We start from the raw sequence: 114400 nt of genomic DNA on the forward strand, positions 1-114400 counted from the left end.
CTCCTTGATGTCAAGGGCCCTCACCCTCACCCTTACCTCACCTCTGGTTTCAGCTCCTTGGTCCATGGGGCGGAGGATATAGGGTTAAGGTGAGAGGGGAACGGGACCTAAGGAGCAACCTTTTCACGCAGATGGTGGTACGTGTATGGAATGAGCTGCCAGAGGAAGTGAGGGAGGCTGGTACAATTACAGCATTTCAAATGCATCTGGATGGGTCTATGAACACGAAAAGTTTAGAGGGATATGGGCCAAGTGCTGGCCAATGGGACTAGATTAGGTTGGGATATCTGGACAAGTTGGACCGAAGGGTCTGTTTCTGTGTCGTACAACTTTATGACTTGATAACATTTCTTCATTGCAGCCCGCACCTTTTAATGGCTCATCCAAGAGATGGCAACCTCTGACAGGTTGCTACCCCACCCCCACCCCCCTCAGTCCCGCAGCTTCTGCCCTAACCAGCATCCAATAAACAGAACAGCTGGGAGAGTGGATGCACCGGCAGTGGACGGATTTGCAGATAGAGCTCAGTCCCAGGGCTCTTATCTACAATGGCCATCTGTTTCCCAGGCTGGTCCCTCCCTCGGTCCCTCCTGTCCCCCACTCTAACACGCTGCTTCATGTAAACACTACCCTTTGAAAGAGAATTACAAAATAAATTCTATTGGAATTATTCTGAGCAGCTGAGAGACCCAAAAAAGCATTTCTAACATTTCACAGAGAGATAACTGTTTTCACATCACTGAGCGAAAACGCTGATCCGCATTTCCCACAGACATTTGACTCCAAAGATCTAAAAAAAGAGATTAAGGCCGTTTTTGTTGGCAGCAACATGAATCCAGATTATGTATTTTCTGGCAATGAAAGCAGGAACAAACTGTACACGTTGGAACAATGATGAAAGGTAACTGTCAGCTGTTTTACCAACAAGTGCCCTCTCCAGGCTCATCACTGACCCATGTTTGCCCTCGGGTAAATGGTACCCTCTGAAAATCAGCAAAATTACCCATTATTCACTCCAATGTTGAGCAAAGCCCACAACCAGCAACGTAGCACTGACTCTTGTTTTCAGCCAAGTCGGATGTCTGTGAAGGGAGTGGCACGGTGGCTCAGTGGTTAGCACTGCTGCCTCACAGCGCCAGGGACCTGGGTTCGATTCTAGCCTCGGGCAGACTGTCTGTGTGGAGTTTGCACATTCTCTCCGTGTCTGTGTGGGTTTCCTCCCACAGTCCAAAAATGTGCAGGTCAGGTGAATTGGCCATGCTAAATTGCCCGTAGTGTTAGGCACATTAGTCAGGGGTACATGTGGGAGAATGGGTCTGGGTGGGTTACTCTTCAGGGTGGGGAGTCAGTTGGGTGTGGACTTGTTGGGCTGAAGGGCCTGTTTCCATACTGTAGGGAATCTAATCTGTGGGCGGCAATGGCCTCGTAGGATTATCGCTGGACTGTTAATCCAGAAATTCAGCTAAGTGATCCGGGGACCTGGATTCGAATTCTGCCACGGCCATTTGAATTCAATTAAAATCTTGAATTAAGAATCTAACAGTGACTATATGGGGTGGGGGTGGGGGAAAAAGAGTGTGTGTGTCTGGTTCACTAACGGGAAAACCCATTGGGACTGACATATGAAGAAAGACTGGGCTTGTGCTCACTGGAATTTAGAAGGATTGGGAGGGGGTGGGGAATCTCCCAGAAACATACAAAACGCTAGATGTGGGAAAAATGTTCCCAATGTTGGGGGGAGTCCGGAACTAAGGGGTCGCAATCGAAGAATAAGAGACAGGCTATTCAGGACTGAGATGAGGAAGAATTTCTTCACTCAGGGAGTTGTGAAGCTGAGGAATTCTCTCCCACAGGAAGCTGTTGGGGCCAGTTCATTAGATAGAGGGAGCTGGACGTGGGTCTGGCGGCTAAGGGGGATCAAAGGGTATGGGTAGAGGGTGGGAATGGGATACTGAGATAGCATGATCAGCCCTGATCATACTGAACTGTGGCACAGTTTTGAAAGGCCAAAGGGCCTACTTCTATGAATGTCCTTCAGGGAAGGCAACTCTCATCCTTCCCTGGTCCAGCCTATATGTGAGCCAGATCCACAGCGAAGTGGTTGACTCATAAGAAACTTCAAAGGGTTCAGAAAAGTTTTACAAGGATGTTGCCAGAGTTGGAGGGTTTGAGCTATTGGGAGAGGCTGAACAGGCTGGGGCTGTTTTCCCTGGAGCGTCAGAGGCTGAGGGGTGACCTCATAGAGGTTTATAAAATCATGAGGGACATGGATAGGATAAAGTCTTTTCCCTGGGGTCGGGGAGTCCAGAACTAGAGGGCATAGGTTTAGGGTGAGATGGGAAAGATATAAAAGAGACCTAAGGGGCAACTTTTTCACACAGAGGGTGGTGGTACTGGTATGGAGTGAGCTGCCAGAAGAAGTGGTGGAGGCTGGTAAAATTGCAACAGTTAAGAGGCATTTGGATGGATATATGAATAGGAAGGGTTTGGAGGGATATGGGCCGGGTGCTGGCAGGTGGGACACGATTGGGTTGGGATATCTGGTCGGCATGGACGGGTTGGGCCTAAGAGTCTGTATCTGTGCTGTACATCTCTATGACTCTAAATGCCCCCTGGGTAATTAGGGATGGGCAAGACATGCTGGCCTGGCCCTCATCCAATGAATGAATAAAAATCTTAACATAAATCTTAATGTTCTTGCCCACCACCTGGACTGGGTGGGACAGTAGGTCAGACACTGTCCTTTCCACCACCCTCCCCCGCTAACATCAGCTATAAACCCATAAAAAGATGACAAGTGTTCTTAATGAAACAGTCAACCTTTATTGAAACACCATTGTCTGATAGCTGGAGAACGCGGTAAACATGACCGAGACGGAGAGAGAGAGAGAGAGAGAGAGAGAGAGAGAGAGAGAGAGAGAACAAAGGACAGATGTGTTTGAGCATCAACGCTTACCGATTGCAGGAGAGGGAGGGAGGAGGAAAGGTCGGTGATAAAGTGGGGTGGAAACGAGTTTGTAACTTCTGTGCAGTCCCACACAGACCTGACTGTCCCTGAAAGTGTGTGTGTGTGTGTGTGTGTGTGTGTGTGTCAGTGAGACTGAAACAGACCTGAAACATGTAACAGCTCCAAAAGGGGAGACACTCCCCAAACATTCACTTGCCGTATCTCCCTGTAGGGTAGCGGTTCATTGAGTAAGGAAGTGATCTCATTACCTCTCCCCACCCCACCCCATTAATCTGGGGATTAACCTCGACACCCCACCCCCCCGTTCTTTGTTCCCATCTTTTCCTTCACTATGTCCCTTTCCTGATCCCCCCATATCCCCAAGAGGCAGAAATCCAAAACTCAGGGCCAGGCCCCCAGTGAGGAGGGGGAGCACAAGAGTCAAAATGAGGTCAGGTTTAGCCGATTTTTATCTGTTGGACAGATCTGGGACTGACCTGTGGGTTTCCTCCAGCAGGCGATATCTCCAGGGACCCAGCTCAGGCAGTCACTAACCCGTGTGGAGGATTCCCTCCACTAGGTTCGACCATTGAACCTGGGGGTAAAAAAACATCACCCCCAAACTCCAACATTGCTGTCCTCACAATAACAGTGCACCCCATCTCTGTGCCTCAGCAGCTTTGAGATCTCAGGCTGGTAAGGTCAGGCTAAAACTGCTGCCCCATCTGCTTCAGCCCGGGAGTTCTGGTGGTTGGGGTGGGAGAGAGGGGTGGAAGGGGAACAGTGGAGCAGAAATTCCCAGTTCGGAGTAGGGCACTCCCCCACCCGGGATGAGGAGTGGTAAGGATCCACCGTATCGCGAGGTCACGCACCATCCAACAACCAGCCTACCCACCACCTTCCCGCCACCACACCACCCCCCCCCTCCCCCTCCCTCCCTCCCTCACACACAGTTAGGGTCCGACAGCAGCACCCCCTCTTGCCATCTCTCACACGGGCTGTGGGGAGCGGGGTGGAACCTGAAAACCTGTCAGATCATCTTCTCAAAATTCCTGATCCCTTCTTCCACTTTCTGCAATTCCGTCTCCATCTGCTTCAACTGCGAAAACAAAACAGAGCAGGTAAGCACCAGGCACGGAGGATGCTGGGGGAGGTGGGGGGGGGGGGGTTGGGGGGGGCGGGGGCGGAAGCGGGGGAGACTGGGGGGTGGAGGAGACCGGGCTGGGGGAGTGAGGTGGCGGAGACTGGGACTAGGGGTGAGTGTGAGTGTGAGTGTGGCAGAGAGAGAGTCAGAGAGGGAGAGAATCAGAGAGTCAGTGAGAGTGAGAGTGGAGAATGATGGGAGGTGAAGCGGGGTATCAGGGAAAACAGCAGCGAAACTGTCCGTGACCTAGTGAAGACAAGGAAGGGGGCGTGGGGTGGACTCTATTTCAGAAAGGCATCTGGTGAGCAGGGAGTGGGGGAACCATTCCTCACCCAGCGGCTGCTGAGGGTGGGATACCCACAGCCTGGAGCATGGGGTGGGGGGTTGAGGTTGGTCAGACCAGCCAAAACGTGACTGATTGGAGCAGCAGTACTGTGGGTAGACCCACAATGTCCCTCCAGGATTGGGACGCAGCCACACTGAAGGAACGGCCAATATATTTCCAAGTCGGGATGGGGAGGGGCTCAGAGGGGAAGTTGCAGGGGGTGGGGTTCCCATGGATCTGCTGCCCCTTGTCCTTCTGGATGGAAGTGGCCGTGGGTTTAGAAGGTGCTGTCTGAGGGTCTTTGGTGAGTTTCTGCAGGGTATCTTGTAGATGGTATACACTGCTGTTACTGAACGTCAGGGGGTTGGAGGGAGGGGATGTTTGGTGAGTTTCTGCAGGGTATCTTGTAGATGGTACCCTGGACTTCCCTCTCTAAGGGACAGTGTGGGTCTACCTACAACGCATGGACTGCAGTGGTTCAAGAAGGCAGCTCACCGACACCAGAAATGCAGTCTGACCCAGCTCACTGGAACCACCACCTTCAGAAATGGAGGGAAGAACTCCATCCTTTGCACTTCTGGTTTTGGGAGCAGACTTTGGTATTCCCATGTATTTGCTGCCCTTGTCCCTTTTGTCAGGAATGTTATCAGTCACAGAATAAAATGGACAGGGACCCTGTGGATACGAGACTGTGCGAGTGACGGCTAACAGAGAGTAATGGCTATTGGATATTGTTCAGGCTGGAGGAAGGTTTCAAGTGGTCTGCCCCAGGGCTTGTCCCGATATTTATTAATGATCGGGATCTTGCTGTGCAGGGGCCAATTTCCAAGTTTGCAGCTGACACCAGATTCAGGAAAATTGTAAACTGTAAATGGGGGGGTCAGTGTGGAACTCTGAAAGGACATTGACAAGTTGGGGGAAGAGGGAGTAGATGGTGTTCAATGCAGAGAAGGGGGAGGGGTTGCACTTTGGTGGGAAGGACATTGAGAGACAATATAAAATGGGGGCAATATTAAAAGGGGTGGAGCAGGAGCAGGGGGAACTGGGGGGAAATGTGCACCGATCATTGAAGGTGGTGGGACAGGTAGAGGGGGCAGTGAATAAAGCACACAGTGTCCTCAGGTTTATTAACAGGGGCACAGAGTCCAAAAGCAAGGGGTTGATGCTGAACCTGTCCCAGCCCCTTGTTAGACCCCAGCTGGAGTATTGTGTCCAGGTGTGGGCCCCACATTATCGGAAAGATGGGGAACACGTCGGAAAGAGAGCAGGAACAATTTACAGGAACGGATCCAGGGATGGGGAAAGGTCAGCGGTGAGGAGAGATTGAAGAGGGTGGGAGTGTTCTCTCTGGGAGGGAAGGCGGCTGGGAGAGGGAGATCTGAGAGAGGTTATCAAAATCCCGAGTGGGGAGGGGGCCTGGACAGAGGAGAGAGGGAGAAGCTGTTCCCACTCGGAAAAGGAACAGGAACGAGAGGGGGATAAATTTAAAGGGATGTACAAATGGAGGGAGGGTGAAGTGAGGGAGAGAGTTTCTCACTCAGTGGGTAGTGAGGGTGTGGAATGTACTGCCTGGGAATGGAGGGAGGGGGGGGGGGGGGGGGGGGGAAGGCAGGTTCAACTGAGGCATTCCAGAGGGACATTGGTTAGAAATGGGGTGCTCTATCAGTCTAGCCAGGGATCAGCTTTAACATAAGGGTAACCCAATCAGCTTCTACAGAACCTGGTCCATTTCACCCACGATGCCTGGGGACATCACTCCAATTAGACCAATCTCCACTCGGCCCTTACCTTCTCTGCATCCAGCTCCTGGATTTTCTGAGGCACTTTGGTGCTGTAATCAGCTTTGGATATTTTCTCCCTGAGCTTCGCAATCTGCTTCTGGACGTCGGCTTGCTTCGCCCTGAGCTTGGTGACTTCCTTCTCAGCATCGATCAGCCCCTGGCAAACAGGCAGGTCAGAAACCGGTCGGTCAACCAAACTCTCACCGTGTCATTGCCCCGGTGACATGACAGCACGGGAGAGCGCAGAGGGTGACTGGGGAGAGCAGGAGTCAGGGTGGGCAGGACAATCAGAGAAAACTGGCTGACCCAAAGCGAGGAGGAGGGAGGATTTGTTAGAAGCTCACGGTGATCGTTAAACAAGGAACGTTTCCTTCTCTCAAAGAGTTCCGGGTCTTGGGAATTCCCTTTCCAGTGGGTGCAGGATCTTTACAGATTTTTGAGGGTGAGGGAGATGGATTCTTGATGACCAACGGGATGGAGGATTATCGGCGATGGGCAGGAATGGAGAGTCAAGGTTAACATCAAGTCAACCATGATCTCACAGAGTGGGCGAGCAGGCTGGAAGGGCCGAATGGCCAGCTGCTGTTCCTTGTCGGTCCAGATGAACGAAGAGCCCAGAACATGCTGTGGTTTGATTTGATCAGCTGATAAAGCAGTCTTAAAAATTACCCAAAAAAAGTGAATTCCTTATTGTAAAGGCTATACTTTTGCACGTCAGTGAGGGAAGGGGGAAGTTACTCGGGCAGATTCAGTGAGAGGTGTGGGCACATGGCAGGTCTCTCTCTCACACACACACAGACACACAGAGTCAGACACACACAAACAGACACAGAGACACACACAAAAACACAGACAGAGACACACACTGTCAGATGGCATTCCCCTCCCTGGTACCTACCTTCAGCATGAGGTGGACAGTGCAGCGGTCCGAAGCGATGACCATGGCACATCCGTCTGGGCACTCCTCGTTCACCAGGAAGGTCACCGACTTGGAAGAGGACAACGTCTGGATGTAGGAGGAGAATGGGTTCAGCTGGGCAGCTGTGCCCTCATCCGAACACGAGAGGTAACCTGCAGGCAAAGGGTCACACAAGGAAATGGGCACCTTGGCAGAACAAAGAACTGGGCATCGATACGGAGTCGGTCTCAACCACCCCCTGAACATACCTCATGGTGAAAGGGAGGATCTTAAATCACAAACAAACACAATGAGAGTGGCTGGAGAGACTCAGCAGGTCTGGAGAGAGAGTGAGAGAGAGAAACACACTCAACGCGCCCAGTCCAAAGCGACTCTTCTCTAGCAGTGCTGATCCGAAGACATTCCGAGGAAAAGTCGCACGGGAGCCAAAACGTTAACTCTGCTTTCTCTCTCCAAAAGAACCTGCCAGACCTGCTGAGTTCCTCCAGCAATCCCCTCTGCCTATGTTTTGAGATTCCCAGCATCCTGGGTTTTACTGGAGAATTTTATGGAGCGCTGTGACCCGCTGTACTTCGGGAAATGCAGCAGCTCACTTGTGCGCAAGGTCCTCTCCCTCAACAAAGGAAGTTACTCATCGAGTCAAGCAGCAGTTCAGGAGAAACCCGTTTCTGACCGGGAGGGTGGTTTAAATGTGCAACTTGCTCCCACAGAGAGCTCAGCTGAGGCAATGATCAGCAATGTGTTGGATCAAATGGGTAAGGAAGATCCCAGTGAGGGGTCTTGACAGGAAGCACGTGGAAAGGATTTTTTCCCCTGGTGGAAAATCTAGAACGGGGTCAGTGGCTGGCAAAACAGGGTGGCACAGTGGCTGGCACTGCTGTCTCACAGCGCCATGGACCCAAGTTCAATCCCACCCTTGGGCGACCATGTGGAGTTTGCACAGGTTTCCTTTGGGTGCTCCGCTTTCCTCCCATAGTCTAAAGATGTGCAGGTTAGGGTGGATTGGCTGTGCTAAACATCCATGTGGGGTATCAGGGATGGCATGAGTCTGGATGAGAGGGTCAGTGCAGTGTAGACTCGATGGGCCAAATGGCCTCTTTCTGCACTGCAGGGATTCTCCGACTGTGCTTTATCACGGATCCAGTGGGGAGGGGAAGCAACAGGGAAGTGAGTCAACTTACAATCAGCTTTCGTCTTGGTAAGGTTGTAGTCTGCACGGAGGGATCGGATGGCGCGGATAATGGTCATGACAAACTCCACAGTGCGGTCCAGCTCCTCGTTCCTCCAACAGTACTGCAGAAAGACAGGCAGCTCATCACAACGCTGCTCAGAAGGAATCTCAAGGCTCAGTCGGACCTTTCTCACTCACTCTGATCTCTGGCTCCAAAGGTCCAAACCCTGCACCCCCCCCCAAAACTGCCCAAATGTCACTCAATGAACCCTCTCTGCACCCTCAGTAATGTTCCCGGCAAGATTACTGACAGCCAGTGACTTCGGAGATTCACTGATATCACTAACACCCCACCCCCCACCCCCCGTCTCAACAACAAGTGACCAGAAACTCAACTGGACTCACCTCAGTTTTTTTTAAATAGGGTGTCACTGGCCAGGCCAGTGTTTATTGCCCATCCCTAATTGCCCAGAGGACAGTTAAGAGTCAACCACATTGCTGTGGGTCTGGAGTCATGTCTGGGTCAGACCAGGTAAGGACAACAGTTTCCTTCTCTGAAGGACATTAGTGAACCAGATGAGTTTTTCCGACAATAGATTCCTAGTTATGATTAGACTCTTAACTCCAGAGATTTATTGAATACAAATTCCACCATCTGCTGGGGTGAGATTCAAACCCAGGTCCCCAGAACATGCCCTGGGTCCTGGGTTCAGAGTCCAGCGATAATACCATCAGGCCATCATCTTCCCCTGCGCAGGGAATAGAAACCACCATGTGAAAATACTATTGCTGCAACAGCAGGGTCAGAGGCTAGGAATACTGCGGTGAGTAACTCCCCTCCTGACTTCCCAAAACTGATCCCACCAACTACAAGGCACAAGTCAGGAGGGTGAGGGAATACTTCCCACTTTTCCCGGATGGGGGTGGCCCCAACAACACTCAGAAGGCTCAACACCATCCAGGGACAAAGCAGCCCCCGCTTGATTGGCACCACATCCACAAACATCCCCTCCCTCCATACCCCCCGATGCTCAGTAACAGCAGTGTGTACCATCTACACGATACACTGCAGAAACTCACCAAACATCCCCTCCCTCCAACCCCCGACACTCAGTAACAGTAGTGTGTACCATCTACATGATACTCTGCAGAAACTCAGCAAACATCTCCTCCCTCCACCCCCTTGACGCTCAGTAACAGCAGTGTGTACCATTTACAAGGTACCCTGCAGAAATTCAGCAAAGACCCTCAGACAGCACCTTCCAAACCCACTGCCACTTCCATCCAGAAGGACAAGGGGCAGCAGATCCATGGGAACCCCACCCCCTGCAAGTTCCCTCCGAGCCCCTCCCCATCCCGACTTGGAAATATATTGGCCGTTCCTTCAGTGTGGCTGGGTCCCAATCCTGGAATTCCCTCCCTAAGGGACATTGTGGGTCTACCCACAGCACATGGACTGCAGCGGTTCAAGAAGGCAGCTCACCCCCACCTTCTCAAGGGGGGCAACTAGGGACAGGGGCAGGAAATGCAGCTCACCCCCACCTTCTCAAGGGGGGCAACTAGGGACAGGGCAGTAAATGCAGCTCACCCCCACCTTCTCAAGGGGGGCAACTAGGGACAGGGCAGTAAATGCAGCTCACCCCCACCTTCTCAAGGGGGGCAACTAGGGACAGGGGCAGGAAATGCAGCTCACCCCCACTTTCTCAAGGGGGGCAACTAGGGACAGGACAGTAAATGCAGCATCCAGCCAATGACACCCACATTCACTGAACAAATTAGGAAAAAAAACTAACCAATCTTCACTCTGTACCAGGAATCAAACTTACACCTCCCTTACAGCCATTCACCTCTACCCCAGCTCCTCCAACTTTCCTGATCTCCCACAATACTGTATATCGCTTGGTTTTAGGGTTCAGTTGGCTGTACATCATTCACAAGCAGGCTGTACCGTGGAATTTAAAGGCAGAATGACCTCGTCGAGCTTCTCCAAATAAATTCCTACAGGCAGGACATTCAGAGACAGAGGCAAATAGAGAGAGATGGGCTGAGAGACAGAGAAATGTGCAGAAAGACAGGCAGAGAGACACATACAGACAGATAGAGAGATGGACAGAGAGCAACAGGTGAAGAAAGAAGGGTCAGAGGTGAAGAGTGACAGAAAGACATCAAGGCAGACACGCGCATGCGCGCTCACACACACAGTCAGACAGAGACTCTCACACACACACACACACACACAAAGTACAGTCAGATACAGGCAGGTACAGACTCACACACACAGATACAGACTCACGTACCTCTTCAGATTCCGGGTATGGAGTCACACTAATGCTCGGGAGGGTCCTGAGCCGATCGCCGTGGTAACCTCTGGTACAGTTCCTCGGTTACGAAGGGCATGAAAGGGCTGAGGAGGCGAAGGCCTGTGTCCAGGCAGGTGTACAGCACGTTCTGGGCCACGCTCACTGCTTCCTCATCGGTTCCAACAAACACAGGCTTCAGGCATTCCTGACGGAGGGGGGGGGGGAACGGGAGTTTGGCGGAGCAGACAGAGAAGGGACATTGACTCGCCATCCACTCAGCATTCCAGGGAAAGTCGTATTGACAGCAAGTCCCAGCATTACCTATTGCCAATGGCCTTCCCTCAGGCAAAGCACGCTGCTCTCCAGTATCTGCAGTCCTCACTTTCCTCATAGCCCTCACACCCAAACAACACCAGACAGAGTCCCCGACAGCCAAGGATAGCATATACATGGGAACACCACCCCCCTGCAAGTTCCCCTCCGAGCCCTCCCCATCCCGACTTGGAAATATATCGGCCGTTCCTTCAGTGGGACTGGGTCCCAATCCTGGAATTCCCTCCCTAAGGGACATTGTGGGTCTACCCACAGCACATGGACTGCAGCGGTTCAAGAAGGCAGCTCACCCCCACCTTCTCAAGGGGGCAACTAGGGACGGAGGCAGTAAATGCAGCTCACCCCCACCTTCTCGGGGGAGGGGGGGAGGGGCAACTAGGGACAGGGATAATAAATGCTGACCCTGCCAGTGATGCCCATGTTCCATAAATGAATAAGATCAGAAGACGGAGATTAGGACCGGGGACTGAGTGCTTGGGGAAGGATACCATTCTGAGGAAGGTCTGAAAGCAGGAGAGTTGGGGGGGTAGGGGGTGAGAGGTGCAGGGAGCGGTCTCCTGGGACCGAGGCTCAGGCCACGGAAGGTGCAGCCAGCCATGATGATATGATGATGGCAGGCTGGTGGTTGGGGTGGGGAGTGAGGGGGGGAAGGGGGGGGGTGGGGTGGTGGTTGGGTGGGAGTGCAGAGGCTGTAGACAGAGCAGTGGAGCTAGCCAGGTCTACAGGTGGGTATGGGCAATACAGGGAAACTGCAGCCTGCAGGACTCACATCGAGGAGTCCCCCATTGATTGGTCAGAGTCCCATAGGTAGCTGCGATGTGTGGCTGGGCAGAGGAAACTCGCCAGAGTGGACTGTCCAGCTGGGAAACTCAAATACGATCTTGGCAGACGGTGCGATACAGCATTGGGGCCATAGTGGGGCTCACCAGGTAAACGTCACACAGCTCATACAGCCAGAAGTTGTAGACAGCGGTGGTTACAGCCGGGAAGTCATACAGCCCAAAGCCAGTGTTACAGAGCTCGACCGCATGGCTCAGACGGCTCAGGACCCAGTCATCGATCAGGCTCCCTCGAGATGCATCCTACAGGGGTGGGGAGAAACACAATGACAGCCAATTTACAGCACAGACAGTGGCCCGAGCCAAGCCAGGCGTCCTGCAAGCTCGACCCTTCGTTTCAGCTCCCCCCCCTTCCCAATGCTCCGTCAATCAAACCCAGAGAGCTGGAGTTGGGTATTCCAACCGTCACCACCTCACCTTGCGCTTCAATGGGAGCATACAAAACTCCAACTTCAATCCCAACCTCCTACTACCCCCAGATCACCAACTGCCTCTGGTATCTAAACATTTACTGTCTTGAATGTACCCAATCATTACTCGAGGAATTCCAGGATTTCCTTGTAGATGGTACACACTGCTGCTACTGAGTGCCGGGGGGGGTGGGGGGGGGGGGGGGGGGGGGGGGGGGGGGGGGGGGGGGGTGGGGGGGGGGGTGGAGATGGGGGATGTTTGGTGAGTTTCTGCAGGGTATCTTGTAGATGGTACACACTGCTGTTACTGAGCGTCGGGGAGTGGAGGGAGGGGATGTTTGGTGAGTTTCTGCAGGGTATCTTGTAGATGGTACACACTGCTGTTACTGAGCGTCGGGGGGTGGAGGGAGGGGATGTTTGGGGAGTTTCTGCAGGGTATCTTGTAGATGGTACACACTGCTGTTACTGAGTGTCAGGGGGGTGGAGGGAGGGGATGTTTGGTGAGTTTCTGCAGGGTATCTTGTAGATGGTACACACTGCTGTTACTGAGCGTCGGGGGGGTGGAGGGAGGGGATGTTTGGTGAGTTTCTGCAGGGTACCTTCTAGGTGGTACACACTGCTGTTACTGAGCGTCGGGGGGGGTGGAGGGAGGGGATGTTTGGTGAGTTTCTGCAGGGTATCTTGTAGATGGTACACACTGCTGTTACTGAGCGTCGGGGGGTGGAGGGAGGGATGTTTGGTGAGTTTCTGCAGGGTATCTTGTAGATGGTACACACTGCTGTTACTGAGCGTCGGGGAGTGGAGGGAGGGGATGTTTGGTGAGTTTCTGCAGGGTATCTTGTAGATGGTACACACTGCTGTTACTGAGCGTCGGGGGGTGGAGGGAGGGGATGTTTGGGGAGTTTCTGCAGGGTATCTTGTAGATGGTACACACTGCTGTTACTGAGTGTCAGGGGGGTGGAGGGAGGGGATGTTTGGTGAGTTTCTGCAGGGTATCTTGTAGATGGTACACACTGCTGTTACTGAGCGTCGGGGGGGTGGAGGGAGGGGATGTTTGGTGAGTTTCTGCAGGGTACCTTCTAGGTGGTACACACTGCTGTTACTGAGCGTGGATGTTTGGTGAGTTTCTGCAGGGTATCTTGTAGATGGTACACACTGCTGTTACTGAGCGTCGGGGAGTGGAGGGAGGGATGTTTGGTGAGTTTCTGCAGGGTATCTTGTAGATGGTACACACTGCTGTTACTGAGCGTCGGGGGGGTGGAGGGAGGGGATGTTTGGTGAGTTTCTGCAGGGTATCTTGTAGATGGTACACACTGCTGTTACTGAGCGTCGGGGGGGTGGAGGGAGGGGATGTTTGGTGAGTTTCTGCAGGGTATCTTGTAGATGGTACACACTGCTGTTACTGAGCGTCGGGGGGTGGAGGGAGGGATGCTTGGGGAGTTTCTGCAGGGTACCTTGTAGATGGTACACACTGCTGTTACTGAGTGTCAGGGGATGAAGGGAAGGGATGTTTGTGGGTGTGGTGCCAATCAAGAATGGGCTGCTTTGTCCCTGGATGGGTGTTGAGCTTCTTGAGTGTTGTTGGAGCTGCCCCCATTCAGGGGCAAGTGGGGAGTATTCCCTCACCCTCCTGACTTATGCAGATGGTGGGACAGGTTTTGGAAGGACAGGTTTTGGAGGGGGGGGGGGGGGGGGGGGGGGGGGGGAAAGAGTCAGGAGGGGAGTTACTCACCGCAGGATTCCCAGCCCCTGACTTGCTCTTGTATTTACATGGTGAGTCATTTGAGTTTCTGGGTCAATGGCAATACCAGGATGTTGATAGTGGGGGATTCAGTGATGGTAAGGCCATTGAATGTCAAGGGTTGGTGGTCAGATTGGATTCATAATAGAGACAGTCATGGCCTGATATTTAGTTGCTATTTACTTGTTACTGGTAAGCCCAAGCCTGGATATTGTCCAGACCTTGTTGCATTTGGACCTGGACTGCTTCAGTATCTGAGGAGTGATGAATGGTGCTGAACACAGTGTGAACCTTGGTGAACTTCCCCACTTCTGACCTGATGATGGAGGGGCGGTCACTGCTGAAGCAGCTGAAAACGGTTGGGCCTTGGACACTACCCTGAGGGACTCCTGCAGAGATGCCCTGGAGTTGGGGTGATCCTAGAGTCATATGGTCTTACTGAATGGTGGAATGGGATTAACGTCAATGATTGACATGTGTTGATTCCTCTCTTGCTCCTAACACCTTTCAAAACTTTAGGTAGAAGGCTGCAAAATGCTGATCAATCAAGTGTTGTTTTGCAGCCATTGCTGGAGGAAATAAACCAGCAATTAGTGCCCCTGGTAGATCCCACAGGATAAAGGACCCGCAGCTCTTTCTGCAATGAGGGGTGAGGTATGTTATTAGATTCCAAGCTCACTGGGGAGACTGGAATCGAGGCACATGTACCTTTCTGCTCATGGAGAGTTTATGGACTCCTTAGTCTCCACACCTCTCAGTCCGTGTCACAGATGGTCCCTGATATATTTACTCCAACAACTAACAGCCACCAAGTGTTCCTCCTCATCTTAAAGACAGTGACAAACTAATGCAATCCACCGGATGTTAACAAAGGACTTGGTGCAGGAACCTCAGGCAAGAATTAACCTCTGCCAATCTTCAAGAGGATTTATTTTTTCGCTGATTGGAGCTGGCAGCTGGAATGCCTCCTGTGAAGGATGGTCAGTCTTCCAGCTGCCTCAGTGCTGCACTGGGAGCATCCAGGTATCCTTGCCCACCAGCACGGTAATTACATCGTTTTAGTGTCGTACAGCATGGAAACAGACCCTTCAGCCCAACCCGTCCATGCCGACTAGATATCCTAGATTAATCTAGTCCCACCTGCCAGCACCCGGCCCATATCCCTCCAAACCCTTCCTATTCATATACCCATCTGGATGCCTCTTTAATGTTGCAATTGTACCAGCCTCCACCACTTCCTCTGGCAGCTCATTCCATACACGTACCACCCTCTGTATGACAAAGTTGCCCCTTTGTTCCCTTTTATATTTTCCCCTCTCAGCCCTAAACCCATGCCCTCTAATTTTGGATACCCCCACCCCAGGGAAAAGACAATTCACCCTATCTATGCCCCTCAGGATTTTATAAACCTCTATAAGGTCACCCCTCAGCCTCCGACGCTCCAGGGAAAACAGCCCCAGCCTGTTCAGCCTCTCCCTGTAGCTCAAATCCTCCAACCCTGGCAACATCCTTGAAAATCTTTTCTGAACCCTTTCAAGTTGCACAACATCTTTCCAATAGGAAGAAGACCAGAATTGAATGCCCTCTGTGGGTGGGAAGCAAAGGGTCTTCCTGCGCCCGCCTGACCCTCGGCCAGTTGTCCTACCTGGGCACGGCCCTCTGGTTTGAAGTTCTCCCCCAGACCACGGATGGCAAACTTGGTGGCGTTCCACAGCTTGTTGCAGAAGTGGCGGTACCCTAGGATACGGTTCACGTCCAGGTTGATATCTCGGCCTGTGGGGGTTGGTGGTGGTGGGGGGGGGGGATAGTGGAGGGGAAGAGAAAGACAGGAACGTTCCTAAACCGGCCACCGAATCGTAGGTGTCAACCTCAGCCCCTCACGGGGGCAGAGAGAATCGGGAAAGGAAAACTGTCCCGTGGCAGTAAACCATCACGAGGTGGTCCCCGGGAATGGCAATTAAAACCCATTGTTCACCCTGAACCAATAACAGAGCCATTCCAGAGAGTGAGGGGTATTTACCATCCACTTGTGGGTGGCAATACATGTGAGGTTGGCACACCCTCGATGCTGTCAGGGAGGGAGATGAAAGCAGGGCAGAGAGTCATCCAGCACGGAAACACACCCTTCTGTCCACAATCCCAAACTAAACTAGTCCCACCTGCCTGCTCCTGGCCCATTTCCCTCCAAACCTTTCCCATTCATGATTTGGAGATGCCGGTGTTGGACTGGGGTGGACAAAGTTAAAAATCACACAACACCAGGTTATAGTCCAACAGGTTTAATTGGAAGCACACTATCTTGCACAACCACCTGATGAAGGAGTGACGCTCCGAAAGCTAGTGTGCTTCCAACTAAACCTGTTGGACTATAAGCTGGTGTTGTGTGATTTTTAACTTCCCCATTCATGTCCTTATCCAAACGTCTTTAAACATTGTAAATGTAGCCACATCCACCACTTCCTCAGGAAGGTGATTCCATACGTGAACCACCCTGTGTAGAAAAGTTTCCCCATCATGTCTTCTTTCAATCTCTCTCCTCTTATCTTAAAAATGTGCCCCATAGTCTTGAAGTCCCCCATCCTAGGGATAAGACACCTACCACTAACTCTATCTGTACCTCTCATTACTTTAAAAGGTGGCTTCTCAACCCCCAGTGAAAAAAGTCCCAGCCTATCTTTATAACTCAAACCTTCCATACCCAGCAACATCCTGGTAAATCAATGCCGAACCTTTCTACCTGAATAACATCCTTCCTTTGGATCAGCTAGCTGAAAGAAGACTGAGGGTGGTGGGTGATGGGAAATGTTCATCCTGGAGTTCAATTACTCCTGGTGTATGGCATGGATCTGTTTTGGGGCCACTGCTGTTTGTCATTTTTATAAATGATCTGGAGGGCATAGAAGGATGGATTAGTAAATGTGCAGATGACAACAAGGTCGGTGGAGTTGTGGATAGAGCTGAAGGATGTTGTATGTGACAGAGGGGCATAGGTAAGCTGCAGAGCTGGGCTGAGAGGTGGCATATGGTGGTTAATGCTGAAAAGTGTGAGGTGATTCACTTTGGAAGGAATAACAGGAATACGGAGTACTGGGCTAATGGTAAGATTCTTAGTAGTGTAGATGAACAGAGAGATCTCGGTGTCCATGTGCGCAGATCCCTTAAAGTTGCCACCCAGATTGATAGGGTTGTTAAGGAGGCATATGGTGTGTTAGCTTTTCTTGGTCGAGGGATTGAGTTTCAGAACCATGAGGTCATGCTGCAGCTGTACAAAACCCGGGTGCTGCCGCACTTGGAGCACTGCGGACGGTTCTGGTCACTGCATTGCAGGAAGGATGTGGAAGCTATGGAAAGAGTTCAGAGGAGATTTATTAGGCTGTTGCCTGGTATGAAGGGAAGGTCTTATGGGGAAAGGCTGAGGGACTTGAAGCTGTTTTCGCTCCAGAGAAGGTCACTTAATTGAGACATACAAGATAACCAGAGGGTTAGATACAGTGGACAGTGAAAGCCTTTTCTCTTGGATGGTGATGGCTAGCATGAGGGGACATAGCTATAAATTGAGGGGTGATAAATATAGGACAAATGTCAGAGTTAGTTTCATTACTCAGAGAGTAGTAGGGGCATGGAATGCACTATCTGCAACAGTGGTAGACTTGCCAAGTTTAAGGATATTTAAATGGTCATTGGATGGGCATATGGATGAGAATGGAATAGTGTAGGTTAGACGGGCTTCAGATTGGTTCCACATGTCGGCCCAACATCGAGGGCTGAAGGGCCTGTACTGCGCTGGAATGTTTATGTTCCTCCAACTGGGTGACCAGAACTGGACACTACTCCAGAAGAGGCCTCACCAACGTCCTGTACAGCCTCAACATAACTTCTCATGAAGAACTTAGAGAAAGATGAATCATCGGTGATTAGAGGAGGAAGTTAAGGACAACATCAAATTGTCCAAAGGACTTTAAATAAAGGGACAAATGTCAGAACAAGAGAAAGCTAGTTAGAGATATAAAAACTAATAGTAAGAGTTTCTACAAGTATACATTTGCCAGCATGTGTCTTTTTTTTTGTAAAACTCAGTATTTGCACTGAGTAACCATGCTGGAATAAGCTGCCTCACTCCCAAATAACCAAGTCACAGCAAAGATCCAAACGGAAACGGGAAAACTGATGGAGATGAAAAATTCCACAACGCATTACCTTGGGACGTGTAGGCACATAGAGCAAATCGCAGGGCGTCAGTCCCACATTCCGGAATTCCAACCGGATAATCAGATTTCTGAGAGGCAAAACCAAAAGATAAAGGTGAGATTTAAGTCCTGGATGGTCACACACGAGAGGCAGACTTGCATTTACATAGCTCCTTTCTCTAATCAGCACACCACGCCCCCCCAAACGCTTTACAGCCAATGCAGTTGAGTGACTGCTGTAATGTACAAAATGTTATGCCAGCCAATTTGTACAGAGAAAGCTCCCATCACTTTCTACTAATGTGATGTCAGCTAATATTGGCCAGAACAAACAGGGTTACTCCAACTCCCTGGTTTGAAAGGATGGCTTTGGGGCCTTTGCATCCACCTGAAGGTGGGGGGTAAGAAAGGGCCTCAGTTTAATGTCTGGTCTGAATGACGGTATCTCTGACAGTGATACACTCCCTCAGCCCTGCGCTAGGAAGGTCAAACTAAAGGAAGACTTGAACTCAGGACCTCCGGTCTCAGGAGGTGTGAGCATGCCAACCACGGGCAGAAATCAGTGCACGCAAGGCGTATTAGGTGGCGAGGGAGACGTAACAGTACAACGTCTATAAATGTCACCAGCGAGTTGTTTGGGTGAGTCAGTACACCCTTTCTCTGTTAAACATCCCCGCAAACGTGCGGCTGTTTATTTCCCCACTCCTCATGGTAATAAGCTGCACATTCTCTCTGCTCCCTGACAGACAGGGGGTGGGGGAGAGAGAGAGAGAGAGAGAGAGAGAGAGAGAGAGAGAGAGAGAGAGAGAGAGAGAGAGAGAGAGAGAGAGAGAGAGAGAGAGAGAGAGAGAGTTGTGTAACTCTCCAGTGTCTTTACCTGACCCGCCTTGGCTCGCTCGATCTCGACGGGGTCCAAGTTACTATCCAGTAGCTGTGCATGCAGACCCTGGCGAAACACAAACACAAGCAAATAAGTGACTGTGGGCACACGAGGGGTGCCTGCTCTCTGACAAAGCAGGACCTTAAATAACAAGCCTGATACCTTCAGGTACTAATCACTGTGGTTAGCACTGCTGCCTCACGACGGCAGGGACCCAGGTTCAATCCCACCCTCAGGTGACTGTCTGTCTGCGTGGGGTTTGCACATTCTCCCCGTGTCGGTGTGGGTCAACTCCGCTGACCCACGGTTTCCTCCCTAGTGCCCAGGGATGTGCAGGTTAGGGTGGATTGGCCATGGGGAATTGTCCCATAGTGTCCAGGGATGTGCAGGTTAGGGTGGATTGGCCATGGGAAATTGTCCCATAGTGTCCAGGGATGTGCAGGTTAGGGTGGATTGGCCATGGGAAATTGTCCCATAGTGCCCAGGGATATACAGGTTAAGGTGGATTGGCCATGGGGAATGCAAGGATAAAATGCTAGGGTAGAGGGGTAGGATGCTATTCGAATGGTTTGTGTGGACTCAATGGGCTGAATAGCCTTCCACACTGTAGGGATCCTATGATTGAAACAGATACAAGGAACACTTTTGGCACACAGGTAGTGCCCCTACCCCTAGGCCAGGAGGCCTGGGTTCAAGTCCCACCTGCTCCCAAGGTGAGTAATAACATCTCTGAATGGCCCAATTGGAAAAATAGGTGAATAAAATGTACAAATACAAGATGTATAGGGATAGTGTCTATGCCTCTGAGACAGGAGGTCTGGGCCCAGAGCTTTCTACATTGGAACTGTCTCTGAGCTGGTTGATTGGAGAGTATTTATAAACACACACACACCCCCGGTTACTCCCCTTTACACTCCGATGTTTATACGTGTCAGAGTTAATAATTTTGAAGGTGCAGATCTGTCTAACAGTGTCTCAGTTTGTAACCTGTCGTCATTGGCAAGGATCTCCCATGGAAGGCTCATTAACTCGAGGTGAGGTCCTGGTCATTTGGATCAGTGTGAGGAGAAATCGTTTCACACAGAGAATGGCGGATCTTTGGAATTCTGTCTCAGAATCCCCTGGAAGCTCAGTTGTTAAGACCAAGACAAAGGCAGACAGATGCAGTGACAATGTGGGAAGGGGATCCGTTGAGAAAGTGGAATCCAGAAACACAGGAAATAGGGGCAGCAGGAAAGTAATCTGCTCCTCCCATCGATACGCTCACCTTCGACACAAATATACTGCTGCCTCTTCAACTATCCATCTGTCCCAGGGATAAATATATGTAACAGCGAAGTATTGACAACATTCTGCCCTCCCTCTTGTGACATGCTGGGACTTTAAGAGGTGTATTTTGTTCTTTTTTCATTAAAGAGACATTTTAAAGCAGACGTGATGAGCAGTGTATACAGAGCCACTCGAGTAAACAGCTTAAGATGCCTTGGGATTTTTTAAAAAGTTGGAACAATAGAAGCAGCCTGGCTGGGTGAGGTCATCTCGGACAGAACCAGGATCTTGAGTTTTTTTTAGATTTTCGATTTAGCTTTAAGCTGTTGCGGGCACGAAGAAGGGGAAGCTATTTTTCCCCTCTCTCGATTACATTCAAAAGCTGTGGGTTCCCTTCCTCAGCTTCTGGATTATATGCGAGTCAAAATCTGTCTTTCTGAATTTGCCTTTTGCCAAGACTAGGGTAGGTTAGATTCCCCACAGTATGGAACAGGCCCTTCAGCCCAACAAGTTACTCTGAAGAGTAACCCACCCAGACCCATTTCCTCTACCTGACTAATGCAACTAACAAGGAGAAAGTGAGGACTGCAGATGCTGGGGATCAGAGCTTAAAAATGTGTTGCTGGAAAAGCACAGCAGGTCAGGCAGCAAAGGAGAAGGAGAATCGATGTTTCGGGCATAAGCCCTTCTTCAGGGCTTATGCCCGAAGCATTGATTCTCCTTCTCCTTTGATGCTGCTTGACCTGCTGTGCTTTTCCAGTAACACATTTTTAATGCAATTAACACTATGGGCAATTTAGCATGGCCAATTCACCTGACTTACACCAAGGGATGTGTTTATGGGATGTTACTATTTTGGAACACTTAATTAGTAATAGTTACTGTGTTTACTATTCTGTTAAGTTTTCCAATTGAGTTTGGTTATTCTAAGTTCCTGTTTCTATGGTTGTATTTTAATCATAGTGTTTAAATAAATACTGTTTACTTAATATTGAGTAGTTTGACCAGTCAAATTGCATTTCCCTTAAAAGAAAGAAAAAGTTAGGGTTGAGGCTACCTTCATAAAACATTTTGAGGGAGTCTGATCTGATCCATGACACTCCACCCCAGAGGCAGGGAATTCTGGAGACACAGAACTCTCTGAGTGAAGGAATTTCCCATTGCTTATCTTTGCTGGATCAGCTGATCAAGATGACCAGATGCACCATTCCTGAAGAAGGGAGTCCACTCCTGCTCCTATCACATACAGGGACAGGGCCCGCCTTTGGGTACAGTGAGATCTGCGAACACAGGATGATTTCTCCTGAATACTGTTTCATTGAAATACAGTTACATACATCACCTGGTTTCGTTTCCCCACTGACTGCAAGCAGAAAGAAAACCGACTGAGACGTGAAACAGATGATCAAGTCACTGTCGGTCGTTTCACGTTGCCACCCGAGACCAATGTCGTCTCTGCTCCATTCAGTCAGGGTGGCCTCCCATCCCAGAGCAGTAGCTCCTGCCGATGGGGTCAGTCTATTTGGTAACCCACCTCAGCAAGCAGCCAGCGGGGCTGAGCAAGGAGATACCCCACATCCTCCAGTAGGGTCTCACCTCCAGCGTGATGCCGAAGATCACATCGAGGGGGTCAATGACGTTGCCGAGAGATTTGCTCATCTTGCGGCCGTGAGCATCCCGAACGATGGCATGGAGATAAACCTGAGGGGATTGGCACAGGAGAGAGACAAGAATCAGTCCAACACAGTCAGACAGCATGGAAACAGACTTTTCAGCTCAACCTGTCCATGCTGACCAGATATCCTAAAGTAATCTAGTCCCATTTGCCAGCACTTGGCCCATATCCCTCTAAACCCTTCCTATTTTCAGAGGAACCTCAATTATCTGAATATCAATTATCCGAATTTTGGATTATCCGCAGAAGACCTGAAGGTCCAATAAGAGTGTTACATCAGAGGTAAGTGTGTTTGTATTACCCGTACTGAAGAACATGTGAAAACACCAGCAAAAACAAAGGAACATGAGCACCTCAAACATCAACAACTGGATATTTTTTTACGGAAGTGTTAGCTACACAGCCCTGTGCGGAAGTAACTGCCTTATTCCCGTCACTTTTACAGGCCGTTCATGAAAAACACAGCGGAGAAAGTGAACACGTGTGGGAGGCGGTACTTCTGTTTTTCTGCCGTGACACTGAGTTCCCAGAAATGGACAAATGCCCCTGTGATTGTAGAAGCTGTTCGGGACCTTGGATAATGCTGGGGTTTCAAGTGTTTATGTGATGGTAAGGCCTTAGTCTTCGCAGTTTAACCTGCAATTTGCAGAGTTTGTTTAAATAGCAGACTCATCAAAATTATAGATTTAAATAAACTCTCCGACAGAGCACAGCAGTAGATCAGTAAGGCTTCCCTTGTTTAAGAGCAAATTAATTATCTGAATAATCAATTATCCGAACTAAATAGTGCCTGCCCATCTGGTTCGGATAATCGAGGTTCTTCTGTATATACCCATCCAGGTGCCTTTTAAATGTTGTAATTATACCAGCCTCCATCACTTCCTTTGGTAGCTCATTCCATACACGTACCACCCTCAGATCCCTTTTAAATGGCTCCCCTCACCCTAAACCTATGCCCTCTGGATCCCCCACGCTGGGGAAACAATCTTGTCTCGTTACCCTATCCATGCCCCTCATGATTTTATAAACCTCTATAAGGTCACCCTTCACCCTCCGACACTCCAGGGAAAACAGCCCCAGCTTGTTCAGCCTCTCCCTGTAGCTCAACCCTCCAATCCTGGCAATATCCTTGTAACTGTGCTCTGCACCCGTTCAAGTTTCACATCATCTTTCCGTTAGGAGGGAGCACAGAATTGCACACAATATTCCAAAAGTGGCCGAACCAAGTCTTGCACAGCTGCAACATGACCTCCCAACTCCTGTATTCCATACTCTGACCAACAAAGGCAAACAAGGAGGAAGGAGTCACCCACACTGTACAGAGGCTCAGTAACACTGGGCGGGGAGGGGGAAGGAGTCACCCACACTGTACAGAGGGTCAGTAACACTGGGGCCTGAGGGGGAAGGGGTCACCCACACTGTAGAGAGGGTCAGTAACACTGGGCCCTGAGGGGGAAGGAGGCACCCACACTGTACAGAGGGTCAGTAACACTGGGCGGTGAGGGGGAAGGAGTCACCCACACTGTACAGAGGGTCAGTAACACTGGGCCCTGACGGGGAAGGAGTCAGCCACACTGTACAGAGGGTCAGTAACACTGGGCGGTGAGGGGGAAGGAGTCACCCACACTGTACAGAGGGTCAGTAACACTGGGCCCTGACGGGGAAGGGGTCACCCACACTGTACAGAGGGTCAGTAACACTGGGCGGTGAGGGGGAAGGAGTCACCCACACTGTACAGAGGGTCAGTAACACTAGGCCCTGAGGGGGAAGGAGTCACCCACACTGTACAGAGGGTCAGTAACACTAGGCCCTGAGGGGGAAGGAGTCACCCACACTGTACAGAGGGTCAGTAACACTGGCCGGTGAGGGGGAAGGAGTCACCCACACTGTACAGAGGGTCAGTAACACTGGGCCCTGACGGGGAAGGGGTCACCCACACTGTACAGAGGGTCAGTAACACTGGGCGGTGAGGGGGAAGGGGTCACCCACACTGTACAGAGGGTCAGTAACACTAGGCCCTGAGGGGGAAGGGGTCACCCACACTGTACAGAGGGTCAGTAACACTGGGCGGTGAGGGGGAAGGAGTCACCCACACTGTACAGAGGGTCAGTAACACTGGGCGGTGAGGGGGAAGGAGTCACCCACACTGTACAGAGGGTCAGTAACACTAGGCCCTGAGGGGGAAGGAGTCACCCACACTGTACAGAGGGTCAGTAACACTGGGCGGTGAGGGGGAAGGAGTCACCCACACTGTACAGAGACTCAGTAACACTGGGCCCTGAGGGGGAAGGAGTCGCCTACACTGTAGAGGGTCAGTAACAGTGGGCGGGGAGGGGGAAGGAGTCACCCACACTGTACAGAGGGTCAGTAACACTGGGCCCTGAGGGGGAAGGAGTCACCCACACTGTACAGAGGGTCAGTAACACTGGGCGGTGAGGGGGAAGGAGTCACCCACACTGTACAGAGACTCAGTAACAGTGGGCGGGGAGGGGGAAGGAGTCACCCACACTGTACAGAGGGTCAGTAACACTGATGAACGTTACCTCCTGAAAAGGTAGCTTCCCGGTCAGCTTCAAGCCCAGCATGACCATCCTGGCCACCCAGAAGAACAGGATGTCGTGGCCCGTCTCCAGCAGTGTCCCTGGGTAGAAGGCTTTCAGATCCGCGGTCTGTGGGAAAGAAGCTCTCATTAGTGTTATTCTGCAAACGTACACACACACCCACACACACAATTTCAGGCATGGAAAATCAATCTGTAATCACACACAGTCACAGAGTCACTCTCCGCTGCCCTCTGCTCATCTATCCGCCCGCTTCTCCCTTTCGGAGACAAAATCCTAGAATTCTCTCCCGAAGGAACATTGTGGGTCTACCCACAGCACATGGACTGCATAGAACATAGAACATAGAACATTACAGCGCAGTACAGGCCCTTCGGCCATCGATGTTGCGCCGATCAAAGCCAACCTAACCTACACTAACCCACTATCCTCCATATACCTATCCAATGCCCGCTTAAATACCTATAAAGAGGGAGAGTCCACTACTGCTACTGGCAGGGCATTCCATGAACTTACGACTCGCTGAGTGAAGAACCTACCCCTAACATCAGTCCTATATCTACCCCCCCTTAATTTAAAGCTATGCCCCCTATGCAGCGGTTCAAGAAGGCAGCTCACCCCCACCTTCTCAAGGGGGCAACTAGGGACAGGGGCAGTAAATGCAGCTCACCTCCAGGAGGGGAGATTGGGAGGGGGTTGGGAAAGAGACCCAGAGGTAACGGTTCCGGACGGTGAGCTTCCATCAGGACTGGGAGCAGTTTGATGTTTGGAGTGAGGGTAAAAGGTGGCTCTGTGAGAGGGAGGAGGTTGCCAGGGCCTGAAACAACCGATCTGGAGCAGACGTGCTACTGGTTGGTGACAGCTCTCGATATGCACCTTCAAACCCCAATTACACCTCTTATTTCAAAATGTAAACTCACTCACCTCGTCTGGCCACCCAAAGATGGAGAATGGGAACAATCCGGAAGAGAACCAGGTATCCAGGACATCCTCATCTGGAAGACAGAACGTTCGAGTGTGGTAAACGCAAGGTCATAGAGTCATACACAATGGAAACAGACCCTTCCATCCAACCCGTCCATGCTGACCAGATTTCCCAACCCAATCTAGTCCCACCTGCCAGCACCCGGCCCATATCCCTCCAAACCCTTCCTATTCATAGACCCATCCAGATGCCTCTTAAATGTTGCAATTGTACCAGTCTCCACCACTTCCTCTGGCAGCTCATTCCATACACGTACCACCCTCTGTGTGAAAAAGTTGGCTCTTAGATCTTTCCCCTCTCACCCTAAACCTATGCCTTTGAGTTCTGGACTCCCCGACCCCAGGGAAAAGACCTTGTCTATTTACCCTATCCATGCCCCTCATGATTTTATAAACCTCCATTTCCGACGCTCCAGGGAAAACAGCCCCAGCCTATTCAGCTTCACCTTCTAACTTGAACCCTTCAATCCCAGTATCATCTTCATAAATCTTATCTGCAAACTCTCAAGTTTCACAACATTTTCCAATAGGCAGGAGACCAGAATTGCACGCAATATTCCAACAGTGGCCTAACCAATGTCCTGTACAGCCACAACATGACCTCCCAACTCCTGTACTCAATACTCTGACCAGTAAAGGAAAGCATACCAAACGCCTTCTTCACTATTCTATCTACCTGTGACTCCACTTTCAAGGAGCTATGAACCTACACTCCAAGGTCTCTATGTTCAGCAACACTCCCTCGGACCTTACCATTAAGTGTAAAGGTCCTATCCTGATTGGCTTTTCCAAAATCTAACATCTCACATTTATTTAAACTCCATCTGCCATTCCTCAGCCCAGTAGCCCATCTGATCAAGATCCCGTGTACTCTGAGGTAATTTTCTTTGCTGTCTCCTACGCCTTCAATTTTGATGTTATCTGCAAACTTAATAACTAGAACCTAAACACATAAATAGAAAGCGGGTCACTAACACCAGTGCTTCACCAGAGGCTCACTGATGATGTTACCTAGCATGGTGACGAAAAAAAACCTTCCAGCTCAGCGAGCAAGCTTACATCCAGAACCTTCTTCGCTGTCCACTACACCTCCAATTTTGGTGTCATCTGCAAACTTACTAACGGTACCTCTTATGCTCGCATCATTTATGTAAATGACGCAAAGTATAGGACCCAGCACCGATCCTTGTGGCACTCCACTGGTCACAGGCCTCCAGTCTGAAAAACAACCCTTCACCACCACCCTCTGTCTTCTACCTTTGAACCAGTTCTGTATCCAAATGGCTAGTTCTCCCTGTATTCCATGAGATCTAACCTTGCTAACCAGTCTCCCATGGGGGACCTTGTCGAACGCCTTAATGAAGTCCATATAGATCACATCTACCTCTGTGCCCTCATCTTCTTCATTACTTCTTCAAAAAACTCAATCAAGTTTGTGAGACATGATTTCCCACGCACAAAGCCATGTTGACTATCCCTAATCAGTCCTTGCCTTTCCAAATACATGTACATCCTGTCCCTCAGGTTTCCCTCCAACAACTTGCCCACCACCGAGGTCAGGCTCACTAGTCTATAGTTCCCTGGCTTGTCCTTACCACCCTTCTTAAACAGTGACACTACGTTAGCCAACCTCCAGTCTTCCAGCACCTCACCTGTGACTATCGATGATACAAATATCTCAGTAAGGGACCCAGCAATCACTTCTCTAGCTTCCCACAGAGTTCTCGGGTACACCTGATCAGGTCCTGGGAATTTATCCACTTTTATGCGAAATATTTGTTCAGTACCTCACCCATCTCCTGTGGCTCCACAAGAAATGGAGATGTTATAAAACCACCAAGGGCAAGCTTAGCAAATCAACCACAACGCGCTGCTCCAGAGCTGCACCACACCAGGACAACTGAGGCCATTAGCACCCTAGATCTCCCATCACACACACCCACTCCCCTCCCCAACCCACCGCAGCCAGGCCCCCTGTACCTTGACGGAGCGAGATCTGATCTGGCGAGACGTTAAATTTCCTTGCCGCTTTCTCCCTGGCAATGTCCTCTGTCTGCCCGCTCACCCAGTAATGGCCGTCTGCGTCCTGGGTGGTTAAGGGGTGGGGATAAACAAATTAAGTCATGGCAATCATGGTCTGCTTTACAACCAGCCCCCCCCCACCCCCACTCCCTTCCTCCCCCACCCCCTGGGTTCAATTCCAACCTTGGCTACATTGACTCAATGGTTAGCACGGCTGCCTCACAGCGCCAAGGAGTTACATTCCACCCTCGGGTGACTGACTGTGTGGAGTTTGCACATTCTCCCCGTGTCTGTGTGGGTTTACTCCGGGTGCTCCGGTTTCCTCCCACAGTCCAAAGACGTGCAGGTTAGGGTGGGTTGGCCATGGGAAATTACCCCATAGTGTCCAGGGATGTGCAGGTTAGGATAGATTGGCCATGGGAAATTGTCCCATAGTGTCCAGGGATGTGTAGGTTAGGGTGGATTGGCCATGGGAAATTGTCCCATAGTGCCCAGGGATGTGCAGGTTAGGGTGGATTGGCCATGGGAAATTGTCCCATAGTGTCCAGGGATGTGTAGGTTAGGGTGGATTGGCCATGGAAAATTATCCCATAGTGCCCAGGGATGTGTAGGTTAGGGTGGATTGGCCATGGGAAATTGTCCCATAGTGTCCAGGGATGTGGAGGTTAGGGTGGATTGGCCATGGAAAATTATCCCATAGTGCCCAGGGATGTGTAGGTTAGGGTGGATTGGCCATGGGAAATTGTCCCATAGTGTCCAGGGATGTGTAGGTTAGGGTGGATTGGCCACGGGAAATTATCCCATAGTGTCCAGGGATGTGTAGGTTAGGATAGATTGGCCATGGGAAATTGTCCCATAGTGTCCAGGGATGTGTAGGTTAGGGTGGATTGGCCATGGGAAATTGTCCCATAGTGCCCAGGGATGTGCAGGTTAGGGTGGATTGGCCATGGGAAATTGTCCCATAGTGTCCAGGGATGTGTAGGTTAGGGTGGATTGGCCATGGAAAATTATCCCATAGTGCCCAGGGATGTGTAGGTTAGGGTGGATTGGCCATGGGAAATTGTCCCATAGTGTCCAGGGATGTGTAGGTTAGGGTGGGTTAGCCATGGGAAATTGTCCCATAGTGTCCAGGGATGTGTAGGTTAGGGTGGGTTAGCCGTGGGAAATTGTCCCATAGTGTCCAGGGATGTGTAGGTTAGGGTGGGTTAGCCGTGGGAAATTGTCCCATAGTGCCCAGGGCTGTGTAGGTTAGGGTGGGTTAGCCATGGGAAATTGTCCCATAGTGTCCAGGGATGTGTAGGTTAGGGTGGATTGGTCATGGGAAATTGTCCCATAGTGTCCAGGGATGTGTAGGTTAGGGTGGGTTAGCCATGGGAAATTGTCCCATAGTGCCCAGGGATGTGCAGGTTAGGGTGGATTGGTCATGGGAAATTGTCCCATAGTGTCCAGGGATGTGTAGGTTAGGGTGGGTTAGCCATGGGAAATTGTCCCATAGTGTCCAGGGATGTGTAGGTTAGGGTGGATTGGCCATGGAAAATTATCCCATAGTGCCCAGGGATGTGTAGGTTAGGGTGGATTGGCCATGGGAAATTGTCCCATAGTGCCCAGGGATGTGTAGGTTAGGGTGGGTTAGCCATGGGAAATTGTCCCATAGTGCCCAGGGATGTATGGGTTAGGGTGGATTGGCCATGGGAAATTGTCCCATAGTGCCCAGGGATGTGTAGGTTAGGGTGGGTTAGCCATGGGAAATTGTCCCATAGTGCCCAGGGATGTGTAGGTTAGGGTGGGTTAGCCATGGGAAATTGACCCATAGTGCCCAGGGATGTGTAGGTTAGGGTGGGTTAGCCATGGGAAATTGACCCATAGTGCCCAGGGATGTGTAGGTTAGGGTGGGTTAGCCATGGGAAATTGTCCCATAGTGCCCAGGGATGTGTAGGTTAGGGTGGGTTAGCCATGGGAAATTGACCCATAGTGCCCAGGGATGTGCAGGTTAGGGTGGGTTAGCCATGGGAAATTGTCCCATAGTGCCCAGGGATGTGCAGGTTAGGGTGGATTGGCCATGGGAAATTGTCCCATAGTGTCCAGGGATGTGTAGGTTAGGGTGGGTTAGCCATGGGAAATTGTCCCATAGTGTCCAGGGATGTGTAGGTTAGGGTGGGTTAGCCATGGGAAATTGTCCCATAGTGCCCAGGGATGTGCAGGTTAGGGTGGATTGGCCATGGGAAATTGTCCCATAGTGTCCAGGGATGTGTAGGTTAGGGTGGGTTAGCCATGGGAAATTGTCCCATAGTGTCCAGGGATGTGTAGGTTAGGGTGGGTTAGCCATGGGAAATTGTCCCATAGTGTCCAGGGATGTGTAGGTTAGGGTGGATTGGTCATGGGAAATTGTCCCATAGTGCCCAGGGATGTGTCGGTTAGGGTGGGTTAGCCATGGGAAATTGTCCCATAGTGCCCAGGGATGTGTCGGTTAGGGTGGGTTAGCTGTAGGAAAACGCTGGGTCACAGGGATAGGGTAGGGTGATGGGGAAAGGTCTGGGTTGGATGCTCTCCAGAGAGTCTGTGAGGACTTGTCAGGCCGAATGGCCTCTTCCTACACTGTGAGATTTCCATGAACAATACTCTGATCCCAAGATGCCCTGGAGCCTTCAACAGGCCGCTGGGTGGGTGGGCTCTCGCTCCGTCACCCTTCACAGACAGACTCCACATCGGAGCAGGAATGGGGTGGAGGTGGGAAATGGGGACAGGCCTTCCTGCAGGGAGAGAGTGGGTTTGGGAGGGGGGGTGGAAAAGAGAGCGGGCGGGGTGGGGGGGGGGGGGGGGGGGGGAAGAGAGCGGGCGGGGCGGGAGAGGGGAAGCGAGCGGGCGGGGCGGGGGAGGGGAAGCGAGCGGGCGGGGCGGGGGCGGGGGAGGGGAAGCGAGCGGGCGGGGCGGGGGAGGGGAAGCGAGCGGGCGGGGGCGGGGGAGGGGAAGCAGGGTGAGGGGTGGAGAGAGAGAATGGGGGGTGGGGGGGGAGAGAGCGGGGTTGGGGGTAGAGAGGGAGGGGAGAGAGATGGACTGTGTGTCTTGAGGTTCCACAGGTTGGTTCAGTCCGGGTGCGGTGGCGGTGAGGGTGGTTATCGGGCCCTCACCTCTCCAGCCGGAACGTTGGGATCGTTGACCGTCACAAAGTAGGCCGGGATCCGGTGACCCCACCACAGCTGCCGGGAAATACACCAATCCCTGCGGAGAACACAGGCACAGCACGGGGTGAGATACTGGGAGGGTATTTCACACAGACACAGCACGGGGTGAGATACTGGGAGGGTATTTCACACAGACACAGCACGGGGTGAGGTACTGGGAGGGTATTTCACACAGACACAGCACGGGGTGTGGCACTGGGAGGGTATTTCACATAGACACAGCACGGGGTGTGGTACTGGGAGGATATTTCACACAGACACAGCACGGGGTGAGATACTGGGAGGGTATTTCACACAGACACAGCACGGGGTGAGATACTGGGAGGATATTTCACACAAACACAGCACGGGGTGAGATACTGGGAGGGTATTTCACACAGACACAGCACGGGGTGAGGTACTGGGAGGGTATTTCACACACAGACACAGCATGGGGTGTGGTACTGGGAGGGTATTTCACACAGACACAGCACGGGGTGTGGTACTGGGAGGGTATTTCACACAGACGGAGTGAGGTACTGGGAGGGTATTTCACACAGACACAGCACGGGGTGTGGTACTGGGAGGATATTTTACACCGAGCCGGAGCCCGAGATCAGCAGTGTCCTGATCCCAGCTGATAGTCACACTTCATAAATGCCTGTCCAGAATTAAACCTGTCTTCAGAAAGAGTTTTAGTTTTCCAAGTGGGATACAGTCAGTGAAATCACTCACTTCTGCTTTTACCACGAGAATACATGCTTGATACATTCACAGCAAGGTTGAAGATTCAACCCTATTCCCCAGCAACATCCTTTACAGATACTCAATCCCTGTGAAATATCAATCATGTGTTCACCCTCACCTTCTCAAGCGGCAACTAGGGATGGGCCAATGAATGCTGGGCCCAGCCAGTGACTACACACCCCATGAAATAAATTATTTTCAAAGCTGTTGGGGCAGAAGCTAAACCTGTAACTCAGTTTCTGCCATAAGTTGATACGGTTTCCCCTTGATCCTGTGCAGTTGGTCACAAACTAATGCAATTTATGAAAAATAATTAAATTATCGCCAGTTTGGAGCCAATACCACTGGAATAAAGTCAAATTACGTGTCCAAACTAATGTAGACACGATTGTCCGAATGCTTGGTTTCTGGGGTCTTTATTCCTTGTGGCATGTCCTTTGGCAGCACAGTGGCTCAGGGAGCTGGGTTCGATTCCAGCCTTCGAGTACTGTCTGTGTGGAGTTTGTACATGCTCCCAGTGTCTGTGTAGGTTTACTCCAGGTGCTCCGGTTTCCTCCCACAGTCCAAACATGTGCAGGTGAAGGTGGATTGACCATGGGAAATTGTCCCACAGTGTCCAAAGATGTGTAATTTAAGGTAGATTGGCCATGGGAAATGCAGGGTTACAGAGATAGGGTGTTTGGGTGGGATGGTCTTTTGATGGTAGGTGATGACTTGATGGGCCGAATGGCCTGCTTCCACATTGTGGAGTTTCCATGTCTTAGCCTCTGAGTTCTGTTCAAAAATCACAAAACACCAGGTTATAGTCCAACAGGTTTATTTGCAAGTATTAGCTTTTGCAGTGCTATTCCTTCATTAGGTGACTAGTTACCTGATGAAGGGACAGTGCACTGAAAGCTAGTATTCCCAAATAAACCTGGTGGACTATAACCTGGTGTTGTGTGAGTTTCAACTTTATTGACCCTGGTCCTCCACATCAGTGAATTTTGAACACATTAGTTCAAACCAAACTCAATTGTGGTGCAACATTGCCATCTACTGGTCCGGTTGTGCATTGCACAGCAAAGTTATAGGACCTGATCAAGGCGTACCCGAGAACTCTGTGGGAAGCTGGGGAAGTGGTTGCTGGGCAAAAGTGAGGACTGCAGAGGCTGGAGATCAGAATCTAGATCAGAGTGGTGCTAGAAAAGCACAGCAGGTCAGGCAGCATCCGAGGAGCAGGAGCCCTTCATCAGGAATAAGGCTGGAAGCCTTGGGGGTGGAGAGATAAATGGGGACAGGATGGGGCTGAGGAGAAGGTAGTTGAGAGCGGGATAGGTGGATGGAGGAAGGGGTAAAGGGAATAGGTCAGACAGGAGGGTGGAGTGGATTGGTGTGAAGGGAGATAGGCAGGTAGGACAGGTCATGGGGATGGTGCTGAGCTGGAAGCTTGGAACTGGAGTATGGTGGGGGGGGCGGGGGGGGGGGGGGGGGGTGGGGGAGGGGAAATGAGGAAACTGGTGAAGTCCACATTGATGCCCTGGGGTTGAAGTGTTCCGAGGCGGAAGATGAGGCGTTCTTCCTCCAGGCGTCTGGTGGTGAGGGAGCGGCGGTGGAGGAGGCCCAGGACCTCCATGTCCTCGGCAGAGTGGGAGGGGGAGTTGAAATGTTGGGCCACGGGGCGGTTTGGTTGATTGGTGCGGGTGTCCCGGAGATGTTCCCTAAAGCGGTCTGCTAGGAGGCGCCCAGTCTCCCCAATGTAGAGGAGACCGCATCGGGAGCAACGGATACAATAAATGATATTGGTGGATGTGCAGGTGAAACTTTGATGGATGTGGAAGGCTCCTTTAGGGCCTTGGATAGAGGTGAGGGAGGAGGTGTGGGCACAGGTTTTGCAATTCCTGCGGTGGCAGGGGAAGGTGTCAGAATGGGAGGGTGGGTTGTAGGGGGGCATGGACCTGACCAGGTAGTCGCGGAGGGAACGGTCTTTGCGGAAGGTGGAAAGGGGTGGGGAGGGAAATATATCCCTGGTGGTGGGGTCCGTTTGGAGGTGGCGGAAATGTCGGCGGATGATTTGGTTTATGCGAATGTTTGTAGGGTGGAAGGTGAGCACCAGGGGCGTTCTGTCCTTGTTACGGGAGGGGTGGGGTCCAAGGGCGGAGGTGCGGGATGTAGACGAGATGCGTTGGAGGGCATCTTTAACCATGTGGGAAGGGAAATTGCGGTCTCTAAAGAAGGAGGCCATCTGGTGTGTTCTGTGGTGGAACTGGTCCTCCTGGGAGCAGATACGGCGGAGGCGGAGGAATTGGGAATACGGGATGGCATTTTTGCAGGAGGTGGGGTGGGAAGAGGTGTAATCCAGGTAGCTATGGGAGTCGGTGGGTTTGTTAAAAATGTTGGTGTCAAGTCGGTCGTCATTAATGGAGATGGAGAGGGAGAGGTCCAGGAAGGGGAGGGAGGTGTCAGAGATGGTCCAGGTAAATTTAAGGTCAGGGTGGAATGTGTTGGTGAAGTTGATGAATTGCTCAACCTCCTCGCGGGAGCACGAGGTGGTACCAATGCAGTCATCAATGTAGTGGAAGAAGAGGTGGGGAGTGGTACTAGTGTAACTCTGGAAGATGGACTGTTGTACGTAGCCAACAAAGAGACAGGCATAGCTGGGGCCCATACGTGTGCCCATGGCTACCCCTTTGGTCTGGAGGAAGTGGGAGGATTTGAAGGAGAAATTGTTGAGGGTGAGGACCCGTTCTGCCAAACGAATGAGAGTGTCGGTGGAAGGGTACTGTCGGGGACGTCTGGAGAGGAAAAAACGGAGGGCTTGGAGGCCCTGGTCATGGCGGATGGAGGTGTAGAGGGATTGGGTATCCATGGAGAGTGACATCATCAGTGAGCCTCCGGATGAAGCACTGGTGTTAGTGACCTGCTTTCTATTTGTGTGTTTGGGTTTCCTTGGGTTGGTGACATCATTTCCTGTGGTGATGTCATTTTCTGTTCTTTTTCTCAGGGGGTGGTAGATGGGTCTAACTCGATGTGTTTGTTGATAGAGTTCCGATTGGAATGCCTTTCTTCAAGGAATTCTCGTGCGTGTCTCTGTTTGGATTGTCCTCGGATGGATGTGTTGTCCCAGTGAAAAAGGTTACCCCGGATTACAACAGGATCTTGACCAGATGGGCCAATGGGCTGACGAGTGGCAGATGGAGTTTAATTTAGATAAATGCGAGGTGCTGCATTTTGGAAAGACAAATCAGAACAGAACGTTTGCACTTAATGATAAGGTTGCTGAGTGTTGCTGAACAAAGAGACCTTGGAGTGCAGGGTCACAGCTCCTTGAAAGTGGAGTCGCAGGTAGATAGGATAGTGAAGAAGGTGTTTGGTATGCTTTCCTTTATTGGTCAGAGTATTGAGTACAGGAGTTGGGAGGTCACATTGCGGCTGGACAGGACATTGGTTAGGCCACTGTTGGAATATTGCGTGCAAATCTGGTCTCCTTCCTATCGGAAAGATGTTGTGAAACTTGAAAGGATTCAGAAAAGATTTACAAGAATGTTGCCAGGGTTACATAGAACATAGAACAATACAGCACAGAACAGGCCCTTCGGCCCACGATGTTGTGCCGAACTTCTATCCTCGGTTAAGCACCCATCCATGTACCTATCCAAATGCCGCTTAAAGGTCACCAATGAATCTGACTCTACCACTCCCACGGGCAGCGCATTCCATGCCCCCACCACTCTCTGGGTAAAGAACCCACCCCTGACATCTCCCCTATACCTTCCACCCTTCACCTTAAATTTATGTCCCCTTGTAACACTCTGTTGTACCCGGGGAAAAAGTTTCTGACTGTCTACTCTATCTATTCCTCTGATCATCTTATAAACCTCTATCAAGTCACCCCTCATCCTTCGCCGTTCCAACGAGAAAAGGCCGAGAACTCTCAACCTATCCTCGTACGACCTACTCTCCATTCCAGGCAACATTCTGGTAAATCTTCTTTGCACCCTCTCCAAAGCTTCCACATCTTTTCTGAAGTGAGGCGACCAGAACTGCACACAGTACTCCAAATGTGGCCTAACCAAACTCCTGTACAGCTGCAACATCACTTCACGACTCTTGAATTCAATCCCTCTGCTAATGAACGATAATACTCCATAGGCCTTCTTACAAACTCTATCCACCTGAGTGGCAACCTTCAAAGATCTATGTACATAGACCCCAAGATCCCTCTGTTCCTCCACCTGACCAAGAACCCTACCATTAACCCTGTATTCCGCATTCTTATTTGTTCTTCCAAAATGGACAACCTCACACTTGGCAGGGTTGAACTCCATCTGCCACTCCTCAGCCCAGCTCTGCATCCTATCTAAGTCCCTCTGCAGCCGACAACAGCCCTCCTCACTGTCCACAACTCCACCTATCTTTGTATCATCTGCAAATTTACTGACCCACCCTTCGACTCCCTCATCTAAGTCATTAATAAAAATTACAAACAGCAGAGGACCCAGAACTGATCCCTGCGGAACTCCACTTGTAACTGGACTCCATGCTGAATATTTACCATCTACCACCACTCTCTGACTTCGACCGGTTAGCCAGGGGAGGATCTGAGCTACAGGGAGAGGCTGACAGGCTGGGGCTGTTTTCCCTGGAGCGTCGGAGGCTGAGGGGTGACCTTATAGAGGTTTATAAAATCCTGAGGGGCAGGGGTATGGTAAATAGACAAAGTATTTTCCCTGGGGTGGGGGAGTCCAGAACTAGAGGCATAGGTTTAGGGTGAGAGGGGAAAGATATAAAAGGAACCTAAGGGGCAACCTTTTCACCGAGAGGATGGTGCGTGTGTGGAATGAGCTGCTCGAGGAAGTGGTGGAGGTTGGTACAATTACATTTAAAAGGCATCTGGATGGGTATATGAATAGGAAGGGTTTGGAGGGATACAGGCCGGGTGATGGCAGGTGGGACTAGATTGGGTTGGACCGAAGGGTCTGTTTCCGTGCTGCACATCTCTATGACTCTATGACTCTCAGTGAGCCCCAATATTAAAGCTAAATGCCAGAAATCTGAAGTAAAAAGAGAAATGCAGGCAGCAGAATGGCCCATGGGAAGAGGAGGCTGTGGGGTGGTGGGGAAGGGCGGGGGGGGTCGTGGGGAAGGGGGGAGGGGGGGGGGGGGGGGGGTCGTGGGGAAGGGGGGAGGTTACTGATGGCTGTCACGCGGGAAGATGGAACTAGGATTTGGAAAGAAAAGGCACAGACATGGGGTGCTTGGGGTAAAATAGATTCCAAAAAGGGGACAAAGACAGGGAGGCTATAAGTGGCTGACGAGAGTTGGGGGAGGGGCTGGGGTGTGTCGGGAAAACAAGGAGGCTTTAAAATCATGGAATAGCAAAACCACCAGTCAGACGTATCATCAGCTAACCGGGAGCCGGAGAAACAAAACCACGACGTTTGGTGGATTATCTCCAACTTCGAGCTGCATTTCAGGACAAATGCAGCGGATTACATCACTTGTTCCATTTCCAATCCACAACTGAGCTGAAGGTCACAGTGTAAGGGCAGGAATATTCCAGCTTTGTGTGTCTTAGCTGTCCCCTCACCAGTGTGCGGACAGTGTACTCAGGGGGATGGCTTTTTCCATGTGGAAGTGTGTGCCAGACATCCTGAAAAAGACTTTTGTTGTTAACCTATTCCTGTTTCCTTGTGTTAATGCAGAGGTGTCTAGGTTTATTATCGCCTTCCCTCTGTGTTGTGGTTTTCACCTTGTGGAATGCCGAGATCTCAAGTCGGAATTAGAGTCAAAGAGTGATCCAGAAGATACCCTTCTCTGCATGGAGAGACAGACATAAACCCGGCTTACCCTACACTTCCCACAACCTAGTCCACTGCATTCGCTGCTCACAATCTGGTCTCCTCGACACTGGGCGAAACAAAGCGCTGACTGGGTGACCAATTTCCCGCCTCAGGCAACTGTCTGTGTGGAGTTTGCACATTCTCCCCGTGTCTGTGTGGGTTTCCTCCGGGTGCTCCGGTTTCCTCCCATGATCCAAAGATGTGCAGGTTAGGTGAATTGGCCATGCTAAATTGTCCGTAGTGTTAGGTGAAGGGGTAAATGCAGGGGAATGGGTCTGGGTGGGTTGCTCTTCGGAGGGGCGGTGTGGACTTGTTGGGCCAAAGGGCATGTTTCCACACTGTAGGGAATCTAATTTAACCTAAAAAAAACCCTACATTCCACCCACAAAAACGTCTAGAGGCCCATTGAAGATGTTACCTAGTATGGTGACGAAACGTCTGGAAGTGACCCTTCCAGCTCAGCAAGCAAACCTACATCCAGAACTTCAACCTGAGCTACAAATCTTCTCCAAACTCTCTGAGCTCTCCCATGTCCTAACCCCAATCTCGACACACCAGGATTTGTTACCACACAGACTGCTATTACACACAACCCATTAACAGCCACTAACAGTCCCTAATTATAGCTATTCACCCTCTGAAACTATCCACTCCCTTGTCTGCCCAACCGTTTTTCTCTCTCTTTAGGCTCTATCCCCATCTATCGTTTATTCCTTTCCCGCTCCCTCTGTGCACCCTATCTCCTGCTTAAAACCATTGCCATGGCGACCATCGGTTCTGAGGAAGGGTCAGTGGACCCGAAACGTTAACTCTGATTTCTGTCCCCAGACGCTGCTGAGCTTTTCCAGCAATCTCGGTTTCAGTTTCTGATCGGCAGTATCTGCTGTTCTCTCGGTTTTTATCTGGAGATAAACCCTGCGAGTGTGTTCTGCCCAGGTTGAGGGAAGGCGTCCTTTGCTGTGCTTCTAACCTGTCAGAACCAACCTGGTGCAGCTCCCAGTGCAGTGCCTACCTGATGTTATCCATCCAATTAAACCAAGTCTTGAGGTGATTTTCGGGGATGATTTTCAAATCTCCATTCCGTACCGCGTCGGCCGCCATTTTCGCCATTTCGTCACAACGCACATACCACTGGGGTTTCAGCAGAGGTTCCACAATGTCTTTGGAACGACTGAAAAGGGAAGAGACGCAGACAGAGCACTCCAGGTTACTGACTTCCAGATGCAGCTATCAGCTCCCTTTGGCCGCCAGGGCAGGTTACAAAAACAAAAAAACCCAAAATCCTGGCTGGCCATTAACTGCTGCGTCCCAAGCTGTTTTCAAACATGTCCCGGGTAGATTCGGGGGGTGACGGAGTGGTGCCACCCTGCAGCAGTAAACCTGGCATGTGCTCCTTACCTGCAGACTGGTACCACCATGGGATTGTCCTTCACTTCTCTGAAGAGGCCTCTCTGTACCAACGCGTCTAGGACAGCCTTCCGAGCATCAAACCGCTTCATCCCCTGAGAGTGGGGTGGGGAGGGGGAGAGAAAAACCTCACATCATTCACAAACATCAAGTGTGGGTTCACCTGTCCCTGTCCTGGGAGGGTTGGACAGGGAGACAGTGTATAGGAAGCTTTACACTGTATCTTAACCCCGTGCTCTCTCTAGCCTGGGAGTGTTTAATGGGGAGATGGTGTAGAGAGAGCTTTACTCTGTACCTAACCCCATGCTGTCCCTGTTCTGGGAGTGTTTGAATGGGGACAGTGCAGGGAGAGCTTTACTCTGTCTAACCCCGTACTGTCCTTGTGCCTGGGTGTGTTTGATGCGGGGACAGCGTGGAGGGAGCTATACTCTGTATCTAACCCGTGCTGTCCTTGTCTGGGAATGGTTGATGGGGTCAGTGTAGAGGATGCTTTACTCTGTATCTAACACTGTGCTGTCCCTGTCCTGGGAGTGTTTGATGGTGGGACAGTGTAGAGAGAGCTTTACTCTGAATCTAACCCCGTGCTGTCCCTGTCCTGGGAGTGTTTGATGGGGGACAGTGTAGAGAGAGCTTTACTCTGTATCTAATCCCCTGCTCTCCCAATCCTTGGAGTGTTTGAGAGTGGGGAGCAGTCACTAAATGAGATAAACGTAGTTGTGTTAAAATGGAAAGTCCCTTTTTGAAACAGCATTATGACAGGAAAAATAGCAGGTAATGGAGAGACAATATAAAATGGGAAGGGGGGCAATATTAAAAGGGGTGGGGCAGGAGCAGGGGGAGCTGGGGGGAAATGTGCACCGATCATTGAAGGTGGTGGGACAGGTAGAGGGGGCAGTGAATAAAGCACACAGTGTCCTCGGGTTTATTAACAGGGACACAGAGTCCAAGAGCAAGGGGCTGATGCTGAATGTGTCCCAGCCCCTTGTTAGACCCCAGCTGGAGTATTGTGTCCAGGTGTGGGCCCCACATTATCGGAAAGATGGGGAACGCGTCGGAGAGAGAGCAGGAACAATTTACAGGAACGGATCCAGGGATGGGGAAAGGTCAGCGATGAGGAGAGATTGAAGAGGGTGGGAGTGTTCTCTCTGGGAGAGAAGGCGGCTGGGAGAGGGAGATCTGAGAGAGGTTATCAAAATCCCGAGTGGGGAGGGGGCCTGGAGAGAGGAGAGAGGGAGAAGCTGGTCCCACTCGGAAAAGGAACAGGAACGAGAGGGGGGTAGATTTAAAGGGATGTACAAATGGAGGGAGGGTGAAGTGAGGGAGAGAGTTTCTCACCCAGTGGGTAGTGAGGGTGTGGAATGTACTGCCTGGGAATGGAGGGGGGGAGGGAGGCAGGTTCAACTGAGGCATTCCAGAGGGACAGAGGAGTTAAATGGGGGGGTGGGGAGTGTGTGTGATAGGGGTAAAGGGCAGGAGATAGGGCCCTGGGAAACGATGTTTGTTTGGAGAGATCGTGCAGGAATGACGGGCTGTTGTGTGTTGTGTCTTTCCTGTGACTCAGTAACTGTGCTGCTGCGAATTAGAAAATCCTGGTGGGAAGGCACTTACCAAAAACGGTTCTGGGACGTTGATGAGACAGCCATTATTGTCCATGATGTTTACAAATTCAAGGTTGTGTCTCAAGCCCACTTCATAATCGTTCTGGTCATGAGCTGGCGTGATTTTTACAGCCCCTAGGTTGATATATTAAAAAAAAAGGCAAGGACAAAAGGGTGACATTACAAACATTCTGACAGCTGCCTGGCTACTTCTCCCAATATGTCAACCGCAAATCGGCAACACCGGGGGTGATCTGCCCACCTACACTTTATCACAAACATGAGGAACAGCCTGCTCTCCACCCAGAGACCAGCGTCCTGTCAGACACAGCTGGGAAAGCCAAACATCAAAGAAAAACACGGAGATACATACTGTCCTCAGGGTGAGGGGCTTTGTAATTTTTTAAAAATTAATTCACGGGATCTAGGTAAATTAACAAACATTTTTAATCATTCATTCACAGAATGTGCGCATCACTGGTTATAGAAACATAGAAGATAGGAGCAGGAGGCCGCCATTCGGCCCTTCCAGCTTGCTCTGCTATTCATCACGATCATGGCTGATCGTCCAACTCAAAAGCCTAATCCTGCTTTCTCCCCATCGCTTTTGACCCCATTCACCCCCAAGTGCTATATCCAGCTGCTTTGTGAATACATTCAATGATTTGGCATCAGCTACTTAGAGTCATAGAGATGTACAGCACAGAAACAGACCCTTCGGTCCAACCCGTCCATGCCGACCAGATATCCCAACCCAATCTAGTCCCACCTGCCAGCACCCGGCCCATATCCCTCCAAACCCTTCCTATTCATATACCCATCCAGATGCCTCTTAAATATTGTAATTGTACCAGCCTCCACCACATCCTCTGGCAGCTCATTCCATACACGTACCACCCTCTGCGTGGAAAAGTTGCTCCTTAGGTCTCTTTTATATCTTTCCCCTCTTACCCTAAACCTATGGCCTCTAGTTCTGGATTCCCCGATCCCAGGGAAAAGACCTTACCTATGATTTCCACAGGCTCACCACTCTCTGGGTGAAGCAATCTCTCCTCATCGCTGTCCTATGTGATCCACCCCAAATCCTCAGACTATGATTCCTGGTTCTGGATGCACCCGCCCTCAGGAACACCCTCCCTGCATCTACCCCATCTCGTCCTGTTCAAGTTTTAGAAGTCTCTATGAGATCCCTCCTCGTCCATCCGAACTCCAGCGAAAACAATCCCAAGATTAGATTCCCTACAGTGTGGAAACAGGCCCTTCGGCCCAACAAGTCCACACTGACCCTCCAAATAGTAACCCATCCAGACCCATTTCCCTCTGACTAATCCACCTGACACTACGGACAATTTAGCATGGCCAATTCACCTCACCTGCACATCTTTGGACTGTGGGAGAAAACCAGAGCACCCGGAAGAAATCCACGTAGACACAGGGAGAATGTGCAAACTCCACACAGACAGTTGCCCGAGGCTGGAATCAAACACGGGTCCCTGGAGCTGTGAGGCAGCAGTGCTAACCACTGAGCCACCGTGCCGCACCGTAACCTAGTCAACCTCTTCTTGTGCGTCAGTCCCGCCAACCCCAGAACCAGCCTGGGAAATCTTCCCTGCACTCCCACATTTATTGCCCATCCCTAGTTGGCCAGGGGTCATTTAAGAGTCAACCGCATCCCTGTGGGTTTGGAAACACGGGCAGACCAGACCAGTTAAGATTTCCTTCCACGAAAGGACATGGGTGACCCAGAGGGAATTTTCACCATCTTCCTGAAGGTTGAACTGCAAGGGAATTGCGGCTGCTCCGGAAGTTGGATAGGCGAAGGGACCGTGACAGAGACAAGGCAGGTAGCGGGTAAGGTCGAGATGTATGTTGTCAGCCTACTGGGTTCTAGATCAGAGTGGTGCTGGAAAAGCAGAGCAGTTCAGGCAGCATCCGAGGAGCAGGAAAATCGACGTTTCAGGCAAAAGCCCTTCATCAGGAATAGAGGCAGAGAGCCTGAAGGGTGGAGAGATAAATTGCTCCCTTGTGTTAAATTGATGCAATACCACCCTCTCCTGGCCTGCACATGGCACTGCACAGGGGCTGATGGAGATGAAAATCATCTCATTTATCTCTCCACCCTGGAGACTCCCTGCCTCTATTCCTGATGAAGGGCTTTGCCTGAAACATTGATTTTCCTGCTCCTCGGATGCTGCCTGAGCTGCTGTGCTTTTCCAGCACCGCTCTAACCTAGAATCTAGTTTCCAGCATCTGCAGCCCTTGTTTTTACCCTGTCAGCCTACTGGTGACAATCGACCCTCTCGGGAAACCTTGCTCCAAACAGATTGCCTGGTCATATTGCTGTTAGTGGGGGTTTGCTGTACACACACACTTCCTCCTCCTCCTCCTCCTGCTCCCCCCCTCCACACACATACACATACATACACACACACACTCACATGCTGCGAGAGGGGACCATGCCTACAGACGGCGCTACAGAAATCCAAGTCCTGCTTCCCCCCCCCAGGTTCAGGGGGACCCTGGGGACCGTACCTGTTCCAAAACTCATGTCCACAAACTCATCGAAGACGATGGCCATTTTCCGGTCACAGAAAGGGTGGATGACGGACTTCCCTTTCAGATTCTACAGGGCAGAGAGCGAAAACAATAAACCAAACGTCACTTTAGGTTTACAAGAGACGTGGTGAGCTGTGCCGGTGAGTTTCAAATTCCCGAACATGAAGCCATTCCCCAGCTCGTTACCCCATTTCTACACCCTCAAAACCATGTCGGGGCGGGGTTGGGTAGGTCAGACTGAGTGGGAGAAACTGGCTCCTTGGGACAAAGATTTAAAAGATTTGGCTAAAAACTAAAACAAAGTGAATTGTCGGGTTTCAATGTCCAAAAGGGTGGGGCGAGACAATTCAGTGGGTGGCACGGTGACTCAGTGGTTACCCTTACAGCACCAGGGACCTGGGTTCAACTCCAGTCTCAGAAGAATATCTGTGTGGAGTTTGCACATTCTCCCAGTGTCTGCATGGGTTTCCTCCCACAATCCAAAGATGTACAGGTCAGGGTGGATTGGCCATGGGAAATTGTCCCATAGTGCCCAGAGTTGTGCAGGTTAGGGTGGATTGGCCATGGAAAATTATCCATATTGTCCAGGGATATGTAGGTTAGGTGGATTAGCCATGGGAAATGCGAGGTTACAAGGATAGGGTTGGTCTCGGTGAAATGCTCTTCAGAGGGTTGGTGCGGACTTGATGGGCTGAATGGCCTGCTTCCACACTGTAGGGATTCTGTGATCCTAACTGTCACAAAGGCAATGGGAGCATCAGTCAAAAGGAAAACTTGCAAGTCAGAAGGAAAAGGCCAAACAGAATTGGGACAAACTGGAAATCTCTTTCAGGGAGACAGAATATGCTTAATGGGCCGAATGACCTCTTGTGCAAGGGAGGAGGTAAATTTGAGTGCAGGCTTTCAGACAATTCTCAGGCTTTGAAGGCCAGCCTGATGGAAGGTCTCTCCATGCTCCGATCCTGTACTTGGCGACATGATGTGTGAAACCTTGTTTCGGATTCCGACAGCTCTGAGCAGAAAGTCGGTTTATTTTCCTGGCTCCCTCGCACAGTCCTGGGTGTCCAAACGAGAGGAAGCTAAGTTGGAGTTGGCCACAGAGCCATTTGGGAGCAAGTCGGAGAGATGGGAGATTTAACAGTGACGGGGCTGAGATTCCCCAAACCCAATGAGGCCAGAGGTCTCATTGCAAACCTGCATGGAGTTTGCACATTCTTCCCGTGTCTGCGTGGGTTTCCTCCGGGTGCTCCGGTTTCCTCCCAGAGTCCAAAAATGTACAGGTAAGGTGAATTGGCCATGCTAAATTGCCCGTAGTGTTAGGTGCAGGGGTAAATGTAGGGGAATGGGTTTGGGTGGGTTGTGCTTCAGCGGGTCGGTGTTGACTTGTTGGGCCGAAGGGCCTGTTTCCACACTAAGTAATTTAATCTATCTAAAACCGATGGCATTAGGAAAGACCATCAAAACTAAGGGAATGGGACGGAAGTGAACGCTGAGTGATTGGAATGGGCCGTTCCTGCCTCACCCTCACATAGACAGGGCTGGCCACTCCGACCCACTGCTATCCCACGCACACTGCAAACCGGGAGGCAGACTTCCGTTGCTGAAACACCTTCCTGGTTCCTGCTTGTCGGAGGACCTTTAGTTTCATTTACACAGGTCAGGTGGGAGACCTCAGACATTGGGGCTCGGGTCAGATAGATTCGTGGTCGGTCGGGAAATTGAGGGGTTAACGGGAAAGGGCAGGAAAGCAGACCCGAGGGGTGTGGGATCACCCGAGTGAATGGTGGAGCAGGCTCGAAGGGCCGAATGGCCTACTCCTGTGCTGATACAACAGCAACACCCCCACGCTCCTCCCAACCCCCCTCCGCCCCACTCTGGGGGTTACCTGGTATCTGGAGTCCTGAGGGTGGACAGCGACTGCAGTGTCTCCCAGCATGGTCTCAACACGAGTGGTCGCCACTACCACCTCCTCATCTGCAACGACATAGGGAAGGGCATGATCGGCCAGTGCTGGGATGTTTAAAGAGCTGAACAAAGCAATCTAGGTATTATAGAGGTGGGTAGCTCCTTGTAAATGGAGCAGTGAAGGCTGCTTTCTGAACGCTTGCTTTCATCGGTCAGAGCATTGAGTACAGGAGGTGGAACGTCATGTTGCAGCTGTACAAGACATGGGTGAGGCCACATTGGGAACACAGCGTGCAGCTCTGGTCACCCTCCGAAAGAAAGATTATTATTAAACCAGAAAGAATGCAGGAAAGATTTACTCGGATGCTACTTGGACTGGAAGGTTTGGGTCATAAGGAGAGGTTGGATTGGCTGGGCCTTTTTCTTTTGGAGTGTAGGAGATGGAGGTCTCCTTTCAAAGTTTATACAATCATGAGGAGCACAGATAAGGTAGATAGCATTTCCACAGGGTAGGGGAATCTAAAACTAGAGGGCAAAGGTTTAAGGTGAGAGGGGAGAGATACAGAAGGGTGCACAGGGACAATGTTTTTCACAGAGGGTGGGGAATGTGTGGAACAGGCTCCCAGAGATACTGGTGGAGGGGAGTACAATTTGTCATTTAAGAAACATTTAGACAGCTACGTGGATGGGACGGGAGGGAGCGAGGGATACGGACCAAACACAGACAAATGGGACTAATTTAAATTGGGAAAACTGGGCGGGCATGGGCAAGTTGGGCCGAAGGGCCTGTTTTCTTGCTGTAGACCTCTGTGACCCTGCTGGGTTACAGAACATCTTCAGGCTTTGTATACAGATCTCAGCTTGTACATTACAAACCCCACACTTTTCTCATTCCCAGCAGGCTGGAGGGATGGGGTTAGTTTACGAGGAGAGGTCAGAGGCTGGGATCGTACCCACTGGAAGGACAGGTGGTGACACCATTAAGCCAAAGCCTTTTGTCTTGAAGGGGGGGTGTGGTAGAGAGAGATAAGAGCCAGCTCTTTCATAGAACACAATGGGCTGAACGGCCAGGCCCGGTGTGACAGCATTGAACACCGGTTCACTGGAGTGAACCAGACTGGAAGCCGCACTGTAGGTGGATGTTAACTGGGAGCACCCGGAAACTCACCCGAGCCATCGATTCTGTAGGCGAAAGAGACGAGGACCCCGAACTCCACCTTGTCCTTGTAACTGGGCACTGGGAGAAGAGTCCGTCCCGTCAGCTCCTTCTTATCCACCTGAAGGAGACAAGCACACCTCGACGTGACTCTCCCGCTGATTCCCACCGGCCGGGAACGCAACTGCCCCCACCCCTGCCCTTCGCAACTGGAACCCCCAATCCCCACCACCTACCCCACTCACCCAGCCCCTGCCACCTCTCCGAGCCCCCAGCCAATCCCACATCCTGGTGAACAGAACGCTGCACTACCCTGTTAAATAAGAAGAACCACCTTGGCACTAGTACTGATGGGAAGGTCTAGCTGTTGGAGAAGGCCCCCTCAGATCTGCTCCGCCATTAAATGCTGTCACGTCTGATCTCCTCTCCCCTCTCCATGTTGTCCACTGCCCTGGGTAGTGTTGCACGGCCAGCCTGAGAGACTGTTACTGGAAGGTGGCCCAAGCATTTATTCAAGATCGGTTCTCAGGAACAGTTTAAACCTGTACCTTTCAAACCCACCCAGAAGGACAAGGGGCAGCAGATCCATGGGAAAACCACCCTCTGCAAGTTCCCCTCCGAGCCCCTCCCCATCCCGACTTGGAAATATATCGGCCGTTCCTTCAGTGTGGCTGGGTCCCAATCCTGGAATTCCCTCCCTAAGGGACATTGTGGGTTTACCCACAGCACATGGACTGCAGCGGTTCAAGAAGGCAGCTCACCCCCACCTTCTCAAGGGGGGCAACTAGGGACAGGGGCAGTAAATGCAGCTCACCCCCACCTTCTCAAGGGGGGCAACTAGGGACAGGGGGCAGTAAATGCAGCGTACCCCCACCTTCTCAAGGGGGGCAACTAGGGACAGGGGGCAGTAAATGCAGCGTACCCCCACCTTCTCAAGGGGGGCAACTAGGGACAGGGCAGTAAATGCTGGGACCCAGCCAGCCACATTGCAAGAATGAATTAAAAAGCCCCCACTGGAATCAAACAAAGCCACAGCACATGAGGTTGCAGGGTGACCGAGGATCGCAAAACCAGGAAAACAGATTATCCTCTGATGGCGAGAGATTGGGAAAGGGGGAGGTGCAGTGAGACCTGGGCGTCCCTGTACACCAGTCGCTGAGAGTAAACATTGCAGGAACAGCAGGAGGTGAAGAAGGGAAATGGGCTGTTAGCCTCGATAGTGAGAGGGTTGGAGCACAGGAGCAGGGATATCTCACTGGAACTGGGCAGGGCCTTGGTAAGACCACACCGGGAGGACTGTGGGGGCTGTTTGGAGGAAGGATGTGCTGATGTTGGAGGGGGCCCAGAGGAGGTTTACAACAACGACCCCCCGGGGATGAAGGGTTTGTCAAATGAGGAGGGGTTGAAGATTCTTGGTCTGTACTCGATGGAGTTTAGAAGGATGGGGGGGGGATCTGACTGAAACCTACAGAATCCTGGATAGAGTGGACATGGAGAAGATGTTTCCACTCGTAGGAGAGACTAGGACCCGAGGGCACAGCCTCAGGGTGAAGGGACGACCCTTTCAAACGGAGAGGAGTTGGAATTTCATCAGGCAGAGGCTGGGGACTCTGTGAAGCTGATTGCCACAGAGTACTCTGGAGGACAGGTCATTGAGTCTGTTTAAGACAGAGGTAGATAGGTTGTCGATCAGTAAGGGGGGGAGTGGGGGGGGTGAAGGGTTACGGGGAGAAGGCAGGAGAATGGGGTTGAGAAACATATCAGCCAAGATGACATGATGGGAGTGGACTCGATGGGCCGAAGAGCCTGATTCAGCTCCTTACGGGAGAGCGGGTGGATTTGGGAAGGCCCACCGGGACAGGCTGAGTACAGTACCTCGATGTCAGAGATGGCAGAGTTCAGTGTGCAGGACCAGTTCACCAGACGCGTGCTGCGATAGATCACCCCATCGTCGTGCAGCTGGATAAACGCTTCCTCGACAGCTCTTGACAGTTTCTGTGGGAGGAGGAGGAGATCTCACCCATTAATCCTGTACCTCCCAGGCTGCCCCACCCTGAGGGGGAGGGGGGGGCCGGCCTGGTTTACAGCACCTCCGCCCCCACCCAGACAGAATATAGCTGGCCCCAAACTAGCTCCCCACCCACCCGGAGCGAGGAGCACCACGGCCGAGCCTTTGTATCGTCTCTTCACATCAAACATGGCTTGATCGCCACTTTGCTGTTCGCTCCCCATAACCTGCCAAGACAGAGGTTGGATTCTGCCCACCCACCCCGAGCTTAAACGTATTCCCGAGTCGCCGGGAGGTTGGGGGGGGGGGGAAGATAGGTGGGGGTGGGGAATCCAACTGCCCACTGCGTACAGAAATGTCTCTTTGCGTCTCAGCCCGAAGCGAGTGGGCAACGTCCAGGTTAACAAACCATTCCAGTGCTCTCTTCCCCCCACCCCCTCCCCTCTCAAGGACATCGCTGGCATTTATTGCCAGTCCCGAACTGCCCCTTGAACTGATCCCCTTGCTTATGGAGAGTCAGTGGCGTATTGACAACACCAATGGACTGGCGATACAGAACTCCAGGCCGAGACACTGGGTTTGAACCCCACCACGGCAGATGGCGACATCTTTAAAATAAATTTTCAGAAGTCTGGAACAACAAACTGACCTAATGACAGCTACTGGAGAGACCCATCTGGGTTTACATCAGGGATGGCCATCTGCTGCCCACTACCTCGTCTGGCCTACATGTGACCCCAGGCCACACAGCAACATGGCTGACTCTTAACGCTCCTCCTGTCAAATGGCCCCAAACAAGCCACCAGCTCAAAGGGCATTTAGCAAGGGGCAATAAATGTTGGCCCAGTGGGGAGGTAATAGCCTGGTGGTATTCCCACTGGCCTGTTTAACCCAGAGACCCAGGTAATGTTTTGGGGTCCTGGGTTCGAATCCTGGGACAGCAATAAAAATCTGGAATCAATGATGAATCTGTTGCTGATTGTTGGAAAATCCCATCTGGTTCAATGATGTCCTTTAAGGACATCCTTACTTGGCCTGGCCTACATGTAACTCCAGACCCACAGCAATGTGGGTAACTGCCCTCTGGGGCAAATAGGGATGGGCAACAAAAGCTGGTCTAGCCAGCGACACCTTCCTCCCACGAATGAATCTTTAAAAATCCACATCCCACGAGCAAACAGAAGACAGCACTGACTGGAGGAACATCGGACAGACCGGGAAAAGGAAGGCACATTTCCCTCTCTAACAGCCAGGAGGTAACCCAATAATTTTTTTAATGACAATTGACAGCGTTCATTACTGAGTCGAGAGCTCCAGATCCGATAGACGAAGCTAAGTTTTCGGCAGGGACTGTGGTGGGATTCTCTGTCCTCCGCCTCTGGGTCATGGGTCCGGTGACAATATTGCCCTCGCCGTTACGGGGAGACGGGGGATGAACGCAGAGCTGCAGTATCAGTCCCCATCCCCCCCCCCACTTCAGACTATCCCCCCTGAGGTGAACGGCCTGCCCAGGAATACTCACCGGGTCCATAGTGAAGCAGGCACGGTCCCAGTCCAGAGAGGAGCCCAGCTTCCGTAGCTGGTGGTAAATCCGGTCGCCTTTCCTGCCAGAGGGAGAAGGAACGTTTAGGAATCTGCAGAGCCGGCTGAGGGTTTTCAAAACAAAAAACGCTGGTGACACGAGAAGGTCAGATGCCTTCAAAGTGCAGCGGAGACAGACGTGCTTCAGGCTTTCCTTCTGGATCTCCGGGATCAGCTGGACTCCGAGCCGAGGGGGGGTTTGCATCCCACTTGAGCGCTGCGCCTTGGTTGGCAGTGCCGAAGGAGAGCCACCCTGCCCTCCCAGACAGCACCAGCATAGGGTCAGCTCCAAGGCCCGAGGGACAGGGTGGGCTGGATTTACCTGACTCGGCTGATGTCCCAAACCAGGTCAAACACGGAACAGGAAATGTGGGATCCTGCTGTGCAGTCGGGTGGGAGGTTACGCCCTTCCACATCAAACAGGCCTCAGGGTTGGAAACTCTGAGCCAGTCCTGAATCCTAACGCAGCAAGATCTGGACAAATGTCCAGGTTTGTGCTGAAGAGTGGCCACACAAATGCCAGGTAATGACGATCACTAACAAGAGAGAATTTTACTTTGTTTTAATTCACTCGCGGGTCAGGGGCTAGGCAGTATTTACTGCCTGCGCTAGGCCACCATCACAGCTTCCTCTTCTGTCAACATCCCAGGGGTTACCATTAACTAGAAACTGAGCTGGATTCACCACAGAAACACTGCAGCTAGGGATACTACAGTAAATAACTCCCATCCTGACCCACCATCTACAAGGCACAAGGCAGGAGGGTGAGGGAATACTCTCCATTTGCCCTGGAAGGGGACAGCTCAAACAACACTCAACACCATCCAGGGACAAAGCAGCCCCCGCTTGATTGGCACAACATCCACAAACATCCCCTCCCTCCACCCCCCGACGCTCAGTAACAGCAGTGTGTACCATCTACAAGATACCCTGCAGAAACTCACCAAAGATCCTCAGGCAGCACCTTCCAAACCCACGGCCACTTCCACCCAGAAGGACAAGGGGCAGCAGATCCATGGGAACACCACCCCCTGCAAGTTCCCCTCCGAGCCCCTCCCCATCCCGACTTGGAAATATATCGGCCGTTCCTTCAGTGTGGCTGGGTCCCAATCCTGGAATTCCCTCCCTAAGGGACAATGTGGGTCTACCCACAGCACATGGACTGCAGCGGTTCGAGAAGGCAGTTCACCCCCACCTTCTCAAGGGGGCAACTATGGATGAGGGCAATAAATGCTGTGCCCAGCCAGCAATGGCCACATCCTGTAAATGATCAGCAAAAACACTCTCATCCCAACAGGATGGAAATGACTGATACCCACCAGCCTCTGGAGATGAGAACAATGGTCACAAACACCACTGGGAGTCCAGCTCTGCCCGGCCGATACAGAACCGCGCAGCCCCCCACAGAGGAAGTGCCAATGGCTATACTCACTCGTTCTTCCACTTCCACACTTCCTGGATGAAGTTCTGGCGGCCCAGGTCATGCCGGGTTTGCCTGGACTGGCGCCACAGCCGTTTCTCCACCACCACCTGCGTGGCAATGCCAGCGTGATCACAGCCCGGGTTCCACAGGGTGGTCTCTCCGCGCATCCGGTGCCTGGGGACCAACGGGAGCAGGAAGAACGGGAGCTAACGGGACGCATAACCGGGGAACGCACCCCAATACCCCCACCCCCTCAACCAGAAAAGATGCCAACCGACCCAGGGCATCGCTCCGACCAGCCGAGAACTGGAGTCCGTTCTCGAGTCGGAATGCAATCCGGGAGAACGGAGAGCAGCCGTGCACAAGGACGGGAAACCTTTGCCCCGTGTGCCCCTTTTGTAACTGTGCGTGGGCTTACATTGGTGAGCACGGGCATTTGCCAACCAATGAACCCGGGTACAATCGATAATGCCACCCAGGCAAATTTACCACAAACCCTGCCTACCCCGCTGCCAGAATAATGAACTAACTCCGGATTCGCTTCCAGTTTCCCGGCACTCCCAATTCGAGGCAGGATGCATGGCACAGCATTGTTTATGCCAGTGTGGGGCAGAGACCAGGGGCTGGGGAGCTGGGGGGGGGGGGAAGCCAAGGGCACAACCAGATTGGCCATGATCTTCGTGAACAGAGGATGGCACAGATCCGAGGGGCCGAACAGCCAGTTCCTCAGCCCCTTGTTTGTATCCGCTTTCACGTTTACATCCCTCGACCGATGGGAATTCCAAAATGGCTTCAGTTTTGTGGGGCTGGGGGGTGGGGGGGTGGTCTGTCAGCGGATGGAGCTCGGGAACGCCGTCCAGGCAGAGCGGAGACCGGATTCGTCAGAGATTCCCCCAACATGCAAACATTCCCTAACCGCAAGCAAACAGATGGTCTTCACAGAGGGACATTACCAGCGGGTCAGCGAGTCCTGGATTGCGTTGGTGAGGGCATGGCCCAGATGCAGGGACCCAGTCACATTAGGCGGAGGGATACAGATCATGAACATCCCCTTTGGGTTCGGCTCAGAGATACTGTGCTGTGGGGTCAGAAAATAAACAGAAACTAATCAGACATCAACACACCCCCGAAAGCAACGGCAGCATTCTCTCATGGCATCTGGGTCACTGGCGGGGCCCAGTATTTATCATCCATCACTAGTTGCCCCCCTTGAGAAGGTGGGGGTGAGCTGCCTTCTTGAACCGCTGCAGTCCATGTGCTGTGGGTAGACCCACAATGTCCCTTAGGGAGGGAATTCCAGGATTGGGACCCAGCCCCACTGAAGGAACGGCCGATATATTTCCAAGTCGGGATGGGGAGGGGCTCGGAGGGGAACCTGCAGGGGGTGGTGTTCCCATGGATCTGCTGCCCCTTGTCCTTCTGGGTGGAAGTGGCCATGGGTTTGGAAGGTGCTGCCTGAGGGTCTTTGTTGAAAAATGTATTGCTGGAAAAACACAGCAGGTCAGGCAGCATCCGAGGAGCAGGAGAATCGACGTTTCGGGCATAAGACCTTCTTCAGGATGTTGCGTGGCCTGCTGTATTTTCCCAGCATCACATTTTTCAACTCTGCTCTCCAGCACCTGCAGTCCTCACTTTCTCCTGCCTGAGGATCTTTGATGAATCTCTGCAGGGTATCTTGTAGATGGTACACACTGCTGTTACTGAGCGTCGGGGGGTGGAGGGAGGGGATGTTTGGGGAGTTTCTGCAGGGTATCTTGTAGATGGTACACACTGCTGTTATTGAGCATCGGGGGGTGGAGGGAGGGGATGTTTGGGGAGTTTCTGCAGGGTATCTTGTAGATGGTACACACTGCTGTTACTGAGCGTCGGGGGGTGGAGGGAGGGGATGTTTGGGGAGTTTCTGTAGGGTACCTTGTAGATGGTACACACTGCTGTTACTGAGCGTCGGGGGGTGGAGGGAGGGGATGTTTGGGGAGTTTCTGCAGGGTATCTTGTAGATGGTACACACTGCTGTTACTGAGCGTCGGGGGGTGGAGGGAGGGGATGTTTGGGGAGTTTCTGCAGGGTACCTTGTAGATGGTACACACTGCTGTTACTGAGCGTCGGGGGGTGGAGGGAGGGGATGTTTGGGGAGTTTCTGCAGGGTATCTTGTAGATGGTACACACTGCTGTTACTGAGCATCGGGGGGTGGAGGGAGGGGATGTTTGGGGAGTTTCTGCAGGGTACCTTGTAGATGGTACACACTGCTGTTACTGAGCATCGGGGGGGTGGAGGGAGGGGATGTTTGGGGAGTTTCTGCAGGGTACCTTGTAGATGGTACACACTGCTGTTACTGAGCGTCGGGGGGGCGGGGGGGGGGGAGGTGGAGGGAGGGGATGTTTGTGGATGTTGTGCCAATCAAGCAGGGGCTGCTTTGTCCCTGGATGGTGTTGAGCTTCTTGAGTGTTGTTGGAGCTGCCCCCATCCAGGGGCAAGTGGGGAGTATTCCCTCACCCTCCTGACTTGTGCCTTTTGGATGGTGGGGCAGGCGTTTGGGGGGGGGGTTCCTTGCCGCAGGATTCCCAGCCCGTGTTCCTGATCAGAAGAAAGTGTCCCAAGATATTTCACTCGAACAGCTGTCAATCGAAATCCCAACAGGAATGAGCTGGTCGGCTGTGGAGGCCCTCACTGTCAACCCGACACTCTGGTTCAGCTGATGGCCTGTGTATTTCCCAGGCATCCACCGCTCCCCCTGCACTCGGAAACCTCACCACCCAGCCCAGGGCCCGGGAACCAGCAACCCACCGCTCTGCAGAATGTTCCAGAAGCACAGGCTAGGCTGACAGCCACAGTCTGGGGTCACTTCACCATTAGTGGCCAGCACTTACCGTGTATTCGGGTTTGAAAAAGCCTTGCTTTTCCCACCAGGGGTACCAGGCAGCTTCCACATACCGGGGGCTGTAGGAGTCTGGCATTGGGCAGGACACATCTACAGGAAATAGAGAGCAGCACGTCAGGGACTGTAGCCTGCACTCCCACCTTCAGAGGTAGGAGGGGAATGAGGAGGAGCAAATATCTTTTTCATTCCTCCACGGGAGGTGTGCATCGTTGACTACGCCATTCGGCCCATCGCTGTGACCAATGCAAAGTACCGCTGGAGATCGGAAACACAGAGAAGCACTCAGTGTCTGTGGGGAGAGAAGCTGAGTGATACACACATACCTGACTCAGAACCTCTCTCTCTCTCTGTGCCTCCCAAACTGCCCTTGAATGGGCTTTGCTCAGCCATTTCACAGGCCCCCACGCTGCTCTGGCTTCGGAGTCACCTGTAGGCCAGACCAGGTAAACTCGGCAGACGTCTCTCTCTAAAGGACATTAGTGAACCTGATTTTTTTTAAAAAATCGATCTTAGTTTCATAATCACCTTAGCTCAGCCTCAATTTATATCTCAGGTATATCAATCAATTGCAAATTGACAGAATTTGAACCCATGTCATTAATTAGCCTGGCTGTTTGGGTTGCTTTGAAAAGCGTGGTGCTGGAAAAGCACAGTAGGTCAGGCAGCATCCAAGGAGCAGGAGAATCAATGTTTTGGGCATGAGCCCATCAGTTCTGAGGAAGGGCTTATACCCGAAACATCGACTCTCCTGCTCCTCAGATGCTGCCTGACCTACTGTGCTTGTCCAGGGCCACACTCTCAACTCTGGCTCTCCAGCATCTGCAGTCGTCACTTCCTCCTAGTCTCTGGGCTGCTCATCCAGCAACTTTAATCACTGGGTTACTATCTCGCCACTAACACACATGGGGAGATGAATGGACATAGTGTATCCTTTACAGATCTGCAGGGGTAAGAGGCAGACTTGTTTTGTGGCACCACATCCATGGATTACCAAGTCGATTAAAATTGTTTTAAAATCACAATACTTTCCTCTTTTATTTTAAGGACGTTGCTGGATTTTAACACAGCTGTCCGTTAGCCAGAGTTCTAGAAAGCTCCCAGTTTTAGTGCAGGGACAAAGCTAAACCTGTCTCTGGTAGAATTTTGTACCTATTAATGTGTGGGCATACTGTAAACAAACAGACAATGACAGCACAGACCTTCCATCTGTAGACAGATAATAAAAAGATCTATCAAAATGCACTATGCCTGCAGTGGTGCTAAAGGCCACCATCTACTCCTCACGTGTTCAATGGGGTTTGACCAGGGGAACACGCACAGACTCATTCACCTCAATTACACTACAATGAGCAGAGACACTTGATCAAACCTGCTCTGTAATTTGTATAGTTTTACCTCTTTCCAGCTGGTCGGAGTTTAACCTCGGAACAAAGAACAAGAATGGAATCCAGGCTAACACCTGGACCCTTCTGAAAGCTTAAGCCTCCTTGAGGCCTGTTTCCCTCTAATACTGACCTGAAAATTAAACTCTTACCCCGTTTAAAAGCATCATTGTGCTGCGTGGTCACCAGCCTTAAAGATATTCTGTAAACTCCTGACCCCCAGCTGCCTGTAACTGACTGAATTTCAAACGCCAGATTGAAAAAGCACTCACTTGACTCTGATACTCCCACATGATTACAATTTGGATTTTACTATGCCAAGGTAAAACTCTTTCGTTTCCGACATGTACGTGCACACCCACGTGATGTGCGAAGTGGCAAAGTCAGCTCCAGGTTTGAATATCTGAGCAAATATTTCTGGTTTATATTTTTTGGGAGTTTGCTACATGTCACTTTGAGCAGACTTCACCAACAAAAGTTAAAAAAGGATTTGAAAGCACACTGGTCTCTCAAAAGTAAACCACTTGGTTCACAGCCAAGGAAGGAGCAGAATGAAGGAGCTCAGTCTGTTTCTCTCCCCTCTCAGAAGTCAAGCAATAACTAATAGCCAGGACAGAAGGGGAAAACGTTCCCAATGACACCCTGGCATCGATTTCGCCCACAGTATGTTTCATTTAGTACCGAGAGGCCAGCCCGGGTCTCACCCAGAACACCACAGCCTTGTCAGTGCTGACTGAAACCGAGAAAGCTGGAGAAACTCAGCAGGTCCAGGAGAAAGCGAGGACTGCAGATAGTGGAGATCAGAGTCATAAAGTGTGGTGCTGGAAAAGCACAGCTGGTCAGGCAGCACCCGAGGAGCAGGAGACTCCACGTTTTGGGTATAAGGTATTCATCAGGAATGTGGGGGAGGTCCCAAGGGGGCTGAGAGATAAATGGGAGGAAGTGAAATGTAATAGGTAGATGGAGGTGAGGGAGAGGGTTGGATCTAACAGGTCTGTGGAGAGAGGGTCTGGTTCTGGTTCGGAACTGGTTCTGTTAGTGCTCCTTCAGGGAAGGGAGTGGCCTTGAAGGAGAGACTAAGTACATTGAGCTTATACAACTGGGGTTTACAAAGACAGCAGCTGATGTGATTGAAACATACAAGGTTCTGATGGTGCTTGACAGGATCGATACAGAGAGGTTATTCCACCCCCACCCACCCACCTCCCAATCAAAGGCTGGGGAATCTAGAATATAGGTGACGCACTCTCAAATCGGAGGGTCTGACCATCTGAGACAGAAATGTCTTAACTCAGAGGATTGAGAATGTTTGAAATTCTCTACAGGATTGTGGCTGGTCCAACGTTGAACATATTCAAGGGTTGGCAGATTTGTGGTCTCAGGTACTGGGTACGGAATTGGAGTCAAAACAAACTGAGCGATAGAAACAACTTTTGTGACTGAGAGTGAGAGAGCACGCGAGAGAGACAGAGCAAGCGAGACAGAGGCAGAGAGAAAGATGGAGGGGGGGGGGGAAGGAAAGAGATAGATAACATGCAAATCTGTGTGTGTGAATGCATGACTGTGTGTGTGGGAGTACGCACAAGAGTCTGTGTGTTTGAGAGAGTGTGTGTGCGTGCGTGCGCGCGCATTGAAGAGAGGCTTTGTATGTGCATACGTGAGCCCCTGCACGTGTAACATGAGAGACAGAGACAGAATCTGAGTGTGATTTATAGGGAAATTAGTGATTTAATTTGTAGTGTCGTATACCAACGGTCTATAATTGATTATCAGTTGCTAGAGTCTAAATTATTTCTTAGAAATACTCATTCCTAGTCAGTAGAGAAACTTGGTTCATGCTTCCCATCAACCTGGGCCTGAAAATCAGATCAAATGGGGAATTGTGTGTCCTTATTTTAAAATCATTAGCGTTTGGGATAAGCCCAGGAAAAGTGGATTTTGAATTCCATTAAGGGAATGACAACCACCTGAATGGATCTGCCTCCAGCCCCACCCAAACCAGCAGGGAATTCCAGACTCGCACTGCACGGAGAAACTGTGAAACCCTTTATCCCGGTCACTCCATTTTTCAAAACGTGTTTCCAATCTTTCAGAGGAACCCCAAGAAACGAGAGATTGAGTGTGAAAGGGTTGAGTCGTGATGAAGGGCTTATGCCCGAAACGTCGATTCTCCTGCTCCTCGGATGCTGCCTGACCTGCTGTGCTTTTCCAGGCCCACACGCGACTCTGATCTCCAGCATCTGCAGGCCTCACTTTCTCCAAAGGGTTGATGAACCCAGGGTCTTGCTGGAGAATTCCAGCCCCATTACATAAACCTTGCGATCAGCAGGAGATCAGATCCTGAGATGGTGGAATGGCCTCACCTTTCTTCTCTCCTGGAGGAGTGGGGATATCGTATGTAATCACTCCCAAATCCTTCTTCTCTGCTTTGGCTTTTTTCTGCACATGAAGGAAACGGAGTTTTAAAAATTAAAACCATTGCCTTCTCGTGCTGTGTTCAGTTTCTGTTAAGGAAGGCAATTAAACGATGGAAGGCACAGGAACCCAAGACTGACTGACCGGCCACGGAACCTACCCCACTCTCCGGTACCGTTCCCCCCACCCCACCGTCCACTACCCTCCCTCTCCCCCCACCCCCACCCCACCCACCACCCTCCGGTACTGTTTCCCCCTCCCCACCCTCCACTCCCACCCCAGCCTCCAGTACCGTCCCCCACCCTCCCCACAATCCGCTACCCTCCCCCACCCCACCCTCCGCTACCATCCCCTCCCCCATACTCCCCTTCCCCCTCGCCACCCTCCGCTACCGTCCCCCCTCCCCACAATCTGCTACCCTCCCCCTCCCCACCTTCCGCTATCCTCCCCTCCCCACACTCCGCTACCCTCTCCTCCCCCTCCCCTCCCCATCCTCCACTACTCTCCTCTCCCCACCCTCCGCTACCCTCCCTCCCCCTCCACTACCCTCTCAACCCTCAACTGCCCTCCCCTCCCCAACCCCACCCTCACATACCCCCCCCCCGCACTCTCTGACCGCTGGCTGACCCCCTCTTGCCTTTGCTGACCTCCAGCTGACCCCCACCTCGCCCTTTCTGACCTCCGGCTGACCCCCACCTCGCCCTCTGACTTCCGGCTGACTCCCACGTCGCCCTCTCTGACCCCCACCTCGCCCTCTCTGACCCCCACCTCGTCCTCTCTGACCTCCGGCTGACCCCCCCACCCCCTCTGACCTCCCCCTCACGGACCTCTGGCTGACCCCCCCTCGCCCACGCTGACCTCCGGCTGACCCCCCCTTGCCCTCGATGACCCCCACTCACCCTCGCTGACCTCCGGCTGACACCTACCTTGCCCTCTCCGACCTCCGGCTGACACCTACCTTGCCCTCTCCGACCTCCGGCTGACACCCCTTTGCCCTCGCTGACCTCCGGCTGACACCCCTTTGCCCTCGCTGACCTCCGGCTGACCCCCCCCGCCCTCACTGAGCTCTGGCTGACCCCCCTCGCCCTTGCTGACCTCTGGCTGCCGCTCCTGCTGCTCCTTCAGCTTGTTCTGTTTCTGCAGGAACTTCTCCATTTTTTCCTTCTTCATCGCCTCCTTCTTCAGCTGGGCTGGAGTCTTCGTCACTGGGGGTTGCTCTGGGGCCGGGGTCGGGGTCCCTTCCGAGGTGGGGACTGCATTCTGCTGCTGCCCTGCGCAAGACAGAACAACATCTGGAGTAGGCCCTTCAGCCCACTGCTCCTGTCCCTCTGTGCAGTCCAAACACGACCCAACGCCCACCACCTGAACGCCCTTTGCTGGGACAAAACCTGCTTGGAACGTTTCAACCATCCCCCAACTTTGAGAGTTGGAAATAGCTTCTGGGGTCCAACTTACCTGGAAGCAGCGTCCTTGAATATTTCAGAAGTCGATAGTTTCTTGATAAGTAAGGGGAGGTAATGGGTTATTGACAGTGAGATCACAATCAAATCAGGGCTGTGAAATGACTGAATGGCAGAGCAAGGGCTCGAGGGGCTGAATGGCCTGCCCCTCTGTGCACCCTAACAGTCCTCACTCTTCCTACGTTTCTCACCAAAGCCGAACGCCTCAGGCTCCAATATGACGGCTGAGTCTCTCCCCTCCCCAACCTCCACCCAGCTGAGGGGATAGTCTGACTCTCACTGCGCTCTGACATCCCTCAAGTATTTCCAAACTCCTCCATCTGATTGTCTTTCAAAGCTCTACAATTGAGGAGTGCCCATGGACGAGTGACATTAAAGATAAGTCTAGGCTGCAGAATCCAGGGAATATCCCCTGGGAACAAGAGAGATCGTTTCAGGCGCTGGAGTGTTTGACAACCAAAGATAAGCCAAGGCTGACAGTATAGGGGGAGACCAGGTTTAAGATTTTGGGATGGGGTGTGAGCTAGAATTCTTTTCGCTTTTTCACAGAGTGAGCAGTAAAGACAGGGAACTCTCTGCTTAGACAGAGGGACTGTGGAAGTGGAGGCAGGTTCTGCAGCGAGATAAACGGACTTGGTTGCAGTGGGAACGAAGACAGGCATTGCTGAGAAAGCTCCGCTGGTCTGTGAAGAGAGATCAGTGTTACCATTTCGGGTCGGATGAGTCTGCCTCAGAACAGGAGCTGAACCGTTAACTGACTGCTCTTCACAGATGCTGCCAGACCCGCTGAGCTTTTCCAGCAATTTCTGTTTTTGTTTCTGATTTACAGTATCCGCAGTTCTTTCAGGTGGTTATTTAGGGTCCCAATGGGGGCAGAGCTGACTGCTCGATGGAGAGCCAGTATGGACTCAATGGGCCGAACGGCCTCCTCCCTGTGCTGTACGACAATGAGCCTGCCTGACCCTTTGGGAAACAGCAATAGTGCTGGACCATTTTAATTGCGGTTTTCACCACACCCACCCCAATCCACTCCACTCCTCAGTGTCACATTCCTCTCTCTCTCTCTCTCTCTCTCTCTCTCTCTCTCTCCCTCTGTGCCTGTAAAGTCCTCACCAGCCACAGGAACAATCCGCTCACACAGCGTCACCTCCCCCAGCGCACGGACAAACTCGGGCTGGTTCATGCAGGTCAGGAACCAGCGGTTCACGTTCACGTAGGGCTTCCGGAAGTGGGGCTCGAAGACCTACAGGGAAACAAACGGCAGTATCATGTCAGAGCACTTCAGTCACTCCGGCCTGCACCCACACTCCAGACATTGCATTGTTACACGTCAATCCCACTCTCCGTCAATGGGAAAGACATCGGCTCGTACATCGGCTGTGAGGGAGCTGGGAATTTTGAGGGGGTTGATGGCACAGTGGTTTAACACTTTTGCCGGGAGCTCGTGTCTGAGAAAGCAACAGATGCTGGAGATCACAGGCAGGTCAGGCAGCAGCCGAGGAGAGAGAGAACAGGCTAATGCTTCAAGTTGAGCTGTCCTCATCACAGCTGAAGTAAAGTGTCATCTAGACTCATAACATTAGCACGCTCCCTCTCTCTCCACAGATGCTGCCTGATCCACTGTGATCTCCAGTACTTTTTTTTGTTTCCAGTACAGATTCCAGCAGACAGGCATCAGAGGCAGCCCAGAGGAGGGTCACTCAGCTGATCCCGGGGACAGAGGGACTGTCTGATGAGGAGAGGGCGAGTAGGTAGGGGCCTGGACTCACTGGAGTTAAGAAGAATGAGAGGTGACCTTATTGAAAGGGCTTGACAGGGGGAGAAGGGTAGAGGTTGGCTCCCCTTGCGTGGGAGAGCGTAGGACCCAGAGAGGCATCATGCCAGAGTCAGGGCTCGGGCATTGAAGGCGGAGATGGGGAGGAATTTCATCTCTCTCCGAGGGGAGTGAATCTATGGAATTCCTTACCACAGAGGGCTGTCAATGCTGAGAGAGAGAGAGAGACAGACAGACATACTGAGAGAGAGAGAGAGAGAGAGAGAGAGAGAGAGAGAGAGAGAGAGAGAGAGAGAGAGAGACACAGACAGACAGACCGAGAGAGAGAGAGAGAGAGAGAGAGAGACACACAGACAGACAGACCGAGAGAGAGACAGACAGACAGACCGAGAGACAGACAGACAGACAGACCGAGAGAGAGACAGACAGACAGACAGACCGAGAGAGAGACAGACAGACAGACCGAGAGAGAGACAGACAGACAGACCGAGAGACAGACAGACAGACAGACCGAGAGACAGAGAGACCGAGAGAGAGACAGACAGATAGACAGACCGAGAGAGAGAGAGACAGACCGAGAGAGACAGACAGACAGACCAAGAGAGAGAGACAGACAGACAGACAGACCGAGAGAGAGAGAGACAGAGACAGACAGACCGAGAGAGAGAGAGACAGACAGACAGACAGACCGAGAGAGACACAGCCAGATAGACCGAGAGAGAGAGACATAGAGAGAGAGAGAGAGACAGACAGACAGACAGACAGACAGAGAGACGAGAGAGAGAGGTTTAATCAGGAAGGGAATCAAAGGTTGGGGGAAAAGGCAGGAGTTGCAAATTATTGGATCAGCCCTGACCTTAGTGATTGGTAGAGCAGACTCGATGGGCTGAATGACCTACATCTGCTCCTACGTCTTATGGCCCTGATGGTGCCGTGGGTAGACGGGAGCATTGATGAGCTGCGGAGATGCTTGATCAAGTATGAAGTGGCACCAACAGCTAGGTGCGGGCATCTCAACCAGGTGCCAAAGGGCTCAGCACCCTCTCCGGCTCAAAACACAAGAGACGTCGGCTGGAGCAGACCCCCACGCGGTTGGGGGCTCTGCCTTGGACTGTCATGGCTAATATTGTCTGTGACAGGCAGGAGCGACTGGCTGTTGTATCAGAGCGAGGGGGGGCATCACGAGGTAGGAACTGCTTACGTACGTGTTTGTAGGGCAGCAACAAGGAACAGCTGACGGCGATATCTGCCAAGGTGACTCCCTCCCCCACCAGATAGGTCCGCAACCTCAGGTGGGCATCCAGAAGTCGCAGGATTCTCTTCAGGTCCAGCTGAGCCCTTTCAGCAGCCTGTGGCCAAACAGAGAGAGAGAGAGAGAGAGAGAGAGAGAGAGAGAATGAATTAATCCTGAGGGCTTGGCCATTCTGGGTAAAGAGGAGCCAATCACATTGTTGCTGGCACGCAGCAGGCCTTCGTCATCAGGAACTGGTCACTAACCCACAGACCCAATCAGCTGCTTGTTACCAGGCAGATATCCATTCATACACACCCCTCGTTTCCAGTTCGTCTGCAAACCGAACCCCCACCCTCACTACTTGATCAAACAACGAGTGTCAGGTTTTCAAAACTGCAGCAATCCCATTTCATTCCATCGTCAGAAGTCCAGGAGAAACAAAACTACACAGTCTTTACAGACAGCGACTTGATTACTCCCACACTCTGCACACCAACATTTTCCCTTGACACTGCAAACTGTTTTCTTGTCAGAGATGGGGACAGGGCCCTAGCTCAGCTTGCCCCACTTCCAGTGAAATGGAAAGTGCCTTTCAAAGATGGAAGCGAGCAGACCAATATTTATCGCTGGAACATTCACGGAAACAGATTGTGGGATGATGCTGTGCGCCAACCTACAATTCAAAAGAGAGGAAACCATCAGGAACGGAGGGCTTGAGTTATGAGGAAAGGTTGGGAACTTTTTCAACTGCAGCGTAGGAGGTTTATAAAATCATGAGGGACATAGATAAAATCAACTGCAAAGGTCTTTTCCCTAGGGTGGGGTAGTTCAAAACCAGGGGGCACTTTTTTTTAAGGTGAGAGAAGATAGATTTAGAAAAGACATGAGGTATTTTTTTTTAAAACAGAGTGGTTCAATACTGGCAGCATCCACAAAGAGAAATCAGAGTTAATGTTTCGGGTCGAATGACCCTTCCTCAGAACGAGTTGGGAACATGGTCCGAATGGATTATTGGACTGAAGGGTGCTGCATAATGACAATTATCATCCCCCCAACATTGCAAACAACTTCACAACATCTACCATTAAAAGCCTTTTACTTCTTAATGAAGTAATCTCTCATTCTTTTCAATTTCGGAGAACAAGTTTTGCCAAGTATGGAAAATTTGAATTACAAAGACTGTCTCAGCCGGGACATTTGTCACTGGAGCGTGGGAGGTTGAGAGGTGACCTGATAGAAGTTTATAAAATAGTGAGAGGTATACTTAGGGTGGAGGGTAGCTGTCTTTTCCCTAGGATGGGAGATTTAAGACTAAGGGGCACATTTTTAAGGAGAGAGGAGAGAGAGAGAGACATGAGGCAAACAGAACAGGGCGAGGGATACAGCTGCAGAGAAGGTGCACTGAGAGCGAGACCAACACTAAATTTGGACTTTGAGGGGTCCATTCAATAACGGCAGGTAAGAAGCTGTCCTTGAATCTGTTGGTATATGTGTTTAAGCTTTTGTATCTTCTGCCTGATGACGCAAGAGGGCGGAAGAGATTATAATGGGGGTGGGAGGAGTCTTCGACGAGGTTGGCTGCTTTCCTGAGACAACAGGAAGTATAGATGGAGTCAATGGATGGGAAGTTGACTTGTGTGATGGACGGGGCTGCGTTCACAAGTCTTTATGGTTTCTTACAGTCCTGGGCAGAGCAGTTGCCATACCAAGGTGTGATGCATCCAAGCGGGATGCTTTCTGTGGTACATGTATAAAAGTTGGTGAAAGTCTTTCTGGACATGCTGAATTGAAGTACCCACGAAGGAGTTAGGTAGAGTTCTTGAGGCCAATGGGATTGAAGGAGATGGGGATTGAGTTGGATGATCAGCGATGATCATATAGAACGGCAGAGGAGGCTGAAGAAGGGCTGAAGGGTTTACTCCGGCTCCTGTTTAATTGCAGAAAACACATAAACAAAGACTGCAGGTGTTCGCCATACCTTACTGTTGTGCTTCATCAAGCCCAGCTCCGGGAAAGCCCAAGTGCAGGCCGGCTGAACGATCTCACTGTCTGCCAGGTTCACCCACTGCTGGATCGAGGCAGAGTCCTTGGTGCTGGAACCCCTCATCCTCCCTGGGGCGAGGTAATGGGCGACGGCCCTTGCTCCCTGGAGGCAGAGCCTGGAGTCAGTCTCCAACGCCGGCAGCCTGGAGGTGGCCAGCTGGCTCAGAGTGTCGCCGGCAGCCGGTCCTCGGATTTCCACCGCTCCCAGCTCGGAGCGGCCGTACTCCAGCGCGATGAGAACCTTGGCATTCTGGAAGTTGTGAGGGTGCGGAGCGAGGTACAACACAGGCTGGGCCATGCCGGGGTCAGACTGCAGAAGCACACAATCAGTAGGAGGGAGGGATTCATCGTTGCGGAGCCCGCGCGCGACCGTCCGCACTCAGTCACAGCTCAGAAAGGAGCTGTGCCCACAATGGCCAACAACGCTCTGCACGCACTCAACCCATTTCCCAGCTATCAGCCCAGAGCCCTGGAGTTGACCCTTAAATAATAATTGGGGGGGAGGGAAGGGAAGAGACGGCTGGAAAAGGTGATGATCAGCCGTGGTCATAGTGAATGGGGGAGTAGGGCTGGAAGGACTGAATGGCCTACACCTATTTTCTATTTGGCGAAGGCAACGCAAGTTGAATACCGAAATGCTGCACAAACAGGACACATGTTTCTGACTTGAGCACGCTTTCAGGCATCAAGTTCCAGATTCCCACCACCCTCTTGGTGAAAGGTATTCTGAACTCCTCTCTTAGCCTCCCACCTCATATATGTCCCTTGGTTACTTATCCCCCCCTACTCACGAAACATGTGCTCTCCCCATCCACCCTCTCCCTCTGTGCCTCTCCTAATCTTCTAATTCTATATCTTCTATCTCTTCTAACTTCAACGTGTAAGCACCAACCTTTTTGTACTGCATTTTAAAGGAGGCTTGCTTATTGGGACTATCGTGTATATTTGGAACAGCATACTTAAGTCTAGCTTGGATAGACTAAGTTCTGTAGGGGTTCTTTATTCTGTTCTTCGTGTTTCACTGTGTAATTTTATGTAATTTTTTTGTCTGTTTTAAACCTGGTAGTCAACCTCATTAACTTAATCAAGATAATTTTCACTGTACACTTATGAAAACAAATTGCAAAGTTATGTTCTGGGCTGCCTGCTAAACAATGTTTTGAGTGGTCTAACTAGTCCATAACACATGTACCTAGGTAAAGTGAAAAGTTTTGCTTTGAGTGCAGATGTTACCCTAGAAAGTGCGTTAGGGTAATAGAACTGAGCGAAAAATACAAAGTTACGGCTGCAGAGAAGGTAGACAGAAAGCAAGACCAATAATAGATTTGAAAATAGAGAGGTCCATTCAGAAATCTAATAACAGCAGGGAAGAAGCTGTTCTTGAATCTGTTGGTAAGTGGGTTTATGTGTTAATGTCCTTGAATGGGTAGATTAGAAGACACAAATAAAACTCGCCCCCAATAGCTTTTCTGAAAATTGAACACCCTACATAACAAAAGTGCAATAAGTTTGAACTTTTCCATAATGTCCAGTTCCAAGAGCATGCCTTGAAATGCCCGAAATGGGGCAAATATTGTACATATCAACCAGCACGGAAATTATATCGGGGGTCCTCAGAGTAACAACATTCTGCAAGGGGAAAAGTTGAATTCTATCGCGCTTTTTGTAACGCTCAATGTGAAATATTGTGCAACATATCGTTATACAAATTTTACAATTCAAGTATACCTTCTTGGGGGGGGGGCGGAAAAAGAGGGAGAAAAAGAACAAACAGAACAGCAGCACCTTCTGCAAGCATTACCAACCTGGGAAAAACACAGGTAGAGAAATCACATGAGGGAAGAGTGCGATCAAACTCGAGAAAAGGTGTCCGCACAGAGACAGCCAGAGATCAGAAACAGAGAGGAAAAATAGTGGCAGTGGCGATATAACATAGAACAGTACAGCACAGGAAAAGGTCCTTCGGACCATGATGCTGTGCCAAACATGATGCCAAATTAAACTAACCCCTACTGTCTGCCCTTGGTCCATTTCCCTCCATTCCTTGCATAGTCATGTGTTTATCTAAAAGCCCTCTAAATGCCCCCGTCGTATCTGCCGCCTCCACCACCACCCCTGGAAGCACGTTGCAGACTCCTACACCTCTCTGTGTTAAAAAAAACTTGCCTCTCACGTCTCCTTTGAACATATCCCATCTCACCCTAAATGCATGCCCCTTAGTTTCAGTAACAAGAGACCTTGCTAATCTGACCATGTCTGGGAGAGAAGGAATGAGAGAGAGAGAGAGAAATGGTGCTTTGGTGGTAATTTCACTGGACTGGGAATCCAAATGCATTGGCAACAAGGGTTCACATCCACCTCCTCAATTTAAGTAAAATAACAAAAATCTTTATAAAAATACAAGAGGGGAATGGGGGAAGAAATCTTGTGGCAGAGCAGCAGTTTGAGCCCAGAAAGACTGGCTTCAAGTTCCACCATGTGAGCAGTTGTTTAGAGTCAGTCATACAGCACGGAAACAGACCCTTCGGTCCAACCCGTCCATGCCGACCAGATATCCCAACCCAATCTGGTCCCACCTGCCAGCACCCGGCCCATATCCCTCCAAACCCTTCCTATTCATATACCCATCCAGACACCTTTTAAATGTTGTAATTGTACCAGCCTCCACCACTTCCTCTGGCAGCTCATTCCACACACGTACCACCCTCTGTATGAAAAAGTTGCCCCTTTTATATCTTTCCCCTCTCACCCTAAACCTATGCCCTCTAGTTCTGGACTCCCCGACCCCAGGGAAAAGACTTTGTCTATTTATCCTATCCATGCCCCTCATAATTTTGTAAACCTCTATAAGGTCACCCCTCAGCTAGAGAGAAGCAATTGACTACAGATGCTGGAATCTGTACTGAAAACAAAAAAAAATGACATTTCCAACATGGATAGTATTGTCACATGGTGGGGAGAAAATCTGTGCCCAGCAATGGGACTGACTCTCCCACCAAGGCACTCAGCTCAAGGGATAATTAGGGTCAATTAAAAAAAAAGGCGGGGGAGGCCTCTAGATACAAGTGAAGGAAGCACACCCCCAGTTTGATTAAAGTACTTTAACAAGTGCTGCAAAGTTACAGCCGGTTGCATCAGCTTCCAGGCTCCAGAACAGAAGGGAATGAAGAGACGGGAGAGACATTCCCCTCCTCAGAGTCAGGACAGCAAGGTGCAATAAAGGAAAATAAAACAAAAGGCTGCAAGGTGCATTGAGGAAAATGAAAGCAGCGAATTGCAATAAGTAAAATAAAAAGCTGCAAGGTGCATTAGTGATAACGAAAGCAACACCCCACCCCCCCCCCCCCCTCCGTCCCCCAGCAGCCAGCGTCCCTGATACTGAGCGGGAGAGGCTCAGCTCAGAGCCCGGGACTGGCTGCTACAAGGGCGACGGTGTAATAACCCGAGGCCGGGGAGGCCGGGCCGGCCCAGCTCCCAGCCCCCTGCCCCTAGCCCCCTGTCTGTACCCTCAGCCCCGGGGGCAGCCTCTGTTCTCCCGGCGGGCGGGATCACTCTCATCCCCGTCCTTCCCCATCTCACCTTCCGCAATCAATCCATCTCCTCTGTCTTCCCCCCTCCCCAAAACCTTCCCTCCCCTTCTCCAGTCATTTCTCCCCCCCCTTCAATTTCTCCTCCTTCCCCCCTCATTTCTCCTTCTTCCCCCCTCTCTCTCCTTCCCCCCTTTTCCTTCCCCCCCCCATCCTTCCCCCCCCCCCCCCCATCCTTCCCCCCCCCCCCCCCCATCCTTCCCCCCCCCCCCCCATCCTTCCCCCCCCCCCCCCCCATCCTTCCCCCCCCCCCCCCCATCCTTCCCCCCTCCCCATCCTTCCCCCCTCCCATCCTTCCCCCACATTCTGAAGTCCACACTCAGACCCCTCACCAATAATCTCATTATAAATGACACACACACATGGCTTTTTTCCCTCTTGTTCCCTCCGCTGGCGCCACTGATCTAAGTAAAGATCAGAAATCTCTCCGCCCCTGACTCCCCCCCAATGCCCCTCCTCTCCCTGCCCCCTGAGGACAGGGGGGTAAAGTTACAAACCTTCTTGTCCTGACACTGCTCCTCGGGGTTAAAGCAGATTTCCCTCAGCCCAGGCCGGCGTGGAAACAGAAAGAGAAAGAGGGAGGGAGCTTCCTCTCCTCCCATATCCGCATCGGGGAGTCCCTCTGCTGGTTAACAGCAGAGAGAGAGAAAAAAACCCCCAAATAATCTGAAATTAAACAAAATAAACTGCACAAAGAGGAGCAAACCGGCTCAGTAACACCCTGGAGTCACCTCTCCCATGGCCAGTTCCTACTTCCACATACCACCCTCTTAAATCTGTCCCCCATTTTTGGATTAATCTTCCCAAAATAGGAAATGTGCCAGCAGCAGCGACTTACATTTGTATAGCACCTTCAGTGGCCATGCAGCCCTTCTCCCATTTTCATCCCCCCCCCTTATCCAAACGCAGCAAGCGAAGCCCCGAGGGAGGGTCACCGGAACCAGAACGTAGCCATCTCGTCGCTTTCTCGCTCTGCGGATGCTCCCGGACCAGCTGAGGTGTCTCCTGCCTGTTGGTTTTTGTTGTTATTTCCGTCGCGGGGCTAGGTTTGGCTGGGTGGCCCAGGCATGGGTGAGGTGACCACAGAGGAGTCCCCCTTCTCACGCCCTCCCTGATCCCGAGGCGTGGCGGCCCACAGAAGATATGAGCAGGAGTACACCACTTGGCCCCTCAAGTCTACACCACCTTTCAATATGATTGTGACTGTTCACCATGTCCAGTTTCTCAATCCACCACCCCCTCCCCATATCTCTCCATGTCCTTCCCTCCCTCCCTCTCTGCATATCCCTCAATCCGTTCAGCCACAAGAACTATACCTGCCTCCATCTGAAACAATGTTTTGGCCTCAGCCACTTTCGAAGGAAGCAAGTTCCACAGACTGCCCACTCTCTGGGTGAAAACATTTCTCCTCCTTGCCTGTTCTCCTGACACTCGGGCTGAATTTGCCACCGGTCAAAGAATCATAGACTCTTGGAGCACAGAGTCTTTGGTCCAACCCGTGGCAACGCAACTCGATAGAGTGGTCAAGAAGGCATACAGCATGCTTTCCTTCACCAGATGGGGTATTGAATACAAGAGTTGGTAGGCCATGTTACAGTTATAGAGTCATAGAGATGTACAGTCCGGAAACAGACCCTTTGGTCCAACCCGTCCGTGCCGGCCAGATATCCCAACCCAATTTAGTTCCAACTGCCAGCACCCAGCCCATATCCCTCCAAACCCTTCCTATTCATATACCCATTCAAATGCTTCTTAAATGTTGCAATTGGACCAGCCTTTGCCACTTCTCTGGCAGCTCATTCCATACACGTACCACCCTCTGCGTGAAAAAGTTGCCCCTTAGGTCTCTTTTATATCTTTCCCCTCTCACCCTAAACCTATGCCCTCCAGTTCTGCACCCCCCGACCCCAGGGAAAAGACTTTGCCAATTTACCCTATCCATGACCCTCATAATTTTGTATACCTCTATAAGGTCACCCCTCAGCGTCCGATGCTCCAGGGAAAACAGCCCCAGCCTGTTCCGCCTCTCCCTGTAGCTCAAATCCTCCAACCCTGGCAACATCCTTGTAAATCTTTTCTGAACCCTTTCAAGTTTCACAACATCTTTCCGATAGGAAGGAGACCAGAATTGCGTGCAGTATTCCAACAGTGGCCGAACCAATGTCCCGTACAGCTGCAACATGACCTCCCAACTCCTGTACTCAATACTCTGACCAATAAAGGAAAGCATACCAAACGCCTTCTTCACTATCCTGTCTACCTGAAACTCCACTTTCAAAGAGCTATGAACCTGCACTCCAAGGTCTCTTTGTTCAGCGACACTACCTAGGATCTTACCATTAAGTGTATAAGTTCTGCTAAGATTTGCTTTCCCAAAATGCAGCACCTCTCATTTATCTGAATTAAACTCCATCTGCCACTTCACAGCCCATTGGCCCATCTGGTCCAGATCCTGTTGTAATCTGAGGTAGCCCTCTTCATTGTCCACTACACCTCCAATTTTGGTGTCATCTGCAAACTTACTAACTGTACCTCTTATGCTTGCATCCAAATCGTTTATGTAAATGACAAAAAGTAGAGGACCCAGCACTGATCCTTGTGGCACTCCACTGGTCACAGGCCTCCAGTCTGAAAAACAACCCTCCACCACCACCCTCTGTCTTCTACCTTTGAGCCAGTTCTGTATCTAAATGGCTAGTTCTCCCTGTATTCCATGAGATCCATCCTTGCTAATCAGTCTCCCATGGGGAACCTTGTCGAACGCCTTACTGAAGTCTATATAGATCACATCTACTGCTCTGCCCTCATCAATCCTCTTTGTTACTTCTTCAAAAAACTCAATCAAGTTTGTGAGACATGATTTCCCATGCACAAAGCCATGTTGAATATCCCTAATCAGTCCTTGCCTTTCCAAACACATGTACATCCTGTCCCTCAGGATTCCCTCCAACAACTTGCCCACCACCAATGTCAGGCTCACCAGTCTATAGTTCCCTGGCTTGTCTTTATCACCCTTCTTAAACAGTGGCACAAAGTTAGCCAACCTCCAGTCTTCCGGCACCTCACCTGTGACTATTGATAATACAAATATCTCAGCAAGAGGCCCAGCAATCACTCCTCTAGCTTCCCACAGAGTTCTCGGGTACACCTGATCAGGTCCTGGGGATTTACCACCTTTATGCATTTCAAAACATCCAGCACTTCCTCCTGTGTAATCTGGACATTTTGCAAGATGTCACCGTCTATTTTCCTACAGTCTATATCTTCCATATCCTGTTCCACAGTAAATACTGATGCAAAATACTCATGCGGCTCCACACAAAGGCTGCCTTGCTGATCTTTGAGGGGCCCAATTCTCTCCCTCGTTACCCTTTTGTCCTTAATGTATTTGTAAAAACCCTCTGGATTCTTCTTAATTCTATTTGCCAAAGCTATCTCATGTTCTCTCTTTGCACTCCTGATTGCCCTCTTAAGGATACTCCTACTTCCTTTATATACTTCTAAGGATTCACTCAATCGATCCTGTCTATATCTTACATGTGCTTCCTTCTTTTTCTTAACCAAACCCTCAATTTCTTTAGTCATCCAGCATTCCCTATACCTACCGGCCTTTCCTTTCACCCTGACAGGAATATACTTTTTCTGGACTCTCGTTATCTCATTTCTGAAGGCTTCCCATTTTCGAGCCGTCCCTTTACCTGTGAACATCTGCCCCCAATCAGCTTTCGAAAGTTCTTGCCTAATACCGTCAAAATTGATCTGTCTCCAATTTAGAACTTCAACTTTTAGATCTGGTCTATCCTTTTCCATCTCTACTTTGAATCTAATAGAATTATGGTCGCTGGCCCCAAAGTGCTCCCCCACTGCCACCTCAGTCACCTGCCCTGCCTTGTTTCCCAAGAGTAGGTCAAGTTTTGCACCTTCTCTAGTAGGTACATCCACATACTGAATCAGAAAATTGTCTTGTACACAATTAACAAATTCCTCTCCATCTAAACCTTTAACACTATGGCAGTCCCAGTCTATGTTTGGAAAGTTAACATCCCCTACCATAACCACCCTCTTCAAAAAACTCAATCAATTTTGTGAGAAATGATTTCCCATGCACAAAGCCATGTTGACTGTCCCTAATCAGTCCTTGCCTTTCCAAATACATGTACATCCTGTCCCTCAGGATTCCCTCCAACAACTTGCCCATCACCGAGGTCAGGCTCACCGGTCTATAGTTCCCTGGCTTGTCCTTACCCCCTTTCTTAAACAGTGGCATCACGTTAGCCAACCTCCAGTCTTCCGGCACCTCACCTGTGACTATCGATGATACAAATATCTCAGCAAGGGACCCAGCAATCACTTCTCTAGCTTCCCACAGAGTTCTCGGGTACACCTGAGCAGGGCCTGGGGATTTATCCACCTTTATGCGTTACAAGACATCCAGCACTCCCTCCTCTGTAATATGGACATTTTTGCAAGATGTCACCATCTATTTCCCTACATTCTATATCATCTATGTCCTTTTCCACAGTAAATACTGATACAAAATACTAGTTTAGTATCTCCTCTATTTTCTGCAGCTCTACATAAAGGCTGCCTTGCTGATTTTTGAGGGGCCCTATTCTCTCCCTAGTTAACTTTTTGTCCTTAATGTATTTGTAAAAGTCCTTTGGATTCTACTTAACTCTATTTGCCAAAGCTATCTCAAGTCCCCTTTATGCCCTCCTGATTTCCCTCTTAAGTATACTCCTACTGCCTTTATACACTTCTAAGCATTCACTCGATCTATCCTGTCTATACCTTACATGTGCTTCCTTCTTTTTCTTAACCAAACCCTCAACTTCTTTAGTCATCCAGCATTCCCTATACCTACCAGTCTTTCCTTTCACCCTAACAGGAATATACATTCCCTGGATTCTTGTTATCTCATTTCTGAAGGCTTCCCATTTTCCAGCCGTCCCTTTACCTGTGAACATCTGCCTCCAATCAGCTTTCGAAAGTTCTTGCTGAATACTGTCCAGATTGGCCTTTCTCCAATTTAGAACTTCAACTTTTAGATCTGGTCTATCCTTTTCCATCACTATTTTAAAACTAATAGAATTATGGTCGCTGGCCCCAAAATGCTCCCCCACTAACACCTCAATCACCTGCCCTGCCTTACTTCCCAAGAGTAGGTCAAGTTTTGCACCTTCTCTAGTAGTACATCCACATATTGAATCAGAAAATTGTCTTGTACACAATTAACAAATTCCTCTCCATCTTACTCCTTAACACTATGGCAGTCCCAGTCTATGTTTGGAAAGTTAAAATCCCCTACCTTAACCCATCCATGTGACTGTATATGCGACTTTTTCCCCTTCCTATAATTACCGTGCATCACGTCCTCTTGCTCTTGTAAATTCCTCATTGCCTCTAATTGTCTCTCCAACCAATCTATTCGATCTGATAGGATTCGCAACCAACTGCATTTATTGCAGATATAATCCTCAGTAACGTGTAAACTCTCCCTAAACTCCCACATCCGACACGAAGAACATATCACTCTACTCAAGGCCATTTTTGCTTCTTTCAATCTACAGACCCGGAAAGTAGCACTCTACAAAACACTGCTCCAGGTTAAATTAAAGCTTATGGCTTATATTTTAACATCTATCCAGAGACATATCTTAATAAAATATGTAATCAAGAAGGAACCCATTCTACTTACTATTGCAGACTTACTGTAAGGCCACACTTAAAATATCCACTTATCTGTTTCTGTGCTGTGACCTATCCCAAACAGGTTCCTCCAAGATTAGTTATGAATTTCACTGTTTGTTAATTTTCCCAGATGCACACCGATGTCCAGTGATGCATGAATTCAAACAGCAAAGGCAGTAACTGTGCAGGTACATTGCTCTATCAGTTAGCAATGTTGGTTTTTCTCTCTCTCTCTGTCCTGCACTAACCTCACCATGTGCTTCCTTAGTCTGTTCCTCTCCCTTTTAAAAGTGCTGCTGTTTTGACTTTTTTTCTCCAAAGTTCCAAAACAATGCAACAGCATATAAAACAGTCATTGCTGCTCCTGGAATTCGAGGAAATCACCTCCAACACCTAAAATACCTCAAAAAAAGGAGCAGCCCTTACAGCCAGACACTTTTACCATCCTCCATCTTGGATTATCCAGAACCCTTGTATAGGACTTTGGTTCGGCCACATTTGGAAGACAGTGTACAGTTCTGGTCACCACATACCAAAAGGATGTGGATGTTTTGGAAAGGGTGCAGAGTAGTTTCACCAGGATGTTGTCTGGTATGGATGGTGCTAGCTATGGGCAGAGGTTGTGTAGATTAGGATTGTTTTAATTAAAAAGACAGAGGTTGATGGGGACCTTATTGCGGTCTACAAAATCATGAGATAGGGTGGATACCAAGAAGCTTTTTCCCAGGGTGGGGGACTCAATTACTAGAGGTCACAAGTTCAAAGTGAGAGGGAAAGGTTTAGGGAAGATATGCGTGGAAAGTTCAGAGGGTGGTGGGTATCTGGAATGCGTTGCCAGTAGAGGTGATAGAGGCAGGCATGATAGCATCATTTAAGATCTATCTAGACAGATACATGAATGGGCAGGGAGCAGAGGGATAAAAAATCCTCAGAAAATAGGCAACAGCTTTAGAGAGAGGACCTGGATTGGCACAGGCTTTGAGGGCTGAAGGGCCTGTTTCTGTGCTGTAAATTTCTTTGTTCTTTGTTTTTTGTTCATTCTCACCGACCAAGATATCTTCAATTAATAGAGTTTTGAGAAGGTTTGTAGCTCAGGTTTAGGTTTTGGATGTAAGTTTGCTCGCTGAGGTTGAAGGCTCACTTCCAGATGTTTTGTTATCCTACTAGGTAACATCTTCAGTGGGCTTCAGGCGAAGCAGTGCTGAAAATTCCTGCTTTCTATTTATATGTTTGGGTTTCTTTAGGTTAGTGATGTCATTTCCTGTGGTGATGTTATATCCTGTGATTACATCACTTCCTGTTCCTTATCTCAGGACATGGTAGATGGGGTCTAACTCGGTCTAACTTGTTGGTAGAGTTCCGGTTGGAATGTCATGCTTCTAGGAATTCTCATGCGTGTCTCTGTTTGGCTTGTCCTAGGATGGATGTATTGTCCCAGTCGAAGTGGTGTCCTTCCTCATCTGTATGTGAGGATACTAGTGAGAGAGGGTCATGTTGTGGCTAGTTGGTGTTCATGTATCCTGGTGGCTAGTTTTCTGCCTGTTTGTCCAATGTAGTGTTTGTCCAATGTAGTGTTTGTCACAGTCATTGCACGGTATTTTGTAAATGACATTAGTTTTGCTTGTTGTCTGTTTCGCGTCTTTCAAGTTCAATTAGTTGCTGTTTTAGTGTGTTGGTGGGTTTGTGGGTTAAAACGGGGTAAAAACAATTACTGCAGATGCTAAAAACCAGATTCTGGATTAGTGGTGCTGGAAGAGCACAGAAGTTCAAGCAGCATCCGAGGAGCAGTAAAATCGACGTTTCGGGCAAAAGCCCTTCATCAAGAATAAAGGCAGAGAGCCTGAAGTGTGGAGAGATAAGGTAGAGGAGGGTGGGTCTCCCCACCCCCACCCTCCTCTAGCTTATCTCTCCACGCTTCATTGCCTTTATTCCTGATGAAGGGCTTTTTCCTGAAACATTGATTTTACTGCTCCTCGATTTTGTGGGTTACCACATTATTATTGTGGACTACCACAATTAAATTAATAGAACATAGAACAGAACAGCAAAGAAAAGGCCCTTCAGCCCACCACTTTACACCAAATATGACAGCAGATTAAACCAGTCCCTTCTGCCTGCCCTTGGTCCACATCCCCCTATTCCTTACCATTAATAAGGTGCACAAACAGTGGAACCTGTAGCTAGGACCTTGAGCCTCTCAACCACCTGCATTTCAGCACCATTGATAAAAGGAGTGGAGTGGAGGACATGATTCTGTCTGTATTGATGGTGCTGCGGTGGAGGTGGTCGTGAGCATCATGTTCCTAAGAGTGAAGATCACCAACAATCTGTCCTGGTCCATCCACATGGATGCTACAGTCCAGAATGCATACCAACATCTCTACTTCCTCAGAAGGCTAAAGAAATTTGGCGTGTCCACACTGACCATTGCCAATGTTTTTTATAGATTCACCGTAAACAGCATCCTATCCGAATATGTCACAGCTTGGTTTGGCAACTGCTTTGCCCAAGACCACAAGGAATTACAGAGAGTTGTGAATGCAGCCCAGTGCATCACACAAGCCAGCCTTCCTTCCACTGATGACTCCTACACTTCCCATTGCCTTGGGAAATCAGTCAACTCCTTCCACCCTCTCCCTTCAGGCAGAAGATACAAAAATTTGAAAACACTTACCAATGGATTCAAGAACAGCTTCTTTCAGACTTATGAGCAGACCTCTCAGAGATTAGAGTTGAGCTTTCTATGCACCTTCTCTGTATATTCTGCATTCTGTTCTATTATCTTGATGTAATATTATAAGGTATAACTTGTCTAGTTAGCACACAAAGCAATACTTTTCACTGTATCTCAGTACATGTGACAATAATAAATCCATTTTATTCTGCCATATTTAGATGTACAGCAGTGGTCCAGGCACTGACATCTGGGGAATCATAGAATTCCTACTGCCTGGAAAGAATCCATTCAGCCCAACCCTTGAAGGAACATTCCACCCAGACCCAAACCCCATCCTATCCCTGTAACCCTTCATTCCCCATGGCTAATCCACCCAGTCTATACATCTCTGGATGGGGTAATTTCCCATGGCCAATCCACCCTAACCTGCACATCTTTGGACTGTGGGAGGAAACCAGAGCATCCGGAGGAAACCCATGCAGATACGGGGAGAATGTGCAAACTCCACACAGACAGTTGCCCGAGGCTGAAATCACACCTGGTTCCCTGGTGCTGTGAGGCAGCAGTGCTAACCGCTAAGGCACCACTCTGCCCTCTGTTACCTTTCTCATCCATAAGTCCACTGCACTCTCCAGCTCAGAGACTTGTAGGGGCCTCAGCTACAGTTCTGGGAGCAGACATCAGTGAGGATGTGAGTATTTTGAAGAGAGATAGAAAGAGAGAGAGAGAGAGAAACTGCAGTGCAGATTCAGGAGAATAGTTTCAAGGTTGTGAAACTTCACTTATGATGAAAGGTTGGAGAAGATGGATGCAATGGCACTGGGGTTGGATCAATAGAGATTTACCAGGAGGTTGCCCAGTGCTGGGGAGATGCAGTAATGGAGAGAGATTGGACAGACTGGGGTTGTTTCCCTTGGAGCAAAGGAGACTGGGGAGAGATGACAGAGATGCATCAAGTTATGAGGGACATAGACAGTGTATATGGGAAGGAATGTTTCCCCTGAGCGGAGGCATCAGTGACTGAGGGGATGGATTGAAGGTGAAGGGCTGGAGGCTTAGAGTGCGAGGTGAGGAAGAATATTTTTCATCTCCAGGGTGGTGGGGAATGTGGAACTCACTGCACCTGAGGGTGGGAGAGGCAGAAACCCTCAGAATGTTGAAGAAGGATTTAGATGTACCAAGGTATACAACGCTGAGAAATGGGGTTAGAATGGTTAGGTGATCGCTTTTGACCGGCGCAGAATCGATTGGCTGAAGAGCCCTTCTTTCATTGCTGTCGATTTCTCTGACTCTTCTCAGTTTTGAAAAACCATGAACATACAGACACATGAATCAGGAGGAGAAGTAGGCTGATCAGCCCTTTCAGCCCGCTCTGCCATTCAATAAGATCTTGCCTGATCCGATTAGTCCACACCTCTGCTTCCCTTTTGTTATGCTATGTTTTCTGACCTTAAAGCACTTTCTTAATCCAAGCTCACACTCCCTTTACATGTTGATCTTGGTAACCAGACTGCTTTGCGGCACTTTTTCCCAAATATTTTCATGGAGACGTTCACGTATTCCCTTTATCAATCATCTCCAAACCTCTCTGTCAAGAAAGTTCTGTGCATAGCATTGCAGAAATTTCTCTTCCACCTTATGCTTTATTTTAACATTTGCCCAGTCAATGCTTGGTTAATTTGAGACTCCTGTTACCATCATTCCAAAGTTCCTACATATTTCCGTAATTTCCTCACAGATTTGCTCTTTTACCCCTCTCAGTATTTGCAAGCGTGATGAATATCCCAATTGCATGGTCAGATATTACTTGCTTCTCAACTCTAAACAAATGGATGATGTCCTTGCCCCATCAGAAATCTCCCCTATTTTCCACTCTGTAATGTCTTCCCGAGTCAGCATTGCCACTCAACCTTCCTTTCTTTGCCTGCCTTCAACAAGGTGTCTCATGAGAGGCTGCTGCATAAGACAAAGATGCATGACATTACAGGTAACGTATTAGCATGGATAGAGGATTGGTTGACTAACAGGAAGCAAACAGTGGGGATAAATGAATGCTATTCTTGTTGGCAGTCAGTGGTGTTCCTCAGGGATCAGTTTGGAGAGCGCAATTATTCACAATTTACACAGATGAGCTGCGGACCATGTGTAGTGTGTCAAAGTTTGCTGATGACATTAAGATGGGCGGCAGAGCAAAGTTTGTGGAGGACTGTGGAACTTTGCAGAGGAACATAGGTATTTTAAGTGAGTGGGCAAAGGTCTGGCAGAGAGAATAAAGTGTTAATGAATGTGTCGTCATCCATTTTGACAGGAGTAACAGTAAAAAGCGCGACTACTTAAATGGTGAACAATTGCGGCATGCTGCTGTGCAGAGGGACCTGGGTATCCCTGTGCATGAATCACAGAAGGTTGGTCTACTGGTACAACACCTGAAGGTGCTGGGTATTTGGTTTGGAGGGGCTGGGGCGTGTGCCAAGACTTGGGAAGAGCGTATCAGCAAAGTGAGGCAGAAACTAGGCAGATGGGAGCAAAGGTTGCTCTCCATTACGGATGAAAACCTGGTCATCAGGTGTGAGGCACTGTCAGTATTGTTATATGTGGCACAGGTCTGACCTACTCCCAGAACCTGTGCCGTCGCAGTCACCCGGGCCATCTTCCATTTTATATGGTGATCAAAGATGGACCGGGTCCAAAGGGGCACCACGTATAAAGATCTGGGCAACGGGGGGAAAATCTCACCCAATGCCACCCTCACCCTGATGGCCACCTTTGTGTGTGGCTGCATTAAGCTGTGCGTGGATCCCGCCAAACAAGCAACAAGTGTCACTACGTACTGAGGTTCTACCTGTCCCCGGTGTTGCCAAGGATGGGCCTGGCCTCACTGCCATGGAACGCTCCAAGTAGTTGGACTGTTCCGTATCACCTGTCCTTCGTGGAGAAATTTATGCGAAAAAACACTTTTGACCTAAGTCTAACAGGAAGTAGTCAGCACGTAGTGTCCTTGAGACCCTTTGGGAAAAGGAGAGGGTGGATCCTGTCGAGCGGTTCCCTGAGCAGACTGTCAACATCATTTGGCAGAATGCCTCATCGCCAGAACTTTCCAACAAGCACCAAGACGTGGCTTGGCTGGTGGTGAGAAGGGCTCTGCCTGTGAGATCCTTTATGCACGCCCGGACTCTCAGCCGCACCGCACGCTGCCCTTGAAGTGGCTGCGGTGGGGACGAGACTGTCACACACCTCCTTCTGGAATGTGCCGACGCAAAGGAAGTCTAGAGATGAATGCAGTGGTGCTTGTTGAGGTTCGTCCCGAGCAGCTCCGTGACGCAGGATTCCGTGCTCTACGGTCTGTTCCCTGGGACGCACACTGAGACCAACATCAACTGTGCCTGGAGGATCATCAACTCAGTGAAAGACGCTCTCTGGGCGGTCTGAAACCTGTTGACCTTCCAGCTGAAGGAGCTGACCCCGACTGAGTGTTGCAGACTGTCACATTCCAAGGTCCAGGACTTCGTGTTGAGGGATGCGTTGAAGCTTGGGGCAGCTGCTGCCGAGGCGTGGTGGGGAAAGACCACCGTGTAAGGTCTGACTTCCTAAGAAGAACAGGGGGCCCACTCAGTAATCGGGCCCCACTGATGCCTCAGCAGACTATCTAGATAGTCAATGTACAGATTTGTATATACGAATGATTAATTCCGATCCTTGTATGTAAAGAAATGGAATGTATATGTATGTATGGCATCTCCAATTGTATAGACATCAAAATAATTTAATGAATAAAGTATATTTTTAAAGTTAAAAAAGATACAACATGTAATTAGGAAGGCAAATGGAATTTTGTCCTTCATTGCTAAAGGACTTGAGTTTAAAAGCAGGAAGGTCATGTTGCAGCTGTATACTGTGCTGGTGAGACCACACCTGGAGTACTGTGTGCAGCTATGGTGTCCTTCCTTGAGAAAGGATGTATTGGCACTGGAGGGTGTGCAGAGGAGGTTCACTAGGTTGATTCTGGAGTTGAGGGGGTTGGCTTCTGAGGAGAGACTGAGTAGACGAGGATTATATTCATTGGAATTTAGAGTAATGAGGGGGGATCTTAGAGAAATATATAAAATTATGAAGGGATTGGATAAGATCGACATACAGAGCATGTTTCCACTGGCTGGTGAAACTAGGACAAGAGGGCAAAGTCTTAAAGGTAAAAACAATGGCTGCAGATGCTGAAAACCAAATACTAGATTAGTGGTGCTGGAAGAGCACAGCAGTTCAGGCAGCATCCAACGAGCAGCGAAATCGACGTTTTGGGCAAAAGCCCTTCATCAGGAATAAAGGCAGTGAGCCTGAAGCGTGGAGAGATAAGCTAGAGGAGGGTGGGGGTGGGGAGAGAGTAGCATGGAGTAGCATGGCAAAATCTTAAAGTTAGGGGGAGCACATTTCTGGTTGAATTGAGAAGGAAGTTCTTCACCCAAAGAGTTGAGAATCTATGGAATTCCTTGCCAGTGAAGTGGTTGACGTTATTTCAGTAAATGTTTTTGAAGCTAAGATAGATAATTTTTTGAACAGAGAAGGAATTAGGGGTTATGATGAGAGGCTGGGTAGTAGAGCTGAGGCCATAAAAAGATCAGCCCTGATCATATTGAATGGTGAAATAGGCTCGAAGGGCCGGATGGCCTACTCCTGCTCTGAGTTCTGATGTTCTTATGCCTGTCTTATTCTGAACACCTTATTAGGCCACTTTTGGAATACTGTGTGCAATTATGGTCTCCCTGCTATAGGAAGGGTGTTCAGAAAAGATTTACACCAAAGTTGCCAAGGGTTTGAGGTATAGGGAGAGGCTGAATAGGCTGGGGCTGTTTTCCGTGGAGCATCGGAGGCTGAGGGATGATCTCCTCAAGATTTATAAGATCATGAGGGGCATGGATAGGGTAAATAGACAAGGTCTTTTTCCCCGGGGTAGGTGAGTCCAGAACTAGAGGGCAGAGGTTTAAAGTAAGATAGGAAAGATTTAAAAGGGACCTGAGGGGCAGCTTTTTCATACAGAGGGTGGTGCATGTATGGAACGAGCTGCCAGAGGAAGTAGTGGAGGCTGGTACAATTACAACATTTTTTTAATGATTAGATTCCCTACAGTGTGGGAACAGGCCCTTCAGCCCAACAAGTCCACACTGACCCTCCAAAGAGCAACCCACCCAGACACATTCCCCTAACTAATGCACCTAACACTACAGGCAAATTAGCGTGGCCAATCCACCCTGACCTGCACATCTTTGGATTGTGGGAGGAAACTGGAGCACCAGGAAGAAACCCACGCAGACACAGGGAGAATGTGCAAACTTCACACAGTCAGTCGCCCAAGGCTGGAATCGAACCCTGGCGCTGTGAGGCAGCAGTGCTAACCACTGAGCCACCATATCGCTCCTTTAGAAGGCATCTGGATGGGTACAGGAATGGAAGGGTTTAGAGGAGCAAATAATGGCAAATGGGAATAGATTAATTTATTATTTCTGGTCGGCACGGACAAGTTGAACCAAAGGGTCTGTTTCCGTGTTGTACATTGCTCTGACTCCCTGACTTGGTCTCCTTGAATATTAAGTGGACAGTCCTTGTTGCTTTTCTACCATATTTCTGTACCTGCTTAAGACCAAACCAAACCCTTTAGCTTAAAGGTAAATGTAAGGTGCTGCGTTCCAGATGCAGTTCGATTGGTCAAACTATCAGATTTAAAACAAAACACACTTTATTCATCCACTTTAGTCAGAATATAACAAAAGAAAGAAGGAATTGGAAAACTGAACAGAACAATAGATATAGTAACTATTACTTACTAACTTTTCCAATATACTAACATCCCATAAACACACATCTTAGCAAAACGCAAATTCAGAAAACAGATATTGTCTCATGCAGCTCATGTAGCAGGTAATGAACCCCGAGCTTGTGGCTGTAACCGAGAGAGGGGGGAAAATAGCTTTCACTTAGTCATGGAGATGTACAGCACGGAAACAGGCCCTTCAGTCCAACTCATCCATGTCGACTAGATTTCCCAATCCAATTTAGTCCCACCTGCCAGTACCTGGCCCATATCCCTCCAAACCCTTCCTATTCATATACCCATCCAGATGCCTTTTAAATGTTGTAATTTTACCAGCCTCCACCACTTCCTCTGGCAGCTTATTGCACCACCCTCTGTAAGAAAAAGCTGCCCCTCAGGTCCCTTTTAAATCTTTCCTATCTTACTTTAAACTTCTGCCCTCTAGTTCTGGACTCACCTACTCCAGGAAAAAGATTTTGTCTATTTACCCTATCCATGCTTCTCACATCCCAGCAGCAACTGTTGAAAGTTAAATTAAAAATCGCTGGTTGTCTGGGTAAGAGCTGAGCCACACCCATTCAGGCTGCTTCTATTGTTCCAGCTTTTATAAAAAGCACCCAAAGCTTCATACATTGTTCAGAGAATCATAGTCTGCTCAGTGCCTCTGCCTTAAAACCTCTCTTCAAAATAAAACCAAGACAAAATAGTCTCTTAAAGCTGCAGCATCACCACACAACTCCATCAATATCCATTTATATCTCACCGACTTTATCCACTGCTGTGACAGCAGAGACTTCAGAACTTTGATAACTATTCACTTACTGCGTAAATCAATAAATGATAAGCTGCTACACACAGAAAGAAGCAGCAGTAACTCTGTCTGGAATGATCTATTAAGGAACAAGAATATACGTATGCAGGAATTGAAAACAATCAGCCACTTCTGAGAAAAAAGGGAGTTGCAGCTACAGGAACAGAATTGCTTTGACACCTGCTGGATAACTGGCTGCCTCATGCCACAGGAACAAGGATTGCCCTACAGAAGGATTTAAGGAGTTAACTGCAGGAAAGCTGTGTCTTTAAACAGACAGTTAATGCCAAATATAACAAGGAACTAAGAAGCTCCTTCTGATAAGGAGGCAAGCTACAGACTGAAATACGGTGGATGGAAGAACCTAAGGAATCATAAATAACATCACATGCTGGACCTGAAGGATGAAAACCTGTATAAGAATTTGACACCAGAACTCCACCTTTAGCAGAACTTCAGAGAACAACACTGCACAAGGATCAAACCCTGGACACTTCCAGGCACTGACACCGTTGGTGGAATTGTGACTAAGTGCCAGCATTCATCAGGTAATAGCCAAGTTTTATGAGGCTTAACTTGCTGACTTGAAGGCTCTTATTTTGGTTGCTGCATGCAATAAAGTCTAAATCACTGTTTCAGTACTTAATTATCCATGAGATTTCTTTGTAATTAACCAAAATAAAGGCAACTTGTGATGATGTATGTGGAGAAGGCAGGAGAATGGGGTTGAGAAACATATCAGACATCATTGAATGGCAGAGCAACCTCAATGGACCGAATGGCCTCATTCTGCTCCTCTGTCCTACAGATTCAAGAACAGCTTCTTCCCTGCTGTTATCAGACACTTGAATAGACAATGTTGGTCTCTCTCTCTCTCTCTGTACCTTCTCTGTGGCTGTAACACTGCATTCTGCACTCTGTTCTGCTAACCTAATGCACTTTGTATGGTACAATCTGGGCAATAAATGCTGGTCTAGCTAGCAATGCCCACATTCTGCAAATGAATTTTTAAAAAGTCTGCCCATGTTGATGCCACCATCAAGAAAGAACCATCAAGTACCTCTACTTCCTCAGGAGGCTCAGGAAATTCAGCACGTCCGTAAAGCCTCTTACCCATTTTTATAGATGTATCATAGCAAGCATTGTATGGTAACTTCTCTGCCCAAGACCATAAGAAACAATAGAGAGCAGTAAAAACAGCCCAGTCGATCACACAAACCAGCCTTCCATCCATTGACTCCATCTTCCCACTGCCTCAGGAAGGCAGCCAACATAATCAAAGACTCCTCCCAACCCAGGTATACTCTCACCATACCTCTTCCATCAGGCAGAAGATGCCACAGTTTGAATACATGTATGAACAGATTCAAGAGCAGCTTCTTCCCCGCTTCTTCCCCGTCCTTCTGGATGGAAGTGGCCCTGGGTTTGGAAGGTGCTGTCTGAGGATCTTTGTTGAATTTCTGTAGTGCATCTTGTAGACGGTACACACTGCTGCAACTGAGCGTCAGTGGAGTGGAGGGAGGGGATGTTTGTGGATGTGGCAGCAATCAAGCAGGGGCTGCTTTGTCCTGGATGGTATCAAGTTTCTTGAGTGTTGTTGGATCTGCCCCCAACCAGGGTAAGTGGGGAATATTCCATCATACCCCTGACTTGTGCCTTTTAGATGGTGGACAGGCTTTGGGAAGTCAGGAGGTGAATTACTTGCTACAGGATTCTTAGCCTCTGACCTGCTCTTGTAGCCATTGCATTTATGTGGTGAGTCCAGTTGTAGTTTCTGATCAATGATAATTCCCAGGATACTGATAGTGGTGGTGGTGGTGGTGGTGGGGTGGGGAGGGGTCAGTGATGGTAACATCATTGAATGTTAAGGGGTAGTGATTATATTGTCTCTTATTAGTGATTGTCATAATCTGATATTTGTGTGGCGTGAATGTTACTTGTCACTAGATATTGGCCAACTCTCGTTGCATTTGGAAACAAACTGCTTCAGTATCTGAGGAGTTGTGAATAGTGCTGAACATTGTGCAATCATTGGCAAACATCCCCACTTCATACCTTATATTGGATGAAGGCTACTAGACTAGGTGGGATTGAGGTTCACAAAGAAGAGGTATTAGAATTACTGCAGAGTGTGAAAATAGATAAGTCCCCTGGGCTGGTTGGGATTTATCCTAGGATCCTCTGAGAAGCCAGGGAGAAGATTGACGAGCCTTTGACATTGATCTTTAAATCATCATTGTCTACAGGAATAGTGCCAGAAGACTGGAGGATAGCAAATGTGGTTCCCCTGTTCAAGAAGGGGAGTAGAGACAACCCTGGTAATTATAGACCAGTGAGCCTTACTTCAGTTGTTGTTAAAGTGTTGGAAAAAGTTATAAGAGATAGGGTTTATAATCATCTGGAAAGGAATAATTTGATTAGGGATAGTCAGCACGGTTTTGTGAAGGGTAGGTCGTGCCTCACTAACCTTATTGAGTTCTTTGAGAAGGTGACCAAACAGGTAAATGAGAGTAAACCGGTTGATGTGGTGTATATGGATTTCAGCAAGGTGTTCGATAAGGTTCCCCACTGTAGGCTATTGTACAAAATGTGGAGGAATGGGATTGTGGGAGATATAGCAGTTTGGATCAGTAATTGGCTTGCTGAAAGAAGACAGAGGGTGGTGGTTGATGAGAAATGTTCATCCTGGAGTCCAGTTACTAGTGGTGTACCGCAAGGGTTGGTGTTGGGTCCACTGCTGTTCTTCATTTTTATAAATGACCTGGATGAGGGTGTAGAAGGGTGGGTTAGTAAATTCGCAGACAACACTAAGGTCGGCGGAGTTGTGGATAGTGACAAAGGATGTTATAGGTTACAGAGAGAAATAGATAAACTGCAAAGCTGGGCTGAGAGGTGGCAAATGGAGTTTAATGCGGACAAGTGTGAGGTGATTCACTTTGGTCGGAGTAACAAAATATGGAGGCATGGGATTGAGGGTGATTTAGTGGTCTGAATAAGAGATTAGTTAGCTGAAAGAAGACAGAGGGTGGCGGTTGATAGGAAATGTTCATCCTGGAGTTCAGTTTCTCTTGGTGTACCGCAAGGATCTGTTTTGGGTTCTCTGCTGTTTGTCATTGTTATAAATGACCTGGATGAGGGCATAGAAAGACGGGTTAGTAAAGTTGTGGATGACATTAAATTCAGTGGAGTTATTTTCAGCGTCAAAGGATGTTATAGATTACTGAGGGACATAGATGAGCTGCAGAGCTGGGCTGAGAGGTGGCAAATGGAGTTTAATGTGGAAAAGTGTGAGGTGATTCAATTTGGAAGGAGTAACAGGAATGGAGAGTACTGGGCTAATGGTAAGATTCTTGGTAGTGTAGATGAGCAGAGAGATCTCGGCGTCCAGGTACACAGATCCTTGAAAGTTGCCACCCAGGTTGACAGCATTGTTAAGAAGGCATACAGTGTTTTAGCTTTTATTAATGGAGGGATCGAGTTCTGGAACCTTGAGGTTATGCTGCAGCTGTACAAAGCTCTGGTGTGGCCGCACTTGGAGTATTCTGGTTACCACATTATAAGAAGGATGTGGAAGCTTTGGAAAGGGTGCAGAGATTTACTGGGATGTTGCCTGGTATGGAGGGAAGGTCTTACGAGGAAAGGCTGAGGGACTTGAGGCTGTTTACATTGGAGAGAAGAAGGTTGAGAGGTGACTTAATAGAGACATATAAGATCATCTGAGGGTTAGATAGGGTGGACAGGGAGAGCCTTTTTCCAAGTACGGTGACAGCGAGCACGAGAGGGCATAGCTTTAAATTGAGGGGTGATAGTTATAGGACAGATGTCAGAGGTAGTTTATTTACTCAGAGAGTAGTAAGGGTATGGAATGCTTTGCCTGCAATGGAAGTAGATTCGCCAAGTTTAAGTGCATTCAAGTCATCATTGGACAAGCATATGGATGTACATGGAATAGTGTAGATTAGATGGGCTTCAGATTGGTATGACAGGCAGCGCAACATCGAGGGCTGAAGGGCCTGTACTGCGCTGTAATGTTCTATGTTTTATGAAGCAGTTGAAGATAGTTGGACCTATAACACCACTCTGAGGAACTCTTGCAGAGATGTCCTGAAGCTGAGATGACTGACCTCCAGCAACCACAATCATCTTCCTATGGGTCAGGTATGACTCTAACCAGTGGAGAATTTTCCCCCAGATACCCATTGATTCCAGTTTTGCTTGGGCTCCTTGATGCCACACTCGGTTGAAAGTAGCTTTGATGTCAAGGGCTGTCACTCTCACCTCCCCTCTGGAATTCAGCTCCTCTGTCCATGTTTGAACCAAGGCTGTAATGTGATCAGGAGCTGAGTGACCCTGGTGAAACCTAAACTGGGCGTCACTGAGCAAGGTGTTGCTGAGCAGGTGCTGCTTGATAGCGCTGTTGATGAGCTGAAAATGTGTTGCTGGAAAAGCGCAGCAGGTCAGGCAGCATCCGAGGAGCAGGAGTATCGACGTTTCAGGCATGAGCCCTTCTTCAGGAATTCTGAAGAAGGGCTCATGCCCGAAACGTCGATTCTCCTGCTCCTTGGATGCTGCCTGACCTGCTGCGCTTTTCCAGCAACACATTTTCAGTTCTGATCTCCAGCACCTGCAGCGCTGTTGATGACCCCTTCCATCACTTTACTGATGATGGAGAGGAAACTGATAGGGCAGTTGGATTTGTCCTACCTTTTATGTGCAGGACATAACATGGCAATTTTCCACAATGTCGGGTAGATCGGTAGAACTGTACTGGAAAAACTTAGTGAAGGGAGCAGCAAGTTCTGGAGCACATGTCTTCAGTATTATTGACGAATGTTCTCAGGGCCCATCGCCTTTGTAGTATCCAGTGTCTCCAGCGTTTCTTGATATCACGTGAAGTGAATCAAATTGGCTGGAGACTGGTATCTGTGATGCTGGGGACCACTGGAGGGGGCCAAGATAGACCATTCACTCTGCATTTCTGACTGAAGACTGGTGCGAAAGATTCAGCTTTATCCGTTGCACTGATGTGTTGAGGTCTTCCATCATTGAGGATGGGGATATTTGTGGAGACTCCTCCTCCAGTGAGTCGTTTAATTGTCCACCACCATTTGTGACTGGATGTGGGCAGGACTGCAGATCTGATCCATTGGCTATGGCATCGCTTAGCTCTATCTATCACTTGCTGTTTATACTGTTTGATATGTAAGTGGTCCTGTTTGGTAGCTTCACCAGGTTCACTCCTCACCTTCAGATCTGCCTGGTGCTGCTCCTGGCATGCCCTCCTACACTCTCCATTGAACCAGGGTTGATCCCCTGGCCTGATGGTAATGGCTGAGTGAGGGATATGCCAGGCCATGAGGTTGCAGATTGTGCTGGAATACAATTCTGACGCTGTTGGTGGCCCACAGCAACTCATGGATGCCCAATCTTGAGTCACTAGATCGGTTTGAATTCTGTCCCATTTAGCATGGCAAGAGTGCCACACAAGATGGAGGGTATTCTCAAAGTGAAGGTGGGACTTCATCTCCACAAGGACTGTGTGGTGGTCACTCTCACCGATACTGTCATGAACAGGTGCATCTTCAGCTGGCAGACTGCTAAGGATGAGGTCAAATAGATTTTTTTTTCCACTTGTTAGTTCCCTGACCACCAGCCGCAGACCCAGTCTAACAGTTATGTGCTTTAGGACCCGACTAGTTCCATCTGTAGGAATGCTGCCGAGCCACTCTTGGTGGTGGACATTGAAACCCCCTCACCCAGAGTATATTTTGTGCCCTTGTAACCCTCAGTGCTTCCCTTAAGTGTTGGTTAACATGGAGGTTTTTAATACAGTTCAGGGGAATCAGTCGCCTCAACAGAATTAGAAACTAATTCGGCATCCACTGACATTTGTGGGAGAGAGTTCTCAACCTCTGTCACCCTTTGTGTGTAGATGTTCTTCCTAATATCTCTCCTGATTGGTCATATGGCAAAAAAACACAACAATAATACATCTTCTTTCAGTAATACTCAAGCTCTGTTACCAAATGATTATTTCTAACACTTGTTGCAACCATTCTCCAACAGAGGTGTATTGTTTTTACTCTTTTGCTCATTTCTTTCTTTAAACACATCATCTCTGCACAGTCAGCCATCTTTTGTGTTGTACGAATGTGTTTGAGACTGGGATCAAAGGGATACAGATCTTTATTCCAGATTATTGCAGAAATAATAACCAGTGGTCGCCACTTGTTTTAAAAATAAGTGTGTTAAATAAATAGATTGCTTTTTAAGTTGATGAAGAGGGCTGGTGAAAATCTCCTTTATTCCACGTTGTAATGCATAAATGAAGCAATTTGGCCATTTTAGTGATTAAATCAATAATTTATATAAATGTTGTGATGAATAGTGTGGAACATAGAACATTACAGCACAGTACAGGCCCTTTGGCCTTCGATGTTGCGCCGCCCTGTCATACTAATCTGAAGCCCATCCTACCTACACTATTCCATGTACGCCCATATGCCTGTCCAATTACAAGTTAAATGTGCTTAAACTTGGTGAATCTACTACCGTTGTAGGCAAAGCATTCCATACCCTTACTACTCTGAGTAATTACCAGTCCATTCCCCCATCAGTCATAAAATCAACCAAAATATTATTCAATGGAAGATGATGTATGAGGGACGTATCTCCTGTTTCTCAAGTCTTAAAAAAAGAAATTTCAAATAACAGCTAAAGATAAACCAGAGGACACAGCTTAAAAATACGGGGTAGACCATTTAGGACAGAGATGAGGAGAAACTACTTCACCCAGAGAGTGGTAGCTGTGTGGAATGCTCTGCCCCAGAGGGCAGTGACGGCCCAGTCTCTGGATTCATTTAAAAAAGAGTTGGATAGAGCTCTCAAGGATAGTGGAATCAAGGGTTATGGAGGTAAGGCAGGAATAGGATACTGATTGAGGATGATCAGCCATGATCATATTGAATGGTGGTGCAGGCTCGAAGGGCAGAATGGCCTACTCCTGCACCTATTGTCTATTGGTGAACAGAAAATTATATTTTTCATTGACAACAATTTTTTCCCACCTAGTTTCTCCAGACTCATGATTTGTAATTTGAGATTTTACAAATTGACCAATTTCAGGAATGAAAAGGTGATTTTAATGCATTTTGAAATATGCTGGATTTAACTTAACTTCCAATACTTTGTCCAATAGGCCTTCATTGAGCTTGGTGATTTTACTGTTGATATATAAAATCTTAAATAGGTATATTAAAGCATTGTTATATAGCCCAGAAAGAGACCCTTCAGTCCTGCCAGTAACCCGGTGCTAGTGCTCCACATCACTCTCCCACCCATATACCAGTCTCAGGCCATCAGCCTACTCTTGGTCTTTTTAACCCTTTTATACTCGAGGTATCCCGAAATTGCATCCATTTATTTGCGTAAGCTATCCTTAGGTACCCACTCTCTGCGTAGAATTTATTTAACCTTTGGTTATAGACAAATGTACACACTGGGAACTAAAACCAGAAGCAAAGCTTCCAAGGTAGAAATGAGAAAGTGGTGGAGACTGGTAAAATTGCAACATTTAAGAGGCATTTGGATGGGTATATGAATAGGAAGGGTTTGGAGGGATATGGGCCGGGTGCTGGCAGGTGGGACTAGATTGGGTTGGGATATCTGGTCGGCATGGACGGGTTGGACCGAAGGGTCTGTTTCCGTACTGTACATCTCTAAGGCAGGTTTCTCACTTGTGGTATCGTCTCCAATTATGGGCGTCCTCAGCAGGATAGATTCTGAACGAATACTTCCCCTCGTTGGAGAGATACAAGCAAGGTGCCGATTGCACAAAGTTGGAAACCAGCCTGGAATCATAAGTGTTTTTTTTAAGGCAAGATTTTACGCCAGATTTGTGCTGTTAATTCTCTGGGAAAAATGCACATTAAAAAAATAAGTGAATGCTTTTGGTGGCGATAAATGCAATTACTGTGCAATTGCTTAATCTTAGTAAAGCGGAACGCTGTCAGGAATGAGATAGTTCGGGCGGGGGTAGGATAATGAATGGGTAACATCCTCTGGTTTTACTGGACAAAATCAAGTCTGGCGACTTCTGGAGAAAGCAGCCAACATTTGGGATTCATTGTGACTTTTGTACGTTTTGTCAGACTTCCAGCTTTTCGTCTTACTCTCTGGTTATAACTTTTTCAGATGTTATTTAAGTGGCTCTGAAAAGAGCCTTTTTTATGTTAAGCTGTCTGTGCTGCTGACCGCCTCTACTTCTTTCTCCCCGCCGTTGCACGCTTGCCCCCCGCCACCCGTTTGGGGGCTTTTCTGGGCTTGGCCGCCGTCCTCTTCCGGGGATTCTTGGCCGCCGCTTTCTTGGTGCGTTTAGCCGCCCCTCTCCTCGGAGCCACTTTCTTTTTGGTTCCTCTTCCCTTGGGGCGGACCCGTGCTTCTCCTTCCTCCGCCTCCTGCTGCTTCTGTTCCGGCTGCACGGTGGCCGAGGTACCGGCCCCGGTATCCGCCGCCGAACCCCCCTTGCCCGGGCCACCCTTCTCCATCGGTTCGTAGCCCGCGGCCGAGATAGTTTTCTTCAGGGCACCGCCGAGCTTGGCCGCCGCCTGGCGCTCCTTGACAGCGGCCACCGCCTCCAGGATCTGCTCGGCCGCTACAGTGGTAGCGCTGCCGCCGCCTTTCTGCTGCCGGTGGACAGCCTTCATCTTGGAGACAGCGGCGGCCGGGACTGTGGCGGATTCCGGAGCGGCGGCCACCGGTGCATCACACCTAACAGGCACGTTGTCGGCCATCCACCGCGACCCCACGCCCGTCGCTCCCCAACAACTGCCGGAGCTGCGGCACCGCCGTTCTAAATAAGGAGAGGGAGCGGACGGAGTGGAGTCAACCTGCCGATTAGGTCCCGCCCCTCTACCCGCGGTCGCCCCACCCACTGGAGCCAGGCCACGTCACGTAATTGAGGCCCCTGGTTCATCCTCAACCGCGTGACGACGGAATGGTCCTGTTCAACCCTATCCCCACAATCTTGGTACAGTCCACGGCCTGGAACCCCACACCAAATGGGGGCCACGCCCACAACGCTGCCCCGCCCACGACGTTTCTCCCTCCCCCTGCCAGGACCCCGACCTCTTCGTAGCCAAGTCACTGACCCTGTCAGTGATGATTTGGAGATGCCGGTGTTGGCCTGGGGTGTACAAAGTTAAAAATCACACAACACCCGGTTATAGTCCAACAGGTTTAATTGGAAGCACTAGCTTCCGGAGCGCCGCTCTTTCTGTAAGACACAGAATTTATAGCAAAAGTTTACAGTGTGATGTAACTGAAATTATACATTGAAAAATACCTTGATTGTTTAAGTCTCTCACCTGTTAGAATGACCATGTTAGTTTCACTTCTTTCATATGTAAATCACAAAACAGTTTTCAAAGTTACATTCGTGTCGGCCCAGATCAGATGTTGAAGGTGTTCTGTTGTCTGTGCCATAATGTTTAGACTGATTCTAATCTGAAAAATAAGTTAACAGTCTTACATGGATTCATGCAGTTTTTGAGCAAAGTACAATGTAACTCTGCAAGTACAAATTTACCCCACAAATTTATATGTTTATGTGTGCATGTGGGCTTTTGTGAGCGTGTGTGTGAATTTATACCAACAGATTGGAGAATGGCTGGACAGTGATGTGTAGAAATTAGGCCAATGATGTGTTTACACTCATTACATGTCGAAGTGTGAAATGTATTTGACCTTTTCAATTGCACTCTTTGGTTTTGATTATGAAGGAATGACAGAATTGTAACTGAAAGGATACAACAACTGAATCAATATGTCAATGGCAGGATGTTATGCTATGGATAACTAGACTTTCATTTAGTTAATTAGAAAATGTCATGAAAGCAGAAAATATACAAAGCGATGATGATTCCTGATGAAGGGCTAATGCCCGAAACATTGATTCTCCTGCTCCTCGGATGCTGCCTGACCTGCTGTGCTTTTCCAGCAACACTTGATTGAGATTTTTGAGGAAGTAACAAAGAGGATTGATAAGGGCAGAGCAGTAGGAGACAACATGGACTTCAGTAAGGCGTCCAACAAGATTCCCCAGGGGAAACTGATTAGCAAGGTTAGATCTCACGGAATACAGGGAGAACTAGCCATTTGGATACAGAACTGGCTCAAAGGTAGAAGACAGAGGGTGGTGGTGGAGGGTTATTTTTCAGACTGGAGGCCTGTGACCAGTGGAGTGCCACAAGGATTGGTGCTGGGTCCTATACTTTGCGTCATTTACATAAATGATGCGAGCATAAGAGGTACAGTTAGTAAGTTTGCAGATGGCACCAAAATTGGAGGTGTAGTGGATAGAGAAGAGGGTTGCCTTAGATTACAACAGGATCTTGACTAGATGGGCCAATGGGCTGAGATATGGCAGATGGAGTTTAATTCAGATAAATGCGAGGTGCTGCATTTTGGGAAAGCAAATCTTAGCAGGACTTATACATTTAATGGTAAGGTCCTAGGGAGTGTTCCTGAACAAAAAGACCTTGGCGTGCAGGCTCATAGGTTCTTGAAAGTGGAGTCGCAGGTGGATAGGATAGTGAAGGAGGCATTTGGTATGCTTTCCTTTGTTGGTCAGAGTATTGAGTACAGGAGTTGGGAGGTCATGTTGCAGCTGTACAGGACACTGGTTAGGCCACTTGTGGAATATTGCGTGCAATTATGGTCTTCTTCCTGTCAGAAAGATGCTGTGAAACTTGAAAGGGTTCAGAAAAGATTTACAAGGATGTTGCCAGGGTTGGAGGATTTGAGCTATAGGGAGAGGCTGAACAGGCTGAGTCTGTTTTCCCTGGAGCGTCGGAGGCTGAGAGGTGACCTTATAGAGGTTTACAAAATTATGAAGGACATGGATAGGATAAATAAATAAATAAAGCCTTTTCCCTGGGGTCGGGGAGTCCAGTCTAGAGGGCATAGGTTTAGGGTGAGAGGGGAAAGATATAAAAGAGACCAAAGGGGCAACATTTTCACACAGAGGGTGGTACGTGTATGGAATGAGCTGCCAGAGAGAGTGGTGGAGACTGGTACAATTGCAACATTTAAGATGCATTTGGATGGGTATATGAATAGGAAGGGTTTGGAGGGATATGGGTCAGGTGCTGGCAGGTGGGACGATATTAGGTTGGATATCTGGTCGGCATGGACGGGTTGGCCCGAAGGGTCTGTTTCCATGCTGTACATCTCTATGACTGTGATCTCCAGCATCTGCATTCCTCATTTTCTCCTACAGAGGGATATAGTCAGATTAAATCATTGGGCAAAAAAGACAGATGGTGTAAAGTGTTGGAAAATGTGAATATTGTGCATTTCGACAGGAAGAATAGAACAGCTGCATATATATTTAATTGGAAAAAGTTTGTAGAGTTCAGATATAGTGGGATCTGGGTATCCTGCTAGATTAATCGAAAATGTCTGCATGCAGGTACAAATAGGAGAAAGTGAGGACTGCAGATGCTGGAGTACCAGAGTTGAAAAATGTCGTGCTGGAAAAACAGCAGGACAGGCAGCATCCGAGGAGCCGGAGGATCGACGTTTCGGGCATAAGCCCGTCTTCAGGAACCTGTATGCAGGTACAGCAAGGATTAGGAAGCAAAAAGAATTTAGTGATTTAGCACAAGCGGAATGAACGCTGAATGTAGAAATATATTGCCAAAGTTGTCAGGGTCAGAGTGAGATCGCACCTGAGAACTGTGTGCAGTTCTGGCCTGCCTATTTAAGAATATCTTTAATTGCATTGGACACATTTCCAAGAAGGTTCATTCAACTAATGCTTGAGTGAAGGGGGTTATCTTACGGTAGCTTGGACATATATCTGTTTGAGTTTAAAAGAATAACATGTTATCTTGTTGTAAACAAATCCTGAGTGGACTTCACAGGGTGTAGATTGGAGTGGTGCTGGAAAAGCACAGCAGGCCAGGCAGCATCCGAGGAGCAGGAAAATCGACGTTTTGGGCAAAAGTCCTTCATCAGGAATAGAGGCAGAGTACCTGAAGGGTAGAGAGATAAATGACAGGGGGGTGGGGATGGGGAGAAAGTAGCATAGAGTACGATAGGTGAATGGGGTGGGGGTGGAAGTCATAGGTCAGAGGGGAGGATGGGGGAGGTAGCAAAGAGTACAATGGGTGAATGGGTGTGGGGATGGAGGTGATAGGTCTGGGTGGGGGAGTGGTTAGTGGGAAGGAAGATAGGCAGGTAGGACACGTCATGAGGACGGTGCTGAGCTGGAAGGCTGGTGCTGGGGTGAGGTGGGGGAAGGGGAAATGAGGAAACTGGTGAAGTCCACATTGATGCCATGGGGTTGAAGTATTCCGAGGCGGAAGATGAGGCGTTCTTCCTCCAGGCATCGGGTGGTGAGGGAATGGCAGTGGAGGAGGCCCAGGTCCTCCATGTCCTCAGCAGAGTGGGAGGCGGAGTTGAAATGTTGGGCCACGGGGCGGTGTGGTTGATTGGTGCGGGTGTCCCAGAGATGTTCCCTAAAGCGCTCTGCTAGGAGGCGCCCAGGCTCCCCAATGTAGAGGAGACCACATCGGGAGCAACGGATACAATAAATGATTAAAGCTCTCTGCTAGGAGGCATCCAGTCTCCTCAATGTAGAGGAGACCGCATCGGGAGCAACGGATACAATAAATGATATTGGTCGATGTGCAGGTGAAACTTTGATGGATGTGGAAGACTCCTTTAGGGCCTTGGATGGAGGTGAGGGAGTGGTGTGGGCGCAGGTTTTGCAATTCCTGTGGTGGCAGGGGAAGGAGCCAGGATGGGAGGGTGGGTCGTAGGGGGGCATGGACCTGACCAGGTAGTCATGGAGGGAATGGTCTTTGCGGAAAGCGAAAAGGGGTGAGGAGGGAAATATATCCCTGGTGGTGGGGTCCGTTTGGAGGTGGCGAAATGTCAGTGGATGATTTGGTTTATGCGAAGGTTGGTAGGGTGGAAGGTGAACACCAGGGGGGTTCTGTCCTTGTTACGGTTGGAGGGGTGGGGTCTGAGGGCGGAGGTGCGGGATGTGGATGAGATGTGTTGGAGGGCATCTTTAACCACGTGGGAAGGGAAATTGCAGTCTCTAATGAAGGAGGCCATCTGGTGTGTTCTGTGGTGGAACTGGTCCTCTTGGGAGCAGATACAGCAGAGGCAGAGGAATTGGGAATACGGGATGGCATTTTTGCAGGAGGTAGGGTGGGAAGAGGTGTAACCCAGGTAGATGTGGGAGTCGGTGGGTTTGTAAAAAATGTCAGTGTCAAGTTGGTCATCATTAATGGAGATGGAGAGGTCCAGGAAGGGGAGGGAGGTGTCAGAGATGGGTCCAGGTGAATTTAAGGTCAGGGTGGAATGTGTTGGTGAAGTTGATCAACCTCCTCGCGGGAGCACGAGGTGGTACCAATGCAGTCATCAATGTAGTGGAAGAAGAGGTGGCGAGTGGTTCTGGTGTAACTCTGGAAGATGGACTGTTGTACGTAGCCAACAAAGAGACAGGCATAGCTGGGGCCCATACGTGTGCCCATGGCTACCCCTTTGGTCTGGAGGAAGTGGGAGGATTCAAAGGAGAAATTGTTAAGTGTGAGGACAAGTTCAGGCAAACAAATGAGAGGGTCGGTTGAAGGGTACTTTTGGGGACGTCTGGAGAGGAAAAAACGGAGGGCTTGGAGGCACTGGTCATGGAGGATGGAGGTGTAGAAGGATTGGATATCCATGGTGAAGATCGGACACGGCAAGTTTTTTTTTCTTGTGAGAGAGACAGATGAAATATTAACGCCTCTCTCAACCCCACGACATCTTCTTGATTTCGATCTTGGTTAGATCTCGTCCAAGGGTTCCATCTGCTGTTGCTTCTGCCTCTTTTCGAAGCTGGGGAAATTGAAACCTTCATACTGCGATATGAGTAGGTTTACGCCGATGCCTTTCTTACCGGTATGTCGCTAATGTCAGTTCCGGTGCTTGTTGTGGAGAAGGTCTGAGTAGTTTTTCTTTCGAATGAGGGACACCACGCACAGCATGGAGTCATATATGGCGGTCTCAAGGTTCAACCCGTCTTGCATTTTGCCCAGTCTCCTCTGCAAAGCCAGCAATAACAAAAAAATGCATCAGTTCAAGGCGGACTTTGTCGAAGAAGTTCTCAGGTTATGACTTCTCGTTGCTGGCCAACCGTATGCTTCGTCTGTATTCCAATGTTGCCGTAACATGTATCGATTCCCGCCAAAACCTGTAAATTCCTGCCAGACTCAATCTCACGTTTACGATCAAATTATTGCTCTTTGGTGGAATGAATTGGTCATCCTCCGTTGTGAAACGATCGCATTCGCTGGGAATGTACAGCGAGTTTTAAGTCTGTCCGTAAGAAATGTTCCTACAATTAAAATATTCATTTTGCTGTTTAATGTTTAGACCAAAAGCAAAACACAGCGGCTGCTGAAAATCTGAAGCAAAAAAAAACAGAGCTAGAGAAAATCAGCAACCCTGAGAGATAAACAGCGTCAGCAATTGGAGTCCAAATATTTCTACCGAACAGTTATTACATTCTCCTCGTGTCTGCTTGGGTTTCCACCCACATTCAGAAGATGTGCAGGTTAGGATGGATTGGCCATGGGAAATTGCCTAGTGACCAGGGATGTGTAGGGTAGGGTGGGTTAACTATGGAAAATGCAGGGTTACAGGGATAGGGTGGGAGGTTCTTTGGAGGGCCGGTGCGGACTCGATGGACCGAATGGCCTGCTTCTGCACTGTAGGAATGGTAGGAAAGCAGTTAAAAACCGTCTCTTTATTCAAATCAATATTGCTTCAAAGTAACTTTGTCCCGTGCAATTCTTTATACGATTACTTTTGTGGCTTAAGATTTCGATTCGCTTCAAGAGGCTTTTCCGGTTAAATTGTTCAATTCTCGGTCAATTGTTCGCACAGGAACGACAAGTCTTCATCATACATACAAAAGATGCTCCCTGTCCCCCTCCCCACCCTCTTTATTTGGAAAGCTGAAGGCTTCTACTCATCAATTCTTTTCGTTTGTCCCTTGACTCGTGTATTAACCAATTTTTATTTTGTGAAACAACACTCAAAAACGATAATCCGAAGGAAAAGACGTTTATTTGAGACTCATGTGTTAAAACCAGCTTTTATTTTAAGAAACAACATTCAAAAACTAATCCGAAGGAAAAGAAGTTTATTTGAGAGACGGGTTTGTTCAAATCTCTTTTTCAGACAAAACGCCTGCGCTCAGGTTCAGCGGTTCAGGACGACAGCCCATCACTACCTTCTCAATAACAAATATAGACAACAATAAAACCAGTGACGCCCAAACCCCACGAGTGAATTAACAATTACGTAGAAATTCTGAAATTAGTGAAGGCAGGACCAGAAAGACTCGAGGTCGGCAGCATCTGGAGGGAAAAGATATCACAAGACAGAGGTGGAAGAATTTGGGAAGATTTGAGTTAGATCCCGTGGTTAAAAAGCTCACGATCGCCGTCCTACCATCAGGCATTCGCGATGTTCTCATCCGGATTTCAAAGAAAAATAACACGCTCCTTTCAAATGGAGCGATGAAGGCGACATCAAACAAAACATTCCGTACACGTGAGACGCGACTAAACCAGACCAATGCGAATTATTCCCGACTCCAAACATTAAAACTTGTAAAATTTATTTTAAAATCCCGAAAAGTGATTTGCTACGTGGATTCTTTTATTTTTTTTTCACAAATGTGTTAATATTTTAACCACCACGGCGCGATCCACCGGGTACAAAAGAAAATATCCGCCAACTTTCACGCAGTCAGCTCCATTTTGTTAAAATGTGGTGGCTCTGAAAAGAGCCGTTGTGTTCATGTGTTTTATAGTGTCCTTCACGGGCTCGCCAACCTTACCGCCGGGCGTAGCAGCTTCTCTTGCCCACGAAGGGCGGGTATTTTCTGGGGCGACCTATCGGCCGCTTGGGCTTGCCTCCGGGCGGCCGCCGGCGCCGCACGTTCGCCCCGGACGGCCTGACCTTTCGGCCAGCACCGAGGCGGAACGGCTTGCTCTTGTAAAGACGGGTCGCCCCGCCGGCTCTGCCGCGGTTGGCTCGCCGGGCGGTGGCCTTGAGCTTGCGGCGAGCCGATGGCGCTGCCTTCCTGGGTTTGGCAGGCGCCGCCTTCCGCCGCTTAGTGGCGGCCGCCCCCCGCCCCTTCGTGGTGGCCGAAGCTTTGGCCTGGGTCGATTTCTTGGACGAGGCCGTCGTAGCTTTGGTCGCCGAGATTTTCTTCTTGGGGACGGAGGCGGCGCTGCCGGTGGACTCCTCCTTGGCCAAGGCGGCGGGGACGCTGCCGCCTCCCTGTGCCCCCGGGCCCCCTAAGGCCAGCGCGGGAGTGTCGGCGCGGGTGCGGTTGAAGCGGAACGAGCCCGAGGCGCCGATGCCCGCCGTCTGCACCAAGGAGCCCTTGCGGACCAGGTTCTTCACCGTCTGGTTGACCCGCGTATTGTTGCGGCTCACGTCGTAGCCCTTGGCCGAGAGAGCCTTCTTGATGGCGGCCAGCGAGATGCCGCGCCGCTCCTTGGTGTCGGCGGCGACCTGCAGGATGCGCTGGGTGACGGTGGGACCCGTCTTCTTACGGCGCTGCGGGGAGCGGGTCGGCGGGTACTGCTTCTTCTTCCGGGCGATCGCCTTGTCGACGCTCAGGTCCGCCACATCTTCCACCTTGTGGCTGATGTCGGTCATGGTCGCGATTCGAGAAAGAAGGGGGTAAATCTCGAGGGGGAAAGAAAAGGGCCCGGGAGGGGGGTGGTTCCAGCTCTCGCTCCGGGTCGGTCCTTTGGTGTCTCTCGCTCGCTCTGTTTCAGCCTCCGCCACCAATCACGGCTGAAACTGAAGAGGCGGCGACCCACAGCAGCCCCTTTTATAGGGCAAAGGCGGACGGAGAGGTGCCAACATCCGCCCCTCCCTCTCCCTGCAGCCACTTACCGCCCTCCCATCCCATGCCCTGCTCAACAGGACAGAGTCTGAGAACCACATGGGGAGGGATATTGTGGATTGTTCGAGGCACCGAGAGCAAGGAGGTTGTCGCGGAGCTGGATGTAACGTTAGTTACAGAATGGTTGGACTGCTGCGTGCAGTTCTGGTCGCCAGACTATAGGAAGGATTCAGCGAAGATTCGCCAGGATGTTGCCTGCGCTGCGATTCAGCTCCGACGGCAGAGTACATAGCGTGGGATTTTTTTTTTTTAGGCGGGGAGAGGATCAGATTGGGATGTACAAAGTTCTGAGGTGGATTGATAAGGAAAAAAAAACACCTTGCTCTTATGTGAGCGGTCGGTAAGCAGGGGATATAGATTTAAAGTAAGGAGCCGGTTGCATAGAATGGATTTAGTGAGAGAAACAAGGCAGAACACCCAGAGAGAGAGAGAGGTGGGTGTCTGGAGTTCACTGCCTGGCGGGCTGGTAGAACCATCGCAACATTTCAGAAAGTTTTAGGTGAGAGCTTGATGCGCCACAACATACAAGGCCAAGTGCTGGAAAATGGGCGATGTCTGATGGCCAACGCAGACCTGACGGGTCTTTTCCCGGCTGTAAAAACTCTAACCCGCTTCATGATTCTCCCCGGGGGGGATCTTTCGTTTTTTCATTCTGCTTCTTTCCCCACAACCGCCCAGGCTCTCACCGGTCCCACACCACCTACCCCGCCCGTCCGCCCCTCACACTCCCCTGGGGTGAAAGGTAGGTGGCCATCCCCACCCCCCAGACTGTAGGTATGTGGGAGAAGGAGGGTGGTGTCAGGGCTGGAAAGGCACTGAGTCGGTCTGGTTAGACTCTGGAGGAGAAGGCCACAGGGAGAGCGGCGCGGGTGAGACGACCGGGCCCGACACCACTGGGCTCCGCTGAACCGATTTGAGTGGACCCATGTCCCGTCCGGAGATTTCCGTCTGGTATCAATCCAAAGGCGGCGATTGTAGCCATTTCCAGGCTATGTTCAGGGGGAATTGGGTGGGGGATTGGATCGTCACAAAACTCCAGGATCTGGTTTATTGTTCTCTTTTAAAACGCCCTCCAGCGCAAGCCAGAATACTCGCGAGTTTAATTTTATTTCACTGTCATTCTTATCTCTCCGCCAGACCGCAGGTTTCTTCAACCACCCCCCGTTCAGAGACTGCACTGGTCTTCTCTCATCTTGTACCAATCAAAACGGTCACGTTGTCCTCTGAAATGCAGATGAGAACTTCGAAGACGGTGATCGTGAGCTTTTAGTCAATTTGCCAAACTTAAATCTTCCAGCTCACTTCTCCCAGTTTTGCTCTTAAACGTGTTGTGAGCAGGAACAAGTTTCAAGAACTCTGACCACTGATGAGGGGCTGTCCCTTTGCCAACGGATAGCCGGCCAGTCCAATTTCAAATGTATCTTTGTTTTCTCAAGAAGCTTTATTTATAATATATCGCATTTCCATGTCATTACATCGCTAATTGTTACCCGGGTTTTCGCCATCCTCCCGCTTTCAGCGAGCATTGAACATGCAATTACTTGACACTTCTCACCCTTGCTAGTACTTGGGAGTGTAGAGTCTATCTCGATGCTAATTAGTCATAACATTACCAATGTTCTTGCTACGACATATGTATTAAAATGGCATTTAAAGTGCAGGTGTAAAATAAACTTTTAGAATTAGTTTTACGACTCATCATTTACAAAGTTAAAAATCATACAGCGCCAGGTTATAGTCTGACAACCACCTGATGAAGGAGCAGCGCTCCCAAAGCTAGTAGTGCTTCCAATTAAACCTGTTGGACTAGAACCTGGCGTCGTGTGATTTTTAACTTTGTACACTCCAGTCCAACACCGGCATCTCCAAATTATCATTTACAAAACACTTAAAATTGCATGGCAATAATTTCAGACAGATGCGCCAAATTAGGAATAAATGGGGGAAATAAGGTCACAGGAGCACTAGAGTGACATCAAATGTTCCCAATCAATGCTTGATAGGCCAACGTTTATAAACGCCTTATTTCCGATATGACAACAGGAAACAAAAAAAAATCTTCCGTTGATAAGCGTTTTGGGTGTCTCAAGGTTGCTGTAATTTAGGGGGGATTTTGTTTTCGGTCCGTTCCAATCGCAGTTTCGCATCACATAAGCGCCTCCCAACCAAATTCGTTATCAAATCCTCGACAAGTTATTTCCAAACTGAGCGGGATCGATTTGTTCCCACATTTCTCTCAACTCACAGGGCACAACACTCGTAGGGAATCCCTAACTGCCTCACAGCGTCAGAGACCCGGGTTCAATTCCAGCCTCAGGCGACTGTCCGTGTGGAGTTTGCACATTCTCCCCGTGTCTGCGTGGGTTTCTTCCGGGTACTCCGACTTCCTCCCACAGTCCAAAAATGTGCAGGTCAGGTGAATTGGCCATGGGAAATTGTTAGGTGAAGAGTAAATGTAGGGGAATGGGTCTGGGTGGGTTGCTGTTCGGAGGGTCGGTGTGGACTTGTTGGGCCGAAGGGCCTGTTTCCACACTGTAAATAATCTAATCTGTAAATAATCTAATCCAATCTCTCCGACAATTTTTCACACACTCTGTAATACAACCTCAAGGTCCACCCGCCAGTAAGCCGACAGTTATGATCAAAGTGGATGCTCGCCAGCAGGCCAGGGGGTTAGGTCCCACCTGCTGCAGAGTTGTCATAACATGCTGATTAAAAATATACTAAACTGGATTTTCTGCGTTTGACGTTTATCAATAGATTTTAACAACAAAATATATGCATTTTATTTTTTAAAAATGTAATTAAAAGTTCGACCCCGGATGATTTAAAGGAATTCAGCGCCAGAGACCCGGGTTCAATTCCAGCCTCGGGTGACTGTCTGTGTGGAGTTTGCACATTCTCCCTGAGTCTGCGTGGGTTTCCTCCGGTTTCCTCCCACAGTCCAAAAATGTGCAGGTCAGGTGAATTGGCCATGCTGAATTACCCATAGTGTTAGGTGAAGGGGTAAATGTAGGGGAATGGGTCTGGGTGGGTTGCTCTTCAGAGGGTCGGTGTGGACACTAAGTAATCTCTAAGTAATCTAAAATTCAGCAGAAAGTTTCCTATCCAGTCAAATAATTTGCTCTGTCTGAAGATTTAAGTGGATTTTCCTCTTTAAGCAAAAAAGTAAAGCAGGCAACTTCCAGAAGCAGGAATAAACCTCTGCCCATATTTGTTTTAAGTTATTGAGTCCCTTGTTAATCAACCTGTTTCCCCAAGTCTTTTGTTATGAGTGTAAGAGGACTGAGATATCAAGGACTGAGATATTCAATATCAAGCAGGATGCACGGGGGGGGGGGAGAGAGAGAGATAGGGACAAGGGTTCTGAGCAATACTTAGTTAAATGCAAGATGTAATTATTTTTCCTTCCCCAGATTCTCATGAAAGGGGATCCCCTGCAGCTCTCCATGTCTCCCCTTCTAACCGAGTCCCCGAAAAGCCAGCTCTTCTCTCCCAGAAAACCGCCCGGAATGATTCAACCTCTACAGAGGCAAACTTTAGCCCCAGATTATACAAAGTATTGAATGAACCACATGGGATTGTATTTAATTTACTGAAAACTCCCAGCAACCAGTGAACAGCAGATCAGACAAACTCAGGATGTGAAAAGGGGCTGCCCCAGAAGATGAAGAAAGAAAATTAAATTCAACAGAGGAATCGGAGCTCTTTTTTTAAGGCACACCTTGCATAGCTAATGATGAAAGAGCAGGAAAGTGTCACTAATTTGTAGCTGTTCAGGTGAACTAGATGAGATAGGATGAATGGTCTCCTGCGCCATGTGAATAAGTTGCTTGCTTGTAAAACCTTTGGTTGAGTACAAGGATGTAACGGGTAATTTACGCCCGGAACATTGACATGTACAGCGTTTCGAACCTAGACAAACCAAAAGGTCTAGCCCAATGTTATTTCTCTGCTCTCTGGCTTCAACCTTGGATTACAATAGCATAACGATGTGCTTCTCAGACAGCCCTCTCAGACTCTTAGTCCCAGATGCCCAGCATCTGAGGTGAAAATACTTTCCCCGCCATCGCCTTCTAAAACTCCTCTATATTTCTCCTAATTTTACACAAGTCAGTTAGGTCTTCCCCGAACATCCTCTGCTGTACCTTTTGAACTTGTTTGCTGTCACTGTACTTGCTTAACAATGATTAACTTGCTGGAATTCACTAGATAAAAACAATGACTGCAGATGCTGGAAACCAGATTCTGGATTAGTGGTGCTGGAAGAGCACAGCAGTTCAGGCTGCCTGAACTGCTGTGCTCTTCCAGCACCACTAATCCAGATTGCTGGAGTTCACATTCACTGGTGTCAGGCTTTAACTTGTTTGGAACGTTCAGGCCATTGTCTTACAGCCCCTGTATTTCCAAAGCAGTAAGTTCGATATGACAAGGTGCTAACAGTCTTAAATTCCGTGAGGAGCAAAGGAAACAGAACAACAAATCATGAGGTTCCAGTCAGACAAAATTCTTTATTTGGTCTTGGTTTTCCTTGACGTCAGGCAAGCATTTGTTGCCTGTCCCTAATTACCCTTTCTGAGTGCTTCCTCAACTATTTTCGAGTCAACCAACTCTGGAGTCACATATAGGCCAGACAAAGTGTGATCGGATTTTCTTTACATTTAGTGATTCAAGCAGTGTGGCACATTAGCAGGGGTGAAAGTGATCTCTTTGTGTATATGCATATAAGAAAGAGGGAACATGGAGTCAGAGAGAGGTATAGCATGGAAACAAACATGTCCGTGCTGACAGATATCCTAACTTAATCTAGTCCCATTTGCCAGGCTTTGGCCCATATTCCTCTAAGCCCTTCCTATTCATTTACCCATCCAGATGTCTTTTAAATGTTGAAATTGTACCAGCCTTCACCACTTCCTCTGACAGCTCATTCCATACACGCACCACCCTTTGTGTGAAAAAGATGCCCCTTGGGTCACTTTTAAATCTTTCTCCACTCAACTTAAACCTATGCCTTTTAGTTCTGGACTCCCCCAAACTGGGGAAAAAGATTTTGTCTGTTTACCCTATCCATGCCCCTCATGATTTTATAAACCTCTATAAGGTTACCCCTCAGCCTCCACGCTCCTGGGAAAACAGTCCCAGCCAATTCAACCTCACCCTATAGCTCAAATGCTCCAACCCTGGCAACATGCTTGTAAATCTTTTCTGAACCCTTTCAAGTTTCATAATATCCTTCCTATAGCAGGGAGACCAAATCTGTACACAGCATTCCTAAAGCAGCCTAACCAATGTGTCTGGCCACATTTAATTTCTACCCTGATATTTTACAATCAGACAGTGATTAGTTATGAGAAAGCTCTCAAAGTGTTGGTTCTAGCGGAAAAAGATAGTTCAAGGTTACTTGCCACTTTGTATCACCTTTTGGTTGAGCAAAAAGTTGGTGGAACAGCGAGGTAGATGGAATGATCCCCCATATGCAACTTCTCAGGTGGAGCACAACCAAGCAGGGTGTTCAGCCCCATTACCAAGCTCAGACTAGAAGAGAGAAATTAATGGAATGGCAGCAGTGACTTGAAACAAGAAGACATGATCAGGCGTTGGCAGGGACAGTATCGGCTTCACATCACCATGTTCACTTTCCTGCCTCCGTTACAGACTGCAGAGGCTCTGTAGGTTAGTGGCTGCAGAGTCCTGTTAAAAGCCAAGAGAAAAATCAGTCAGTTGGTCAGTCAGTGGGCAATAAATTAATAGCCTGGGTAGGCAAACTACTGCATCTCTCTGAAGCCAAGAAAGAAAACATCCAATTGACAAACAGCAGAAAGCAAAAATCAAATTTTGAAATGGATGTTAAAAGCAAAAAGATAACAATTCAAAAGCTGGAGAGTGTGAGGCAGATACCCATGTTCCAGGGACTATGATATTGCAAGGAGTAAAAATTTGTGGTATCACGTGGTTCACCTGTTTGAGGTCCCACTCCACCTCCACATCCATAATACACCACTGAACTAATTATTGTTCAACAGGCAGTTGGTACAATACTGCTCAACATCCATATTCACCTTCACAAATGCAGCAAATACACTGAAATCTACATTCAGGAGGAGTGCACATCACGCTGACTGTTAAAAGATTTCTTCTTTGCATTGAGCTGAGGGGAAGTGATAGCATCGCAATGTTATGAATGGAGCTCAGACACAAGACGTAATGTTGCAGCAATCTGGGTCCAAATCTGAGATGGTGGAATTTGCAATTAAATATAACTTTGGAATTAAAAGTCAAATGATGACCATGACATCATTGTTAATTGTTTTATTTTAAAATACTCAACTGTAGAGAAGAAAAGCTGCCATTCTTACCTGTCTGCCTTATGAGTGACTCACAACAATGATGCTGACTCTTATCTTCCCCTCTAAAATGGCTGAGCAAACCATTCAGTTCAAGGGCAATTCAGGATGAGCAATAAATGCTGGCCCATCTCGTGACACCCACATTTCATTACCTCCATGGCATTATGTCAGCAAAGAACTTCTATTCTGATCCCAGCTGATTTTATTACTGCATAGGTCAGTTCCCAGTCTGAAATCTAACTTGATAGATCATGTTTTGTTTTGTTTTAACAAAGTGGTCTCCCAGCGAAACCATAACATTATGCTTAGGTTTGGTTTTAACATTTTAAAACAGATGTTTATTAAGCTAACTAAATGAAGATAAAATAGAAGAAAAGAATATCTATTTATAAAGTAAACCTAAAGATTTTGAAAGACACAGTAAAATAAAATCCCCGACACAGGTCCCAAAATGCCCTTGTACAGTACACAACATTGTGCTTACAGCCAAAGTCCCTATCCCTACTTCCACAAACTCCCCAATCCAACAGTATTCCCTCACCAAGCCGACCTTCTTCTGTTCCATTTCATAGAACTCAGAGCATGGCAGCACAGTACAGGCCCTTCAGCCCTCGATATTGTGCCACCCTGTGAAACAAATCTGAAGCCTATCTAAGCTACACTATTCCATTCTTGTCCATATGCCTATCCATTGACCATTTAAATACCTGTAAAGTTGGCAAGTCTAGAACTGTTGAAAGCAGTGCGTTCCACACCCCTATTTCTCTCTGACTAAAGAAACTACCTCTGACATTCGTCCTCTATCTATCACCCCTCACTTTAAAGCTATGTCCCCTCATGCTAGCCATCACTATCCATGGAAAAAGGCTCTCACTGTCCACCTAGTCTGACCCTCTAATTATCTTATATGTCTCAATTAAGTCACCTCTCAAGCCTTCTTTTCTCTAACAAAAACAGCCTCAAGTCTCTCAACCTTTCCTCATAAGACCTTCCCTCCAGACAATAACCTAGTAAATCTCCTCTGAACCCTTTCCAAAGTTTTCACATCCTTACTATAATGTTGTGATCAGAACTGGACGCAATATTCCAAGTGCAGCAGCACCAGAGTTTTGTACAGCTGCAGCATGACCTCATGATTCCGAAACTTGATCCCGCTATTAATAAAAGCTCACACACCGTATGCCTTCTTAACAGCCCTATCAACCTGGGTGGCAACTTTCAGGGGTCTATATACATGGATACCGAGATTTCTCTGCTCATCTACAGTACCAAGAATCTTACCATTAGCCCAGTACTCTGCATTCCCGTTACTCCTTCCAAATTGAATCACCTCACACTTTTCCGCATTAAACTCCATTTGCCACCTCTTAGCCCTGCTCTGCAGCTTATCTATGTCCCTCAGTAATCTACAACATCCTTTGATGCTATCAATAATTCCACTGACCTTAGTGTCATCCGCAAATTTACTAACCTATCCTTCTATGCCCTCATCCAGGTCATTTATAACAATGACAATCAGCAGTGAACCCAAAACAGATCCTTGCGGTACACAAAGAGAAACTGAACTCCAGGATGAACATTTCCTATCAACCACCACCTTTTGTCTTCTTTCAGCTATGTAATTTATTATTCAGACCACTAAATCACCCTCAATTCCATGCCTCCATATTTTGTGCAATAGCCTACCATGGGGAACCTTGTCAAATACCTAACTGAAATCCATATACATCACATCAACTGCTTTACCCTCATCCACCTGTTTGGTCATCTTCTCAAAGAACTCAATAAGGTTTGTGAGGCACGACCTATCCTTCACATAACCATGTTGACTATCCTTAATCAACTTATTCCTTTCGAGATGATTATAAATTCTATCTCTTATAATCTTTTCCAACACATTACCCACAACCGAAGTAAGGCACACCTGGTCTATAATTACCAGGTTGGTCGCTACTCCCCGTAAAGAACAAGGAACAAAGAACATTTACAGCCCAGGAACAGGCCCTTCGGCCCTCCAAGCCTGAGCCAATCCATATCCACTGTCTAAACCTGTCGCCCCATTCCTAAGCATCTGTATCCTTCTGCTCCCCACCTACTCATGTATCTGTCCAGACGCATCTTAAATGAATCTACCGTGCCTGCCTCTACCACCTCGGCTGGCAACACGTTCCAAATGCCCACCACCCTCTGTGTACAGTACTTAAACTTTTTACCTCTCACTTGGAAAGTGTGACTTCTCGTTACTGAATCCTTCGCCCTGGGAGAAAGCTTATCTCTATCTACCCTGTGAATACACTTCATGATTTTGTAGATCTCAATCAGGACCCCCTCAATCTCCTTTTTTCTAATGAAAACAATCCTAAGCTCCTCAACGTCTCTTCATAGCTAGCACCTTCCATACCAGGCAACCTTCTCGTAAACCTTCTCTGCACCCCCTCCAAAGCATCCACATCCTTTTGGTAATGTGGTGACCAGAACTGTACACAGTATTCTAAATGCAGTTGAACCAATGTATTGTCAATTTTAACATGGCCTGCCAGCCTTATACTCAATACCCTGTCCGATGAAAGGCAACCATACCATATGCCTACTTGACCACTCTATCCACCTGTGCAGCAACCTTCAGGGTACAATGGACCTGCACTCCCAGATCTCTCTGCTCATCAACTTTTCCCAAGGCTCTTCTGTTTACTGTATAATTCGCTGTAGAATTAGACTTTCCAAAATGTCTGGATTAAACTCTATCTGCCACTTCTCTCCCCAAATCTCCAGACAATCTATATTCTCCTGTATGTTTTGACAGTCCCCTATGCTTTCTGCTACTCCACCAATTTTTGTGTCATCTGCAAATTTGCTGATCATACCAACAGTGCCCTCTTCCAGATCATTTATGCATATTACAAACAACAGTGGCCCCAGCACTGATCCCTGTGGAACACCACTGGTCACCTTTCTCCATTTCAAAAAACTCTCTTCAACTACTACTCTCTGTCTCCTGTTGCTCAACCAGTTCTTTATCCACCTAGCTAGAACACCCTGCACACCATGTGACTTCACTTTCCCCATTAGTCTACCATGGGGAACCTTATCAAAAGCCTTACTAAAGTCCACATATATGACATCTACAGCCCTTCCTTCATCTAACACCTTGGTCACTTCCTTAAAGAACTCTATTAATTTGGTAAGGCACGATCTCCCCTGCACAAAACCATGTTGCCTATCAGTGATAAGCCCATTCTTTTCCAAATACAAATAGATTTTAATCCGTCAGTTCCTGCTCCAATAACTTCCCACCAATGACGCCAGGCTCACTGGAATATCCCTACTACCTTCTTGTACACAGCCACAACAGCAGCAACCCTCGATTCCTCTGGCACCTCACCTGTTTTTAAGGATGCTACAAAGATATCTGTCAGGGCCTCAGCTATTTCCTCTCTCACCTCACTCAGCAACCTGGGATAAGTCCCATCCAGTCCTGGGGATTTGTCCACCTTACTAACCTCTAGCCTATCCAACACGTCTTCCCTCCTTATGTCAGCGTGATCCAGAGTAATCAAACTTCTATCACTAATGTCAACATTCATCATGTCCCTCTCCTCAGTGAACACTGATGCAAAGTAATCGTTCAGAATCTCACCCATTCTCTCAGGTTTGACACAAACCATTCCTTCCTTATCCTTTAGTGGATCAATCCTTTCTCTAGTTACCCACTTACTTCTTATATAAGAATAAAAGGCTTTGGGATTCTCCTTAATTCTACTCACTAAAGCCATTTCATGACCCCTTTTAGCCCGCTTGATTCCTCATTTAAGACTGGTCCTAATCTCCTGATATTTCTCCGGGGCCTGTTCTACTCTTAGCTGCCTGGGCCTTATGTATGCTTCCCTTTTCCTCTTGGCTAGTCATACGATTTCCCCTGTCATTCATGAATCTTGCCCTTCCTATCCTTTGCTTTCAATGGGAAATGCCTATCCTACACTTCTATATTTGAAAGCTTCCCACATCTCAAATGTGGACTTCCTGCAAATAGCTGTGTCCAATCCACATTTCCCAGCTCCTGCCTAATGTTGATATAATTGGCCTTGACCCAGTTTAATACTCTTCCCTTAGGACCATTCTCATCTTTGTCTACGAGTATTCTAAAACTTACAGAATCGTGGTCACTGTTCCCAAAGAAATCCTCACTGCAACTTCTACCACCTGGCCTGGCTCATTCCCCAACACCAGATCCAATATGGCCCCTTCCCTCATCAGACTATTGACATACTGTTCTAGAAAACTCTCTTGGACGCTTCTTACAAATTTTGCCTAATCCAGATCTCTAATACTAAATGTATCCCAGTCAATATTGGGAAAATTAAAATCTCCCATCACCACCACCCTGTTGCCTCTACAGCTTTCCATAATCTGTGTACCTATTTGTTCTTCTATCTCATACTCACTGTTGGGAGGCCTGTAATATAGCCCCAACAATGTAACTGCACCCTTCTTATTTCTCAGCTCCACCCATAATGCCTCACTACTCAAGTCTACATAGGGTCCTCCTCTTTAGATTAGATTAGAATACATTACATTACAGTGTGGAAACAGGCCTTCGGCCCAACAAGTCCACATCGCCCCGCCGAAGCGCAACCCACCCATACCTCTACATTTACCCCTTACCTAACACTACGGGCAATTTAGCATGGCCAATTCACCTGACCTGCACATCTTTGGACTGTGGGAGGAAACCGGAGCACCCGGAGGAAACTCACGCAGACACGGGGAGAACGTGCAAACTCCACACAGTCAGTCGCCTGAGGTGAGAATTGAACCCGGGTTTCAGGTGCTGTGAGGCAGCAGTGCTAACCACTGTGCCACTGTAGTCCTTTAGCACAGCCGTAATAGCATCCCTGACCAGCAATGCAACACCACCCCCACTTTATTTCCCTCCCTGTCCTGTCTGAAGCGTCTATATCCTGGAACATTTAGTTGCCAATCATGCCTTTCCTTCAACCAAGCCCCTGTGATCACAATAAAGTCATACACTCCTCCCAGGGGTGTATCCAAGCGCTAAGTTCATCTGCCTTACCCACTATACTCCTTGCACTTCAGGCCACCAGTTCTTTTGTGTTCAACTGCTCTCCGCCTACTCTTCCCCTTATTAATGCTAACTTCATGATTCTTACAGTCACCAGTTTCCACCTCGCTGTCTACTTGTCTTCTCTTCTGGTTCCCAGCCCCCTGTCACATTAGTTTAAAACCTCCCCAACAGCAGTAGCAAAATCTCCCCCAAGGACATTAGTCCCAATCTGGTTCAAGTGTAGACTGTCCAATTTATAATAGTCCCACCTTCCCCAGAAACAGTCCCAATGTCCCACAAATCTGAACCTCTCCCTCCTACACCATCTCTCAAGCCACGTATTCATCCTGCCTATTCTTTCATTTCTACGAGAAAGGTGGTTGCTAAGCCGCTGGTGAGGATATTTGCCTCCTCACTCTCCACAGGAGTCGTACCGGAGGATTGGAAGGAGGCGAATGTTGTTCCACTTTTCAAGAAGGGTAATAGGGAAATCCCTGGCAACTACAGACCGGTCAGTCTCACATCTGTGGTCAGCAAAGTTATGGAAATAATTTTGAGGGATAGGATTTATGACTGTTTGGGAAAGCATAGTGTGATTAAAGGCAGTCAGCGTGGCTTTGTGAGGGGCAGGTCATGCCTCACAAATCTTATTGAGTTCTTTGAGGAGGTGTCAATCAGGTCAATGACAGTTGAGAAGTGGATGTGGTTAAATATGGATTTCAGCGAGGCATTTGATGGGGTTCCCAATGGTAGACTCATTCACAAAGTCAGGAAGTATGGGATACAGGGAGATTTGGCTATCTGGATTCAGAATTGGCTGGCTGAGAGAAGACTGACAGTGGTTGTAGATGGGAAGTATTCTGCCTGGAGGTCAGTGTTGAGTGGGGTCCCGCAGGGCTCTGTTCTTTGGCCTCTGCTGTTTGTAGTTTTTAAAAATGACTTGGATGAGGAGGTTGAGGGGTGGGTTAGTAAATTTGCAGATGACACAAACGTTGGAGATGTCATCGATAGTGTAGAGGGCTACTGCAGGCTGCAGTGCGACACAGACAGGATGCAGAGCTGGGCTGAGAAGTGGCAGGTGGAGTTCAACCTGGATAAATGTGAAGTGATGCATTTTGGAAGGTCAAACTCGAATACTGAATATAGGATTAAAGACAGGATTCTTTGCAGTGTGGAGGAACAGAGGGATCTGGGTGTGCAAATACATAGATCCCTCAAAGTTGCCACCCAAGTGGATAGGGTTGTTAAGAAAGCATATGATGTTTTGGATTTCATTAACAGGGGGATCGAGTTTAAGAGCCGCGAGGTTTTGCTGCAGCTCTACAAGTCCCTGGTGAGACCACACTTGGAGTATTGTGTCCAGTTCTGGTTGCCCTACTACAGGAAAGATACAGAGGCTTTGGAGAGGGTGCAAAGAAGGTATACCAGGATGCTGCCTGGACTGGAGAGCTTGCCTTATGAAGAAAGGCTGAATAAGCTCGAACTTTTCTCTCTGGAGAGAAGGAGGAAGAGAGGAGACCTGATCGAGGTGTACAAAATGATGAGTGGAATAGAGTCAATAGCCAGAGACTTTTCCCCAGGGCAGGATTGACTGGTACGAGAAGTCATAGTTTGAAGATATTAAGAGGAAGGTATAAAGGAGTCATCAATGGTAGTTTTTTTACATAGAGAGTTGTGAATGTATGGAATGCATTGCCAGCTGAGGAGGTGCAGCGAAGTCATTGGGGATATTTAAGCGACTGCTGGATATGCACATGGATAGCAGTGAGTTGAGGGGTGCGTAGGTTAAGTTACTATGTTTTACATTAGGGTTAAGTCTCTGCACAATATCGTGGACCAAAGGGCCTGTTCTGTGCTGTACTTTTCTATGTTCTATGTTCTATGTATGCTGGCTAGTATGTGGCACTGTAGTAATCCCGAGATCATAACCTTTGAGGTCCTCCTCTTTAACTTCTCTCAGAGCTCCCTGAATTCAGGCTTTCAGGACCTCATCTTGTTTTTATTTATATCACTGGTTCTTATATGCACCAAGACAACTGGCTGTTCACCCTCCCCTTTTAGAATGCTCTGCAGCCGATTAATGACATCCCTGACCCGAGCACCTGGGAGTCAACATACCATCCGGGAGTCCCGTTTCACAACTCTAGAACCGCCTATCTACTCCCCTCACAATAGAATCCCCTATGACTATGGCCCTACGAGTCTTCTCCGCCCTTCTGAACAGCAGAGCCCGCCTCGGCGCCATGATCCTGGCAAGTGCTGCCCTCTCCTGGTGGGCCATCTCCCTCAACAGTATCCAAAACGGTATCCCTGTTTTGGACGGAGATGACCACAAGGATCACCTGCACTGCCTTCCTACTCTTTCTCTGCCTTTTGGTCACCCATTCACTATCTCCCTCAGCAATTCTAACCTACGGTGTGACCAATTCACTAAACGTGCTATCCACGACTTCCTCAGCATCGTGGATGCTCCACAATGAATCCATCCGCAGCTCCAGAGTCATCATGTGGTCAAACAAGAGCTGCAGCTGGACACACTTCTTGCAAGTGTAAGAGTCAGAAATGTCAGCCATGTCCCTGAGTTCCCACATCAAGCAGGTGGTACATGCCATGGGTCTGAAGTCCCCTGCTATTTTAAGCCTTAGCTTTATATCACCAAACTAAAACCAAACAATGCATGTAAACATATGAAAGAAAAGAAAGAGACATAATAAAATCCTTACCTTACAGAGTCTTTTTCTTCTGTTTGGGGGGGATGGTTGGAAAGAGATGTAATGGCATCTCGGGTTTAGCCACTGCCCAAATATATTTTAAGTCCTTCCTGGCACCCTCCTGGTCTCCATGTCACCTCCGCTCTGTCTCCCACTGCTCCTGGACAGGAAAAAACAAGGGAACAACATTTGCCATCCTCCAGTCTTTTGGTACTATCCCTGTAGACAATGACGACATAAAGATCAAAGACAAAGGCTCAGCAATCTCCTCCCTGGCCTCCAGAGAATCCGAGGATAAATCCCATCTGGTTCAGGGGATTTATCAATTTTCACATGTCAATCTGTTTCATTTAACTTCCAGTCTAAAATCTTATAAATTCTTCCTGGATTTATTACACATCAAAGCAAAAACAGCCTTAGCCTCAAATGACTGGTTTAGAGTTTCATAAAAAAAACTTCACTCCATACTCTAGATAATCCATACTCTAGATAATTTCATGTTAACAAATCTAACTACCTTGTCACTTCCTCAGGAGCAGCTTTTCACACGAATAGAATGGCCCAAAACTGTATGTGAAACTGAAAAAGTCTCTCTGTCTCTCTAAGCAATGGGATTTTCCCGCCCAGACTTAAAGTGTTCAGAAATTTCTAACAGAAACCTTGAGACACAAGTGTGGGTTACCTTGCT

The 114400-nt window shown here is 49.1% G+C and overlaps 2 protein-coding genes across 2 annotated transcripts; both read right to left on the reverse strand.

Moving 5' to 3' along the window:
• Window positions 1-3880: 3880 nt before the first annotated feature.
• On the reverse strand, window positions 3881-68261 carry LOC140455167 (valine--tRNA ligase-like). The gene is given in 32 exon segments (XM_072549868.1): window positions 3881-4046; window positions 6205-6354; window positions 7096-7268; window positions 8298-8409; window positions 10585-10624; window positions 10626-10792; window positions 11847-12002; window positions 15556-15683; window positions 18108-18186; window positions 18975-19043; window positions 21843-21947; window positions 24465-24590; window positions 25407-25477; window positions 27447-27552; window positions 30617-30707; window positions 38231-38389; window positions 38617-38720; window positions 40234-40358; window positions 42756-42846; window positions 44665-44753; window positions 45853-45961; window positions 47716-47835; window positions 49371-49452; window positions 50862-51026; window positions 51806-51930; window positions 53721-53821; window positions 57477-57552; window positions 58624-58799; window positions 60102-60231; window positions 61968-62111; window positions 63975-64349; window positions 68124-68261. Coding segments are annotated over 32 exon segments (3918 nt in total). The 5' UTR covers window positions 68229-68261; the 3' UTR covers window positions 3881-3977.
• A 29472-nt stretch (window positions 68262-97733) lies between these two features.
• LOC140455168 (uncharacterized) lies at window positions 97734-99475 on the reverse strand. Its single transcript, XM_072549869.1, has one exon. It carries the CDS (start codon window positions 99337-99339, stop codon window positions 98506-98508), a length of 834 nt encoding a protein of 277 aa, XP_072405970.1. The 5' UTR covers window positions 99340-99475; the 3' UTR covers window positions 97734-98505.
• Window positions 99476-114400: the final 14925 nt, after the last annotated feature.

The sequence above is a fragment of the Chiloscyllium punctatum genome, chromosome 30 (assembly GCF_047496795.1).
Source record: "Chiloscyllium punctatum isolate Juve2018m chromosome 30, sChiPun1.3, whole genome shotgun sequence".
In the NCBI taxonomy this organism is placed as follows: domain Eukaryota; kingdom Metazoa; phylum Chordata; class Chondrichthyes; order Orectolobiformes; family Hemiscylliidae; genus Chiloscyllium; species Chiloscyllium punctatum.

Excerpts from the sequence above, each read along its gene's own strand:
- LOC140455168 (XM_072549869.1), bottom strand. The coding sequence starts at position 99,339 with ATGACCGACATCAGCCACAAGGTGGAAGATGTGGCGGACCTGAGCGTC.